The sequence below is a fragment of the Dasypus novemcinctus genome, unplaced genomic scaffold (assembly GCF_030445035.2).
Source record: "Dasypus novemcinctus isolate mDasNov1 unplaced genomic scaffold, mDasNov1.1.hap2 scaffold_174, whole genome shotgun sequence".
NCBI lineage: Eukaryota > Metazoa > Chordata > Mammalia > Cingulata > Dasypodidae > Dasypus > Dasypus novemcinctus.
In genome coordinates, this window is record NW_026688162.1 from 186,380 (window position 1) to 320,304 (window position 133,925).

Sequence of the window (133,925 nt, forward strand, 5' to 3'; positions counted from 1 at the left end):
CCAGTCCATTGCCCCGTGCCCTTTACTTCCAAGCGGCAGAACTCCCCTTAGCTTCTCCTGTCTGCTAGTGACGAACTCCCGCGGCTTTGGTTCATCTGGGAATGCCTCACTCTCGCCCTCATTTTTTGAAAGACGCCCTTGCTGGATATAGAACTCTGAGCAGTGTTTGGCTTTCGTCACTTACACATGCCCTCCCTCCTTCTTGCCTCCGTGATTTCCGATGAGGAATCGGCACTCGATCTTACCGAGGCTCCCGGTATGTGACAGCTTGCTTCCCTCTTTTGGCTTCCAGAACTATCTCTTCATCTCTGTCACTCAGCAGTTTTTTTAGAACACAACGCAGGGAAGCGGATTTGGCTCAACGGATAGAGCATCCGCCTACCACATGGAGGGTGCAGGGTTCAAACCCCGGGCCTCCTTGACCCGTGTGGAGCTGGCCCATGCGCAGTGCTGATGCGCACAAGGAGTGCCCTGCCCCGCAGGGGTGTCCCAGAGTAGGGGAGCCCCACACGCAAGGAGTGCGCCCCGTAAGGAGAGCCGCCCAGCGCCAAAGAAAGCACAGCCCGCCCAGGAGTAGCACTGCACACACACAGAGCTGATGCAGCAAGATGACGCAACAAAAAGAGACACAGATTCCCTGCGCCACTGACAAGAATACAAGCAGACACAGAAGAATGCACAGCGAATGGACACAGAAAGCAGACAACTTGGGTGGGGAGGAGAGAGATAAATAAAAAATCAATTTAAAAAAAAGGAAAGGAAAGAACACAGCGCAGTGTGGCTCTGTCTGGGTTTACCCTGTTTGGAGTTGGTCACTCGTCTTGGCTGTGCATATTCATGTCTTCGTTAAATTCGGGATGTTTCCAGCCTTTATTTCCTTGAGTATTCTCTCCGCCCCTTTCTCTCTCTCTCCTCCTTCCGGAACTCCCATGATGCGGCTCTTGGATGCTCGATGGTGTCCCCAGGTCCCTCGGGCTCAGATCTCTTTCCTTCATTCTCTCCTCCTGCTCTTCAGACTGGACGATTCAGGTGTCTTCACCTCGTTCTTTTTTTGGCCAGCTCCCGTCTGCGGTTGAGCCCCTCGAGGGACCCTTCATTTTTGTTACTGTGGTCTTCAGCTGACTTCGGTTCCTTTCCACAATCGCCAACTCTCTATCGATACTCTTCACGTTCATTCCTCGTTTTCCTTGATCTCCTTTAGCTTTTCGTCCATGTTTTCCTTCCGCTCTTTCAGCGTATTTAGGGCCATTTTTAAAAAGTCTTTGTCTGGTGTGTCCCAGGCTTGGTTCTCCTGGATGGCTCCTAACGCTTTAATCTGCTCTTTTGCCTGGGTCGTTGCTTCCCGTTTCTTTGTATGTTTTGTCATCTTTGGTTGAAACCTGGGCCTTTTGATCCTTAATGTGTTAGCACCGGAATTTTGTCTCCGAGACATCTTTTTCCTCAAGTCCGCATCGAGCTAGCTTGTTACGAAAGAGCTTTCCTTGAATGCCAGGAGCTAACAAAAATAAACAAAAGGGGAAAAAGAAAGCGCCTCTCCCAGTCTTTGCAGGATGACCCGTGTGAGTGCCCTCCTTTGGGGCTTGTCTCTACTATGAGTTTAGAGAACTGCCCCAGGCCAAAGAGTAGGGGTACGTCTCATCTCGGGCGTGCATGTGGTTGCGTGGGGTGTGGCCGGTTCTGAATATCCCCTCTTTCTAGGGAGCCATTTCCTCGCGGTGCCAAGCACTGCACTGTGTGCCCCGGCCCCACCAGCCCTGGCCCCAGCCAGCCCTGCTCCACTGCTCTCCCCTAGCCCTAGGATGGCACGTTCCCTCAGGCCACCACCAGGCAGATTGGGGCAGGCATGCGTGCTCCCAGCGTGTGCACACCAGAACTGGGACCGGGGACCCAGAGCTCAGGAGCCGGGGAGGGCTGGGGGGGCCAGCCAGGGCACCCCGAGAGCCAACCGCGTTTACTTTTTTTTAAAGATTTATTTTATTTCTCTCTCTACCCTCTCATTGTTTTCTGCACTTTCTGTGTCTGTTCGTCTTCCTTATTTCTTTAGGAGGCATCAGAAACCGAACCTGGGACCTCCGATGTGGGAGGGAGAGGCGCCTAATCGCTTGAGCCACCTCCGTTCCCTGCTTTGTTGTGCCTCGCATTATGTTTTTTTCCTTCTCAGCTCATCTTGTGGGGCCGTGCCTGCCCATCACGCCAGGTCACTATCTGCTTTATTGTGTCTCACCTTATGTTTTTCTCCTCGTGTCTCTTGTTGCGCCAGCTTGTCGTGTCAGCTTGCTGTCTTCTTTAGGAGGTACCGGGAACCCAACCAGGGGTTCCCGTGTGGTAGGCGGGAGCCCAATCGCTTGAGCCACCTCCACGTCCCCTGCGTTTCAGCAGCTTTTCTCTTGATTCGGCGAGCACCGTTCCCGCCATCCTTTAACTGTTCTCTGCAGCTCAGTTTCTGCCCGTTCTTGCTGGTTGCGCGAAGCTCCCGTGGAATCACAGAGGCCAAGCGTCTCGTCCCGCCATCTTGGCCACGACCCCGGAATAATCTCGAAACACTGTCCAATTCCTAAATGCCCTCTGCCGCTCGAGTGCCCTGGCGTGCATCACATGGGAACGGGGAGACGCTGCTCCTGGAACATGAAGAGAGGGCCGCCGTCTGGGGACTGGTTTTGGGTTCCCGTTTGGACCCCCCTTTTGCCCCCTCTGCCTTGGCCACCTTGAAGAGCAGTTGCCGTCCCTCCTTCCGTGGGATTCTCTTTGGGCTTCAGTTTCAGTTCCCGTCGAGCAGGCGGTCAGCAAACTACGGCCACAGGCCCAGCGCGGCCTGCCGCCGGCCGGCCGCCTTCGTAAATAAAGTTTTGTTGGGACGCAGCCGCGCCCACTCTCGCACCTACCGTCTTTGGCTGCTTCCCCGCTGCAGTGGTGGAGTTGCGTTGTCACAACACTTGGGTCGGATCAGGTCCCCGGGGCCAAAAATACTGATTACCTGGCCCTCCGCAGGACAGGCTAGCCGAGTCCTGAGCCAGGGGAGGGCGGACAGTCTTGAGAAGCGCCTGCCTCTTCTCTCTCTCCCCGAGACAGAACTGTCTGCTCGCCTCGGCGGCCTTGGTTTTCAACAGAGACATTCTCGAGCCCGGCTTTCATTTTATTTTATTTGTTTTAAAGATGTATTTTCTTGATTCCTCTCCCCTTCCCCTCGTTGTGTGCTGTGTCCATTTGCTGTGTGTTCTTCTCCGTCTGCTGGCACTATCCTGCGGCACTGGGAAACTGCATCTCTTTTTTGTTGCGTCACCTTGACGCGTCAGCGCTCCGTGTGTGTGGCGCCAACTCCTGCGCAGGCTGCGCTTTTTTCACGCGGGGCGGCTCTCCATGCGGGGCGCACGCCTTGCGCGTGGGGCTCCCCTACGCGGGGGACACCCCTGCGTGGCACGGCACTCCTTGCGCACATCAGCGCCACGCATGGGCCAGCTCCACACGGGTCAGGAGGCCCGGGGTTTGAACCCTGGACCCTCCATATGGTAGGCGGACGCTCTATCAGTACAGCCACATCTGCTTCCCCTGGCTTTCAAATTGGCTGCAGATCTGGCCACCCGTTTGCAAGTGGGGTGATTAACAGCCCCAAAGCCACTTTTATGTCCCTCCGTAAAGAGGGGGAGAAATCCCCGTCGGGTTGGCGGCGACTCCTCCGAGCAGCAGCTCTGGGCAACGTGGCCTCGAGATGGGCTCTTCTCTGAAGTTGTTCGATTGGGCCAGCGGGTCTGGCGTCTGTCCGCAAGGCATTCTCTTTGCGATTCAACTGTCCCATTACCTCCTCCTCACCTAAATTTAAGGGTACGAAAGATCCGACAAGCCTCCTGCCGTTTCCCTGTGCTGACGTAGAAAACTGTTCGCGTATAAAACAGAAAGCCTGCTCTTGAAAAGGAAAAGAAAAGAAAGCAGGTGTAAATTCTGCTCAGGGTTCGTTTTCACCCTTCTCCTGATTTCCATTTCTATGCAGAGAAAAGCCCTTGCTCTGCGTCAACACCCTCTCTAGCACTGGAGAGTTTCTGGAAAGCAGTTTTGGGAAGAGCTAAGGGGTCTCCGCAGATGGGAGCTCGTTAGGGGCTGGGAGCTGAGGTCGCCCGGCAGTTGGCCGGGGCCGTAAGTCTAGGGCCTTAGGTCAAGAGGAGGTACCCGAGGAGAGGCTGGGGGAAGACAGACGGACGCGGCCACGAGCCCGGGGACGCCTGGGGCCCCCAGAGGGTGCGAGAGGCAAGAAGACCCCTCTCCAGAGACACCCTCCCCCCCCCAACACCTTCGTTTTGGACTTCTGATCTGTGTTTTGCTTGTTTTTAGGAGGTTCCGGAGATGGAACCCAGGACCTTGTACGTGGGAAGCAGGTGCTCAACCGCCGAGCAACATCCACCCCCCCCAATTTGTTTTTTTTTCCTTTCCAAGGATTTATTTATCTATTCCAACCCGCCCCCCCCTCGTTGTTTTACACTCGTTGTCTGCTCTCTGTGTCCATTCGCTGTGTGTCCTTCTGTGTCTGCTTGTCTTCTCTTTGGGCGGCTCCGGGAACCGATCCTGGGACCTTCTGGAGTGGGAGAGAGGCGCTCACTCTCTCGCCGCCACCTCGGCTCCCAGGTCTGCCGCATCTCTTACTGTCTGTCCTCTGCGTCGCTTCCTGGTGCGTCATCTTGCCGCGCCAGCTCTCTGCGCGGGCCGGCACGCCGCGTGGACCGGCTCACCGCGCGGGCCAGCTCGCCTTCACCAGGAGGCCCCGGGAATCGAACCCTGGACCTCCGATATGGTAGCCGGGAGCCCAGTCCCTTGAGCCACAGCCGCCTCCCCCAGGTTTCCGTTCGCAGCCCCCCGGCCTGTGGGGCCCCAGCGCCAGCCCCGGGAAAGGAAGAGCCCCCGGCCACCCAGGCTGTTCTCCCACTTGCCACTCGGCGCGGTTCTCACCTGCACCCGAGCCGCCTGCGCGTAGCCGCCGGCCGTGGGCTGCCCCCGGCGCCTGCGTCAGCGGCACGTGGTCAAGGCCACCGAAAAGAATGTCCCAACCCGGGGGCGGGTACAGGGAGCTGCCTTTGGAACCTTCCGTGGCCGCGCGCGCCACCTCCCCGGCAGCCAGCGTGGCGCAGGCGGGTGGCCGGGCCGGCGCGTGGCGGCTCAGCCGGACACTGCGGCCGAGCCGGGTGTGCCCTCCACAAGAGGGACGCGGCCTGCTCGGCTCTCCCGGCTTCTCCTGGCGACAGCTGCCCGAGACGCGAGAAGCCCCCCCAAGGTGACGCCGCACCCCGGTTCTGAAATCGCCTTGAAGCGAAGGGAGGTGTTGTTCCCTGGAGGGTTCAGGGGGCGGGCCCGGGGCTGGGGGCATGTGGCTTCATTGGGTGGCGCGGTCCCCCGTGGGTCTGCAGCCCCAGTCCCCGCTGGAGAGGACGCCGCTGGGGACAGAGGGCCCCCGGAAGGCCAGGCTTTGGTAAGCGGCTTGGTTGGTTGGTGTTACGCGCGACACGTGTGCCGTGTGGGTATCGTGCCATCGCGCGGGGGGTGGCGCCCGTGTACGGCGGGCACGGCCTGGCACGGGGGCGCCGGGTGCTCTGTCTTGAAGGAGCAGGACGTGCGGTCGCGGAGCCGGGCGGGCCCTGGGCACCCTGGCCCCTCCGCCTGGCCCCCCTGCTGCTCCCCGCCCGGGGCCTCGGCCGGGCCTAGGGGGCGGGCGCCCCGGGCTCGGGACCCCGTGCTGCGGGCCTGCGGCGGGGGGTGCCGGCGGGGCTTCCGGCAGGTGGGGGGCAGCTCTCGGCAGGGGCTGGCGCGCAGTAGGGCCTCTGCCCGGCGAGCGTGCAAGAGCTCGGAACCTTCCGGATACTAGAGCCATGGCGCAGGCACCTCCTGGATAGGACATGCCTGTGTCCAGGATGTTACACACCTGTCCTGTGTGCTGCACACCTGTCCTGTGTTACATACCTGTCCTGTATGTGCCACACACCTGTCCTGTATGTTACACACCTGTTGTTACATGTCTGTCCTGTATGTTACACAGCTGTTCTGTATGTACACACCTGTGTCCTGTGCGCTACACACCTGTCCTGTATGTTACACACACCCGTGTCCTATGTGTTACACACCCGTCCCATGTCACACACCTGTCCCGTGTGTTACACACCTGTGTGTTACACACCTGTTCTGTATGTTGCGCACCTGTCCTGTATGCTACACACACCCATGTCCTATGTGTTGCACACCTGTCCCGTGTTACACACCTGTACATTACACACCTGTGTCCTGTGTATTACACACCTGCCCCGTGTGTTACACACCTGTACGTTACACACCTGTCCTGTGTTACACACCTGTTCCGTATGTTACACACCTGTGTCCTGTGTGTTACACACTTGTCCTGTATGCTACACACACCCATGTCCTATGTATTACACACCTGTCCCGTGCTACACACCTGTGTCCTGTGTATTACACACCTGCCCCGTGTGTTACACGCCTGTACGTTACACACCTGTGTCCTGTGTGTTACACACCTGTCCCATATGTTACACACCTGTCCCAATCCTGTGTGCTACACACCCGTGTCCTGTGTGTTACACACCTGTCCTGTATGTCACACACCCGTGTCTGGTGTGTTACACACCCATATTCGTACACACCGGTGCCCTGTATGTTGCACACCCATGTTCTGTTACACACCCACGTCCTAAGTGTTACACGCCCATGCTGTGTGTTGCACACCTGTCCTGTAGGTTACACATCCATATACTTACCCATATCCTGTATGTTACTTGCCCTGTGTTACACGCCTGTGTCTGTATGTTACACACCCATGCCATGTGTTGCAACCTGTCCTGTAGGTTACACACCTATATTCTTACCCATGTCCTGTATATTACATACCTGTCCTGTGTTACACACCTGTCCTGTTACACACCCATCTCCTGTATGTTACCCTCATGTCCTGTATATTACACACCTGTCCTGTTACACACCCATCTCCTGTATGTTACCCTCATGTCCTGTATATTACATACCCATATTCTGTGTGTCACACCCCCGTGCCCTGTATGTTACACTCATGTCCTGTATATTACACACCCATATTCTGTGTGTCACACACCCGTGTCCTGTATGTTGCATACCCGTTCTGTGCTACACCCCCGTCTCCCGTGTCGCACACCCACGCCCTGTGTGTTGCATACCCGTTCTATGCTACACCCCCGTCTCCCGAGTCGCACACCCACGCCCTGTGTGTTGCATACCCGTTCTGTGCTACACACCCGTCTCCCGTGTCGCACACCCACGCCCTGTGTGTTGCATACCCGTTCTGTGCTACACCCCCGTCTCCCGAGTCGCACACCCACGCCCTGTGTGTTGCATACCCGTTCTGTGCTACACACCCGTCTCCCGAGTCGCACACCCACGCCCTGTGTGTTGCATACCCGTTCTGTGCTACACACCCGTCTCCCGTGTCGCACACCCACGCCCTGTGTGTTGCATACCCGTTCTGTGCTACACACCCGTCTGCCGTGTCGCACGCCCGCGCCCTGTGTGTTGCATGCCATCCTGTGTGTGGCACACCCGTGCCCCGCGTTTTGCCCGTGACACCCCTGGAGGCACCAGAGCAGCGTCCCTACGGTAAAGTCCGCGGCCCTGTGCCCGCCGACGCGTGCCAGGCTGTGACGAGGCGCGCGCCTGCCCCCGCCGAGCCGGCCGCAAGCCCAGGAGGCGGCGCTGGACCCCCGGCGCTCGTGGATGGGGCATTGCGGAGAGGCCAGTCCCCCGGGGAAGCCCCCTTTCCCCCGGCGTCAGCGTGTCCGTGGCGGCACGAGCAGCTGGGGAGCCCGGGAATGCCAGGGCCACACGGTCCCGAATCCTCGCGCAGCTGGCAGTGGGTCGCGAGTCCTCACGCGCCCCCGGCGAGGCGGCGTTTTCCACGCTGGGGTTTTGAGACCGGCCACGTTGGGGCTTCCAGTCGGTGTCCAGCCTCAGCCCCTCGGCCCCCCTCTCGGTGTCTGCCACGGGGGGAAACGGCTCTAACCCGGCTTGGTTTGTGGGCTTCCCGGGAAGTCTGGGAATCTGAGCCCCGGCCCGACTCCAGCTGCCTGGCTTTAGACGGGCCGCTCGCCTGAGGAGCAAGGACCCACCGCCTGGTTGCATGGCCAGGGGCAGAGGGGAAAACCCGCCACCGACGCCTGGTGAGAAATAAGGCCGGCCCGGAAAAGCGGCAGGCACGGTGGCCGAGAGGACCTCACAGGGCACGTGGAGGGGCAGGCGCCATCCGCACGCACGAGCAGGGCAGGGCACACAGCTCAGGTCCAGGAGAGACGCGGCACGACGGAAAAGCCCGGGAAGGGGGGAGCTCCGTTTGGACGCAGCAAGACCCCAGCTGCATTTGGGGCATGCCTGGTTCCAGGTGAGTCTCTACACTCTGACCCTCAGGCTCCTCTTCAAGTGGAAGCGGAAGGTTGCGATGGTAACTATGTTTCGGTTAGCCGTTGCTGCGTAACAAGTTACTCCAACACGGAGGGGCGAAAACGACGACGACTACTTAGGGTCAGTCCTGTGGGCGGGATGCAGTTTGGTGGCAAGGACCCAGTGCTCACTGGCTCCTGGGGTCCTCAGCTCTGCGCCCCAGAGCCCCAGGGCCAGGTGGCTCCCCCTGTGGCAGCTCAGTGTCCCCAAGTTCCCGCCTTGTTGAGGTAGACGATTCGCTCCCATAAAGGTCACCTGCTTAAAAGGTACAATTTAGTGATTTTTTTAGTATATTCAGAGCTGTGCAATGTTTTCACTGCCCACGTGGGAACCCCGTGCCTGGTCGGCAGTCCCTCCCCGCCCGTCCCCCCCGGCCCCTGGGACCCTCTCCTCTCCGTTCCACCCCTCTGTCTGCCTGTGCTGGACCTTTCGCTTCAATGGGATACGACAGCTACCCTTTCCCTCTGCCCTTTCCCTCTCAGCATCACGGCTTTTCAAGATTCGCTCACGTTGTCGCGTGGGTCACGATGCCATTCCTTTCCACGGCTGGGGGATACTTCATTCTCTGGGTGGTCCGCCTTGTGTTTCTCCATTCACCTCTTTTTTTTTTCCTTAAAGATTTATTTTATTTACTTCTCTCCCCTTCCCCCCCCCATTGTCTGCACTCTCTGTGTCCATTCACTGTGTGTGCTTCTGCATCCGCTTGCATTATCCAGCGGCACCAGGAAATTGCGCCTCTTTTTGTTGCATCATCTTGCTGTGTCAGCTCTCCGTGTGTGTGGCGCCGCTCCTGGGTGGGCTGCGCTTTCTTTGCGTGGGGCGGCTCTCCTTGTGGGGCGCACTCCTTGCGCGTGGGGCTCCCGTACGCGGGGGACACCCGTGCGTGGCAGGGCACTCCTTGCGCACATCAGCGCCACGCATGGGCCAGCTCCACACGGGTCAGGAGGCGCTGGGTTTGAACCCTGGACCTCCCATGTGGTAGGCGGTCGCTCTACCAGTTGAGCCACGTCCGCTTCCCTCTCCATTCACCTCTTGATGGTCGTTTGGGTGGTTTCCCCCCTCTGGCTTTGTTTCCACTTCTTTTGCTGCTAGGACATCGCGTGAGTGGATGCTTCCAGCCCTCTTGGGTCTTGTCAGGCTGCAGCCTGGAACGGCAGACGGGGGCGTCCGCTGCGTCCTCTCGTCTAAAGGGAGCTGCAGGCCCGGCCCAGGGTCAAGGGCAGGGGACCACGCAGGGCCTGAGTACGAGGAGGCGGGGTTCACGGGAGGCCCCAAGCGAAGTCCTGAGTGCCCGCCTGACACATAGTAGGCACTTAATAAATGTTACTCCAGGGTTTTGTTCTCTTTATTGCTAAGAATAATGACCCCCAACAGGAGAACACAAACGGTAAGGACTTAGGTCTGCATTCATGAGCTGATAATCCATCAGCCACGCGGTGCAGACGATACAGGGGCGCTGTCCAGTGTGTGACCGGGCCCAGGTGGCAAGAGCAGCAAGGCCTCCTAGAGACCACAGGTAACCCGAGCACCTGACGAGAAGAATGAGGCCGGACGTGCTCATCCTAGAAAATACCGAATCACAGGAAAAAGCGTAAGAGGGAAAATAAAAGTCATCTGCCGGGCTACTTGTCAGAGGCAGCTGCTGTTCGTATTTCGGATTCTCCCAGTATTTTTCCTGCGCTTCGTGTGCATCAATACATATTGCAGTAAAACTAACATTAAGATCACGTTTCTGCTGTGTGTTTATCACTCAGTATTAAATTGTGAGCACCTCTCCATGTGATGCAATACTGTTGGTAACGGCTAGATGACGTATGCCTTTATGTTTTAGGTATAGCTTACGGTCATGCGTGGCTATGTCCAGGTGGATGTCTATACATGGATACCCCCGAGACTGCCACCCAGGTGGAGGGAAAGTTGTCAGGACCCTGTTGTCCTTCACTGTCCCCAACCTTCCCATGTCCCCAATCTTCCCACATCCCCAACCTTCCCACTGTCGTTATGGATTCCAGTTCACTGACAATGTTCCCCTGTTACTGGACACTCAGGTTGTTTCCATGCTTGTGCTCTTATAAACGATGCTGCTTTCAACTTCCTACATGTTTGTCTGCATCTGATCGCTTCAGGTAAATTTCTGGAAGTTGTGAAGAATGGGTCAAAAGGTCTAAAGGTTTTGAAATGCTCTCAGCTGAAGTGCCACCTTTTTTGCAAACACCTTCCTTGGTGTTCCCAGCCAGAATGAATTTCTCCCTTCTTCGCATTCCTGTTGCATATTGTTTTGTCTAGTATAAATATATCATCGTGGGAAGCAGATTTGGATCAATGCATAGGGCGTCCGTCTACCATACGGGAGGCCCAGGGTTCAGACCCAGGGCCTCCTGACCCGTGTGGTGAGCTGGCCCATGCACAGGGCTGCCGTGCGCAAAGAGTGCCGTGCCACGCAGGGGTGTCCCCCGCATAGGGGAGCCCCACGCGCAAGGAGTGCGCCCTGCAAGGAGCTGCCCCACCTGCCCGGGAGTGGCGCCGCACACACATGGAGAGCTGACGCAGCAAGACGCCGCAACAAAAAAGAGACACAGATTCCTGGTGCCGCCGAGAATGCAAGTGGACACAGAAGAACACACAGCGATCGGGGACAGAGAGCAGACAATGGGGGAGGGGAAAGGGGAGAGGAATAAATAAAATAAATCTTAAAAAAAACCAAAACAACAACAGGCTTGGTGCATCTTTGTAGCCCCCTAGTTGGAGACACAATAAAAATTGTGTTCTCTTGCCTATCTTTGAAGCTCCTCGGTTCAGTCTCAGTTTAAAAAGAGCATGTAAGTAGAAATTTTCTCTCCAAACCTGATCCCCATAAAACCCATTATTTCTAGATAATTCTTAATTAAAAAAAAAAAAAGATATACACCTGAGTTAGAACTTGAAAGAGAGGCAGAGCTGGGATATGCTTATGGAAGGGCTACAATTGCTTATCCAAAGCGAGGTCAAGGATCTCCCCCAAGGGCCAGCCTCCCACTTGAGCCCTCTGCGCGCGAGGGCGTATCTTGCCCTGGCTGGTTTTCTCCCGGCAGCGGGAGGCCAGGCTTTGCCCCCGTGCGGGAGCGGCGGCTCCTGCAGAGGCAAGCGCGGGGCGGGGGCGCGACGGCGGCGAGGCTCCTCCCCGGCTGCCGCCCCCCCGTTCCGGACCCTCAGCCTCCCTGCAACCAGCCCCTCCTCCCGAGGCCGGGCGGGGCCTCCCCCGGGCCTCCCCGGGCCCCACGGCGTCCAGAGGGGAGACGCGGGCGGCGACCACCGCGGGGGCGGAGGCCCCCGGGCGCGTGGGGGGGGGAGGGGTGACCCTGGGCCTCAGTTTCCCCCCTGGGGACGCGTCTGCTTCGGAGGAGGACGGTGTCGGTTTGCCCGCCGTCTCCAAGCGCAGCCGAGGGCCCGGGGCTGGGGGGGGGGGGGGGTTCCCGGGCGGGGGGCGCGATCTGGGGAGCCGTCCCGCGGGGGGGGGGAGGGAATACGCGCATCCGGGGCACGGAGGCCGGGGGTGCCGCGCCACCTCCCCGGGGGGACACGGCGCGGAGGCCCCGCCTCAGCCGCAGGTGCGCGCCCCGGGTTCCCGCGCGCCCCGGCCCCGAACGCCGACTTCCGGCGCCGCCGCGGCCGCCTCAGCAGCAGCGTCCGAGGACCCCCGCCCCCCCCCCCCCCCAGCCCCGAGCGCCCCGCGCAGGCGCCCTACGGCGGGGGGCGGGGCCCGGCGGCGGCCGTTGCCCCGCCCAACCGCCTCCCAACGGCTCTCCCGGGCGGCGGGGCGCCTGCGCCTGCGCGCGCGTGCGCGGAGGCGCGCGCGGGGGTGGGGGGGGTGGGGCGGGGCGGTCGGCGCGGCCCCGCCCCCCGGCCCGGCGTCTCCGCCCGCCCCATCTCCCAACCTCCTCAGCGTGGCGCCGACGCTGCGTGCGGCGCGGGTTACCCACAGTGCTCCGCGCGGGGGCAGCTCACTGGAGTTTGGTTCTCGAGGCGGCGGCGGCGGCTCCGGCGGCTCCTCCTCCTCCTTCTGCGGCGGCGGCGGCGGCGGCCCGGGCCCGAGCCCCCGGCCCCGGCTCCCCTCTCCCCGCCGCCCCGCGCGCCCCCGCTCCTCCGGCGCCGCGGGGAACATGCGGCCCCGCTCCCGGGGGCCGGCGAGTGAGTGACCCCCGGCCCCCGCCTCAGCCCGCCGGCCCGGCCGCTCCCCCCCGCCTCGCCCAGGCAATGACAGCGGCTCCGGCGTCTCCGCAGCAGATCAGGGACCGGCTGCTGCAGGCCATCGACCCCCAGAGCAACGTGAGTACCCGCCTCGCGGGCCGGGACCGAGGCCGCGTGGGCCCGGGACCCTCCCCCTCCCCCGCGGCCCCCGCCCGCCCGGCCCCGGGGGACCCGCCCGGCGCCCACCTTGCCCCGACGGCCGCTGCCATCCCGGCCTCTCGTCCCCCCGGGCCCGGGCCGGGGGCAGCTCGGGCGGCCCGGCGGCGCTCGGTACGTGAGGCCGAGGCTTCCGTGCGGCCTGGGCGGAGGGGAGCAGAGCGGAGCCGAGGCCAGAGCGGGGCCTCCCCTCCCGATCTAGCTCTTCCACCCTCGCCGTTCCGGGCGGAGCTCACCCGCCTCGCCCTCCCCTCGGGACCCCAGACCCCCGGGAAGCCCTCCCGGCGCGGGGGAGGGGAGGGAGACAGGCTGCGGAGCAACTGGTGTCCCGGGCATGACTCGGGGAGCCCGTGTCTCCCGTGTCTCGGCCTTCTGGGTGATCGGGGAAGTCTTTTTCCTCTCCTCCCGGTTGGAAGTACCTTCCTGGCTCCTGAAGGAATTCCCCCTCCCTGCCCGTCTTGTTTTGCCCTAACCCGGGTGCCCGGGGCTCCCCGAGAGTCCCCCCGCGTTCTGCCACTGGACATCCCTCGCCGGACCCTTCTCAGGGCGCTGCCAGTTGGGGCATAGGATCTTGGGGAAGGTGGGATTCCTGGGGCTGGGTGACCACGGCGTGTCTCACCCAGCCAGAGCCCGGCTGTTTTTTTTGGGCAGTGAGTTCGACATGGGTGTTTTCTCGCCCGTTCCCCCAAGATCTCTGCTCCGGTCCCCCCTCCCTTACCCCCGCCTGGGGGTCCCAGCCTGGTGGTGTGTGACCTCGGCAGCCCGAGGTTGTCTCTTTCCTGGCTGCCCCTCCTCGGAGGCTGTTCTTTGGCTCCCCGAGTGGGCAGGGGAAGGCTCGTGGTGTCCCCCTCGCTCCCCGAGGGCGTGCTGGCCGAGGGGGGCCGCTTTCTCAGGGGGCCGGCGCAGGTCGGGCAGGAGGAAGATGTGGCGGCGTTTCCGTGTGAAGGGAGCCTCTGCCTTTGCTGGGGGACCAGGAAGTGGCCGTCCAGGTCGCTGTGCAGTGAAATGGAAGGAAAATCATCTTGGGCTTGGCCAGGTAACTCCGACTGCTCGCCTGTGGGCGCGCTTGTTTGTCGTCTCTGCGACCCTGGCCGCGTTTCCACAGCAGGGTGTACAGCCTGGCGGGTCGGGAGTGAGTTGGGGAAGAGAGTGAGGGGTGGTGGTCTTTGCGAGGCTCTGACCTGGGCTGTGTCTTAAGCCGTTCGCTCATCCCTGGTCCTCTGGTCCCATTTAGATCGACTTGGTGATAAGTTGTCTCTAGCAAAGGCCGTGTCTGTGTTTGTTACGACTTTGGGGGCGGAGTAGGCACAAGCTATAGGAAACCTTCCAGAATGTCCTTTTTGCAGTAACTGGTGCTGCTGCAGTTCTCAAGACTGAAAGATGAGAGACTTAAAAAGTGACAAGTGAGATGGAGCTTTGGTAGTAGCTTTTGCCTCTTGTGTCGAGCTGGAGTGTAATTTCTTGAATTCTACGTGCTTGCTTCCCTTGGGAGAAAATCTGAGAGGCTGTTGAGATGCTGGCGCTGACCTTTCGTGACAGGAGAGCAGTGGGGTCAGGAGGCGCTTTGGCAGGCGTGGGCCACGAGGTTGCAGACTCGGTGTCCGTGACCTTGCAGGGGCCCTGCTGTCCTGTGCGGCTCTAATCTAAAGGGTCCCGGGCACGGCCTGGGGGCAGGGGGAGACGGGCCGAGCGAGGGGCGGGGAGAGGGAGCCAGCCTGAGCTCCGTGCGCCTCAGCGTGTGCACAGACGTCCGGTGTATCCAGGCCTGTGGCTGCGTCGCGTGGTCTGGGCTCTGGTCGTGGCGTGCTGGAGTCCTAGCGGGGCGAGTGGGAGTGGGGAGCCCGGCGGCACGTGCGGGGCGTGAGGGCAGGGTCCCTCCTTAGGCTGCTGCGGCGCCGTGGCCGGGCAGGGGCTCTGGAGCCCCCGCGGGTGGGTGAGGGACGGCGGGGAGGCCTGGCCTGGGAGCGGGTGAGGGGCGGGAGTCCCCGCTAGGCCCAGCCGCTGCACGGCTGCCCTTCTCCGCCTTGCCCAGTTACGAATTTCAGTTCTGGATAGTTAGTTGACACATATTTAAGATGCGTATTGGAAAAAAAAAACGGGGACAGTGTTGAGGAGCCAACACTAAAATTAAACCTCTTCTGAGAGAAGTGACGGAAAACGGTGTCATGTAATGCTTACCTTCGTGGACACACGGGTATGGTTCATAAACAGCTTTTGCTGGTATCGATTCAGTGTCTCGGCCGACCTAGTGACCACAAGGATCCAAAAAGCTGGGCGCGTAACAAGAAGTAGCAGAGTAACGTTTCCTGACCGCCTCCTCGATGAACCAGCAAGTTGTCATTTGCTTCAGACTCTACCGGATGGAGTATTTGAATTTCTGCAGCAGCCGGCTCCGAGTTCATTCTGCCCACTCAGAAAAAGCGAATCCTGTGCACTCCTTTTCAAGACGCGGCTCCCGGCGTTTTGGGTCAGGCGAAGCCGCACTCTTCCCGTGGGCGCGGGAGCCCAGCACGTCGAGGGCGCTGCTGGAGCGCAGTGTGCGGCGTGGCCCGGCCCGCGCTGCCTCCGCGGAGCCAAGCCGGCGCAGAAGTCCCGCGCGTCCTCCGTCCAGCGAGGCCCGGGTCCCGATCTCTCGGGCACCGTTGTTCCGCCAGCGTACGAGCTCCATCCTCCCGGCAGAACGCCGGCGGCGTGAGCACGTTCGTGTCTTCTTGTCTCAGCAGAGCAGGAGGGCCGTCAGGCTGAGCGGGCGCGGACCGGGACTGCAGAGCTGTGCGCTGGACGCTTTTACCAGAAAGCCCTGGAGACCGCTTCCGCCCAGGGCGGCAGCTCACCGACTCTTCTCCCGCGGACCTCCAGCAAGCGCAAAGGCGGGTGGCGCTTCTGTGGGGCCACGGGGAACGCGGCCGCCGAGACGGGGCTCACGCCGGGGAAACTGACAGCCGGGCAGGCGCGATGTCCCCACCAAGAGCGAGGTGACAGCGTGGGGCCTGGCGAGGACGAGGGGGCCGGCCTGGCCCTGGGTGCCCGAGCCACTGCCCCCAGAGGGCGGTGCTGGAGCAGGAGGCCCCTCGGGAGCTGCCTCCTCACGTCCAGCTGGCGTTGGAGAGAGAGGGAGGGAGGCCCCGGAGCGTGTGCTGCTCAGGAAGTGCAGATGGCTTCCAAAGGAGAGGAGCACAGGCCCAGAACCAGGTGACCCAGGGGCGCTGGAGAGACGCAGGCAGGAGGGAGCGTTTTCCACCCAGGATCTGCCACGTGGGCGCGGGGATTGGTGACCAAGCCCCGGAAGTCTCCCTGCAGATGGAAGGTTCCGGTTCTGGCTGGCCCATCAGAGGCAAGGGGGCTCGTGATGGGGCAGCGTGTGTGGCTTTATTTGTTTTTTCTTTTCCTTGTCCATCCTCACGCGAAGCGCGTCGTGCGAGCTTTGTAGAGCATCAGCTCTGAACAGAGCAGCTGAACCGAGCCCGTCATTCCCGCCGGCCGCCCTGCAGGCGGGAGGGGGCGGCGTCTGGCCTCTGGCAGCGCCATGGTAAGGTGCCTTTTAGCGGGAGTCGCCTGGGCCGGCAGGGGAGACGCTTCCGTGGCTTCCTGGGCCCCGCGACGGCACTTACCTGCCGGAGCTGGGCACCGCTCTCGAGGGGCGAGGGGGCGGCGTGGGGGGCCGCATGGGCCCGCGCAGGCCTACGGGAGGTTCCTCCGGGGGTGAGCTGTACCCGCGCTGGTGGCGCTGGTGGGCAGGGTGGCGAGAGGAGAAGGCCTGTCCCCTCGGCCGCTGGTGGTCGTCTGGGGCGGCGGCGTGGGCCCCCTGGGGTTGAGGGCTTGTGGGAACGGCCACGTGTCGGCGGACGTTTGGCAAGCCTGGGCGTGGGCTCTGGCTTTGCCTTCAAGGTGACAGCGCTCCCCTCTCAGCTGGAGGCAGAGCAGCCCCGCGCCCCGTGTCCTCAGGACTGAGGACCGCGCGCATGGGGGAGCGCGGCCGCGCCCTGAAGTGGGCCTGTACCGCGATAACGAGGCGCTGGTCCCCGAGGCGCGAGGGCGGGGAGGGCGGGGCAGGTGGGACACGGGGCACTCGGGGCCCTGGGATTCTCCTGCGCGGCCCTGCAGCGGCGGGTACCGGCCGTTCTGCGTTTAGTTGAGAGACCTGTGGAAGCGTAGACCTTGGCTAGCGGCGGGGGCGAGTACCTGTTCTTGAGTGGCAGCGAATGCACCACAATCCCGTAAGACGTTATTAGTAGGGGAAAATGGGGGGTAGGTGGGAATCCCCTGTGTTTTCAGCGTAGCTTTTCTGTAATCTAAAACCTCTAAAAATAAACTTAAAAAAGGAAACAACTCCCAGCGCTTTTGAAGTCAGCTTGTAATGCCCTCAGTGCTCCAGAAAAGCGGCCCCTCGTCAGTGGAAGCGCAGGACCGTGGGGTTCGAGTCTCTCGAGTGTCCTTGAGAACCTGACACCTGGGTGGCGGCCCCCGCCCCACCCGCTGGCCCCGCGTTGGGTGCCTTGCCTACGTGGCTCCGGCACCGGGGACAGGCTGTGTGCGTCCACGGCTCTGCGCGTCAGGTGGGTCGCGGGCGCTGGCGGGAAGCAGGCGCGCGGCCTGGCCTGCGGCTCGCCTTCTCGCCCTGTCCTCGGGAGGTTCCAGGCGGCCCTGGAAGGTGACTGCCCTCGCCGGCAGTCTTCGAGGCCTAGGGGCTTTGCGGGGGAGCCTGGGCGGAGGCTGCCGTCAGGGATGCGTCCTTCCCAAGGCTCCTGTGGTCACCGCAGCCCCGGGTCCGGGCCACGCAGCGTGTGGGGCCAGGTGTGCGCCCTGGGCACGGAGCTGTGTGCGTCGTCTCAGCCCCAGCCGCCCCGGCCCTCGCCCCTCTCGGTGTCCTTCCCGTCCCCTGGACGCGGCCTTCTGGAAGCTGGTGCTTGGTTTCCACCAGTGGAAACCGTACGTTTTGTTTCCTCGGGGCAGGGGGCTGCCTGCCTCTGCCGGCGCCTCGGAGCCCAGTGACGGGTGGTCAGGACGAGTGGCACCCGTGGCTGCACCCGTGGCTGCGCCCGTGGCTGCGCCCGTGGCTGCGGAGGCAGCGTGCCTTCAGTCTGGCCCTGTCGGTGCCATGCAGCCGTCCTCCGGGGGCCCATGTGCAGAGCTGGGCAGTGCTGGCCTGGGGTGCCTGGGAGCTGGGGGCCTGCCCGGGCGAGGAGGGTCTCCCCGGCAGCTGTTTATGAGCGGGGTCCGGGGGTGCCCCAGGGCTGGGCGCTCCACGGCTGTGCTGGCTGCGCGGTGCGCCGCTCAGGTGCCCAGTACCTGCCGCGGGGGGCCTGGTGGCCCCGGGGCGGTCGCCGAGGTGGGGTGGGCGTCTGGGGCTGGCTGCCTCTTCTGTCCCAATGGACCTGTTCCTCATTCGCTTTATGCAGAGATGCTTCAGAACTCTTAACAGAGGGAGATGGCTCTCTTGGATGTTTCATTGTTGGGAATTCAGAATGAAAATTTTTACATTTGGGTGTGAGGAGTCTGCCCTTGGTGTGCGTGAGGGGAGTGGTGAGCCTGAAAGCAGCAGCCAGCCGGCCTCGGCCACGGGGTGAGGGCCGGGAGGGGGCCCCCGGCCCCGGCTGCGGCGGCGGGGTCTGTTCTCACGTATGTGGAGGCTGGCCTGCAGCCTCGGTCAGGCCAGCTCTGTGCGGCTTTCTGGGGATACAGAACCAACAGGGGACGTGCCTTTAACTAGTACGAGATGTTATGCGCCGTCTCGTACTGCCGTGGGGAAGGAAGCACAAGTCCAAATCCCATGGCGCAGGCTGCAAGCCGGGGGCTCTGATGCAGGCGCTTGTTGAGTTCCTGGGAGACCCCGGCTGTCTGAAGTAGAGATGGGGGTTCTCTCTCTGGTGCTGAGATCACCTCTTGTACGGCCTTCAGCTGGTTGGATGAGCCGCTCATTGCTCTTGGCAGTCTCCTCAGTAGATCGAGGAGGCAGCCAGCCATCTACGCAGTCAACTCGCTGGTAATTAAAGTCCCTGAAATGTGCTTTTTTAGTTAGCCCAGGGCTCGCGTGACCAAAGCTCTGGGCACCATCACCTGGCTGAGTGGACAGGTGAGCCTGTCCGTCACAGTCCACCCCTTGTCGACTTGGCAGCCATACACATCAGTTAACCATACTTAGTCTCTAAATAGAAAAAATGGCAGATAGACACATATTTATTTTCTCCACCTAACAATAGTCTCCTGTCCTGCATACAACAGGAAACGCACAGATTCCTCCAGAATCGGTGCAAGCTTGACATTGGGTGGTCACTGGGCAGACCATTACAGGTTTATCTGACAAAGACTCAAAAGAATTTAAGCTTTCAGTGTCCCCACTGCCATCATCATCAACCCATGTGTCTCCACCCCATCCTCAGGCTTCCCCCCCTTCCAGCCGATGCCTTCCCTTTCAACAGCAGACACCCTGCAAGGCTGAGAGTGTAGTTTCCATTGTTGACTCTGCTACTTGCACGATGAGACTCTGAGTCTGGTTTTCAGAGATCTCCAGTCTGCAGCTGCAGGAAACAAGATTCTCTTTCAGAGCAAACGTAGACACTTTCACATCCTTCGTGCAGCACTTAAATTGCCAGTTCGAGCCTTTAGCTCATCCCTTTCTTTTGTAACTGTGTCCACCGTTTTTAGGAGCAGCCAGCCAACATTGTGCCTGTGAACTCTACAGAACTCTGTCACGGTGTTAAAAGCACTCTCATCCAAATCCTGGCCTCTTACAAGCGTGGAAGTAGTCGTATCCCGCAGTGGTACTTAGTGTATCTCCATTGCCGACTCACGCTGTGGACTGTCAGTGGCCTCTTGATTATCGGGAACAGTTATTAGTGCCCTTGAATCTAATCAGAGTAGAGAGTCCATTGCAAAAATCCCAGAACCAACTTTCACGATTTTGTTTCTCAAGAACCGCTCCTGGTACCAAGCTGTATTAGGTTTCTCTAGGGAAACGGAGCCAGCAGGAAATATCTGTAAATAGTACGAGACTTTATAATATGGTCTCACGTGACGATTCTCTCTGATGCTGAAATCGCTTCCCCTTCGGAGGCCTCGGCTGGCTGGATGAGACGTCACTCGTTGCTGACGGCAGTCTCCTCAGTTGACTGCAGAGGTGACCAGCCTTCCTCGCAGTCAGCTCGCTGATGGCTGAAGTCCATGAAATGTCCCCATATTCCAGGCAGCCCCGTGCTCACTTGACCAAGGCACCGGGCACCGTCACGGGGCCGAGTCGACATGCTAGCCTAACCACCACGGGGCAGACCAGAACGTGGAAGGTGGGGGGTCCGCGGGAGGCGGGCAGGCTGGCTTGGCCCGAGGGGGTCACGCCGCGGAGCTGCCCGGGCCTCCGTCGAGCCCTCAGGCGCCGTGACCGACAGGCTTGGGGGGAGTGTGGCGGGAGGGAGAGCTGCCTGTTGGGTGACCTCGTGCCAGGTGGCCTGCGGGGACCCGCGTCTCCAGTGCTGAGGGCTGCGCCGGCGCGTCCCAGACCCGGCCGTGGGGGGCAAGGCCTTCTGCAGAGCCCTGAGGGGCTCCCGGGGGTGGCAGCCGGAGTCGGGGTCGGGCTGGGCCCTGCGGCGCTGGGTGCGCCCAGGCGGGGGTCTCTGGAATCTCCTGAAAGGAGGCGCTCCCGGGCGCGGCGTCAGGGCCTGGCTGAGGGGCGGGCAGGTCCCGGCGGCGCCCAGCCCGCGCCTGCCTTCCGGGTGCCAGTCTCCAGCCCCTGCTGTCGGACATGCCACGCCGAGTGTCCCTTTCCCCCAAGCCTTCCCCTTACGTTCTAGCCTAGTGACTCCCGGTCTTTTGGGTGTGAGGACCCATTTTTACAGGTAGAAACTGTCTGCAGCTTCCACTGAGGACGGTGTCCTTGGGCTAACTTATATTTTTTTTTTGAGAAAACTCAAGGACGGAAGCTACTCCTAACGCAGCTGCTTTTAAGTGAGGCTGCGTCTTGTCATCACGGGGGGGCCGCTGAAACCTGGAAACCACCTCCCAGCACGTGCGAGGCGTCTGGGACTCAACACCCCGGGGTCCTGTCCGGGCACCTTGCTCCTGCTGCGTTCCCTTTTCCAGAACTCCTCCCCGCTGAACCCCGACAGTGTCCCCCAGGGCCCCGTGGAGCCCCTGCTTCTGGGCTCCCGGCTGAGCTGGCCCTGCTTCGGCAGGATCGCGGGCTCCGTGCTGCCCAGGGATCCTCTCGGTGCGGCTGCTCGGGTCCCGGGTCCTCAGCAGCCCTGGGAGGGGGCTCCGATGAGGAAACCGAGGCACAGTGGCGACGGCCGGAAGCGGTGGGATTCGAACCCCGCAGGCCCTGCCCCCGCTCAGCTGCCCCCTCCCCGCCTGTCAGGGGGTGACCGAGGACGGCGGGCGCCCCGCTCCCTGCCCAGCCCGGGCGCGTTTTCCTGCGGGTGGGAGGGGCAGCGCCCCTGAACTGCCCGGGGGCCGAGAGGCCGGTGCTGGGCCAGCCCCGCCCGTCCTGGTCCGTGCAGGGTGAGCGTGGACGCTGCCTCCGGGCGAAGCATGCTTCCCTCGGCCTGCGCGGCCTCGTCACCAAACCCCACTGCGGCGGGAGTGGGCGGGGCTGTCGGCGGGGTGGACGTGGCGGGAGGGGGCGGGGCTGCCGGCGGGGTGGACGTGGCGGGAGTGGGCGGGGCTGTCCGCGGGGTGGACGTGGCGGGAGGGGGCGGGGCTGTCCGCGGGGTGGACGTGGCGGGAGGGGGCGGGGCTGTCTGGAAGCGTGGTGGACGTGGCGGGAGGGGGCGGGGCTGCCGGCGGGGTGGACGTGGCGGGAGGGGGCGGGGCTGTCTGGAAGCGTGGTGGACGTGGCGGGAGGGGGCGGGGCTGCCGGCGGGGTGGACGTGGCGGGAGGGGGCGGGGCTGGCGGCGGGGTGGACGTGGCGGGAGGGGGCGGGGCTGTCTGGAAGCGTGGTGGACGTGGCGGGAGGGGGCGGGGCTGCCGGCGGGGTGGACGTGGCGGGAGTGGGCGGGGCTGTCCGCGGGGTGGACGTGGCGGGAGGGGGCGGGGCTGTCCGCGGGGTGGACGTGGCGGGAGGGGGCGGGGCTGTCTGGAAGCGTGGTGGACGTGGCGGGAGGGGGCGGGGCTGCCGGCGGGGTGGACGTGGCGGGAGGGGGCGGGGCTGTCTGGAAGCGTGGTGGACGTGGCGGGAGGGGGCGGGGCTGCCGGCGGGGTGGACGTGGCGGGAGGGGGCGGGGCTGGCGGCGGGGTGGACGTGGCGGGAGGGGGCGGGGCTGGCGGCGTGGTGGACGTGGCGGGAGGGGGCGGGGCTGGCGGCGGGGTGGACGTGGCGGGAGGGGGCGGGGCTGCCGGCGGGGCGGACGTGGCGGGAGGGGGCGGGGCTGTCTGGAAGCGTGGTGGACGTGGCGGGAGGGGGCGGGGCTGCTGGCGGGGCGGACGTGGCGGGAGGGGGCGGGGCTGTCTGGAAGCGTGGTGGACGTGGCGGGAGGGGGCGGGGCTGTCTGGAAGCGTGGTGGACGTGGCGGGAGGGGGCGGGGCTGCCGGCGGGGCGGACGTGGCGGGAGGGGGCGGGGCTGTCTGGAAGCGTGGTGGACGTGGCGGGAGGGGGCGGGGCTGTCTGGAAGCGTGGTGGACGTGGCGGGAGGGGGCGGGGCTGCCGGCGGGGCGGACGTGGCGGGAGGGGGCGGGGCTGTCTGGAAGCGTGGTGGACGTGGCGGGAGGGGGCGGGGCTGTCTGGAAGCGTGGTGGACGTGGCGGGAGGGGGCGGGGCTGCCGGCGGGGCGGACGTGGCGGGAGGGGGCGGGGCTGTCTGGAAGCGTGGTGGACGTGGCGGGAGGGGGCGGGGCTGTCTGGAAGCGTGGTGGACGTGGCGGGAGGGGGCGGGGCTGTCTGGAAGCGTGGTGGACGTGGCGGGAGGGGGCGGGGCTGCCGGCGGGGCGGACGTGGCGGGAGGGGGCGGGGCTGCCGGCGGGGTGGACGTGGCGGGAGGGGGCGGGGCTGCCGGCGGGGTGGACGTGGCGGGAGGGGGCGGGGCTGGCGGCGGGGTGGACGTGGCGGGAGGGGGCGGGGCTGTCTGCGGGGTGGACGTGGCGGGAGGGGGCGGGGCTGCCCGCAGGGTGGACGTGGCGGGAGGGGGCGGGGCTGCCGGCGGGGTGGACGTGGCGGGAGGGGGCGGGGCTGTCTGCGGGGTGGACGTGGCGGTAGGGGGCGGGGCTGCCGGCGGGGTGGACGTGGCGGGAGGGGGCGGGGCTGCCGGCGGGGCGGACGTGGCGGGAGGGGGCGGGGCTGTCTGCGGGGCGGACGTGGCGGGAGGGGGCGGGGCTGTCTGCGGGGTGGACGTGGCGGGAGGGGGCGGGGCTGTCCGCAGGGTGGACGTGGCGGGAGGGGGCGGGGCTGCCGGCGGGGTGGACGTGGCGGGAGGGGGCGGGGCTGCCGGCTGGGTGGACGTGGCGGGAGGGGGCGGGGCTGTCTGCGGGGTGGACGTGGCGGGAGGGGGCGGGGCTGTCCGCAGGGTGGACGTGGCGGGAGGGGGCGGGGCTGCCGGCGTGGTGGACGTGGCGGGAGGGGGCGGGGCTGGCGGCGTGGTGGACGTGGCGGGAGGGGGCGGGGCTGGCGGCGGGGTGGACGTGGCGGGAGGGGGCGGGGCTGCCGGCGGGGCGGACGTGGCGGGAGGGGGCGGGGCTGTCTGGAAGCGTGGTGGACGTGGCGGGAGGGGGCGGGGCTGCCGGCGGGGCGGACGTGGCGGGAGGGGGCGGGGCTGTCTGGAAGCGTGGTGGACGTGGCGGGAGGGGGCGGGGCTGTCTGGAAGCGTGGTGGACGTGGCGGGAGGGGGCGGGGCTGCCGGCGGGGCGGACGTGGCGGGAGGGGGCGGGGCTGTCTGGAAGCGTGGTGGACGTGGCGGGAGGGGGCGGGGCTGTCTGGAAGCGTGGTGGACGTGGCGGGAGGGGGCGGGGCTGCCGGCGGGGCGGACGTGGCGGGAGGGGGCGGGGCTGTCTGGAAGCGTGGTGGACGTGGCGGGAGGGGGCGGGGCTGCCGGCGGGGTGGACGTGGCGGGAGGGGGCGGGGCTGCCGGCGGGGTGGACGTGGCGGGAGGGGGCGGGGCTGTCTGGAAGCGTGGTGGACGTGGCGGGAGGGGGCGGGGCTGCTGGCGGGGCGGACGTGGCGGGAGGGGGCGGGGCTGTCTGCGGGGCGGACGTGGCGGGAGGGGGCGGGGCTGTCTGGAAGCGTGGTGGACGTGGCGGGAGGGGGCGGGGCTGCTGGCGGGGCGGACGTGGCGGGAGGGGGCGGGGCTGTCTGCGGGGCGGACGTGGCGGGAGGGGGCGGGGCTGTCGGCGGGGTGGACGTGGCGGGAGGGGGCGGGGCTGCCGGCGTGGTGGACGTGGCGGGAGGGGGGCGGGGCTGCCGGCGGGGTGGACGTGGCGGGAGGGGGCGGGGCTGCCGGCGGGGCGGACGTGGCGGGAGGGGGCGGGGCTGCCGGCGGGGTGGACGTGGCGGGAGTGGGCGGGGCTGCCGGCGGGGCGGACGTGGCGGGAGTGGGCGGGGCTGCCGGCGGGGTGGACGTGGCGGGAGGGGGCGGGGCTGCCGGCGGGGCGGACGTGGCGGGAGGGGGCGGGGCTGCCGGCGGGGTGGACGTGGCGGGAGGGGGCGGGGCTGCCGGCGGGGTGGACGTGGCGGGAGGGGGCGGGGCTGTCCGGGAGCGTGGTGGACGCGGGCGGGGGCGGGGCTGCCGGCGGGGTGGACGTGGCGGGAGGGGGCGGGGCTGCCGGCGGGGTGGACGTGGCGGGAGGGGGCGGGGCTGTCCGGGAGCGTGGTGGACGCGGGCGGGGGCGGGGCTGCCGGCGGGGTGGATGCAGTGGGAGTGGGCGGGGCTGTCTGTGGCCACGCTCTCAGGGGGTGGTGGCCCTGGCCTGGCGGGTAGACGTGGCGGGTGGCCCTGCCCGCAGTGGTCTCTCCGGCTCCTCCCACGTGGGCCACACCCTGTCACTCCGCTCCGCGCCCCTCTGGCCGCGCGCCACCCCGGGCCTGCCCTCCTGGCCGCGTGCTACGCCCCCACTCCAGCCTCCTTGGTCTCCCTGCTCCCCCAGCCTGATCCAACCCAGCCGGGCCAGCTTGGGGGGTCAGACGCTTCTCCCAAAGCCCCACGGGTCCTGAGGTCTGCCCCGGGGCGGGGGGCTGGCCTTCTCTGCATCTGCCTTGGGGAGCGTTGGGGCCACACGTGGGGCGTCTCCCCCCAGCCCAATCCCCTTTACTGGATGTCGTGTGGGGGAGGGAAGAGAGCGGAGACTCCCTGGAAGCCGGCAGACCTGGCCCCCACCTCCCCGGCCTTAGCTGACCAGGCCCTCGACGTGACCTCAGGAGCAGGTGGAGGTGGCCGTTCCCGGGGCTGGCCCCACCTCGAGGCCCTCCTCCACCTGCCTGCTGCCCCCCGGGGCACCCTCAGGGCGGGGGAGGGCCACCCAGGGAGCCCCAGCGCCGCGGACTTGCCTGCTCAGTGGAGACCAGGGCCGGGGAGGGCGCCCCGGGGAACCTGGGGACCCGGAGACTGGCCCTGCCTCTGTGTGGCCAGCAGCGCCTGTTCGCCGGGTGCCGGCCCCGCTGTGACAGAAGGCGGCCGCGCGTTGGGCCCGCGTGCGCCAGTCGGGAAGAGGCCCGAGTGCGCGTTTGACTTTGGCCTCTGCTTGGGAGGGGCGCGCTGTGCGCCCACCGCGGTGTGCCGGCCGCTGCTGGAGGTCGAGCTGGGCGGCAGGGCGGGAAGGCCCGCTCTCGTGGTCGCCGGCCCCGCACGTGCCTGCGTGGGGGCACGCATGCCGTCCATCCATCCGCCTGGCGGGCAGCGTGGCAGCCCCAGGCCTGGCCCAAGGCTGGCCTGAGGGAGGGTCCGCCGCCCGCCTCCCGCCCGTGCGCTTGAGAGATGCCCCCGGAGGGGTGGAAGCGGAAGGGCCCGGCGGTGCCGCGGGCAGCGGGGCTCCCAGAAGAGGCCATCGCCCTGCGGTCAGAAGCAGCGGAGCCGCCGCGTGCCGGCAGCGGGAAGGCCAGGCCCTGCATGGCCTCAGCTCTCAGACCCGGCACTTGCAGTTGGCGGCGGTGCCCCTGCCCGGCAGTGGGTGGGCTCTGAGCTTGGCAGGGGGAGGCGGCGGCCGCGGCATTTCTGGGCGTGCCGTCTGTGGGCAGGCTCTGAGCTTGGCAGCGGTGCTCCTCGTGGTCAACTTGTTGCCCCGGGCCCCCCGGGCCCCGCGGCTCTGCTCGGGCCCTGCAGCGCCAGCGCCTTCTCTGCTTCCTGCCCTCAGCGCCACGGGCTGCCCCGCGGCCAGAAACCTCGGCTGCTCGGGCCCCCTCCCCGGCAGGCTTCCCCGTCGTCCTGGCCCGGCGTGGCTTCCCTGGCACACAGCTCGGGGCGTCCTGTGCGCCTGTGGGGCCTGGACACGGCCCGGCCCGGCCTGCGGCGGCTGCAAGCTGGCACCTCGGCCCTGCGGGGCGCTGCCCGGCGCCGCTGCCCCGCCGGGGGGCATTCGGGAAGGCGGCGTGCCCGCGCCCCGTGCTCTCCGGGCCAGCTGCCCTCGGGGGGGCTGCGGGGTGCGGCTTCCTGCCCAGGGACCCAGTCGGCCCCGGAGCCTTTCAGGCCGTGCTGGAGCGCTCCTGCAGGAGAGCCTTTCCGCCTTGCGACCCGGAGCGCCCAGCCGGGCAGCCGGGCCCTTCGCGGCTCCAGGCCTCGGCCCGCCCCTGCCAGCACCTCCCCGCCTGCCTCCCTGGCTCCTGCGCCCCCGTCAGCCTGCCTCTTGCTCCTGGCACTTAGGGAGCTTTTCATTCTGCTGGGTCCCTGGGGGACCAACCGGTGGGTGCCGGTGTCAGCCTCGGCCTGGCCGAGGTCTCTGGAGGGCCCAGCTCCCTGCCCCGTGGGGGGCTGTGGGAAGGGACCCGCACGCACGGCCCCGGCCTCTCCCAGGGCTGCCAGAGCCCAGGACGTGAGCCCCGCTCCGGCCCTGAGCAGCGTCCGTGGAGGCTCAGGGACCACCGGGCCCCTCTCTCGGCACAGGCAAGCATGTGGCTGCAGGTCCCGCGCCGCTGCTCCTCGCCTGGGTGGCCCCAGGGACAATTGCTTACGGTCCTTGTCTGTACCTGGGGGCTGTGGTCACGTTGCCCTGCGGGGCGTGAGGCGTGCCGGGAGCCGGCCTGGTGCCTGTTCGCAGCGTGACGGTGGGGGGAGGGGGAAGTGTCCCCACAGCGCAATCGAGGAGACTGAGGCCGTGCAGGAGGGGGGCCAGTGGGCGGGCCTGTCCTGACCCGAGGGTCTGCGCCCACCCTGAGCACAGTGTCACGGGGCTGTGTGGAGGACAGCGCGCCAGCTCCCCGCGGGCCGCTCGGTGCTGGACACCGGCCCGTGTGTGGGCGCAGGGCTGAGGCGTGGGGGAGCCTCCCGGTGCGCGGGCGGGCGGGAGTGGAAACAGTATTGGGTGGTGGCGAGGGGCGCAGCATCGGGGGTGCAGTGAAGCCCGGGAGGATGTCCCTGGGGCAGGTCGGCGGGACGCCGGCGCGTGTCTGTGGTGCGTGTCTGTCCCGCAGTTAAGAAGGCAGAGCAGCGGAAGAGGCGGGGGCGGCTGCAGCCAGGCGCGATCCCGCCGGGCCCGGGCGGGCTGAGAGGAAGTGGACTGTGGGCCGTGCCGAGAGGCTATGGTGGTGGCAGGTGGCTCTCCCAGGAAACGTGCCTGCGGCGCTAAGTGCCCAGGCAGCGGGGCGCGCACGGCCTTCGCCCTGTCGACGCAGACGGGCTGGGAGATGCTTGGACAGCCAGAAAGCTCCCGCAGACGTGCAAAACGTTGAAACGGGGGGCTCCGGGGCGCGGAGGGCAGTGGGCTCCGCTGGAGCTCCCTGTCCGCGGCATGCGTATCTTGGGAACCGTCCCGTAAGTTTCAAAGTGCAGCAAGATACAGTTAAAAAAAAAAAAAGAAAAGGCAGAATCCGGGGCCGTCGAGATGGAGGCGCGGGCCCTTTCCATCCTGTTGCACCTGGCGGCGCGCAGCAGCCGGGTGAGTGGCTGTCGGGCCCGGCGGGCGTGGGCAGTGCGCTTCCGGGGCCTGGTCCCTCCTGGGCTCGGGGCAGTCACCCCGCACGGTCTCCCCAGCCACCCCGCATGGTCTCCCCAGCCCCGAGAGCCTCCCCCGCCCCCGCCCCTGAGGTCCTTCGGGTGAAGAGGAGGTTGGTGCGGGGGGGAGTGGCGTGGAGTGACGACCTAGAATCCCTCCCCCAGTAGGAACGGCAGGCGGGAGGGGAGCGGGCGAGCGCGTCTGCAGGCCCTGGCGTGAGGGCCACCGCGGTGCTTGCTCATGGGTGAGCCGACCAGCAGTGGGTGCCCACCGCCCCCAGGGCCCCCGCTGCGCGCCGAGCAGGCGCCAGGAAGCACCAGCCCCGCCCCGCCTTGGCTTTGGGGGGCAGCCGTCTGCTCCTCCCGGAAGGGCCTTAGGTGGGCAGCTGTGTCCCCGGTGCTGCTCTTTCCCGAGCTGCGTTGCCTTCCGTGCTAGCAAGGAGCAGGGACAGGCCGGCGTCGCAGCGACTTGACACGTTCCTGAGAGCCCCAGAGCAGCTCCAGGCTTGGCGCGGACAGGGTGCCCCTCCGTGGAAGGCGGCCCAGCGTCACCTTCCACCTGCCGGGCCGTCTTCCCGCCCCGCCTGCCGCTGGGGGGGTTCCCAGAACGAGCGTGGGCAGGAAAACGCCCAAGAGGTCGTGCCCTGGCCTCGGGAGGGGGACGCGTTTAGCATCAAAACCCCAGGACCTCGGAGGTGTCCAGGACGCAGGAGCGCCGATCCTTATCGTCGGGAGCCGGCCGAGGCTCCGCGCTCCTCGCGGGGGAGGGCGGCCGGGGCGGGTTCTCCGCGGCTGCAGGCGCCGCGCTCCAGCCAGCAGCCCACTTGCTGCCCACGCCCGCGTGGGCCCGACCGCGGCCGCTTGCCCACGGCAGGAAGTGTTCCCGCAGCAGGAGGCAGCGGCGGGTGCTTGTTCTGTGGCCCCGTGGTCGCCCTCAGAAACGTGTCTGTGGCTGCCTGACGGTGCTTGAGAACTGTGTCGGTGGAGAGGGGTGTCGGGTCAGGTGTCGAGAGATGGGGGGCCGGGGAGGAGGTGCAGGTGCCGGGGTAGGGCGCCGAGCCGTGAGGGAGAGGGGAGAGCCCGGCCAGGCTGCGGGGAGCGCGGGCTTCCACCCACCCCGGGCCACGGGACAGTTCCTCGCAGGGACAGCGGCCAGCACCCGGGGCCGAGTGGGGGGTGCTTTGGCTGGGGCGGCAGCGCCGGGGTCCCCCACTCTCCCTCGCGCCGCTGACTTCAATTAAACGGTAGAGACGTGGGCCCCAGGCAGCCCGCACTAGCTGGAGAGCCCTCAAAAGCTGTCGAGAGCAATCACGGCGACGGAGTGGCCGCAGGCCCCACACGCTGTGGCCGGAGGACAGGAGGGGGGGCGACTCGCCCTCTGGAGCTTTCCGGAAGGTTCAGGACGCTGTAGTACAGGCCGGGCCACCGGGTGCGTGCTCACGGGGCTGGGCTGTGGCCTCCAGGCCTCCCCGGTCGCAGGTGGTGCCCCCTCCTGCAGCTCCGGCCAGTCCTGCTCATCGCGGCCCTTGCTCTCCTCTTGCTTCAGCCCGTCTGGTCCCTCCGAAGGCCCCCGGGCTCCTCCACCGAGCCCTGTCCCCCAGCTCAGCCTCTCCCGCCCTCAGCCCAAACCCGGCTCCCTCTCGGTGACGCCTTCGTGGTTCCTTCCAGACCGCTACTGGAGGACGCCCCCGGCCTGCTCCCGTGGTGCCGGGGGCAGCACCCGCCGGCTCCTTACCGCACGCCACTTGGCCCTCTGCCTTAGCAGCTTCACCCGAGCCCCTCTTCCTCCCCTGGCCTCCCCGCCGTGGCCTGCGGCCTCCAGCCTGGTGTGTGTGGCCCCTGCGCAGGGGGCCCCTGCGTGGGCAAGGGCACAGCATTGGGGTTCTCCAGCGCAGTTCCGAGGTGATTGGGGTGCAGGGTGGTGGGAGCTTGCTGAAACTGGATTCCCGCAGAGCTGCAGTCACGGTCCAGTCCCTGAGCGGGGGCGCTCGTGCCCGCGCCGTGGAGGCAGCGCAGGACCCCACAGCCGGCAGCCCGTGTGAGCGCAGGCAGAGATCCTCAGCGGGTGCCGGCAGGCGGTCCAGGGCGCGCCGGGACCGAGGACGGGCCGCCTCCGCGCTCCCCCACGTTCACAGAGGGCGGCTCAGCTGATACAGGGACGGCGTTGGACCAGCTCCAGTCTCCTTGTGGCGATAAGCACCCCCAGAAAGCTAGGCCCAGAGGGGCTTTCTCAGCATGGAAAGGCGCTCACGAACCTCCCGGGACCAGACGTGCGGGTGAAGGCCGCGAGCTTTCCCGCCGGGATCAGGAGCAAGACGAGGACGCCCGCCGGCCCCACCGGCACTCAGGGCTCTGGGGCGGTGTTTCTGGAAGCTCTAGCCAGGGCAGGTGGGCAGAAGAGAAACTCAGGCATCCACACTGGAAAGCAAGAGGTCAGGTAGTCCTCTCTGCAGCAGACACGCTCCCATAGGAAGAAATCCCAAGGAGTCTACACGGAAGCTACTGGAACTAATAAACGAAGCCAGCAGAGTCGCAGGTTACGAGGTACAGCCCGCAGGAGTCATTGGGCTTCTACGTACCCTTAATAGCAGCCTGAAAAGGAGATCAAGAAAACACCTCCGGGAAACGGACTTGGCCCAGTGATTAGGGCGTCTGTCTACCACATGGGAGGGCCGCGGTTCATACCCCAGGCCTCCTTGACCCGTGTGCAGCTGGCCCATGCGCAGTGCTGATGCGCGCAAGGAGTACCGTGCCACTCAGCGGTGTCCCCTGCGTAGGGGAGCCCCACGTGCAAGGAGTGCACTTGTAAGGAGAGCCGAACAGGGCGAAAGAAAGAGCAGCCTGCCCAGGAATGGCGCCACCCACACTTCCCGTGCCGCTGACGACAACAGAAGTGGACAAAGAAACAAGACACAGCAAATAGACACAGAGAACAGACAACCGGGGGAGGGGGGAATTAAATAAATAGATCTTTAAAAAAAAAAAAAAAGAAAACACCTCTGCTTACAGGTGCCTCTAAAAGACTAACATACCTAGGAACAAACTTAACCAAGGAGATGGAAGACTCGTACACAGAAATCTACAAAACGTCGCTGAAAGAAATTAAGATCTAACTAAGCGGGAAGAATCCCTTGTTCACGGATTGGACGACAGTCTTGTTAGCTGTAACACTGCCTTGCCTAAAGCAATCTAGAAATGCAGTGTAATCCCTGTGAAAACGCCAGCAGCCTTTTTTGCAGGAATGGAAAAGGTGATCCTCAGGTTCACATGGAACTGCGTGGGGACCTGAGGAGAACGGAGTTGGAGGACTCACGCTTGCTGATTCCAAACCTTCCTACAAAGCTCCAGGAATAAAGCAGTGCGGTCCTGGCACGAGGACAGACGTGGAGACCCAAGGGCTGGAGTCGGGAGTCGAGAGATGAGCGCACACCTCTGGCCAGCTGGCTTTCCATGAGAGTGCCAGGCTCTTTGTGTGGGAACAGAAGAGCCTCTCCAGCCCGCGGTGCTGGGACGCCCGGAAAGCCACGTGGGAAAGAACGGATCAGGACCCCTGCCTCTCACCAGAACAAAAAGTCACTGAGAACGGATCAGCAACCTCAGTAAAAGAGCTCGTGCTGCAGAGCTCACGAGGAAGCACGGGGAGGTGCTCCGGGGCTGTGCAGGAGGCAGCGGAGCTTTTAGATTTTCCACCAAAAGCACAAGCCACAAAAGAGAGACTTCATCAAAATCTAGAACTTTTGTTCAGCAACAGACAGTAGCCAGAAGGTGAACAGGTGATCCACAGAAGGGGAGAAGATATTTGGGAGCCATGTATCTGATCAGGGCTTAATAACCAGAAAGTATAAAGAATGTCTGTAACTCAACAGCAGAGAGACAGCCCAGTTAAAAGCGGGGCCAAGGACGACCGCGCGGGGCGGTGGTGAAAGCGAGAGCCGCGGGGTGCGCTTGGGGTGGGTTATGCCAGGCGTGGGGCTGCGGGACAGCCGGGGGTGGGAGAGGGACTGGCTCACGGCACAGACACGGGCGTCCTGCTACAGCACCCAGGCAGTTCCATTGCAGCGCGGGGAGTCGCTCGTGGGGAGGCGTGGAAAAACGGCCCAAGTGCGCACTGTGGACGGGCTTAGCGGTCGTAGTCTGCGGGCGCTCTTTCCTTACCTGTGGCAGGTGTTCCTCGCAACGCAAGGTGCTGGTGGAGGGCGGGCGCGTGGGGACTCCGCCCTGTATGCACGGCTGTTTCGTAAACTCACAGCACCGTTTTTTTTTAAAAAGTCGTTTGAAAAAGCGGACGGCGGGTTTGCCTTGGCAGCTCTCTAGAGGAGACGGTCAGGTCGCCAGTCAGTGCACATGGGGGTGCTCAGCGCCCCCGGCCAGCGGGGAGCAGCGGCTTAAAGCCACCGGGACCCCCCCCTCCACGCCCCGCGACGGCTGCCACTTCACACAGCAGAGCACGGCATGTGGGCGAGGCTGCGGAGAAACAGGAAGCCTCGTGCCGGGCAGGTGGCGTGGCCACACGCGTATGTCCAGGGACAGGCCACCTCAGGTCCAGGCCGGGCCACACGGTGCCCGGGGACAGGCCACCTCGGGTCCAGGCCGGGCCACACGGTGCCCGGGGACAGGCCACCTCGGGTCCAGGCCGGGCCACACGGTGCCCGGGGACAGGCCACCTCGGGTCCAGGCCGGGCCACACGGTGCCCGGGGACAGGCCACCTCGGGTCCAGGCCGGGCCACACGGTGCCCGGGGACAGGCCACCTCGGGTCCAGGCCGGGCCACACGGTGCCCGGGGACAGGCCACCTCGGGTCCAGGCCGGGCCACACGGTGCCCGGGGACAGGCCACCTCGGGTCCAGGCCGGGCCACACGGTGCCCGGGGACAGGCCACCTCAGGGGTCCAGGCCACCTCAGGGGTCCAGGCCGGGCCACACGGTGCCCGGGGACAGGCCACCTCAGGGGTCCAGCCCGGGCCACACGGTGCCCGGGGACAGGCCACCTCGGGTCCAGCCTGGGCCACACGGTGCCCGGGGACAGGCCACCTCAGGTCCAGGCCGGGCCACACGGTGCCCGGGGACAGGCCACCTCAGGTCCAGGCCGGGCCACACGGTGCCCGGGGACAGGCCACCTCAGGGGTCCAGGCCGGGCCACACGGTGCCCGGGGACAGGCCACCTCGGGTCCAGGCCGGGCCACACGGTGCCCGGGGACAGGCCACCTCGGGTCCAGGCCGGGCCACACGGTGCCCGGGGACAGGCCACCTTGGGTCCAGGCCGGGCCACACGGTGCCCGGGGACAGGCCACCTCAGGGGTCCAGGCCGGGCCACACGGTGCCCGGGGACAGGCCACCTCAGGTCCAGGCCGGGCCACACGGTGCCCGGGGACAGGCCACCTCGGGTCCAGGCCGGGCCACACGGTGCCCGGGGACAGGCCACCTCGGGTCCAGGCCGGGCCACACGGTGCCCGGGGACAGGCCACCTCGGGTCCAGGCCGGGCCACACGGTGCCCGGGGACAGGCCACCTCAGGGGTCCAGGCCGGGCCACACGGTGCCCGGGGACAGGCCACCTCAGGGGTCCAGGCCGGGCCACACGGTGCCCGGGGACAGGCCACCTCAGGGGTCCGAGCTGGAACCTGCGCAAACCGCTGGCGGGCTTGCTGCGCAGGGCTTGCTGGGGAGGTGGGGCAGGAGGGGTGGCAGAGAAAGACGGCCGGTGGGCAGCAGGCGTCGGCGCCGCCCGGCGTGGGGGCGACTCGCGCTGCCTGGACGCCGCAGCTGGCCTCGGCAGGGAGCTGGGGCCGGGTGCGGTGGAGAGGGGCGGGGGCGGCGCGTCTGGCCTGCTGGCGGCGGCTCCGTTGAGCCCTGGGTGCGCGCGGGCGCGGGCGGGAGCAGCCGTCTCGGGTGCGAGTCCAGGTCGTGGGGGCGCGGCGGCCGTGGCCGCACCGGCTGTGTTTGGGGGTCCCTGGCCGTTGCGCTGTGGCCACGCGGATGAAAGCGCAGTTTGGGAAAAGGGAGGGCTTTGGCTTGCCGCCGGCGCCAGGTGCCCGCGGCAGGGGGGCATCTACGGAGGGCTTGATGTGGGGCGCGCTCCCAGCTGCAGGGCCGTGGGGAGTCCAGCTCGGCAGCGCAGAGGCGCCTCCTCAGCCAGGCCAGCCGCGGCGTGGGCGGCCGGGGCTCGGGCCCCCCCCACGTGGCCCGGCGCCCGCGCTCCCCAGCTCGGCTGCGGGCCGGCGGGCGCGAGCGGGCGGGCGCGAGGCTCGGGGCGCCTCTCCTTCCTCTGCCGAGGCGGCGTCAGCTGTGGCCCAGGTCCCGATCGTCCAACCCAGCCCGCGCTGCGGCTGCGGGCAGGCCAGGTCGGAGGGGCCTCTCCCGCACAGGAGGGAACTCAGCTCCCCGCGTGCCCTTGCTCGCTCTGGGACGCCTCAGGGTTCCAGACTGCCCAGGGAGAAAAAGACAGACTTAAAATACGGGAGAACGGTGTGAGAACAGTCGAGGCCGTCGGCAGCCAGCGCGCTGCGGGAGAGGGGGGCGAGGGGGAAGGGAGGCCCGTGGGCCCGCCTGGCGCGGCCCCGGGCGGGGGAGGCATGGCCTGGCTGGGCCAGGAGACGCCGCCACCCTCTGGGGATGTGGGGCCCGGGTCTTGCGGACCCCCGTGCTTGCCTGCCCCCCCAGGAGGGCACGAGCAAGCTGCTGTCGCGGCCCTCGGTGGCAGGTGGTCTTGGGAAGCTGCCGGACCCCGGCTGGGAACGTCGCCGGCCCCTCCTGGCAGAGGGCACTCGCGCCGCCCGCCCAGGGGTGCACTGTCACGGCACAGTGGCTGCCATGGCGCCCTCGGCTCCTGTCGGTGGCGGCGCTGTGAACTGTGATGCCTGCTTCCATGCTGCACCCACGGCTGCCCTGCAGAAATCACGCGTGGTGCCCCTTCTCCCTTCTCACATGATACTTCCGGAAAAATGTCCTGGTTGCGGGGAAGGTAAGCTTGAGAAAATACCCATGGCTCTGGTAGGCTCTGGAGCGCCTGCTCTGCAAACGGAGGACTGCGCGAAGAGCGCTTGGTTCTGCTGAGCGCCAGTCGTCGCTGAAGGACACGGCCCCGGCGGGAGGCGGCCTCTGCGTGAGGACCCCGAGGTCACGTTGGCCCCGGGTCCCGGTGCGGGCAGGGCTGCAGGCGGCCGGAGCCCTGCGCCTTCCCCCGCTGACCCGGCTAGCTGCAGGTCCCGCCTCGGCAGACACCCCCGGGCGGCCGGCCACGGGGCGGTGGGCATCGGGTGAGCGCGCCGCCTGGCAGCCGATGCCGCGGAACCCCGCCGCGGGCCGGGCCCTGCTCCAGGCGCTCAGGGAGCGGCCGAGAGCGGGACGGAGGCCCCTGCCCACGGGGACCCGCGGCTCGCGACCTTGCCGCTCGCCCCCTCCCCTCCTCCCCCTCCCCTCGCTGGGGGCTGAGCTGCCCCCAGTGCCTCCGCTGGCCCTGCCTCCCGACAGCCCAGGGCAGGGGCCGCTGGTGGGCCTTGCCGGAAGGCTCCCTCACACCAGGCCCTGGGACCCAAGGGCTGGGGACGCCACACAGGGTGAGGAGGGGCGCTCGACCCTGCCGGGGCCGTGGGGGCCGCCACGCTCCGCCTGCCCCCTGCAGGCCGCCAGCAGCCGGGCTCGAGCCAGCGGGGGCGGCCTGGGCCTGCGGGGGCCAGGGGTGTGCGTAGGTGACGTGTGTTACACCCAGGCCTGGGTGACTTGGCGGCAGCCGCCACCGTGGGAAGGAGGTGGGTTCGAGGCGGTGGTGTGGGGGCCATTGCTGGACCCGCGAGAGCACGCCCCTAGGAAACGCCGCTGGCGCTGGGCCGCGCTCAGGCCCACCCCGAGCCTGGCGGGCCCCGCGGGAGCGAAGCGGGCCTCGGGTGCGCGCGGCGGCGCTGCTGAGGGCTGCCTGCCCCTGCCCGCGGGCCTCTCTGCCCGGCCGGCCTGGGGCTGCGCCGGGCCCCGTCAGCACGGGGCGGGAGCAGGCGCCCGTCGGGGCCAGGCGGCGTGCAGGTCTGTGGGGGACGTGGCCGCAGCGCCCTCCCGCACACGTGGAAACCCAGGCCGAGCTGGGGTGGCCCCGGGCTGCTGCTGGGGAGCGTGGGCATCGGGGCGGGGCCATGGGGGGCCGCGCCGCATGTCCGTGGGGGCTGCCTGCCCTGGGCGTGGGCGGCTGTGGGCATGTGTGCGCGCAGAGTCTCCTCGGGGCCTGGCACGTAGGATGGGGCCGTGGGGTCCCAGCCGCTCTAGATGGGAGGCGAGTTCCCGTGGGCACCGATCCCGGGGTGGGGAAGAGGCCGCCAGAGGCGCTGCCGTCTGACGTCCGAGGATGGGGACGTCCAAGGGTGGGCCTCGGTGCTGGCCTGCTCTGGTCGGAAGTCTGCGGAGGCCCCAGGGCGGGCGTGAGGGTGCTCCGCCCAGGTGAGACCCGTCGCCCAGGCGCAGCGCGGGGACAGCTTCTCCAACTGAGATTTGATTTGGGGTGCGGGCTGCCTGGGGCACGGCGGCGTCAGGGAAAGCTGGACCCCCCCGGGGGTCCCGGCGCCCCCAACAGGGACCCGGCCCTGCAGCCTGCACCCTGCTGCTCTCCCTGGACCTGTGCCCCGGTGCCTCCCACTCCCGCCCGCAGCTGTGGGGCGTGTACGTAGTAGACGCAACCCCAGGGTGTCAGCCAGCCGGGAGGCTCCCCACGTCACCACGGACACGGTAGTGGACGGCTTCCAGAAGCTTCCTCACGCTCCTCGGACTCCTCTCCAGCCCCCACCTGGCCCAGGGCACTGCCCGTCTGCTCTGCCTTGCCACGGCTGAGGTGCCTTTCCTGCAGTTCCTGGGATGGTGAAATACGGCGCCTCTTTGCCTGGCCTCTCGGGCCCCGCGTGCTTGGTCTGAGGTGCGAGTGTCCCGAGCACATCCCCGGCTCGTTCCTCTCGGTCGAGGAGCGCTGCGCTGGGGTGAGCGGCTGCGGTGTGCTCCTCCTCTCCTGTCGCTGGCCTCCCGGGTTGCGGGAACCTGTCAGGCCTCTCCGGAGCACGGCGCTAGGTACGGGCCCTGGCTGCGCCGTCCGCACCCGCCCTCGGCGTGGCCAGGCTCGTAGCCTGCGCTTCCCGCACGGCCCGCCGCCGCGCACCCCTCGGGAGCTGCTGCCCTCCGTCCCGGGCTTGCCTGGTCCCCCCGGGGGCGTGCCGGTGGGCCGGCTCCTGTGGCGACGCTTCTGCCGCTCGGCGCCCGGAGCGCGCGGTGTGGGCGAGGCCGGCCGGCCCTCCTTGCTGCGCGATGTGCCTGCTCCGGGGCGTGCGTGCGAGGCCATCCTGCTGCGCGATGTGCCTGCTCCGGGGCGTGCGTGCGAGGCCATCCTTCCTCCCGGGGCTCGCTGGCTGGTGCTCCGCCGGCCCGCCCTGGCCCCAGCGCCGCCTGGGCTCGCCGCACCCCCACCCTGGCCCCTGAGCGCGGCTGAGCCTTCGTGCCGCGCTTACCTGCCTTCTGTCCCGTGTGCCCGTCGTGCTTCAGGTGAAACCTCTCGTCGTCTGTTGCCCGCCTCTGGAGATGCAGTGGCATCTGACACGCTGGCTCTGTGTCCTGCAGCTTGCTGGACTCACTCGTGCCGGTAGTGTTAGGATCTTCCGTGTGGACCGTCGGGTTTGAGGGCCGGACCGGTTTTCCTTCCTGCCCGCCTCGGCTCCCTCCCCACGGCGGCGAGCCCCTCGAGCCCCTCGAGCCCGCGCTCGGGGCAGGGCGCGCAGTTGTTCGGCCCTTGGGGCGCGGGTCCCGTGGCATCTGAGGCAGCTCGAGCAGGCCGGGTCTGCCCGTGCCGTCTCCACTCTGCTGGGAGGACAGGCCCTCACTCGGGTGGGCGCGCTGGCCTGCACGCGAGACCCCGCCCTTCCAGCCAGGCGCCCCCACCCCGGGGGCTGTGCTCCGCTGCGCCCCAGAGAGGCGCCGCTGGCGCCATCTGGGGTGGAGGCCGCCGCCTGGCCCGTTCTGAGCCCTCAGCCCATTTCAGGGCGTCCTGGGGCCCGCCCGCTTTCGTCTGCTGGGGGGTGTGCGCAGCCGCTGGGTCCCCCCCGGGCTGTCCCATGCGGGCTGCGTGCCGTGTCCTCTGCCGACGCTGCTGTGCCTCCTGCGCGTGGCGGAGGGGCCTGCCCTGCACACAGCATCCGGCAGAGCCTGCCTCCCTGTGCTCTGCATTTGCGTTTTCCTCGTCGCTCGTAAGCCTGGCCGTCTGCTTAGTGTGGTGACCCTCCTTTCTTCTTTTATAGAGATAAGACCTACATAGCAAACCACCACTTTAACCTCGTAAAAGTACCCAATTCGCTGGGTTTCATGCAGTCGCCATACTGTGTGGCCAGGTTAACTCTAGTTCCAGAACCTTCTTAGCACCCCAGACCACCCCACAAAACCCTGTGTCCTCTTCTCCAGCCTTGGCGGCCACTCTGCAGCCGGGCTCTCACCGGCCTCGGGACTCGCGGGTGCTCGCGGCCCCAGCTGGGGCCTGGCCACGTGGCTGCCACCCACTCGGGCATCCTGGGCTCTCACGGCGTCCCGGGCTGAGCCCCAGAGGCGCCGAGGGCTGCTTGGCTGCGTCGAGCACGGTGCTTGTCGAACGACGGATGCCACACGGCGTCCTGGCAGGGAGCTGCGGGGGCCGGGGCGGGGCCGGGGCGGGGGGCAGGCCTGACGGGCTCTCGCTCCGCAGATCCGGAACATGGTGGCGGTGCTGGACGTCATCTCCAGCCTGGAGAAGTACCCCATCACCAAGGAGGCGCTGGAGGTGGGTGTTCTGGCTCGGGGCGCCCCAGGGGGCAGTGCTGGGAGGCATGCTGCGCCTCCCGGCCGGCCTGGCTCACACGTTCCGGAACGTGCCGGCCGGCTAGCCTTGCTCCCACCACGGGACACCCCACTCCCCGTGTGGCATTGGCGGCCACGCGGGGAGAGGCAGAGCGGGCCCCGGGTTCTGGGGAGGGCAGGGTGGCGGGCTGCTCCCCACAAGCCCCAGCTCAGAGGAGCTGCTTTAGAGCCCCGGGGGTCCCGAAGGCCCGGGGAAGGCACGGGCCGGGACGCCGTGGGGAGGGCACCTTCCCAGTCCCCCTGGCCCCCGTCGGTCACCGTCCCCCTCTGGTTGCAGGAGACACGGCTCGGGAAGCTCATCAACGATGTCCGCAAGAAGACGAAGAACGAGGAGCTCGCCAAGCGGGCCAAGAAGCTGCTGCGCAGCTGGCAGAAGCTCATCGAGCCCGTGCACCAGAGCGAGGCGGGGCTGCGCGGGCTGGTGGGTGCCGCGGGCGCGGCCAACGGGGGCGCGCACAACTGCCGGCCCGAGGGCGGGGCGGCCGGCGGGCCCAAGGCCGTGCACGACCTGAAGAGCCGCAACGACGTGCAGAGGCTGCCGGGGCAGCGGCTCGACAGGCCGGGCAGCCGCAAGCGCCGGGGCGACCAGCGCGACCTGGGGCACCCCGGGCCGCCCCCCAAAGCCGCCAGGGCCGGCCCCGAGCCCCTGCCCGTCAACTCCTCTCCCCTCCCCACCAACGGGATCGGCGGCAGCCCCGAGAGCTTCCCGGGGCCCCTGGACGGCAGCGGGCACGCAGGGCCCGAGGGCGGCCGCCTGGAGCCCGGCGAGGACAAGCCCAGCGGCAGGATCCCCGTGCACGCCGTGCGGCCGCACACCAGCGCGCCCCCGGGGCCGGGCAAGCCCCCCGCGCCCTGCCTGCAGAGCCAGGCCGCCGCGCCCCAGCAGCGGGACAGGGCGGACGAGAGCCCGGGGCCCCCGCAGCCCCGGGGCGCCCCCCGCTGCTCCTTCAGCCCCCGGAACTCACGGCCCGAGGGCCCTGCGGCCCGGCAGCAGAGCCCGTCCACGTCCACGTCCACGGCCCAGGGCTCCCCGCGGCCCCCGCTGCCGGACGCCCCGCAGCCGCCGGCGCCGCTCCCGCCGGCCCAGCCGTCCACACCCCCCACCCGGCGGCTGGAGCTGCTGCCGAGCGCCGAGAGCCCGGGCCGCTGGCCGGGGCAGCCCGAGGGCCACCAGCGGCTGGGGGGGCCGGCCTGCAAGGGCGGGCCGCCCCCGGAGCCGCCGCGGGCCGGCTTCTCCCCCGACTCCAGGGTGGACAGCGACGCGGCCTCGCCAGGCGGCTCGGAAGGCAAGAAGAAGAAGAGGTACCGGCCCCGCGACTACGCGGTGAACTTGGACGGCCAGGGGCCCGAGGCGGGCGTGAAGCCGGTCCGCTTAAAAGAGCGGAGACTCACTTTTGACCCCATGACGAGACAGATCAAACCCCTGGCCCAGAAGGAGCCCGTGCGGGCGGCCAGCCCGGCGCCCCCCGAGCCCCCGCGGACAGAGCGGGAGCGGCCCGAGGCCAAGGCCGGCCTGCAGAGCCCCTTCGAGCAGACGAACTGGAAGGAGCTGTCGCGCAACGAGATCATCCAGTCCTACCTGAGCCGCCAGAGCAGCCTGCTGTCGTCGTCGGGCGCGCAGACGCCCGGCGCCCACCACTTCATGGCCGAGTACCTGCGGCAGGAGGAGAGCTCGCGGCGCGGCGCGCGCCGGGCGCACGTGCTCGCGCCCCCCAGCCCGCCCGCGCACCTGCCCGGGCTCACGCGGGAGGTCACGGCCGACGACCTGGCCCGGATCCAGGCCCGGCAGTGGCCGGGGGTGAACGGGTGTCGGGACACACAGGGTAACTGGTATGACTGGACGCAGTGCATATCGCTGGACCCGCACGGCGGCGACGGGCGCTTGAACATTCTGCCCTACGTCTGCTGGGACTGACGGGCGTCCGCGGGGCGCGCCCCCGCCGCGCTGAGCCGGGTGGGGGGCCGGGGATCCGGGGCGTGGGGGGCGGGCGCCACGCCGGCCCCCCCCCGGCGTTCTCCTCCTCTCGTGAAATGCTGCTACCAGTTTACTAACGGAATCGCAAAGGAAGGATGCGGGACGGGTAGGCGCGCTCGCCCTCCCGGGCGGCAGGCAGGCACAGAGAACCCGTGGAAGACGGCGCCCCTTTCGCAGCGCAAGAAGCACGCATCTTATTTATTTGCATTTTTCTTGTTTTCCCACTCGGCTGCACGGTGCCCGCGGGACGGCGGCAGCAGCTGCGCCCGTGCTTGTGCCACCCCAGTGGCTGCTGAGCCCTGTCCTCGCCCCCAGGGTGCCGCCGGCACGGGGCGGGTGGGCCGGCCACCTCGTTCGCCCCACATTCCAGGGGCAGCTGCACCTTTTTTATCTGGTTTCAGTTAAAATCCACTTTCTAAAGAAATGCTGCAGAGATTTGATTTTCCAAGAGTTTATTTTCTTCCCTCTTCCATGTGACCACCAGCCAACGCCTTCCCGTCCTCTCCTCCTCCTGCCCCGCCCCTTTCCTGCCCTCGTCTAGAAAACGCTGCTTTTCTAGCATCCCCCGCCCCCAACCACAAGAGTTACCGCGGGTGCTACTGGTGTGTGAGCCGGGCCGTCGGGCGAGAGGGAGTCCCTGCCTGTACGCTGGAGACACTCATAACCATTCCTTTAGATTCGTTTGCCTTATGGTTGTTCGTCATAACGCGATTTGCAAAAACAAGGAGCCTTAGTGAATGTACAGTACCTAGACTTCTGTCCCCAGGGCGCAGAAGGAGCAACTTTGCTATTTGGTCCAGTAAGTGGACACCTTGTGATATAAATGTGGAAATAAAAAAAAAAAACATTTGCACAAACCAGCCTCTGGCTCGTTCCTCCTTGGATCCTGCCCAGCCCGGCCAGCCTGGCACAGAGCGAGGGCGGGCAGGGGCGCGGCACCCACGGCCACCGCTGCGCCTGGGGGCCACGCAGACCTGGCCCGTCCCGGAGGGCCCTGCCGGGCAGCTCTGGCTCAGGGCTCACCAACGCAGGCGCCCTGCAGCCCCTACTGGAGCCCCCCTTTGCAGTCCCACCCACCCCGCGGTGCAGGATGGCCCTGGAATTCTCCCTCCCTCGGCCTGTTGAGATCAGAGACACGGCTGCCGAGTGAAGAAGAGAATGGGAAGGGGAGAGGGGTGTGGCAGTCCCTTCGGAGGCCCCTTCCTCACCTGATTCCTCCCACCAAAACAGTGGTGGCCCTTCCTTGCTCACCCAGCGTCACCTGGGACCGCCTTACCGCTGCTGGTGTTGAGGTTTTAAAAATAACTGGTCCGGGGATTGCTGAGTGATAATCTCTTAGCTCTTGCCCACAGCCCTGAGGCCATAAGCCAAGACCGGTTTTCTAGCTTTCTTTGCTCTGGAGTAGGCCATCTGGTCCGCACCTACTTAATTTTGCATAGATGAGGAAGCAGCCACCCCTCAGGAAGGGGGTAGCCCCACAGGGCAAACGAAGGGGTTCCATCCGGCCTGCAGCAGGGTCCCAGTCAACCAGAACCCCAGCGTAGAGAGGACAGCAGGCTGGCTGCTGTGTTGGGGGGGCAGCGGGCCAGGCGGCTCTGAGGGTGGCCTGAGCTTGAACTCGGAACCTGCAGTCTCCCGGCTCTGTGGCTCTGAGCTAAGGCTCCCCTCCGCGGATGCGACAGCGGTGAGAACCAAAGCAGACAAAAGTTTGGAACAAAACGGCAGTGGAACCAGTCTGGATTTCAGCGGTGCGGTGGAGTCGGCGGGGTGCGGTTCCCCGACCCCACCGAGCCCGTTTCCTCCGCCGCGACGCCGGCGAAGCACCGCCCACCTCCCAGGCCTGACCCTCTGGCCCTGCCCAGCTCTGCTCGCTGACTGCAGGCGCCCCAAGAAAGTGACAGGGCGACAGAGGGTGGCGCGCGCAGCTGGAGGGCCTCAGGTGCAGAGAAGGGCGCCCCCCGCCCCCCGAGCGCCAGGCTTGGGGACAGGCCGCTGCTCCCTCCCCGCGCCCCAGGGGTGCGTGCGAGTTCGGGATGCCCCACGGTCCTGGGGTCCCCCGGCCCTGCGGAGCGGGACGAGCCAAGCTTCCCCCCACCCGCAAGGCTCTGCGGGTCGAACCGGGCTCGCCGCTGGGCGACCTGCCCGGGAGGGACCCCGTAGCGTCTCGGGGCGACGGAAGTCCTCCAGGCAGGGACCTCCCCTCGCGCCGGGGCTCGCCGCCCGCCCACCCACCTACCTACCGCGCACGGCCGCCCCCCGGGGCCGCTCCCTCCGCTTCCGCTTCCGGCCTCGGCCCCGCCCCCTGCCGGAAGCGGCCCCAAGGAGGGGGCGGGGCCGGCGCGCGGGCGAGGACGCGCGGCGGCGGCCAATGGGCGGCGGGCCCGGCTCGGGGGGGGCGTGGGCGGGGCCGACGCGCGGCGGCGGCCAATGGGCGGCGGGCCTGGCCCCCGGGGGGCGTGGGCGGGGCCGGCGCTCGGGCGATGACGCGCGGCGGCGGCCAATGGGCGGCGGGCCCGGCCCCCCGGGGGGCGCGGGCGGGGCCGGCGCGCGGGCGGTGACGCGCGGCGGCGGCCAATGGGCGGCGGGCCTGGCCCCGGGGGGCGTGGGCGGGGCCGGCGCGCGGGCGGTGACGCGCGGCGGCGGCCAATGGGCGGCGGGCCCGGCTCGGGGCGGGGGCGTGGGCGGGGCCGACGAGCGGCGGCGGCCAATGGGCGGCGGGCCTGGCCCCGGGAGGCGCGGGCGGGGCCGGCGCGCGGGCGGTGACGCGCGGCGGCGGCCAATGGGCGGCGGGCCTGGCCCCGGGGGGCGTGGGCGGGGCCGGCGCTCGGGCGATGACGCGCGGCGGCGGCCAATGGGCGGCGGGCCCGGCTCGGGGGGGGGGGCGTGGGCGGGGCCGACGAGCGGCGGCGGCCAATGGGCGGCGGGCCCGGCCCCGGGGGGCGCGGGCGGGGCCGGCGCGCGGGCGGTGACGCGCGGCGGCGGCCAATGGGCGGCGGCCCCGCCCCCTCGGCCCGCCGGGCCCCGCCCCCCCGCCGGCGTCGCGCGGCGGGGCGGGGGGCGGGGCGCGGCGCAGGATGGCGGCGGCGGCGGCGGCGGCGGGCGCGGGCGGCGCGGGGCCCGGCGGGGCGCGCGAGGGCGCGCGGGTGGCGGCGCTGTGCCTGCTGTGGTACGCGCTGAGCGCGGGCGGCAACGTGGTCAACAAGGTGATCCTGAGCGGCTTCCCGTTCCCCGTGACCGTGTCGCTCTGCCACATCCTGGCGCTGTGCGCGGGGCTGCCGCCGCTGCTGCGCGCCTGGCGCGTGCCCCCCGCGCCGCCCGCCGCCGGCCCGGGCCCGCTGCTGCCGCCGCGCTTCTACCCGCGCTACGTGCTGCCGCTCGCCTTCGGCAAGTACTTCGCGTCCGTGTCGGCGCACGTCAGCATCTGGAAGGTGCCCGTGTCCTACGCGCACACCGGTGGGTGCGGGCCCGGGGCGCGGGGCGCGGGGCGCGGGGCGCGGGGCGCGGGGCGCGGGCCGGGCCTCAGCGCGCGCCTCTCCCCGCAGTCAAGGCCACGATGCCCATCTGGGTGGTCCTGCTGTCGCGCGTCATCATGAAGGAGAAGCAGAGCACCAAGGTAAGGCGCGCGGGGGTCCCCGCCCGCCCCCGGGGTCCCCCAGTTGCCACCCCTCTCCGGCCCCTCTGTGCTCCCTTGCACGTCTCGCTGGGCGAGGGGAGCCTCCAGGGGTGAAACGTGGCGACAGGGCCACACCCCATCAGGTGGAGGGAATGCGTGGTGCCAGGCTGGAGCGGTGCCAGGAGGGCTGTCACTTCCTCCTATCGAGATGACAGGCCCCCCCCCTGGACTGGGAAGTCGGCCCGGAGCCCCAGGAACGGAGGCGACAAATGACCGGCACAGCCCCGGGCACGCTCCAGACGCCAAGGCCCGGGTGTTTCCCGGCTTGGGCCGCTGACAGCCTTCGGCCGGTGGCCCGAGGTGAAGCGCGGGCACCCGGGGTCCCAGCTTGGAGCCCGTTTTCCCGCAGGACGCACAGCACCCTGCGTTTTACGTAAACCCCGAGTGGCCGTGCCCCGAATCGGCTCCTAGAAACGGGGCCGTTTCTGGCTGTGCCTTTTGGTGTGTTTGTTTATCCGTGTCCCCGCCCGGCTGGCCTGCCCCACCGCGACAGCAGGCGTGTGTGACATGGCTGGCCGGGGATTGCCCCGAGACCGCGTGGCGGTTTGTTATCGCGTCGCGTTTATCGGTTTTTCCCACGGCCTGGGACGTTGTGCTCTCCTGGGCAGGGAAGTGAGGCCATAAAGAGCTTAAATCACTCTGCAGACCTGCCCCTGTGTGTCAGATGAGAGAGGTGCCCCGTGTGACAGGTGAGGCAGGTGACACGTCATTCTCGATCACAGGGGAAGGGCAGAAAAGCCACGCCCCCGAGGCGGAAGCCAGGGGCGCGCCGAGAGCCGGCCTCGCTCTCCCCCCACCTGGAGGCTGCCACACCCCCTCCTGAAATCTCCCACGTTTGCAATGGTTGGGGCGAGGGCCCAGCCAGCCAGGGGTCAGGAAGGGGGGCCGGGGTTGGTTTGCCCCCCTCGTGGGCCTCTGTCCCTGTGCTCGCCGCGTGGCCCTTCCGCCAGCGTCCACGGTGTGCCCCTTGGTGACAACGCCGGGCTGGGGCGGCGAGGGCAGCCCGGGAGGGCGCGGGCTCTGGTTGACGCGCGCGGGCTTTGGCGGGCAGTCACAGTACCGGGCGGAGAAGGGCGTGGACAGGAGCAGGCGGGTTTGTGCAGCAGAGCGGCCTGCGAGCCAGTGCCTAGAGCCGAAGGGGACGGAGGGGCAGCTCCACTTGGGCCAGCCCTGGTCTGCGGCTCTGGACACGGGGACAGTGAGACGGTGTCGGGGCATGATCGCCTGACCCCGAGCGGCGCGGCGCCGCAGGGTCCCCGTTTCCCGGGGGCGGCTGAGGCTCCCCGCGGGGCCCCCGGGGGCGGGTCCTGGGCGCTGGGATGCCGACCCCCCCCTTCCCGCCGCAGGTGTACCTGTCCCTCGTGCCCATCATCAGCGGCGTCCTCCTGGCCACCGTCACGGAGCTGTCCTTTGACATGTGGGGGCTCGTCAGCGCGCTGGCCGCCACCCTGTGCTTCTCGCTGCAAAACATCTTCTCCAAAAAGGTAGGTGGGCCCCCGCGGGGCTGTCGTCCTTCTCCGCGCGCCTTCTAGAGCTGTGACGCTGGCGCGGTAGCCTTCCAGGTCACTTCACTCGTTTCCCGTTAGCGTCGACGTTTTCCTGCGTCCCTAAAACTCACGCCCTCTGCTCCGGTCGCGATCGCCCTCTCGCCGGCGCCGCGGTGAGGGCCGTCGGCACGTTTCCTTATAAACTTGTGACGAGCGTCTCGGGGTGGGGTGTTTGGTCGGTTCCTAATGAAAGGCTGCCGGCTCTTGGGTCAAAAGGGGTGAGGGTTTTAGGCCTCTCTGGACTTTCTTGTTGGTATTCCAGAAAGCCTGGACCGTTCTCTCTTCTTTATTTTGCTTTTACTTTTTAGGCGGTCCCGGGGATCAAACCCAGGTCCTTGTACGTGGGAAGCAGGTGCTTAACCACAGACCCACACCCGCTCCCCAGTGAGAGTTTTTTTTCCCCTTTGACATTTCTGTTTTCTTTTTGAGGTGCCGGGGATCAAACCTGGCACCTTGTGCGTGAGAGGCAGGCACTCAACCACCAAGGCACACCTGCTCCCCAATGAGCGTTTTTTCCCCCATTGGTATTTTTCCTTGTTTTTGAGGTACCAGGGATTGAACCCGGGACCTCGCGCATGGGAGGCAGGCGCTCCCCCCGCTCCCCGCCAATCTGTTTTCACGCCGGCGACGTCTCCGAGTGTCCGGCTCCCGCGCCGCCGGCGTGGGGCGTTCCCGTTTTCCCTCCTCTCCTCGGCGGCACGCGGGGCGCCCTTTCCCACGCCCCCGCGGCACCGGCCGGCCTTGACGGGGCCTCCCCTGCAGGTGCTGCGGGACTCGCGGATCCACCACCTGCGGCTGCTGAACATCCTGGGCTGCCACGCCGTCGTCTTCATGGTGCCCACGTGGGTGCTGGTCGACCTGTCGGCCTTCCTGGTCAGCAGCGACCTGGTGAGTAGCCTGTCCCGGGCGTCGCCCTGGCCCCCGAGCGCGTCGTGCCGGCGGCTCTCGGGTCCAGCTGGGCGTTGGAATCCCGGGCCTGCGCCGCTGGAGGCCCTCGCCGCGGGCGACCCACCCCCAGGGCCCGGCCCGGAGGCGGGGGTCGCGGGGAGAGCGCGGCAGCGGCGCGTTTTCCGGGCTGCCGGGCGGCCTCGGCGTGCCTCGCGTTGCCCGCACGTCCCGGGAGCGCCCCTGCCCGGGCTCCCCGATGGGGAAGCAGCCCCTGGCGCCCGGCCCCCCGACCCCTTCCGCTCGGAGCAGCTGCGTTTGTCCGCAGAGGGCTTTCGTGGTCGGCCGGGGCCGGCGCGTTATTTCGCAATGCGGCGCCACCGGCGCGGGTTATTGGCTCACTCCTTCCTTCAGTCGCTGGGTTCCAGCGTGAGGCCCTCCCTGCCAGCGGACTGCTTCCCCTTTCCTCTGCTTTTTTCTAGGAGGTGCCGGGGATTGAACCCGGCACCTCGTCCACGTGAGGCAGGAGCTCGGCCACTGAGCTGCGCCCGCTCCCCGTTTCCCTCTTCTGCTTGTGCATATACGCGTGCGCGTGCTCATCTACTAAGCGTTTTTATTTTTTGAGGCACCGGGGCCTCGTGTGTGAGAAGCCGGCGCTCCAGCCCTGAGCCGCGTGGGCTCCCCAGAGTCAGTTTTTTCATTTGCTTTGCCTGCTGCTTTTTGTCTTTAGGAGGCACCGGGAACCGAACCCGGGAACTGCCGCGTGGGAGGTGGGCACTCAACCGCTGCAGCCCCCTCTGCGCCCCGTCCACTCTATGTTTGTGTGTGTCGTTTGTGTCCATCGTCTTCCTGCCAACAAAGCCCTCAACTTGGTTTTCTTGTTCTTCTTGTTGTGGATTTTTTTTTTTAATTAACTCTTTGACTTTTTACTTATTTATTTTCTCACTTTGGTGCCTGGAGCTCCTGGCGCTTCCCCGCCTGGACCCGCACTCAGCCACCCCTTGGGGACCCCCGGTTGCTCTTAGAGGCGAACGGCGTTTAGGGACACGCGCTGCTGCCTGGCAGCAGTCCGCCCTGACACCGAGGCCTCTGCGGCGAAAACCTGGGAGACGGGTATCAGGGGGCGGGCGCTGCCGCCGCGCCGTTCCCGTCGTGGTTCCGCCGCTGTGGCTTTCCATCGGGTCCCTCTCCTCTCGCGCCCGGCGTCTCTCCCCAGCCCTTCCCTGTCAACCCCGTCCTGACCGCGCGGTCGCGTTGTCCTGCCGCGGGCACACGCCCACGCCGTGGCTGCAGGGCGCCCGTCCTCCCCGCCGCGGCCGGCGTCCCGAGACTAATGGGGTTCACCGCGCGGCCCCGCCTGTCCTCCGGCCACGCTCCAGTGGCAACGGACGATCAGAACGTTCCCAGGCGGCGGCAGGGGGCCGCGTTCGCCGTGTGCCCGTCGCCCACTTGGCTGCAGCTGCGCCTCTGCGCCGCCGTTTGCCTTCAGGAACTGGTTTTCTTCCCCCCAGTCCTTTCTATTTCCAAAGCTTCTGCCGCTCCCCCCGCCACAGGCCCCCCTCCTGTGACTTTGGGGAAACCCCTCACCTCTCTTCTCGCCCGCGTAAGCAGGTGTGTGTTTATCTGCACCATTCCTCCGGGCGTGAGGTTTCTTTCCATTAACGACGACTGCTGAGGTCATGTTCTCTCGTGCCTCTCCCCGGCTGCACGGCCGCGCTGGTAGGTTTGGTGTCGGTCGGGTATCCCGTGCCGCTCGGGCTCACTGGTGTGTGCGCTTGCTCGTACACGCAGCCCTCTGTGGACAGACGTGTCAGCCCAGGGGGGCCCTGGCGCAAACTGCCAGAACCCTGCTGGCTTTTATGCAGGGTGTGATTTAGAGCAGCTGCCCGGCCCTAAAAGATCCAACCCAAGCTACCCTAAGAGGTACGTCCTCACCCAAAGCCACGGGCCATGGGTTGAAGCGAGACGGCGGGCGACGTCTGCGAGGATCCAGCCGTCCTCTTCCTCCTCAGGCTCTCTGGTCCCGGCTTCTTCCGGTCTCAGCTGTGGGCCGGCCCGAGGCTCGTCTCTCCCCAGAGCGCATTGCTTTCCGGGCTCCGCTGCTCTGGTTTCTCCACAAGGTCAGCCGAGCACCGTCAGGCTCTTTCCCCAGATGGTGCGCGCTCCCGTGTATCTGCTTCCGCGTGGGAGTCTGTTTTATCAGCCCACCGAGGGGGCGGGGGCTCGAGGCCGCGCCACGCTCTGACGACGTGCTGGAATCAGAGCCCTAATCTTAACGTCATCTAATCAGGCGGCTCGGCTGGCTCTAATGCCGTCGGAGCGGAGCACGCCCAGGGCAAGAGACCAGTTCACAAACCTCGCCAGCGTGTCTCTCTCCTAATTCATGAATGACATCAGACTGCCACGGCGGGTCTGTTTCCTCGGCTTGGTCTCACGTTTGGGGCGTTTCCTGTTTTTTCTCTAGCGACCCGTTCCGTGTAACGCTTCCTAGTGCCCTCCTGTCCCGCCGAGGCTCCGCCCCTGTACGCGATGGGACCCACGTGTGTTTCAGGGCAGCTCTGGGGTACACAGTGCTCAGGGAACGCTGCAGCCCGGACGGGGCTCCCCACGTACCTGGGCTCTTCCTCTTCCCCCAGGGTTCTGCCCGGGACCCCTCCCCACGCCTGTGCACACCCACCCCGGGGTGCCGCCCACCGCTGTGCCAGAGCGAGGGGCTGCTCGGGGCTGGCCAAAGCCAGCTAGGGAGCGACAGACTCTGGAGCAGGCAGCCATTTTAAAACCAGGGCAGAGGGAAGCAGACGTGGTGTGAGCAGTTGGGCTCCCGCCTACCATAGAGGAGGTCCGGGGTTCGATGCCCAGGGCCTCCTGGTGAGGGCGAGCTGGCCCACACTGGAACGCTGGCCCACACAGGTGTGCTAGCCCACATGGAGAGCTGGCGCAGCAAGATGACACGACGAGAGACAACAGAGGAGAGACAATAAGAGACGTAGAAGAACCGGGAGCTGGCATGGCGCAGGAGGGTAATCGCCTCTCTGCCACTCCAGAAGGCCCCAGGATTGGTTCCTGGAGCTGCCTAATGAGAAGACAAGCGGATACAGAAGAACACACAGCGAGCGGACACAGAGCAGACAACGGGGGGAATAGGGGGGAAGAAATAATTAAAATAAATCTTAAAGAAAGAAACAGAGCAGAAGGAAGTGGATGTGGCTCAAGCGATTGAGCTCCCGCCTACCACACGGGAGGTCCCAGGTTCAGTTCCCAGTGCCTCCTGGAGAAGACGAGCAAGAGAACGAGCTGATGTGACAGGCAGGCGCAGCGAGCTGACACAACGAGACACAGAGGACAGACAATGAGAGACACAACAAAGCAGGGAGTGGAGGCGGCTCGAGCGATTGGGTGCCTCCCTCTGACATGGGAGGTCCTGGATTCGGTTCCCGGTGCCTCCTAAAGAGAAGACGGGCAGACACAGCAAACAGCGAGCGCAAATCAATGATGCAGGAGAGGGATAAAGAAAGAAAGTTTTAGAAATTAAAAAAGCCGGAGCAGGACACGAGAGGCAGCCGGCGGGGGCGCGGCTGGAGGGTCCCCGGTGGCGGGAGACTGGGGGGAGGAAGGTCAGGACCCAAGCAGAGAGCGAGGGGCTTCCCACATTTGCCCCCCGAATCTCCAGCCCGGCCTCGAGCCAGCCTGAAACGCGCAGGCGAGCGTTAGGTGCGAACACAGAGAAACCCCCTCGGGGAGGGGGCCCCTGCCCCCCCAGGGAGGAGAGGGAGCCCCGACCTTCTCGCTCTCTCTTCTCTCCGTTCTCCTGCCAGGCGGGCCCGGGGAGGGGGTGCTGGCCGGTGCCCCAGGCACCCGTGACCCTGGGGAAGGGGGAACCGTCCTCTGGGGGCCCAAGAGGCCGGGGTCCGCCCCCCACGGCTGCCGTCCCCTCTCGGGGTCCCCGCAGGGCCTCGCCCCGCCCGGGGGCGCGCAGTCGCGCCCGAGCTTTCGGGCCGAGGACTTGAAAGGGAAGCAAGAGAGAGAGGGGAGCTCGGGGCGCGACCCTGGGGGGCTGTCACTGAGGCTCCGGGCTCCCCCGAGATGCACAGGCTGCGACCCGCAGCCGCCGAAGTCCAGGGAGCGCCTCGATCCGCCGCCGCCCGGGCCCAAGGCAACCGCCGGGCGCTGCCCCCCCAGGCTCTGCGATCGCCCCCACCCGCAGCTCGCAGCCTGGACCCGGCCGGGCCGACGTCCCGCTCCACCAAAAAGTCAGCGTTTCCGCGAGACCCGAGCCCAGCGACACGTCGGTAACGTGCGTGGGATGCCGCCTCCTGGTATTCCACGAATCCAGGACACGGTCCCAAACGCGTTGGCCTCTGGGAAGGCCAGAGAAGTTAAGGTCCTGTGCGAAGAGGCCAGCACCGACACGGACGTCGAAACGACCAGACGCAGACCCAAAAGCGGCTGTCAGAACCACGCGCCAGGAAGCAAGGGCCAGCGCTCCCGAAACCGCGAAGAAAAACCACCCGGCAATCGAGGACTGCAGAAATGCACCAACCAGAAGAGGAGCTCCCGGGCTCGGCTCAACAGCGGGACGCGGGCGGCAGACTGCAGAGTCGGTCGCGGGAACGTGGGTCGACGGAAATGATCCGGGGCCAGAGGCCCTGGGTCACGCGATTGGGCGCCCGCCTACCATAGGGGAGGTCCAGGGTTCGAGTCCTGGGACCTCCCGGTGAGGGCGAGCTGGCCTGCGCGGCGAGCTGGCGCAAAGAAAGAGGAGACAAGGAGAGATGCAACCAAGCAGGGAGCCGAGGCCTCTCTCCCACGTGGGGGGTCCCAGGATCGGTTCCTGGTGCCTCCTAAAGAGAAGACAAGCAGCCCCGGAGAGCACACAGCGCGTAGATTCACAGAGCAGACGGCGAGCGCAAACAACGAGGGGGAGGGTAAATAAATCTTTAAAAAAAATTATCAGGTTCCGACAACGGGGAGAAAAAAGGTAACAGTAAACAGAGTCCCAGGGGTAATGTGGAAATGGTCGACAGTTGTCATCCAAGTCCCCAAAGGAGAAGAGAGAGAACGTGGCTCTAGAAAGGAAATGCTTAGGAAAGAACGCCTAAAATCTTCCCAGTTTCTGGAAAAGGCTCGAAGAATCCCAGCAAGCTCCAAACAAGTTAGACCCAAGGAAACCCACATCCAGACACATCATAATCACACTGAGGCAAAGTGAAGAGTGAAAAAACCTCTGGAAAGCAGCTTAAGGCGACACCAGCTGGGATGGCTGCAGGTTGCTCATCAGAAACCCTGAAAAGCACAGACTAAGGAAACGTTGGTTTTTTTTTTTTTTTTCATTAAAAAAAAATTTTTTTTATACCAACGTTACAAGTTACTCAGTTAACACATGAAAATAACTACAGTAGCAAGACATCTGCAGAGCGACGTTGCAAATGACACATTTTATATTATATAACGAACTGGGGAATTTTTTTTAACATCCATTTTATTTTATTTATTTATTTATTTTTTAAAGATTTATCTATTTATTTAATTCCCTCCCTCCCCTGGTTGTCTGTTCTTCGTGTCTATTTGCTGCGTCTTGTTTCTTTTGTCCGCTTCTGTTGTCGTCAGTGGCACGGGAAGTGTGTGCGGCGCCATTCCTGGGCAGGCTGCACTTTCTTTCGCACTGGGCGGCTCTCCTTACGGGGCGCACTCCTTGTGCGTGGGGCTCCCCTACGTGGGGGACACCCCTGTGTGGCACGGCACCCCTTGCGCGCATCAGCACTGCGCATGGGCCAGCTCCACACAGGTCAAGGAGGCCCGGGGTTTGAACCACGGACCTCCCATGTGGTAGACGGACGCCCTAACCACTGGGCCAAGTCCGTTTCCCACATTTTATTGATAAATATTAAGAAAGCATAAATCCATCCAAAGTTTGAAATCAAAGGTACTTGGTGTAATCACATTGTGGTGCGTTCATCAGTTCTTTGGGGAATTTGAAAATCTTTTCAGTGGAAACAAGCCTGCTACGTTAGTCGGCCAAAGGGGTGCCAGTGCAGAGTCCCGGCCCGGCCGGCTCTCACACGGGGTCTCGATTTGGGGTAGAAGCCCACAGTTCCCAGGCCGAGTCCAGCCCCGGGCTGCTCCCACCTGAGCCGCGGGCCACGCGGGGCCACAGGATGGCGGCCGACCTCTCCTGGGCGCCTCCAGGGCTTCCCCTCCCCACGGCTCCGGGCGCAGCCTCCTCTCTGAGGCGGGCACGGCTCCTCTCCAGGGCTCAGGGCTCCTGGCACAGCCTCCTCTCTCAGCTGCAGCGGGCACGGCTCCTCTCCAGGGCTCAGGGCTCCTGGCGCAGCCTCCTCTCTCAGGCGGGCACGGCTCCTCTCCAGGGCTCAGGGCTCCTGGCGCAGCCTCCTCTCTCAGCTGCAGCGGGCACGGCTCCTCTCCAGGGCTCAGGGCTCCTGGCGCAGCCTCCTCTCTCAGGCGGGCACGGCTCCTCTCCAGGGCTCAGGGCTCCTGGCACAGCCTCCTCTCTCAGGCAGGCACGGCTCCTCTCCAGGGCTCAGGGCTCCTGGCACAGCCTCCTCTCTCAGCTGCAGCGGGCATGGCTCCTCTCCAGGGCTCAGGGCTCCTGGCGCAGCCTCCTCTCTCAGCTGCAGCGGGCACGGCTCCTCTCCAGGGCTCAGGGCTCCTGGCGCAGCCTCCTCTCTCAGCTGCAGCGGGCACGGCTCCTCTCCAGGGCTCAGGGCTCCTGGCGCAGCCTCCTCTCTCAGGCGGGCACGGCTCCTCTCCAGGGCTCAGGGCTCCGGGCGCAGCCTCCTCTCTGAGGCGGGCACGGCTCCTCTCCAGGGCTCAGGGCTCCTGGCGCAGCCTCCTCTCTCAGCTGCAGCGGGCACGGCTCCTCTCCAGGGCTCAGGGCTCCTGGCGCAGCCTCCTCTCTCAGGCGGGCACGGCTCCTCTCCAGGGCTCAGGCCTCCTGGCGCAGCCTCCTCTCTCAGGCGGGCACGGCTCCTCTCCAGGGCTCAGGCCTCCTGGCACAGCCTCCTCTCTCAGCTGCAGTGGGCACGGCTCCTCTCCAGGGCTCAGGGCTCCTGGCGCAGCCTCCTCTCTCAGGCGGGCACGGCTCCTCTCCAGGGCTCAGGGCTCCGGGCGCAGCCTCCTCTCTCAGGTGGGCACGGCTCCTCTCCAGGGCTCAGGGCTCAGGGCTCCTGGCGCATCCTCCTCTCTCAGCTGCAGCGGGCACGGCTCCTCTCCAGGGCTCAGGGCTCCGGGCGCAGCCTCCTCTCTCAGGCGGGCACGGCTCCTCTCCAGGGCTCAGGGCTCCTGGCGCAGCCTCCTCTCTCAGCTGCAGCGGGCACGGCTCCTCTCCAGGGCTCAGGGCTCCTGGCGCAGCCTCCTCTCTCAGGCGGGCACGGCTCCTCTCCAGGGCTCAGGGCTCCTGGCGCAGCCTCCTCAGACAGGCACGGCTCCTCTCCAGGGCTCAAGTCTCCTGGCGCAGCTTCCTCTCTCAGCTGCAGCGGGCACGGCTCCTCTCCAGGGCTCAGGGCTCCTGGTGCAGCCTCCTCTCTCAGCTGCAGCGGGCACGGCTCCTCTCCAGGGCTCAGGGCTCCTGGCGCAGCCTCCTCTCTCAGCTGCAGAGGGCACGGCTCCTCTCCAGGGCTCAGGGCTCCTGGCGCAGCCTCCTCTCTCAGGCGGGCACAGCTCCTCTCCAGGGCTCAGGGCTCCTGGCGCAGCCTCCTCTCCAGGGCTCAGGGCTCCTGGCGCAGCCTCCTCTCTCAGCTGCAGCGGGCACGGCTCCTCTCCAGTGCTCAGGGCTCCTGGCGCAGCCTCCCCTCTCAGCTGCAGCGGGCACGGCTCCTCTCCAGGGCTCAGGGCTCCTGGCGCAGCCTCCTCTCTCAGCTGCAGCGGGCACGGCTCCTCTCCAGGGCTCAGGGCTCCTGGCGCAGCCTCCTCAGACAGGCACGGCTCCTCTCCAGTGCTCAGGGCTCCTGGCGCAGCCTCCTCTCTCAGCTGCAGCGGGCACGGCTCCTCTCCAGGGCTCAGGGCTCCTGGCGCAGCCTCCTCTCTCAGCTGCAGCGGGCACGGCTCCTCTCCAGGGCTCAAGGCTCCTGGCGCAGCCTCCTCTCTCAGGCGGGCACAGCTCCTCTCCAGGGCTCAGGGCTCCTGGCGCAGCCTCCTCTCTCAGCTGCAGCGGGCACGGCTCCTCTCCAGGGCTCAAGGCTCCTGGCGCAGCCTCCTCTCTCAGGCGGGCACGGCTCCTCTCCAGGGCTCAGGGCTCCTGGCGCAGCCTCCTCTCTCAGCTGCAGCGGGCACGGCTCCTCTCCAGGGCTCAGGGCTCCTGGCGCAGCCTCCTCTCTCAGGCGGGCACGGCTCCTCGCCCAGGCTCCCTCACCCGCCTCGGCCCAGGGCGCGCGTCTTTCCCGGCCTGCTCCGCTGCTCGGCTGCGCAGACGCCTTCCCAGGTCTGCTGCCAGGTATCGGGGCATTGGCTGCTTGAGCCGCCGCCTTTCTGTCACCACAGCAGGAGCAAAGTGACAGCACTCTCCGCTCCATGTGTGTCAGTGTCTCCAGCCCCCGCCAGGGCACGGGGAGCGCCCGAGTCACGCCCACTGACGGCAAAAGCCCCCGCTTGGTCTTAGCGGGAAGCCAGAGACCCCGGCTGAAGCTAACGCAGTCAGCAGGCCTTTCAAACAGCCTTTCCCTTTTTGGGATTCGTAAAATAATCTCCAACTGCCACAGCGTGCATCGACACGGACAGAGCGGGAGCCAACGCGGCTCCGGGGTTGAGCGCCAGCCTCCCACGGACGAGGTCCCGGGTTCAATCCCCGGTCCCAATTCCTAAAAAAAAAGACCCAGAACTGTGCCCCCTGGGGAGGGCCGGGTCGGTGGCATCACCGGGTTCCCGTCCTCCTGGGTTTCCTGAGGTCTGCAGAGGCCGCCCTGTGGGGAGAGCGCAGCAGCCATCGGCGCCCGCCTCGGGGAGGCGCGGTGCTCTACAGTGTGCCCCTCGGGGTCTCGGCACTCCACTGTGGACACGCTTGGGAAATAACCCGCAGAGCCCAGCCGTGCCCGCAAGACTTCTAGTTCCCGAGAATTAGGAGGAGAATCCCACTGGGTCCACTTCCTTTCCAGTATCTTCCGTCCCTCTCCTCTCTGCCCTCGTCTCCCAGCCGCTCTGCTTCCTGACACGTCACTGGTGTTGAGTTGCAGCGCGGCGCGGGCCAGACTTGTTTTCTCCTAAGCGTTTTTGTTGTTTTTTTTTAAAGATTTATTTATTTATTTCTCTCCCCTCTCCTCTCCACCCGCCCCCAGTTGTCTGCTCTCTGTCTCCATTCCCTGTGTGTTCTTCTGTGACCGCTTCTATCCTTGTCAGCGGCACCCGGAATCTCTGTTTCTCTTTGTTGCGTCATCTTGCTGGGTCAGCTCTCCATGTGTGCGGCGCCACTCCTGGGCAGGCTGCGCTTTCTTTCACACTGGGCGGCTCTCCTTATGGGGTGCACTCCTTGCACGTGGGGCTCCCCTACGCGGGGACACCCCTGCGTGGCACGGCGCTCCTTGCGCGCATCAGCACTGTGCATGGGCCAGCTCCACACGGGTCAAGGAGGCCCGGGGCTTGAACCGTGGACCTCCCATGTGGTAGACGGACGCCCTAACCACTGGGCCAAACCTGCTTCCCTCTTCTAAGTATTTTGAGTTCAAAACTCCTGTATCTGAAGAAATACAGCTGGGGTAATTAATAAAGAAAATACCTCCTGTATTAGTCAGCCATAGGAGCGCTGATGCAAAATACCAGAAGCCTGCTGGCTGCTATAAAGGGCATTTATTTGGGGTAGGAGCTTACAGACACCAAGCCATAAGCGTAAGTGACTTCCCTCACCAAATGCTATTTCCATGTGTTGGAGCAAGACGGCTGCCGACAGCTCCGCGGGTTCAGGCTTCCTGGGTCCCTCCCTTCCAGGGTCCGGCTTCTCTCTGGGCTCAGGGTCCCTCCCTTCCAGGGTCTGGCTTCTCTCTGGGCTCAGAGTCCCTCCTTCCAGGGTCTGGCTTCTCTCTGGGCTCAGGGTCCCTCCTTCCAGGGTCTGGCTTCTCTCTGGGTTCAGGGTCCCTCCTTCCAGGGTCTGGCTTCTCTCTGGGCTCAGGGTCCCTCCTTCCAGGGTCTGGCTTCTCTCTGGGCTCAGGGTCCCTCCTTCCAGGGTCCGGCTTCTCTCAGGGCTCAGGGTCCCTCCTTCCAGGGTCTGGATTCTCCCTGGGCTCAGGGTCCCTCCCTTCCAGGGTCCGGCTTCTCCCTGAGCTCAGGGTCCCTCCCTTCCAGGGTCTGGCTTCTCTCTGGGCTCAGGGTCCCTCCTTCCAGAGTCCGGCTTCTCTCTGGGCTCAGGGTCCCTCCTTCCAGGGTCTGGCTTCTCTCTCCTCTGGGAGCTGACTTCCTGGGGCTCCAGCTTAAGGCTTCAGCATCAAACTCCAACTTCAAAACTCCAACATCAGAAATCCCCCACTCTGTCCTTTCCTTTTATCTGGGAGTCCCCACCCACAAGGGGCGGGGACTCATGCCCTAATGACGTGGCCCAATCAAAGTCCCGATCGTAACTCACTCACGCCCAGGTACAGACCGGACGACAAACACAACCCAGCACCTCTTTTTGGAGTTTATAACCGCTTTGTCAACCTGCGCCACGCCCCGTCTTAAGTAAACAGGGAAGGGCGGAGGCGGGGGCCGCAGGGGCGCGGCGGGCGGGGGGCTCGGGGCCGAGGTCGCGGCCGGGGAGCCTTGGCGCCACCTGGGCTCGTCCTCCCCTCCGAGCGGCCGGCGCCTTGCTCTGTCGCCGCGGGCGGTGCGGGCGGAGCCGGGCAGCCACGCTGTCCCTTGCACAGCAGCCTGCGGGCCGAGCAGGCGCCCCGAGGTGCCCAGGCTGCCCAGCCCTGTGCCCCCGTGTGGGGCCCGGACAAGGTCAGCCCGTCCGGCCTGCCCGGAGCAGCTTCTAGATCCTTCCACCGCAGGGCTGGTCCTGAGGGGCCATGGGGCAGAGGGAGGCACGGGGGCAGCGCCGCGGGTGTCCCCACCGCCCGGTCCTCGCCTGCCTGCCCGGGCCACCCTCAGTCGGCTCTCAGGAGTGGTGTTTGGTTGTTTTTTTTTTTGTTTTAAAGATTTATTTTATTTATTTCTCTCCCTCCCCGCCCCCATTGTCTGTTCTCTGTGTCTATTTGCTGCGTCTTCTTTGTCCGCTTCTGTTGTTGTCAGCAGCACGGGAATCTGTGTTTCTCCTTGTTGCGTCATCTTGTCGTGTCAGCTCTCCGTGTGGGCGGCGCCATTCCTGGGCAGGCTGTGCTTTCTTTCGCGCTGGGCGGTTCTCCTTACGGGGCGCACTCCTTGCGCATGGGGCTCCCTTACGCGGGGGACACCCCTGCGGGGCAGGGCACTCCTTGCGCTCATCAGCACTGCATGTGGGCCAGCTGCACACGGGCCAGGAGGCCGGGGTTTGAACCCTGGACCTCCCGTGTGGTAGACGGACGCCCTCACCACTGGGCCACGTCCGCTTCCCTTAGGGGCGGTTTTGAGGTCCCGGTCCCTGTCGAGGGGTTTCCCGCGGGCCAGTGGCGACTCGCACGTCGCAGCACCCTCCGTCACGGCCCTCCCCGCGGGGGTCCGCCTCCCCCGTGGCGTCTCCACACAAGCCGGGCCCCTGCCCGCTCAGGGCCGCCCCCCGCGCCGGCCAGGACGACGGGCGACTCGGGGCGGCGACGCGCCCCCCGGCCCGGCCTGAGCGCCCCGCGCCGCCCGCAGCCCTCCGCCGCGCCGTGGCCCTGGACGCTGCTGCTGCTGGCCGTGAGCGGCTTCTGCAACCTGGCGCAGAACGTCGTCGCCTTCAGCATCCTGAGCCTCGTCAGCCCGCTCAGCTACTCGGTCGCCAACGCCACGAAGCGCATCCTGGTCATCGCCGTGTCGCTGCTGACGCTGCGCAACCCCGTCACCGGCGCCAACGTGCTGGGCATGCTCACGGCCGTGCTGGGCGTGCTGCTCTACAACAAGGTGGGCGCGCGGGCGCGGCGGGCTCCCCGGGCACCCCGGGCACCCCGCACGCCCGCGCCCGCCGACCGCCCCCCCGTCTCCCCCGCAGACCAAGCACGACGCCGGCCGCCGGGCCCGGAAGCCGCTGCTGCCCGTGGCGGCGGGCGACCCGGGCGCCCAGGAGCGCCTCGCCGCGCCCGACAAGCCGCACAACGGCCTGCTGCTGCCCCCGCACGGCGCCCGCCTCGCCGGCCTCTTCCCGCACGGCCGCCAGGCCTACCCCGGCCCCTACGCCCTCAGCCGCTTCGACGTGTAGGGGCCGCGGCCCGGCGCGGGTGTCCCGGCCCCCCGGCACCGCGCCTCGGGGCTCCCCTTGTCCTCTGCAGGGAACCCCTCTGCGCGAGGGACGACCCGGCGCGCCACCTCCTCCGCTCGGACGCCGCGGGCCGGGGCTGCCACAGAGGAGCCCAGCGCCCCCCCCGGGCCGCCGACGGGAGGTCGGGGGTCGCAGGAAGAAGGGGACGTGGCCGGGGGGGGGGGGGCAGGAGGAGCGTCCCCGTGCCCGCCTGCCCCCAGTCAGCCCCCGCTCCCGCCGGGCGGTCTCGGGGGCCGCGCTGGCCTTCCGAGGCGCCTGCGCTTTTCGGGGGACTGTTTTGTAGTCGGCTGTTTTGATTTCTCAGCCCCTGTCGGGGGGCCCCCCGGGACTCGTCTGTGGACCGAAGACCCTCGTGCTCCGGCGCGTCTCGCGGCCAGGTGAGCCCTCCTGGAGGCGCCCGGGCCCCTGGGGTGTCCAGTAAGAAGCCGTGGAACGTTCCGGGCTCCTCGCCAGTGACCACGGCTGTCGAGAATGGAAGCCGGAAGACGGCCGCCCCGTCGGCGTGTCGCGCAGGGCCGTGGCGTCCGGGTCACGGGTGGCTGAGGGCTGCTGGCCGTGGGGCTGGGGTCGCATCCCAGCTGCGGGAGGAAGGGGCAGCCCGGGCGCCCGGGGGCCCCCCACCCAGGGAAGGGCTGGCGGCAGCTCCCGTGGGCCCCCCGCGCCGGGAAGGGCGATGGCAGCGCCCGTGGGCCCCCCACACCGGGAAGGGCCGGCTCCGGGCACCTGTGGGCGCCCCTCACCTGGTCCTTTGGCCCGCGTGGACTTGGTTTGGGCAGAGCCCCGTGGCCAGGAGAGCCGCGCGACGCACGTGGCAGCTCCCGTGCGCTGGGCTCGGCGTGGCCCCCTTGGCCCCGAGGTGACCGTGCCTTCCCCGAGGGGCCGCCGGCGTCCCCGGCCCCCTGGACGCTCGTCCTCGGCGGGGCGCGGCGGGCGTGGCGGCGACTTGCTCTCTCCCGGCCACCGCAGCCCCCCCCCCCCCCCGTCGCACAGGAGGGGACGCCGCCCCGCGTGGCCGCGCTCTCCAAGCGCTGGGACCGCGCGTTTAAAAGGCTGCACGTGGGGGACCAGGGTGGACCCCGCAGCTCGCCCCGGGCCGCCCGCCCTCCGTGCTCCGAGCGCCCGCGCCGAGCGGGCAGCGCCTTCCTGGCGACGTCGCCGCGGGAATCGCCCGCCCGGTGTCGCCCGACGGCGGGGCCTGCGGCTCGGACCCTCTTGCCGGCGCGTCGCGACCGAGGAGGAGGCGCCGCCGAGACCAGGGGAGCGGGTCTCCGCCACCCGCGGGCCCGGCTCCCAGGCGCGGCCCGCCCCGACGCGGGGAAGCGCGTGTCTGAGCCGCCCCCTTCCCCGCGGGGCGCTGCGGGCGCGGGGCGGGCGGCTTCGCGATGATTTGTAAATTAATAAACGAGCTATTTAATTCCGTACGCCGGCTCAGGTACGCGGCCGACGCCCCGGGGCGCCCGGGCGGGCTCTCCTCTCGGTGGGCGCGCGCTTTGAGCACCTCGTTGCCACTCGTGTGTCCCGAGGGAGGGCAGAGCCCGCGGCAGCGGACGCGACCTGGACGCGGGAGCCGAGGCGGCAGGCGGCGGCCCCGAACGTGGCCGCCGGGCGCCCCGCGAGGACCCGGGACCCCGCGGCTGGTTGCTGGTGTCCCCCCAAACCGGCGGCGCCTGCGGGGCTCCACGCGGGGGCTGGCCCTGGGCGAGGGGCTGCGGGGGCTCTGCTGGCGGCCACCGAAAACAGCGCGCCCCGGGGCCGCCAGTCGGTGCCCGTTTGTCAGCAGGGGTCCCTCGGGAGTTCTGGGGGCCCCCCCGGCCTGGGCAGGGGCCCCCGGCGTGATGTCCCCTCGTGCGTGTGTCGCGACGGCGAGGCCGGCGCTTTGAGCCCCGAGTCAGGACGCGCCCCCGCGGCTTCCCTTACGGGACACGGAAGGGGCGCGACACGCCCTCCCTGACCGCGGGGACGCGGGGGTGTGGGGGCGGCCTGTTGGGCAAGCACATTTTTGGGTGAGAAAGGCTAATCCCGAGCGCAGAGGCGGGCTTTGCGCCCGGAACCCGCCCGAGCCGTTTCTTCACCGTTATTCTGACAGATAGAGAGACCCGGAGGCTCAGCGCGCTTGTCCGGGCCTACGTGGCTCCAGGCTCAGGCTCCCAAGCCCGTTTCCCCAAATTAGCCCCTTAGGGAACCAGGTCCACCGCAGCATTTCCCCTCAGCCGTAGCTGCCAAGAAAACGGCCCCCCACGTGCGTTATTTATTTTTTCTGGAGGTTCTGGGGGTTGGAGCTGGGACCTCGTCCGCGTGAGGCAGGCGCTCAACCCCCGGCCGCATTCTTTTATTCGTACCCCACCCCGGTCCAGCGATTTTCTAAACTCCCCAGTTGTGCCGGGCGGCAGGGCGGTGAGCCACGGGGGCCTCCCCTCCACCGGGGACGGCGAAGGCGCGTCCACGGAGGTGGCAGGGCCCCGGGGAGGGGGCCCCGGGCTGCTTCCCGAGCAGCCTGTCCACCCCCGGGCAGGGGCACGCTGGCGTCCGTACGCCGCCTCCTTTAAGCCTCACGACCCGAGAGGGCTGCGGCCCCCCTGCCTTCTCCCGAGAAACGGGGGCTGCGGACGGCGTCTGGCCAGTGGCCCGGCCGTGGGGGCCCTGCCCGGCAGGCGTGAGTGGCCTCCCGTCCACAGCCACGGGGAGCTGGTGCAGAGACGGGTTGCGCGTGGCGCTGGCCCGGCCTCGCCGCCACGGTCAGGCCCCGAAGGCGGCACGTGGCCCGACAGGCGCAGCCCCTGGCTTGGGGGCGACGGGTCACCCCGACGCCAAGTCCCAGCTCCACCCCGACGGGACGCTGGAACCACCCTGTGCGGCCCCCCGGGCAGCCCCTTTGCCTGGACGTTTGCTTGGTGACATGTGGCCACGGCCTTGAGCCAGGGGAGGCAAACCCCCCCCCCCCGTCAGTACTGGACGTGGGAGCTGGCCACGCGTGGCGCGGCCACCACAGCCGGGCGGTGACAGCCACCCCGGGCCTCGGCTTGGCGGAGGCTTTTGGCTTGGCGGGGCCCACGTGTCCTTGCTCACTGCGCTGTGTTTTGTGTTTTGTTTTTAAAGATTTATTTATTTAATTCCCCCCCTCCCCCGGTTGTCTGTTCTTGGTGTCTATTTGCTGCGTCTTGTTTCTTTGTCCGCTTCTGTTGTCGTCAGCGGCTCGGGAAGTGTGGGCGGCGCCATTCCTGGGCAGGCTGCTCTTTCTTTTCACGCTGGGCGGCTTTCCTCACGGGCGCACTCCTTTCGCGTGGGGCTGCCCCACGTGGGGGACACCCCTGTGTGGCACGGCACTCCTTGCGCGCATCAGCGCTGCGCATGGCCAGCTCCACACGGGTCAAGGAGGCCCGGGGTTTGAACCGTGGACCTCCCATGTGGTAGGCAGACGCCCTAACCACTGGGCCAAAGTCCGTTTTCCAACATTGTTTTTTTTTTAATATAACTTTTGACTGTTTTAAGTTGGAAAAATCATTGGAGAAAAAAATGACCACACTATGCGGATGTCAGAAAGAATGAGGTAGGCCTGTGTGAACTCAGAGGGATTTCCAAAATATATCGTTGAGCTAAAGACCAGGGCTGCGGTATATAGACATGCCTGCGAATGCCCAGCTCATTTCCAGAAAAGATACCCCTGAAACTGGACAGGGGCTGCTTCTGGGGAGGATTTGTACCCGGATTTGTTTTCAAACTCGACATATTGTGCAGACTTTTGCAATCTGCTTTTTCAAAAAAAAAACGCTAACACACCAAAATTATTTCCCTGTGTTTTTTGACTGTTGCCCCTGATCTGGGTTTTGTCAGCGCGCGCGGTATCGTAGTATTCCATTACGGGGGCGGGCTACAGGTGACACAGCCAGCCCGTTGCCGGACCTCTACATCGTTGACCGTTTCTTGGGGACAAGCCTACAGTGGACCAACCTTCTGGAGGCTCAGGACAAACTCCTCAAAACTTACCCAACAGGACGAAAGGAGGTTTGTGCATTTCTTTATTTTGGGGGGTAGGCAAGGGAGTGGAGAGTTTATTAAGAAACGAGGCTAAGTCTACAATGCGAGCCATGGCTGTGGGCGTCAGGGTGACACTTTTTCACCCACCGCTTAGAACGTCTTCCCCTTTGCTTCTCGGGGCAGGTCCGGCTCTCCCCGGGCCGAACGTGTTTTATTGGGGACTTGTTCGGCCTCGGGGTTCTTGGGGAACCTATCTGCTGCAGCCCCCACTCCTCCCAGACCTCTCTCTCCTGCCATCTGACCAGCTGGCTCTGATTTGGCCCAATGAAGTAAGTCTGGGTGAGCCCCGGGGGAACGTGTACATTTCCCGTCCTGGATAAACGTTATTTTAGCCAAAAAAAGGAAGTAGTGACGCTGAGAGCCTGATCTCTCTGAGCAACGTCAGTCTACACCTGCAGACGCTTTGCTGCCGGAGGTCAAAGAGAGGGGCAGGTCCACCGCCAGGCCCCCGGCGTGGCCTAAAGCCGTAACCATAGGTCACGGTAGCCCCACGTCACAATCTCACGCAGCCGTTAAGAATGACCCTGGGCTTCAGCTGGTCTGTCCACGGACCCTGCTGGATCTGAGCGGCGCCGGGTTCTCGCGCCCGGGGACACACGCGCCTGCCTGACGGTCTGTTTGATGTTTAGCTCACGGATCCCGAGCGACAGCCTGCTATAGATCTTTCCTTGGCGTGGAAAAAACGCACGTGGCGCCGCGCCGTGCCCTCTGCCCCCATCCTCCAGAGCGGGCTCCCTGCTCGGGTCCCGCCTGCCCCTCGCGGGTCTCGGCAGCCCGCCCTCGGCCTGACCGGCCCCTGTGGGGTGACGGCTGCCTCTCTGATCTGTGGGTCCCCTCCCGGCAGCAGAGCCTGGGTGGGACGCGCTCACCGCCCTGTGGGCCAGCCCGGGCAGCCCCCGCCCGCTTCTGCGCAGCCCGCCAGGCGGGAAGGGTGTTCACAGAAACCGCGGCCGCTGCCGGAGCACCCGGAAGGCCAGCTCAGAACCCAGAGAAGCCCAGCATCATCCCCCAAAAAAGCCCGTTTTTCTTTTTCGTGGAACTACATATATATATATATATATGTATATATAAAATTTATAAACGATTCTGTCCTGAGTTTCACCGATATATATATATATATATATAAACTTATAAACGATTCTGTCCTGAGTTTCACCGATATATATATATATATATAAACTTATAAACGATTCTGTCCTGAGTTTCACCGATATATATATATATATATATATATATATAAACTTATAAACGATTCTGTCCTGAGTTTCACCGATATATATATATATATAAACTTATAAACGATTCTGTCCTGAGTTTCACCGATATATATATATAAACTTATAAACGATTCTGTCCTGAGTTTCACCGATATATATATATAAACTTATAAACGATTCTGTCCTGAGTTTCACCGATATATATATATATATAAACTTATAAACGATTCTGTCCTGAGTTTCACCGATATATATATATAAACTTATAAACGATTCTGTCCTGAGTTTCACCGATATATATATATAAACTTATAAACGATTCTGTCCTGAGTTTCACCGATATATATATATAAACTTATAAACGATTCTGTCCTGAGTTTCACCGATATATATATATAAACTTATAAACGATTCTGTCCTGAGTTTCACCGATATATATATATATATATATAAACTTATAAACGATTCTGTCCTGAGTTTCACCGATATATATATATATATAAACTTATAAACGATTCTGTCCTGAGTTTCACCGATATATATATATAAACTTATAAACGATTCTGTCCTGAGTTTCACCGATATATATATATAAACTTATAAACGATTCTGTCCTGAGTTTCACCGATATATATATATATATATATATATAAACTTATAAACGATTCTGTCCTGAGTTTCACCGATATACATATATATATATATATATAAACTTATAAACGATTCTGTCCTGAGTTTCACGGATAAAAACCTGACGGGCGCTTTTCTCTAGCCTCACACCCTCGCCCTGGCCTCCCGGCCCGCGGACCCCGCCACGCCGGCGGCCCGGGGCCGTACCGGGCACCCGCAGGCCACCGGGTGGCGAGTCGCGCCGACAAGCGAGACGAGCGGCGTGGCCGGGGGCAGCCGGGGGCAGCCGGGCCCGCGCCGTGGCGGGGCAGCTCCGGCGGCACGTGCCTGCCCACCCTCCTCGCCGGTGCCCTGGGGGAGGGCGCCGTGGGGGTCGGGAGGGCCCGGAGCCCCGGCCTCGCGCGGGGAAGCCGCCCCGGCCGCTCGCGCCGCCTGCGGGCCCTCCGGCCGTTGGCGGCGGGGGCGCGCGCCGGAAGCGGCGCTCCACGCCTGCGCGGGGAAGCGGCCCTTCGCGCCTGCGCGGGCCCGCCTCCCGCCCCCTCCCTTCCGGCGTCTCCGGGCGACGGCCGTAAGTGACGGGCGGAAGCGCCCCGCGAGGCCGGCCGCGAACGGCGCCCCGCGCGCGCCACTTCCGGCCGGCTTCCGCGGACGGCCCTGCGCGGGCGAGCGGGCGGCGCGGGCGGACGTTTTCCCCGCGGCCGCAGCCATGGAGATGCCGCTGCCCCCCGACGGTGAGGCCCGGCGCCGCCGCCGCCCCCCGCCGCCCGCGACCCGGGGCCTCCCCGCCTCGCCCGCCGCCGCCGCCCGCGGCCCCTCGCGGGACCCGTACGCGGCGGCCTCGGCGGGGCCGTCCCGCGCGCGCCCGGGCGGGGTGGGGGGACGCGGGCCGGGCCGGGGCCCGGGCGGCCCCCGCTGAGGCCCCGCGCCGCCCCCTGTGCCGCCCGCAGACCAGGAGCTCCGCAATGTCATCGACAAGCTGGCGCAGTTCGTGGCCCGCAACGGGCCCGAGTTCGAGAAGATGACGATGGAGAAGCAGAAGGATAACCCCAAGTTCTCCTTCCTTTTCGGGGGCGATTTCTACAGCTACTACAAGTGCAAGCTGGCGCTGGAGCAGCAGCAGCGTGAGTCGCCGCCGCCGCCGCCGCCGCCGGGCTCGCCCAGAAGCCGCCTTTCGGGGGGGGGGCGCAGGGGGGCGCGCGCCCTTCTCCTCCGCGAAGTCCCGAGGGCCGTGGCCGGAGCGCGTCGCGCGGCTCGGGGCGCTGGATCCCCCTCCTGCGCTCGGGGCCGGGGCTTCTCTGGTGCTTTGCAGACGTGGCGAGCGAGGCCAGCAGGGGGGGAGCCAGCCGGCCCCTGCGAGGAAACCAGGGAGACCCCAGGGGGGCCCCCCGCAGGCCCTTCCCCGGTGCTCTGGGCGCCCAGGGGGGCTTGTGCGTTCCAGGTACCTGTAGCAGCCGAGATCGCAAAGAAAGGGTCGTTTTTTGGGGTTTTGGTCCTCGGGGGGGGGGGGTGTTTGTGGACGCCGTGTTTGTGGATGCGCTCAGAGCCGAGAGGGGCTTGGGGGACACACAGAGGGCCTCTGGGTAAGGGGTGGGTGAGTAGCCCCAGGAGGCGAGCTCGTTGGAAGGCAGGACCCCCGGCGTCCAGGCACAGCGGGTGGGCAGGGTTTTCCCAGGAGACCGCGCTGGAAGGCGAGCGCCTCTAGACCCCAGGCTCCCTGCAGGCCGCGAGGCTCTGGCCAGACGAGGAGATCGCTGCGTTGATAGCGAGCGAGCGGGCGGGCGTCGCGTAAAGAGCGTGCGAGGCAGGAGGGTGGCGCGGCGCCTGCTAACGTGTCGTGGTTTCAGCCAGCGGGACGCGCCCGGGGGTCTCTGCTCGACCCGGCCCGGAGCCCGGATCACCCGAGCTGGGGCTCGGAACACTGGGGGAAAGTCTGGGTTTTCTCCCTGGGCCTCGGCCGCGTCTGGTTTTCGTCTCCATTTGAGGTGGGGGTGGGAGCCGGCTGCCTGAACACAGCCGCATTCCTCGGCCCCTGTGCCCCTGGCGCGAGCCCCCGCCGGAGGCAGGAGGCAGCAGGAAACGCGGGGAGTTTTAAGCAGGAGCTGATGGGCGGGGAGGGAGTGTGGGCCTGGAGGCCAGGCCGAGGGGCAGGGGGAGGACTGGGGGCAGGGGACGGCTGCAGCTGGCCAGGGGGCAGGGGGAGGACTGGGGGCAGGGGACGGCTGCAGCTGGCCGGGGGGCAGGGGGAGGACTGCAGCCGGCCGGGGAGCAGGGGGAGGAATGCAGGGCAGGGGGAGGACTGCAGGGCAGGGGGAGGACTGCGGCCGGCCAGGGTGGGCGTGGGCAGCTGCTCAGCTGGGACCCGGTGGGTCCCTCGGGCCAGGAACTGGGTGAGCGCGCAGGTGGGGCCGGTGGCGTTGGGGGCCGGGACTTAGAGGAGAGAATGTCTCCTTGGCCGCCGATTGGGCAGTGAAGAGGGGAGCAGAGCCTGGGGGCCGGGAGGGCGTCGGATGTCCCGGCTCAGGCCTCCCGGAGGGGCGGGAACGGGCAGCGCAGGGTGCTGCGGCAGCGTCGTGGCTGGCACCCGAGGGGCACGGCAGGCTCAGCTGGGTGGAGAACGGGGCTGCACAGTGTTCCCAGCAGGGGGAGGACCCCGCGGGGGGCCTGAGCTGGCCCGCGGGGGCCGGTGGCCCCAGGAAAGGGCGCTTCCCGGAGCAGGTGAGGCTGCGGCGCGGGGCGGGCTGCCTGGAGGAGGAGGTCCTGCTGGCCTGGGAGTTCGGCGGCCGCTCCTGGCGGGTTTGGAGCGGGGCTGGGGGGGAGCCGGCTTCGCCCTGCGCTCTGAGGGCCCCGAGCCTGAGGCCGTCGCACACGGGGCCTTGCAAGCGCCGAGTTCCCGAGCCGGCCCGAGCCGGCGTCCAGGCGACGCCCCCTCCCTGTCCCCGCCGCGCTCGTCCAGCCTCGCTGACCAGGCTGCTCGGAGGCCCAGGTGGGCGCAGCGACCTGCAGCTGCGGGGGGGGCACGCGGGAGCTGGCGGCGCGGGCGTGCGGGGCGAGGGCCAGTGCGGGCGGCCCCGGGCCTGGGGGTCCACGTGGAGAGGAGGCTGGCGCCGCCACCAGGTCTCGGGGCTGTGCGCAGCCGCCCGGGCCCCAGCCGGGAGGGGCAGAGGAGCCGCGGGCGCAGGCGGCAGCGGGAGCGCTCGGCCGGAGAGGCCGGAAGGCTCCCGAGGGAAGACGGCGCCCCTGGGGAGGAGGCGGGGGGGGGGGGGGGGAGATGCTGGCGGGGCCCGGGTCCCGGGAAGGCCCCGGCCCACCCCGCTGCCTCCACGCGGGCCGCTGCGCTTCTGGGAGAAGGTTCCGGGGTGCAGCTGGGCCCGGCCGCACTTGGAGCGCCGAGGCAGCGGGGGCGTGGCTCGTCCAGGGCCTCGAGGGGCCCTGCCGCGGCCTGGGCACGTGCCGCCCCCCGCCCCCCGGGCCTCACGTGGGGCCGCCCTCCGCGGGCTGGGGACGGAGCCTGCGCTCGCGGCCTCGCCCTGCGCCGGCCTCCTGGTGTCGGCGGGGCAGGGCGGCAGGCGCCGCACCCGGGGAGGACAGCCCGGCGGTGGAGGGGCTCCCGAGGCCCCGCTGCCCCCTGACGGCGCCGCGCCCTCCCCCCAGTCATCTGCAAGCAGCAGGCCCCCGAGCTGGAGGCGCCCGCCGCCCTGCCGCCCCTGCCGCCGCCCCCGCTGGCCCCCGCGGCGCCCGCGGCGCCCGCCCAGGGCGCCCCGTCCATGGACGAGCTCATCCAGCAGAGCCAGTGGAACCTGCAGCAGCAGGAGCAGCACCTGCTGGCCCTGCGACAGGTACGCGCGCCCGCCCCGCACCCCGGGCCCCGCCCTGCGCCCGGCCCCCGGCCCCCAGAGCCTGCTCCAGGCCCCGGGTGCGAGGCCCGCCCGTAGGGCACCGCCGCCCGGGCCGCGGCGCGGCTCGTGCCCCTCCCCGCGAGTCCCGCGAGCCGCCGCCCTTGGCCGGGGCCCCTCGCCACGCGGCCGCTTGACCCCAGGAGCAGGTGACGGCGGCCGTGGCGCGCGCGCTGGAGCAGCAGATGCAGAAGCTGCTGGAGGAGACGCAGCTGGACGTGAACGAGTTCGACAACCTGCTGCAGCCCATCATCGACACGTGCACGAAGGACGCCATCTCGGTGGGCGGGGGGCGCGGGGGGCGGGGCGCGGGGCGCGGGGCGGGGGCGGGTCCGCGGGCGCGCTCGCGCTCACGCCCGTGCCCGCGCGCAGGCCGGCAAGAACTGGATGTTCAGCAACGCCAAGTCGCCGCCGCACTGCGAGCTGATGGCCGGCCACCTGCGCAACCGCATCACGGCCGACGCGGCGCACTTCGAGCTGCGCCTGCACCTCATCTACCTGATCAACGACGTGCTGCACCACTGGTGAGCGCGCCCGCGCCCCCAGGGCTGCTCCTCCCTCCCCGCCCCTCACGGGACCACCGGGTCTGCCCTCTGGGGGGCACGCAGGGCCGGGTTTGGCTCCGTGAGTTCCACGGCTCCCGCGAGCGCAGCGCCAGCTGCTCCCCGCTCCCCGCGGCTCCTCTCTGCGCCCCCTCCCGTGTCGCGGCCCCACAGCCACCTCCCTGCTCTGCTGGCTGCCTGGGCGCCCCCTCCCAGGCCGGGCGGGGCCCCAGGTGCTGCCCGCGGCCTCCCCGGGGTCCGAGCTCCCCGGCGCGAGGCTCCAGCCGCCCGGCCTGGGCCAGTGCGTGGGGAGCGGGCGCCCGGGGAGCCGCCGTGCCCGGGGTGTGAGGCATCGCGCAGCCGCGTCCCGCCGGGCCCTGACGGCGCCGCCCCCCCAGCCAGCGCAAGCAGGCGCGGGAGCTGCTGGCGGCGCTGCAGCGCGTGGTGGTGCCCATCTACTGCACCAGCTTCCTGGCCGTGGAGGAGGACAAGCAGCAGAAGATCGCCCGGGTGCGCGGGGGGCGGGCAGGGGGGGAGGGGAGGGGTCCCCGGGAGGGGTCCCCGCGACCCCCGCTGACCCCGGCCCCGCCTGCGCAGCTGCTGCAGCTGTGGGAGAAGAACGGCTACTTCGACGACTCCATCATCCAGCAGCTGCAGAGCCCGGCCCTGGGCCTCGGCCAGTACCAGGTGCGTGACCCCGGCCGCCCCACACCGCTGACGTCGGGCCCGCCCGCTGTGGCGGCAGCGGCGACGTGTGGGGACTGCGCCCGCCCGCCTCTGCCCGAGCTTTCTGCTGACCTCCCCCGGGCCCTGCGGGGCAGCCCGTCGCCGCCCGGCAAGGAAGTGGCAGCTGGGGGGTGGCCGGAGGCGCGCTGTCACCGGGACCCGGGGACCACGCCCAGCCCGCGCCCCGCTGACCCCGCCCCCCGCCGCCCGCAGGCGACGCTCATCATGGAGCACTCGACGGCGGTGCAGCCGGTGCAGCTGGCCTTCCAGCAGCAGATCCAGACGCTCAAGGCGCAGCACGAGGAGTTCGTCAGCAGCCTGGCCCAGCAGCAGCAGCAGCAGCACCTGCCGCTGCCCCCGCTGGAGGCCGAGGTCAAGGCCGCGCCGCCGCCCGCCGCGCCGCCCCCCGCCCCGGCCCCGGCCCCCGCCATCCCGCCCACCACCCAGCCCGGTGAGCGGCGCCCGCCGGCCCGGCCCGAGAGCAGGCGCGGGGCGGGGTTCTTCCTGGCGGGTGGGCGCGAGCGCCAGGCGGGAGGTGCGGCGCCGGCTAGGGGCGAAGGGGCGGGTGCCGCGAGGTTCCCGGCAGGTGCACCTGCGGGGCTGGGGCGCGTCGTTTCCACGTGGGGAGCTTTGGACGTGGGGGGGGGGGCGTGGCGTTGGGGCCGGGGGGCTGGGAGGCTCTAACGGGACCCCGCGGCGAGGGGCGGCAGGAGGGGCTGCGCGGGGCCTTCAGGGAAGAGCCGAGCTGGGGGGGCTGTGCGGGGTGGTGCGGGGTCCCCAGGGGCTCCCAGAGCCAGCGCCCAGGCCGGCGCCGCCCCCCAGGCCTGCGCTGACGCCGGGCTCGGTTGCAGACGACAACAAGCCCCCCATCCCGATGCCGGGCTCCGCCGACTACGACGCCTCCGGGGGCGTCCAGGACCCCGCCGCCGCCGGCCCCCGCGGCCCCGCGCCCCACGACCAGATCCCCCCCAACAAGCCGCCGTGGTTCGAGCAGCCGCACCCCGTGGGCCCCTGGGGCCAGCAGCAGGTGGGGCGGGGGCCGGGGCGCGGGGCCGGGCGCGGGGGGGGGGGGGCAGCGCCGCCCGCTGACGCGCCCGCCTTGCAGCCGCCCGAGCAGCCGCCCTACGCGCACCACCAGGGCGGCCCGCCGCACTGCCCGCCCTGGAACAGCAGCCACGAGGGCCTGTGGAGCGAGCAGCGCGGCGACCCCGGCTGGAGCGGGCAGCGCGACGCGCCCTGGAGCGGGCAGCCCGAGCCCGGCTGGAGCGGCCAGTTCGAGGGGCCCTGGAGCGGGCAGCACGAGCAGCCGCCCTGGGGCGCCGGCCAGCGCGAGCCGCCCTTCCGCATGCAGCGGCCGCCCCACTTCCGCGGGCCCTTCCCGCCGCACCAGCAGCACCCGCAGTTCAGCCAGCCGCCGCACCCCCACAACTTCAACCGCTTCCCGCCGCGCTTCATGCAGGACGACTTCCCGCCGCGGCACCCCTTCGAGCGGCCGCCCTACCCCCACCGCTTCGACTACCCGCAGGGGGACTTCCCGGCCGGTGAGCCCCCGCGCCCCCGGCCCAGCCCCGGCGAGCGCGCATCTCGCACCCCCACACACCTGCCTGCCTAGGCCCGGGAGGACGGGCGCGGCCCGGGGCACGGCAGGGCCCGTCCTCACGTCCCTTCGGCGGCCGCGTGGCTCCCGCGGGCCTCACCGCGACGCCGTCCCGCAGAGATGGGCCCCCCGCACCACCACCCCGGCCACCGCCTGCCGCACCCCGGCATCAACGAGCACCCGCCCTGGGGCGGCCCGCAGCACCCCGACTTCGGGCCCCCGCCCCACGGCTTCAACGGGCAGCCGCCCCACCTGCGGCGGCAGGGCCCCCCCCACATCAACCACGACGACCCCAGCCTGGTGCCCAACGTGCCCTACTTCGACCTGCCCGCCGGGCTCATGGCGCCCCTCGTGAAGGTAACGGGCGCCCGCGGCCCAGCCGCGTCCCCGCGCACGCCCAGCCCAGGGCCCCGGCGGGTGTGTCGCGGTGACCCGCGCCGGCCCCCGGCACCACGTGGGGACCCGTCACCTGCGTCCCCCATGGCGGCTGGGGCAGGGGCAGGGCGCCTCCATCCCGGCTCTCGGAGCCCCGGGGACAGCAACGGAGCAATTGCTGGGCAAGGAGGCGGGGCCAGTGCAGGAGGGGGAGGGGCTGGGGGAGGGGCTGGCGCTGGAGGGGGAGCTGGGGGAGGGGCTGGCGCTGGAGGGGGGCTGGCACTGGAGGGAGGGGCTGGCGCTGGAGGGGGGCTGGCACTGGAGGGAGGGGCTGGGGAGGGGCTGGCGCTGGCTCCTGCTATCGCATGGGCAAGGGCCAGGCAGGCAGGCGGGGGGCGCACTGGGGGGCCTGGCGCACGGGCTGCTGAGCGCCCCGGGGGCTGGGGGAGCCGGGAGGCGGCGGAGGAGCCCCGAGGGCGGCGCGGAGCTGGGCAGGTGTTCCCCAGGGGCTCCAGGGCCGCCCGCCCGAGGCCGGGTCGTGGCTGAGCCTGAGGCCCGGGGCGGGCTGGGCCGGGGCGGTGACGGCGCGTCCCCGCAGCTGGAGGACCACGAGTACAAGCCGCTGGACCCCAAGGACATCCGCCTGCCGCCCCCCATGCCGCCCAGCGAGAGGCTGCTGGCCGCCGTCGAGGCCTTCTACAGCCCCCCGTCCCACGACCGGCCCCGCAACAGGTGCAGGGGCCCCGCAGGCGACGGGCCCTCCGACCGCGACGTGCCGGGCGGGGGGCCGCGCAGGGGCCGGAGGGGGTGAGCGCGTCCTGGGCGGCGGCGGGCGGCCCCGCAGGGCACTGAGGGCGCGTGCCTTGCAGCGAAGGCTGGGAGCAGAACGGCCTCTACGAGTTCTTCCGGGCCAAGATGCGGGCGCGGCGCAGGAAGGGCCAGGAGAAGAGGAGCAGGTGAGGCCGCCCGCCGGGCCGCGCGCTCCCGCCGTGGACGCACTGTCCCGCGTGGCCGCCGCCCCGCCCGCCGGGCTCACGGCCTGTCTCTCCGCAGCGGCCCCTCGCGCTCGCAGAGCAGGTCCAAGAGCCGCGGGCGCTCCTCGTCGCGCTCCAACTCCAGGTCGTCCAAGTCGTCGGGCTCCTACTCGAGGTCGCGCTCGCGCTCCTGCTCGCGCTCCTACTCGCGCTCCCGCTCCAGGTAGGCCGGGCCGCCGGGCCGGGGTCGCCGGGGCCGTGCAGGCCGGGCCGGGCCGGGCGCTGACCGCTCTCTCCCCGCAGGAGCCGCAGCCCGTCACGCTCCTCGCGCAGCCGCTCCCGCTCCCGCTCCCGCTCCAAGTCCTACTCCCCGGGGAGGAGACGCCGGTCCCAGTCGCGGAGCGCCAGCCCGCCGTAAGCCTCCGTCGCCGCCGCCGAGCGGCCCGTGGGGGCGCGCGGACGGTGGTCAGAAGAGCCCCGCGGCGACGGCGCCCGCCCCCGCGCCCCTGGCGGCTCTGTGCGCAGGGCCGCTCCCCCCGGGGCCCCCGCCCGCGAAGAGGACGCCGAGGACGCGAGCAGGCGCGCGGGGCGGCCTGGAGACGCCGCCGCCAGCCCGACTCCCGCGTGACGCGCCAGCGCTGTTCAATAAACGCAGCCCTTGTTTCTCACGAGGACGTAACCTGTCTTCATTCCAGTGCCGCGGCCGGTCTGGGTTCTAACTCGGCGCCCCCCGTCCCCGACTCGAGGCTCGGCGAGGAGAACAAGGGCCACCAGATGCTGGTCAAGATGGGTAAGGCCGGCCGCGGGGGCCCGGGCTGGGCGGCGCCGCCAGGTGCCGCGCCCGCCGGGTGACCGCCCCCTCTCGTCCAGGCTGGAGCGGGTCCGGCGGCCTCGGGGCCAAGGAGCAGGGCATCCAGGACCCCATCAAGGGGGGCGACGTGCGCGACAAGTGGGACCAGTACAAGGGCGTGGGCGTGGCCCTCGACGACCCCTACGAGAACTACCGCCGCAACAAGAGCTACTCCTTCATCGCCCGCATGAAGGCCCGTGAGGAGTGCAAGTAGGGCCGCGGCGGCGGGGGCGCAGGCCCGCGTCCCCTGCAGGCGGCCCCCGGCCCCGCGAGGGAGGCTCCGGCGCCCGCTCGCCCTTCCCGGGCCGACGAGCCCCTGCGGCCGGCGTCACTGCCGCTCGCCACCTAGAACGGGAGAGCAAAGCCCGTGAGCCGCCGGCGCGGGGGGCCCTCGTCTCCCCTCCCGGGGGCTTAGCCGAGGCGCCCGCCCCCGCGAGCTGCCCGGAGCCGCCCCGTCAGGACGCGCCGCCCCGGCCCGGCCTCAGGCGCGGCGGTGTCTCCCCGTCGTCAGCTGCGCCAAGGGGAGGGCTCCGGGGAGAGCGGGGCGGGGACGAGGCGCCTGTGTCCCCCTCCCCGGGGCCACGAGGCGGGCGGGGACAGCCGCCCCTGCGGGCAGGCGCCGGGCGTGAGCCGTGGGCACGGGCGCGCCTCTGCAGGGCGCTTGCCGCGGGACACAGGCTCCTGCCCCCCGGCGGCCCCACGGTGACGTAGTTTGGGTTTTGTCGTAGGTCCCCGTAGCTGTGAATTGTCCACACGCGTCCGATCCGGGACGCGGCGTCCACGTGTTGTTAACCGTTCCTTCTGGGTTTGATTTTTGCTTTCAAATAAAGATTTTTTTCCAAGAACTCCGCGTGTTCCCGCGGGCGGCATGTGGGGTCGGGGCCAGCTCCGAGACGCCCTGGGCCTCGGTTTCCCCACCAGCACATGGGCGCTGACGTGCCCGTCGACCCCGGGCTGCCTCTCTGTGCCCCCCGCCGCGGCTGCCTGGGACCGAGACGTGGGGCCGGCGCACCAGAGCCTCACCTCGCACCTGCTGCAGCGCGTCCTCCAGGGTCAGCGGGGCTGGCCTGTGGTGCCTGATGTACTGCGGGGACAGGCGACAGCGTCAGGGCAGGGCTGTCGGCGGGGACGGGCAGCCGAGCCGCTGGGGACGGCGGCCGGGACGGTCCAGCCCCGGGACAGCCGCGCCGCGCGCTCACCTCGCGGGCCTCCTCCAGCGTGTGGTAGTGGAAGGTGTCCTCGTCCAGCGCACGCAGGGCCGAGCCGCGCAGCTGCCGGCTGCTCTCCATGAACCAGCGCGTCAGGCTCAGCTGCTGCCGCAGCAGCTCGTTCAGGGCGTGGGCGGCCGGGCTGTGGGTGAGCAGGGCTGCGGGGACGCCGCGTCACCCGGGGCCCGGCCCCCACGCTGGGGACGCCAGCGGGTCCACGCCACCCGGCCGTGCCTGGCGCCCGGGGCCCACATGCTGGGCAGCGCCAGGATGTTTCTGGAAGGCCCCGCCCCTCCCCAGAAGCCTCACCCCCCAGTGGGTGGTAAAGCGAAAGCAGGGTGTCAATTCAGCTTGGCTCCAGCCTCGCTGTCCCGCAAGGACGGGGCCCGGGAAATGGGCAGTGAAAACTGACAAGGTACCGTCCTCGACGGTGACGAGGAAACCTGTGACGCGGTCACAGGACGTCTCAGTTGCTACGCCCTGCGTTTTAAGAGCCGCGCATTGCAGCGAGACCCTAGAGAACGCCCGGCAGGCCCTCCCCGCTCTGAGGGGCCCCAGTGCCTCGTGGCTCCGCCGGGGAGCGACCCCGGGCCCCGGCAGCCGCATGGGGAGGGGCTCCTGCCCGTGGCACTGGGAGGCTCCCGGGAGAGGAGCATGGGGGCACCTGGCACGTGCCCACCCTGGCCCCCGGAACCCCTGGAAGCCGAGGCGGCTGCCCTGGCTGCGGCAATGCCCTCCGGTGAGTCCTCGGACCCGGCGTTCAAGCGGCTGCCGTGCCAAAAAGAGCGCAGGGGTGAGCGGAACGCACCGGGCCCCCAGGGCGGCCCCCGTTACCTTCGATTGTGTCCGTGCTGACGATGTGACTAGCGATGGGCATGGGGTCCACGTAGGCGCCTCCGGGGGCGGGGCCGAGGGCCTCCACGCCGGCCGCTGTCATGGGGACAGAAAGGGGGGTCAGGGCAGGCAGAGGGCCCTGCTCTGTCTGAAGAAGGTGGCCATGGTCTCCCTTTCCTCTCCCCTTCCCTTTTTGAGTTGTCAAAAACTGTCCCCACCCAAGTTCAATGGTAAAGACCAACATCGTCCAACCACAAGCCCCTGATACTGATGATTATGCTTATGAGCCTGTGTGTGTGTAGTACGAACTATGCCTAGAGCTGCGGGGTGCCTAAGAGTTACCTCCTGAGAGCCTCCGTGTTGCTAAATGTGGCCACTCTCTTAGCCAAACTCAGCGTGTAAATGCATTACCTTCCCCCCAGCATGGGACATGACTCCCGGGGATGAGCCTCCCTGGTGCTGAGGGATCACTACCAATCACTGGCTGGTGATGCAACCAGGAAGAGACCTCGAATAAAAGGATCAACTCAGACCAGCAGAATATCTCAGCCCACATGTAGGATCACGTGTTAAAAACTGCCTTTTGACTTTGAATAAAAGGGGGAAATGGCAAAGACAAACGTGTTTATATAGCTAAGTCTTCAAAAAAGAGTCAGGAGGTCATCAGAGGGGTTACACTGATGCACTCCTCAGGAGGACCCCAGAAACAGCCAAAGTGGATACAACCCCAGGTACTGGTTCTCCTGAGGGCTACGGAGGCCCACAGGGATATGGTCATGGCAGATGGCTCTGGAGCTCAGTACCATGGCAGTGGGCCCTGCTTTGGAATTTGTGTCCTTGAGTGTGATGGAGTTGGCTCAGATGTGACCTTTCTCCACATGCCTCCTCGTCACTTTTACTGAACCTGGGGTTGCCGCTCACATCGGTGCATACTCAGGAGACTTGCATCTCTGGACTGCCCATGTGCAGCTGGGCCCTGAGCCTCAGCGGAGTTGCAGCTCCTACTCTCTGGTTCGTTGGACTTAGGCAGGCCAGCTAACAGGGAGGCGAAGAGGGTCAACCACACCAGGGAGCCACGAGTGCCTACAGCTGCAAGCAGGAGAATCGCATCCAGCATCCATGTGGGATCTACATCAAGAGGCTGATCTAGAGGTGGAGTGGGCATCACCATCCCAGGGCCCTCAGAATGGACCAATAAAATATGGACTAGAGTAGAATCACTGATATTCTACTATAAACCTTTTGTGACTACCAATAGAAGAAATTATATCATTGACGGGGACAAAGTGACCACATGAGTCGCTGAGGGCAGGGAGAGGGAAGAAGAGATGTGATGTGAGGGCATTTTTGGGACTTGGAGTTGTCCTAAATGATATTGCAGGGACAGATGCTAGACTTTATATATCCCGCCATAACCCACTGAATGGACTGGGGGAGAGTGTCAACTACAGGGTAAACTATTATCCACGTGGGGCAGCAGTGCCCCAAAATGTGTTCACTGAGCGCGATGAGTGTGCCACAGTGATGGGGGAGGTGGTTGGTGTGGGAGGAGTGGGGTGGGGGGATGGGGATATACGGGAACACCTTATGTTTTTTTACAATGTAACCTTTTTTGTGATGCATGTATCTTAAAAAAATTAATTTACAAAAATGATGGGGGTGGGGAGTGCTTTATATGGGAACCTCATGTTTTTTTTAATGCAACATTCTATGTGACCTATTAGCTTTAATAAAAAATTTTTAAAAAGCTGCCCCCGGGAGCGAGGGGGCGGCCGTTCACGCTGCCAGGATTTAAACTCTGCTCCCGGACCCGCCTGGCGGCCGTGGAACAGGCCCGCAGGCCCTCGGGGGGCGGGTGGATTTGGGGGCTCGCTTCCAGGGAGCAGAGCGCGGCGGGGGTGCTGGCGGCCCTCGGAGCAGGAGGCCGAGCGCCCTGGCCGGGCGCGGGGACACCGAGGCCTCTGGCGGCGGCCCACGCGGGAGCCTCCGGCCCCGGTCGCGCCCGTGGTGACAGCCACCCAGCCTCGCGAGCAGCCCTGGGCGGAAGCTGGACGAGCCCCTCGCGCAGAGCCGGCCCTTGGCCTCTGCGAGAAAATAAAGCTTCCTCGGGCTGAGCCTAGCGCAGGGTCGTGCGGTGTCCCCGAGAGCTGCGAAGCGGCAGGCACGTGCGTCTGCGGACGTCGAGGCTGCCGGGGCTGCCGCGTGAGGACGAGAACGGAGGAGCAGCCGAGCCCCCGCAGCAACTTGGCCACCGTACGAAACGTCCCGCCGCCCGGCCCGGGCCAAGGCCCCCGGCGGCAAAGCGGGTTCATTCGCCCGAAAGGCTCAAGTGACGACGTCCCGTCTCGTGCCCGGGAACCTGCCCTGTCCCGTCGTGAGGCTCATCGGGGCGGGAAGAGGCTTAAGATCAGAGGCTGAAGGTGGCGACGAGGGAAGCTGCTGGAAAGCCACCTGAGGGCGTCGGGCGGCGTGGGGACACCACAGCAAGGAACCGCTCGGCAGAGCGACGGGCCCTCGGGAACCTGCCAGCCTCGGGGCTGCGCGTGCCGGTCCAAGAGAAGCTTCCAGAGCGCTCTCACCACCGTCGGCGCTGGAGAGGTGCGTTTGAAGCCCCGGGGGCCGGCGGAGGGCAGTGCCAGGGGCCTGCCCGCGTCTGGGGGCCGAGGGGTTCTCGAGCAGAGCGGGCGCTGCCCAGCTGGCGTCGCTCCCAGTGCCGTCTGCCCCCAGATGGGCCATGAGGCCGGCACGCGGCGTTCCGGTTTGCCCTCGGCCGCGGCGAGCACGGTGGGCCTTCGGGGCAGGGCTGTCCGCTGCCCCCGGCGCCACGATCGCCGGGTTGGAAACCGCTGCCTGAGAACTTCTCTGATGCTAGGACTTCTCCGGACACATCAGAGCCGGAAAAACCCTGGACCCGGCCGGCGCGGCTGCCCGCGCACCATGGTGGGGGACGGGCCTCCGTGGCCTCCCCCGCCGGCTAACGCCGCGCACCCGGCCCCCGTGCTGCACTCACCGCTCTCCCACGGGTGGCTGAAGGCGGGCTCGAGGGTCTGCACGGCCGTCTCCCTCACGGTCACCCCTGGGGCGTCTCGGGCCCCCGTGCGGCGAGGCCCGCGCGGCCGACGGGGAAGGTCACTCTGCAGGCTCGAGGGGAGCTCGGCCGCAGGCTCCGGGGCTGCGTCGGAAGACTCCTCGGAACGGCCCCCCGGCTCGGACGCCGTCGGGCTCGGCGACGCCTCGAAATCGTCGGAGTAGGCCGAGCTCACGGTGCTCGCTGTGGGGCCCCCCGACGCCGACGGCTGCCCGCTGGCCGCGCTGCTCTGGCTGGACGGGGCCGGCCGCCCGCTCGGGAGCTCCGAGACTGCGCTCTCGGTGGACAGGCCCTCTTCGCTGCCCTCTTCGCTCGCCCCCTGGGCGCAGCTCGGCCCAGAAGGGGCTCTTTCCCGTAGGCCTGGGCTCGACGGCCTCTCCCACTGGGTGTCTTCTCCCTGTGACACACAATGGCGGCGTTTTTACGCAACCCCCGTGCTGCAAACAGCCGCGACGGCCCAGCCGAGGGGCCGTGCTCTTGGGTTGGCAGGGGGGAACTGGAAAGACACGCCAGCAGGGCGGTTCCCAGCCCACAGCGCGGAAGGCGGTGAGCCTAAGGTGTGACCAGGGCACATCCTGGCTGTGGGGGGACACTGACGGGGTCGGATGCGTGCCAGAGCGCTCGAATGCGACTGTCACGGAGCCCCGGGGGCGCCGGTATCTGCTACGGGTGACTTAAGCGGGACGTGCCGCTGAATTCAGCCGCTTTACCCTTTCACCACCTCCAGCGGGGGCCCCTGGTGGCCTCACAGCGTGGCCCGTGTGGTCTCCTGACGCCATCCGCGGAGCTCTCCCCGGCCTCCACCCCGGGTCGGGACACCGTGACGCCCGCGGACGTCGCCACATGTCCCCTGGGGGCAGGACCGCCGCCCGCCCGGCACGCCCAGCGCACTTACCCGCGTCTCCAGCTCTGCGCTCTCGCCGGCAGCTGGAGGCAGGTCATCCAGGGAGAGCACGTTTATTCTGAAATCTGCGAGGAGAATGCGAGCGCGTTTACTCGTTTGTCAATCCCTGCAAGGCGATGTGACGCGGCAGGCGCTGCGCGGTGTCGGTGGCCGAAGAGCTGAGAGGGAGCACCGTCCAGTCCTCAAGACGCTCGCCCGGGGGTGGGGGCGGCAGGACGTTGCGTTCCGCGGGCACACGCTCCCCGACCTATCGACGAGAACGTGAGTGACTGTGCTGATAAAACTTTATTCGTCCAACGGGCAGCGGGCCGGACGGTCCCGGTCTGGACGGGTGAGCAGACGCTCGTGACCCGCCGCTGGAAGGGTGCTGGCGGGTGGCACAGGGGCGCCCTGGCCGGTCGTGGAGGGGCGGCACAGTGGCCGGTGCTCCCTCCTCCTCCAGGAAGCAGTTTTGAGGTGGCCGGGGCGGCTGTGCCCGAGCTCCGGGGTGTCGGCAAACCGGGATTTGGGGATCCGCCTTGGAATCTGGTCTCTGCAGACTGGACAGCAGCCCCCGGGGTGCCCCCAGCCCCATCGCCTCGGACGCCCCCCATTTCTCTCCCGGAGCCTGTGGTGGGCGCGCCTGGATCGGACCGACCCCTCGCTGCGCTCGACGCCCGCTGGCCTCGCGTCCGCCCGTCCGGCACCTGGAGGGCAGGCGGCCCGCGAGAGCTTCCCGCGCCCCCCGCCGCAGCCACGCGGGCAGCCGCACGTGCCGCCATCGCCTCGCGCCTCTTCTTCCTGTCTCTCTCTTACGTCGACGTGACGGTAACGACATTGAAATGACACGGCTCCTCCGTTCGGGACGGTTGGAGACCTCGGCCCTTTTCCCTGAACTTGCGCAGGGGGCGCGTTTCTCCCGCACTGCAAGGGACAGCAGCTGCCTTTCTGCCTGCGTGGCTCTGGACGGGGTTTTGGGGGTTTTTTTCCAGGCTGTTGCTCCTTGAGCACCCAGGTCGCTGGGCGAAGAGCTCAAGGCCTGGTACGAACCTGACTCGTCCCTTCAACCCGGGAGGACGGCGCAGCACGCGAGTTCCCGTGGGGCCGGCTGAGTCGCCCGGGAGCCGGGGACCTCCCCTGCCCCCCGCCCGGGATGGGGCGCGGCCCAGGCGGCGTTACCTTCGAGGCTCTCGCTGGAAGCTTCCGAGGTGGCCTCGCTCTGTCCGGGGGGGGACGCCGGCGTGACGCGGCCCTCGGTGGAAGGTGCTGGCGTGGACAGGGGCCCTGCGGGCGGCGAGGGGGCCCCGGGGCCGGCGCTGGGAAATGCACCGTCTGCTGAAGGCGGGCGTGGGCGCCGGGGCAGCCCCGTGCTGGAACGTTCCTCGCCGGGCAGAGCCGGGAGCCGCGCCTGCTCGGGCAGAAATGAGCGCGCTGGAGGGCCATGCGTGCCCGGACTCCGGCCACCGAGGCTTCAGCCCCCCGTGTCGCCCCCGTTTCTGGAAGCCGAGGGGTGGCGTTTAGACGACGTCACGTCGAGACTAGAGCACGCCCCGCCGAGGACGAGCCGCGTCCCCTGCCTTCGGGCACGTGGTGGCCGCCGCCCGCGGTCCCTGGCAGCCCCCGCCGGGCCTTCACCGGCCTCCAGTCCAGACGCCGGAATCCACGCGGACGCCCCGCTCCGGGGTGGCTGTCCCTCCGCTCCACACCCACCTGGGGGGGAGACCGGAAGCACCAGCGCGCAGAGAGGACCCTCGCGCCTGGCTGGCGGGGACGTGAAGGGGTGCGCCCGCGGCGGGGGAGCCTGGGAGTTCCTCGGGGAGTCGAACGAGCTGCTGCCACGGGACCCGGCAAGCCCGCTCCTGGGGAGGGACCCGGGCAGACGCTCCCCGCGGCGTCCAGGCCGGCCCCCCACGTGACGCGGGGACACAGCAGGGTCCATGCCCACGGCAGAATATTACGCAGCCGTGAAGAGGAGCGGCGTGCGCGTACCCGCGACGAGGACGTGCTGTGACGACGTCACATAGAGCGGAAGAAGCCAGACGCGGGGGGACAGGTAAGTACCCGCGGTGGCACGTCCATAAAATCGCCAGAAGCAGCCAATCCAGAGAAAGGACGCCAACGGGGGGGCTGGCAGAGGGGAGCGCGTGGCTGCAGCGCGTCCACGGGGGACAGAGACAGCCTGACCATGGCCAGTGCCACGGGCGGCGCCGTGCTGCCAACGAGCTCAACCGCACCGCGGGGCTGCCGCGCAGGAAGTGGCTTGTCTTATACGACGCGGTCGTCCGTCGTAACGAAGACAAAACCAGCAGCGTGCGGCCTCGTCGCGGTTGCCGTTTCCCTTGCGGTGCACCCGCCCGGGGGCCGTGGCCCACAGGTGGAATTGGCTGTGACGCGCTTTGGCCGGTCGCTCAGAGCCCTGGCGTGGCGGTGAAGCCACGAGCGCCGCGGCTCATAAAGCCACTTAAAGCCGGCCCTTACGGGGCAGGTCAGTCAGGATGTGCGGACCCCCCTTTCCTCCTCAGACCCTTTCCCAAGTCCCTCGGGGTGACGGCGGCGACCAAAAGCTTCCGGTGCTAGGACGAAAAAGCTCCGTTAAAAATGCAGCAAGCGGGGAAGCGGCCGTGGCTCAAGCGACTGGGCTCCCGCCTACTATACGGGAGGTCCAGGGTTCAGTGCCCAGGGCCTCCCGGCGAGGGCGAGCTGGCCCGTGTGGTGAGCTGCCCCACGAGGGAATGCTGCCCTGCGCAGGCGTGCTGGCCCGTGCAGAGAGCTGACACAGCAAGATGACGCAACAACAAGAGACACAGAGGGGAGACGATAAGAGACGAAGCAGACCGGGGAGCTGAGGTGGCGCAAGAGAGTGATTGCCTCTCTCTCTCTCTGGAAGGTTCCAGGATCGGTTCTCGGAGCCGCCTAACGCGAAGACAAACGGACACAGAAGAACACACAGCGAGTGGACACAGAGAGCAGACAACGGGGAGGGGAAGGAAAGAGAAGCAAATACAATAAGTAACTCTTAAAAAAAAAAGCCAACAAGTGGAGTGGAGGCGGCTCGAGCGGTTGACCTCCCGCCTTCCACACAGGAGGTCCGAGGTTCAGATCCTGGTGCCTCCTGAAAAAAAAACAACGAACAACAGGCAGAACAAACGCTAAAACCGACTCCGGGGAGCTGAGGTGGCTCGATGGTTGAGCGCCGGCTTCCCGCATCCGAGGTCCCGGGTTCAATCCCCGGCCCCTGGTACCTAAAAATAAAAAATCGACGAGGGAAAAGTGCGCCTTACCGAGAACCGTCCCGCTGGCGCCCGCGCACTGGCGTGGCTGCCGGCAGAACCCCGATGTGCCGGGGCTTCCTTCTCGCTCGACGACGCCGTCGGGCTTCCCAGCAGCACTTTCATCTCCTCCTCGTCGCTGTCCGGGGAGTCGGGCGTTCTGGCAGGTTCCTTCGGTCTGGGTGTTGGAACGTTCCTCTCCGTCCCCGCGCGGGCAGCGGGCGGCTCCTTCTTCTTCAGGAACCGGCTGGCCCGCCCGCCGTGCCCGTCGCTCTCGGGCTCCGCAACCTCGCGGGCGTGTTTCTGGAAAGTTCCGGCGGCGCCCTCCGGGGCGCTGTCGCCCGGGCTGGAGGCGGGCGAGGCCCCGCGCGCCCGGCGCCGCAGGATCCTGGACTCCAAGCGGGCCAGCCTGGAGAGCGCGGCGGCGGCCCTGGCCCTGGAGGCCGGGGTGGCGGGTGCGCCCGGGGACGGCCCAGCAGGGCGCTCTCTGGGGTGCAGGCATCTCTCGGCCCGCGTGGGGGGTCTTCTCAGAACTGGGCCCTGCCCCAGCGGCAGGCCGAGGGGACCCCTGCAGGCCCCCGCGTTTCTCGTCTCCTCCGGTTTGGAAGCGTCAGAGGAAACGTCGCTGGAATCGCCGGAGAGGAGGCCCACGGGGTGGCCGGTCCTGCTGGCCGGGGCCAATCTGGAGAGAGGGAGAAAGAAAGACGGCGTGGCGTGAGCGCGGCTGATGGCCCGACGGGCCTCAGTTTCCCCGGCGGCTCCCTCCATGGCGAAGGGGCCGCGGCCACTAGGCGGGCTGGCCGTGCTGACCGCCGCGCGGTGGACCAGGCCCGACGCGGTCGTTCAATGCCAGGCCCGAGACGACGCGTGCCACGGCGCAGCGGGCAGCCCCGGAGTTTGTGTTTATTATCTCGTTTCTTCCCAGCGGCGCGGGGAGATGCCGTCGCCCGGCTGGCACGTGGCGGTGCCAGGCCCACGTCCCCGGGGCCGGCAGTGCCCCCCGCCTGCCGCCGTCCCCCGGGGCAGGGCTCCTCCTCCGGGGTCCTGGGCGGTGCACTTCCCAGGAGGAGTGCAGACGCAGTCGGGGTGCTCGGCAGCCCCCCGAGAAAAGCCCATTTCGGTTCCGGGGCGCGAGCCGGGGCCCGGGGTGGGCCTGCGGCGAGATGTGGGCTCTGCTCCCCCTCTGGGTGAATGCGCCCTGTGGGGCCCGACAGGAGCCACAGGGCCGTGTCCTCGTAGAGGGCTGTGGACACAGATGCAGAGGGACGGCAGACGGCCATGGGGGAGGACGCAGGGCCCGGGTAAGGCTGCCACAGCCGGGGGGGCCACCCGGGGCCACTCCGGGAGAGGCCAGGCAGGCGCTGCCCTCGGGTGTGGGGCGGATATGGCCCTGCCCGTGTCTTAGGCTCACGAGGAGAAAGGATGGTGCGGTGGTTGAGCACCTGCCTCCCATGTACTAGGTCCCGGGTTCGAGCCCCGGTGCCTCCTAAAAACAAACAAATGGAAAAAACTCTTTTTTAAAAGGATGCTCCCCCCTTTTTTAAAAGATTCATATTTTATTTATTTCTCTCCCCTTCTCCCCCAGGTGTCCGCTCTCTGTGTCCGTTCGCTGTGTGTTCTTCTGTGTCTGCTTGCATTCTTGTCACCGGCACTGGGAATCTGTGTTTCTTTTTGTTGCGTCATCTTGCTGTGTCAGCTCTCCGTGTGCGCGGTGTCACTCCTGGGCGGGCTGAGCTTTTCCCGTGCAGGGCAGTTCTCCTTGAGGGGCGCACTCCTTGCGCGTGGGGCTCCCCTACAGGGGGGACACCCCCCCATGGCACAGCACTCCTTGCGTGCGATAGCACTGAGCGTGGGCCAGCTCCACACGGGTCAGGAGGCCCTGGGTATCGAACCCCGGACCCCCCGTATGGTAGGCGGACGCCCTATCAGTTGAGCCACATCCGCTTTCCCCAACTCTCTTTAGGGAGCGGACGTAGCTCAGGGGTTGAGTGCCTGCTTCCCACGTACGAGGTCCTGGGTTCCATTCCCGGTACCTCCTAAAAACAGAAAGAGATGAAAAAAATCAACTCTTGCTGGGGAGCAGGTGTGGCTCCGTGGCTGAGCACCTGCCTCCCAAGTACCAGGTCCTGGGCTCAAGCCCCAGAATCTCCTGAAAAAAACAGTGCAGGGAGAGGTCTGTGCGAGAAATTCACGGCGGCAGGGCCTGCGCCCACCCCCGCCCACGAGAGCTGCCAAAGCGCGGAGGAGGCACGCGGGCACGCGCAAAGGAGGGAGGGCTGGGGGGGCGCGCTGGGGCGTGCACGGCTCTGCTTTTCAGAGTAACGAGGCAGTTTTAATGTTTTTGTGGGGATCAACGCACAGCACGGCGACTGCACCCGAGGCCCCCGATGATATGCTCTGGATAGATCGTCTGGGTGTGAATGTATCTCGCTAAAGCTGCTGAACAAACAAGTAATTGTGCAAAGGAGGGGGGCGCCCGGCTGGGGCGTGATGTCCCCGGCACAGCGGCCCGTGCGGCACAGGAGGCGCGATGCGTGGCCGCGTTTCCTGGGACACACTCTGCCCGTGTTTTTGCTCAGGCGAGTGTGCCTCTTACCCAAAAAAAAAAGTCTGCGAGGCCTGAAAGCGCTTCCCTCCCCTGCTCATTTGGAAAACTGTTTTGGGCCCCAACGTCAAGCCAGGGTGCCCGGTGAAACGTGAACGGCAGACAGACGACAGATATTTTTTTTATTCCGAGTAGGTGGCCAGTGTCTTTCCATTGAAAAATAAGTGGGTTTCCCGTCTTTTCACACTAAGCGAGCTTTTCAGCAGCGTCACAAACCTACGTGCAGCTCGTGTGCACTGGGGTGTCCCCGTTTCACTTGCTACGTTTTCCATGCCTTTTTTTTTTAACTTTTTATTTATTTTAAATTTTTCTCCCCTTCCCCTCCATCCTGTTGTCTGCTCTCTGTGTCCATTCTCTGTGTGTTCTTCTGTGTCCACTTGCATTTGCAGTGGCACTGGGAATCTGTGTCTCTTTGTTGCGTCATCTTGCTGTGTCAGCTCTCCGTGTGGGCGGCGCCATCCTGGGCAGGCTGCACTTTCTTTCGCACTGGGCGGCTCTCCTCACGGGCGCACTCCTCGCGCGTGGGGCTCCCCTACGCGGGGGACACCCCTGCGTGGCAGGGCACTCCTTGCGCGCATCAGCACTGCACGTGGGCCAGCTCCACACGGGTCAGGAGGCCCGGGGTTTGAACCCTGGACCTCCCGTGTGGTAGGGGGACACCCTATCCCTTGAGCCACGCCCGCCTCCCTTTCCACACCTTTTGAAGCGGGGCCCTCACGACTCAGGCAAGGACAGGCTTTTAACGGAGCCCCTGGGATGCTGGGCAGATGGGGCAGGTCAGCCTGTGGTGACAACAGAGGCAGAGATGGCCCAGACACCCCCAGAGGTGAGCAAGCGGCAAGGACAGGGCCTCGGGGCAGATTTCAGGCTTCTGGCCCCAGAGCTGGGGACGTGGAGCAGGGGCTTCTCTCCTGCGTGTTCGGGGGGGGGGGAGCAGCTGAGTTATCCCATCAGCGCCTCGGAGCACTTCCCGTGGCCTAAGTTACAGCCTGGAAGGGCGGCTGTCTTAGCGCAAGGGGCACTGATGCAGAACACCAGAAGCCTGTTGGGTTTCATAAACGGCGTTTATTTGGGGCAGGAGCTTAAAGTTACCAGGCGTAAAGCGCAAGGCACTTCCCTTCCCAAAGGCGATTTCCACGTGCTGGAGCAGGATGGCGGCCGACGTCTGCGCGGGCTCAGGCTTCCTGGGTCCCGCCCTTCCAGGGTCCGGCTTCTCTCTGGGCTCAGGGTCCCTCCTTCCAGGGTCTGGCTTCTCCCTGGGCTCAGGGTCCCTCCCTTCCAGGGTCCGGCTTCTCTCTGGGCTCAGGGTCCCTCCTTCCAGGGTCCGGCTTCTCTCTGGGCTCAGGGTCCCTCCTTCCAGGGTCTGGCTTCTCTCTGGGCTCAGGGTCCCTCCTTCCAGGCTCTGGCTTCTCTCTGGGCTCAGGGTCCCTCCTTCCAGGGTCCAGCTTCTCTCTGGGCTCAGGGTCCCTCCTTCCAGGGTCCGGCTTCTCTCTGGGCTCAGGGTCCCTCCTTCCAGGATCCGGCTTCTCTCTGGGCTCAGGGTCCCCCCTTCCAGGGTCCGGCTTCTCTCTGGGCTCAGGGTCCCTCCTTCCAGGGTCCAGCTTCTCTCTGGGCTCAGGGTCCCCCCTTCCAGGGTCTGGCTTCTCTCTGGCCTCAGGGTCCCTCCTTCCAGGGTCTGGCTTCTCTCTCCTCTGGGAGCTGACTTCCCAGGGCTCCAGCTTAAGGCTTCAGCATCAAACTCCAACCTCAGAAACCCCCACTCTGTCCTTTGCCTTGTATCTGGGAGCCCCCGCCCACAAGGGGCGGGGACGCAACACCCCATGACGTGGCCCAATTAAAGCCCTGATCGTAATCGTGCCCAGGTTCAGACCAGTTTACAAACATCATCCAGTGACTACTTTTGGAATTATAACTATGTCAAACTGCTCTCACCGCCATCTCATTAGACGACGGTGGCAGTCTGATGGCATCGACGGGTTCCCAAAGAGGGATGGGTGATGTCTGTGAACTGCTCTCTGGGCATGGTGACCCTTCCGTTGTGTTAGATTGAAAGGTTTTATGTTCACTTGATTATGCTGAGATTAGGATTGAGTCCCTGACCCCTTGGTGGGCCAGATAAACAGACCCTCGCTCAAGGAGGACCCTGGAGGAGAACAGAGAGGAACAGAGACAGCGCCGTAGAGGTGGAAGAGGAGAGAACTCGACGCTGGGGCCCCGGGGAGCCTGAGCCCTTCGCCTGAGCGTTGGAGAGGCCAGAGCCCTGAGCAGCCGAGAAGGCCCGGAAAGAAACGAGCCCCGCAGCCCGCAGCTGAGCTCGGAAGAGCCTTCGCAGGAAGAGGCAGGCTGGACCCGCGCAGACGTCGCCCGCCATCTCGCTTCGACACGTGGCCACGGAGATGTTTGTCCACGCGTGGGTGGAAAGCGAGGGGACGGCCTTGCCGTCCCGTCACCTGTCCCTTCACGGAGACACAGCCGCCTCCTTCTATGCAGCGAGGACGCAGGGGTCCCCGGGCCCCTGCTGCTCGTCCCCAAACCTCTGCCCCGCCCCCTTTCTTCAAGTAATGCAGGGACCTTATAGCCCTATTCTAAGAGGCCAGGTTCAAGGCCACCCAGAGAGGCTTAGGACATCGTGCTGGGCGGTGGTTGCCTGGTGAAACCTTGAGGGAGTGGACTGGCCAAAGGGGCGCTGACGCAAAGTGCCATAGTCTGTTGGCTTTTATAAAGGGTATTTATTCGGGGTAGAGGCGCACAGTTATCAGACCCTAGAGTCCAGCTCAAGGTACCACGGGAGGTACCACCTCACCCCAAGTCGGCTGCCGCATCTTGACGCAAGATGGCGGGTGACGTTGGCCTGGTCTCTCCTTCCTTCTTTCCCTGAAGGCGCCGTGGGCCGGCGTCGTCCCATCTCAGCCGTCGGCTGGCAGAGGCCGCATTTCTTTCCGGGCCTTCTCAGCCACTCAGCCGCCGGCTATCGGGGGGCATGGCTCAGCTCTCCCCGGGGTCCCCGGATCCAACGTGACAGCGTTCTCGACGCTTCCGTGGGCTTTCTCGAGCGAGTGTCCGTGGAGCCCACCGGGGAGGCGGGGACTCAACCCTGCGCCTGGCCCCACTGACGGGATCGAATCAAAGCCCTCATCTCTTAGCAGGTAAACGGCAAACCTTTGGATTTCATACAGTCAAGGGGTCACGCCCAGAGGAAGAGACCAGTTTACTAAGAACGTTTTTCTCATTTTGGGAGATTCGAAAATAATATCCAACTGCCGCAGGGAGTAACTGATGTTCTCTTAGAAATCTGGGGTTTTAGAGAGGACTTCTCCTATGAACGACAGCCCCCTCGTACGGATCCTCCCCCCACCTTTCATTAAGGAGGTACCGGGGTTTGACCCCAGGACCTCGGATGTGGGAAGCAGGTGCTCAACCACTGAGCCGCACCCACGCTCCCCCAACCCCTTTTATGAGAGGCCTTTTTTGTTTTAAGATTGATTTATTCCCCCCCCCCCCGTGCTGCTTGCGCTTGGTGTCTGCTCTTTGCGTCCACTTGCTGTGCATTCTTCTGTATCTGCTCTTATTGTCTGTTTAGGAGGCACCGCGAACCGATCCCGAGAACTTCTGATGTGGGAGAGTGGCGCTCAGTCGCTTGAGCCGCCCCAGCTCCCTGGTTTGTTGTGTCTCATTGCCTTTCCCTCTACACTTCTTTTTTGTTGCGTCCTCTTGTTGGGTCAGCTCTCCACACGGGCCAGCTCGCCCTCACCAGGAGGCCCCGGGAACGAAACCCGGGACCTCCCGTAGAGTAGACGGGAGCCAGATCGCTTGAGCCTCTTCTGTGAGAGGCCTTTTAAGTCAGGTTTTGCAAAACGTGCACTTGCTACTTTTTTGAGTATTCAGGCATTACATGCTGGCTAAAGAAAACAGGTAAACTGGAAAAAAGAAGGTGCCACATAAGCACGGATGGGAATTGTCACTGTCACCGGCCTGTTAACTTTTGGCTGATCGTCTGCTCCTCTGCCTAGAGAGCCGCTTGCTCGGCTCTGTCTTCATCGGCCTCCGTTAGCAGCGTTCAACCAGGCCTGGTACCTCAGGGACATCAGTAAATGGCAAACCTCACCCGGCAGAAATAGCCCCGAATTCCCAGTCTGTGTGGCACGGGCGAGTTATCCAGCCGCTCCGTGCCTCCAAGCCCTTGTCAGTAAAAAAGGGACTTAAGCCATCATGCCATGGCATTCCCAGGCAGGGCAACGGAATTCATTGCCACAAGGCCGTAGAGGAAGCACTCGATAAAGTGGGGTGGCAGTCGCGGCGGCGTTCGGGCCACCTGCAAAACGGGATCGCTTTTGGGCGGAAGAGCGTGCGAGGGAGACGCCTGCGGCCCGGCGGTGGGCTGTCGACGGCGCTGGACGAAAGCCAACATCTATCTTTATCAGCCTCTGCAGCTGAGGTCCAGGAGGCGAGGACGCAACCAGATCAAGGTCTCCTGCACGGAGGCCTCCAGAAAGTTTCCCCAGGCCACAACGTCAACCAATGGGCAAATGATGCCAGCAGAGACGTCATGCACACAAAAAGATGACACAAGTGGCCAATGAGCACACAAAACGACGGGCACCGTCACTAGCTCTCAGGGAAACACCCATCATGTTCAAGACCAACCACCAAGATGGCTAGATTCAGAAAGACATGTGACGGAAGCGGACGTGGCTCAACGGATAGAGCGTCCACCTACCATATAGGAGGTCCAGGGTTCAAACCCCAGGCCTTCTGGCCTGCGTGGTGAGCTGGCCCATGCACAGTGCTGATGCGCGCAAGGAGTGCTGTGCCACGCAGGGGTGTCCCCCACGTAGGGGAGCCCCATGCGCAAGGAGTGTGCCCCGTAAGGAGAGCCGCCCAGCGTGAAAGAAAGCGCAGCCTGCCCAGGAATGGCGCCGCACACACGGAGAGCTGACACAGCAAGATGACGCAACAAAAAGAGACACAGATTCCCAGTGCGGCCAAGAATGAAAGCAGACACAGAAGAACACACAGCAAATGGACACGAGAGAGCAGACAATGGAGGCGGGGGGAGGGGGGTGGAAGGGGAGAGTAATAAAATAAAACAAATCTTTAAAAAAAAAAAGATGACAGTGTGACTAAGAGCGCTCATACACCACTCAGGGGAAGGTAAAAGGGTGCAGCTATTGCTTTAGAAAACAGACTGGCAGTTCCCCAACAATTTAAACCTGGGGTTACCCAAGGACCAGGCAATTCCACCCCTAGGTACCTGACTGGCAATTCCACCCCTAGCTACCTGCCCTCCAATTCCATTTCTAGCTACCTGCCCTCCAGTTCCACTCCTAGCTACCTGCCCAGCAATTCCACCCCTAGCTACCTGCCTAGCAATTCCACTCCTGGGTACCTGCCCTCCAATTCCACCCCTAGCTACCTGCCCTCCAATTCCATTTCTAGGTAACTGCCATCCAGTTCCACTCCTAGCTACTTGCCCAGCAATTCCACCCCTAGCTACCTCCCAGCAATTCCACTCCTAGCTACTTGCCCAGCAATTCCACCCCTGGGTACCTGCTCTCCAATTCCACCCCTAGCTACCTGCCCAGCAATTCCACCCCAGGGTACCTGCCCTCCTATTCCGCCCCTAGCTACCTCCCAGCAATTCCACCCCTAGCTACCTGCCCAGCAACATGCCCAGCAATTCTGCCCCTAGCTACCTGCCCAGCAATTCCACTCCTGGGTACCTGCTCTCCAATTCCACCCCTAGCTACCTCCCAGCAATGCCGCCCCTAGCTACCTGCCCAGCAACGTGCCCAGCAATTCTGCCCCTAGCTACCTGCCCAGCAACTCCACTCCTGGGTACCTGCCCTCCTATTCCACCCCTAGCTACCTCCCAGCAATGCCGCCCCTAGCTACCTCCCAGCAATGCCGCCCCTAGCTACCTGCCCAGCAATGCCACCCCTAGCTACCTCCCAGCAATGCCGCCCCTAGCTACCTCCCAGCAATGCCACCCCTAGCTACCTCCCAGCAATGCCGCCCCTAGCTACCTGCCCAGCAATTCCACTCCTGGGTACCTGCCCTCCTATTCCACCCCTAGCTACCTCCCAGCAATTCCGCCCCTAGCTACCTGCCCAGCAATTCCACCCCTAGCTACCTCCCAGCAATTCCACCCCTAGCTACCTGCCCAGCAATGCCACTCCCAGCTACCTGCCCAGCAATTCCACCCCTAGCTACCTGCCCAGCAATGCCACCCCTAGCTACCTGCCCAGCAATGCCACCCCTAGCTACCTGCCCAGCGATTCTGCCCCTAGCTACCTGCCCAGCAATTCCACTCCTGGGTACCTGCCCTCCTATTCCACCCTTAGCTACCTCCCAGCAATTCCACCCTGAGGTACCTGCCCAGCAATTCCACCCCTAGCTACCTGCCCAGCAATGCCACCCCTAGCTACCTGCCCAGCAATGCCACCCCTAGCTACCTGCCCAGCGATTCTGCCCCTAGCTACCTGCCCAGCAATTCCACTCCTGGGTACCTGCCCTCCTATTCCACCCTTAGCTACCTCCCAGCAATTCCACCCTGAGGTACCTGCCCAGCAATGCCACCCCTAGCTACCTGCCCAGCAATGCCACCCCTAGCTACCTGCCCAGCAATGCCACCCCTAGCTACCTGCCCAGCAATTCCACTCCTGGGTACCTGCCCTCCTATTCCACCCCTAGCTACCTCCCAGCAATTCCACCCTGAGGTACCTGCCCAGCAATGCCACCCCTAGCTACCTCCCAGCAATTCCACCCTGAGGTATCTGCCCAGCAATGCCGCCCCTAGCTACCTGCCCAGCAATGCCGCCCCTAGCTACCTCCCAGCAATGCCGCCCCTAGCTTCCTGCCCAGCAATTCCACCCCTAGCTACCTCCCAGCAATGCCGCCCCTAGCTACCTGCCCAGCAATGCCACCCCTAGCTACCTGCCCAGCAATGCCACCCCTAGCTACCTGCCCAGCAATGCCACCCCTAGCTACCTGCCCAGCAATGCCGCCCCTAGCTACCTGCCCAGCAATTCCACTCCTGAGTACCTGCCCTCCTATTCCACCCCTAGCTACCTCCCAGCAATTCCACCCTGAGGTACCTGCCCAGCAATGCCACCCCTAGCTACCTCCCAGCAATTCCACCCTGAGGTACCTGCCCAGCAATGCCGCCCCTAGCTACCTGCCCAGCAATGCCGCCCCTAGCTACCTCCCAGCAATGCCGCCCCTAGCTTCCTGCCCAGCAATTCCACCCCTAGCTACCTCCCAGCAATGCCGCCCCTAGCTACCTGCCCAGCAATGCCGCCCCTAGCTACCTGCCCAGCAATGCCGCCCCTAGCTACCTCCCAGCAATGCCACCCCTAGCTACCTGCCCAGCAATGCCGCCCCTAGCTACCTGCCCAGCAATGCCGCCCCTAGCTACCTGCCCAGCAATTCTGCCCCTAGCTTCCTGCCCAGCAATGCCCCCCCGAGGTACCTGCCTGAGATAAATGACAAGTTAGGCCCACCCAAAGGTCCGCACACAAGCGCTCCCAACGGCAACTGTTCCTAAAACTCGAGGAGTGGAAACAGCTCACGTGTAAAATCCACTGGTGAACGGACGCCACGCTGTGGCACCCAGACGAGAGACTATCATTCAGGAATCAAAATGAGGAGACGCCACAGCGGGCACGAATCTCCAGCGCATCAGGCCAGGCTGCCAAAGACCGCGTATTGGCCGATTCCACCACCGCGAAACGCCCAGGACAAGGAAACCCGCGTGACAAGAGCGAGTCCGCGGTGGCCAGGCGCTGGGGGCAGGAGGGGGACCCCCGGGGAGGATGGACGGCAAAGGGGCAGGAGGGGGTCCCCCCGGGAGCGATGGACGGCAAAGGGGCAGGAGGGGGTCCCCCCGGGGGGATGGACCGCAGAGGGGCAGGAGGGGGTCCCCGGGGGGATGGACGGCAAAGGGGCAGGAGGGGGTCCCCCGGGGGGATGGACGGCAAAGGGGCAGGAGGGGGTCCCCCGGGGGGATGGACCGCAGAGGGGCAGGAGGGGGTCCCCCGGGGGGGATGGACGGCAAAGGGGCAGGAGGGGGTCCCCCGGGGGGATGGACCGCAGAGGGGCAGGAGGGGGGTCCCCCGGGGGGGATGGACGGCAAAGGGGCAGGAGGGGGTCCCCCGGGGGGATGGACAGCAGAGGGGCAGGAGGGGGTCCCCCGGGGGGATGGACGGCAGAGGGGCAGGAGGGGGTCCCCCGGGGGGATGGACGGCAAAGGGGCAGGAGGGGGTCCCCCGGGGGGATGGACGGCAAAGGGGCAGGAGGGGGTCCCCCCGGGGAGATGGACGGCAAAGGGGCAGGAGGGGGTCCCCCGGGGGGATGGACGGCAGAGGGGCAGGAGGGGGTCCCCCGGGGGGATGGACGGCAAAGGGGCAGGAGGGGGTCCCCCGGGGGATGGACGGCAAAGGGGCAGGAGGGGTCCGGGGGCGATGGACGGCAAAGGGGCAGGAGGGGGTCCCCCCGGGGGAGATGGATGGCAAAGGGGCAGGAGGGGTCCGGGGGCGATGGACGGCAAAGGGGCAGGAGGGGGTCCCCCCGGGGGAGATGGATGGCAAAGGGGCAGGAGGGGGTCCCCCGGGGGGATGGACCGCAGAGGGGCAGGAGGGGGTCCCCCCGGGGGGGATGGACAGCAGAGGGGCAGGAGGGGGTCCCCCCAGGGGGATGGACCGCAGAGGGGCAGGAGGGGGTCCCCCGGGGGGATGGACAGCAGAGGGGCAGGAGGGGGTCCCCCCAGGGGGATGGACCGCAGAGGGGCAGGAGGGGGTCCCCCCGGGGAGATGGACGGCAAAGGGGCAGGTGGGGGTCCCCCGGGGGGATGGACCGCAGAGGGGCAGGAGGGGGTCCCCCGGGGGAGATGGACGGCAAAGGGGCAGGAGGGGGTCCCCCGGGGGGATGGACCACAGAGGGGCAGGAGGGGTTCCCCCGGGGGGATGGACGGCAAAGGGGCAGGAGGGGGTCCCCCGGGGGGATGGACGGCAAAGGGGCAGGAGGGGGTCCCCCCGGGGGGAAGGACCGCAGAGGGGCAGGAGAGGGTCCCCCTGGGGGATGGACGGCAAAGGGGCAGGAGAGGGTCCCCCGGGGGAGATGGACCGCAGAGGGGCAGGAGGGGGTCCCCCCAGGGGGAAGGACCGCAGAGGGGCAGGAGAGGGTCCCCCGGGGGAAGGACCGCAGAGGGGCAGGAGAGGGTCCCCCGGGGGAGATGGACGGCAGAGGGGCAGGAGGGGGTCCCCCGGGGGGATGGACGGCAGAGGGGCAGGAGGGGGTCCCCCGGGGGGATGGACGGCAAAGGGGCAGGAGGGGGTCCCCCGGGGGGATGGACGGCAAAGGGGCAGGAGGGGGTCCCCCCGGGGAGATGGACGGCAAAGGGGCAGGAGGGGGTCCCCCGGGGGGATGGACGGCAGAGGGGCAGGAGGGGGTCCCCCGGGGGGATGGACCGCAGAGGGGCAGGAGGGGGTCCCCCGGGGGAGATGGACGGCAAAGGGGCAGGAGGGGGGTCCCCCCGGGGGGGATGGACAGCAGAGGGGCAGGAGGGGGTCCCCGGGGGGATGGACGGCAAAGGGGCAGGAGGGGGTCCCCCGGGGGGATGGACGGCAAAGGGGCAGGAGGGGGTCCCCCGGGGGGATGGACGGCAAAGGGGCAGGAGGGGGTCCCCCGGGGGGATGGACGGCAGAGGGGCAGGAGGGGGTCCCCCGGGGGGATGGACGGCAAAGGGGCAGGAGGGGGTCCCCCGGGGGGATGGACGGCAGAGGGGCAGGAGGGGGTCCCCCGGGGGGATGGACGGCAAAGGGGCAGGAGGGGGTCCCCCGGGGGGATGGACGGCAAAGGGGCAGGAGGGGGTCCCCCGGGGGGATGGACGGCAAAGGGGCAGGAGGGGGTCCCCCGGGGGGATGGACGGCAGAGGGGCAGGAGGGGGTCCCCCGGGGGGATGGACGGCAAAGGGGCAGGAGGGGGTCCCCCGGGGGGATGGACGGCAAAGGGGCAAGAGGGGGTCCCCCGGGGTGACGTGGATCCTCCAAAGCTGGGGCGAGGGTCCCCCACTCCGCGGAGGGCCCAAAAGCCGCTCCTTGAAACGGGCGAACTGTGCGGTACGTGCATCACCCCTCAATCAAGGCGGTGGAAATCAAGCCCCCCGAACTCCGAGCATCCCGGCGCCCCCCGCGCCACCTCAAGCGCCGGCGCCCCCCAGCCTCGGACCTCGCTCGCAGGCGGGCCCCGGCCCGGGAAACCGAGGCCCGGGACGCCCGCCCGCCCGGCGCGGCCCCCGCGCGCGCCCCCGGGAGCCCGCCCGCCGGCCCCGCACACCTGCGCCCGCGCCGTCCCTCCATGGTGGTCGCGGCCCGGCGCGGAGGCCGGAGGGCCCCGTTGCCCCGGGCAACAGCGCCCCACGGCGGGGCCGCGACTACAGCTCCCGGCGCGCACCGCGCGGCGGGGTCATAATCGCGGGGCGTCATGGGAGCGGTAGTTCCGGGGGCGGAGCCAATGGCGCCGCAGGTCACAATCGCGGGGCGTGACGGGAGTTGTAGTTTCGCCGCGGGGGCCTCCGGGAGCGGCAGGGGGCGGTTGCGAGGGCAGCCGGCGCGCTCATGGCCGCGTCCCGCGTCCCGCTCTGGGCGGTGTGCGTGCTGCGGGTGGCCCTGGCCACCGTCTACTTCCAGGAGGAGTTCCTGGACGGAGGTGACACGGGCGACGGCCGCCGGGGAGGCGGCGCGAGGACCCCCTCCACCCCCGCTGCCCACCCCGGGCCGGCCATCGCGGGGGGTCTCGGAGCCTCGAGGCCTCGAGGGGAGCCCCCTCCCCGGCCCCTGGGCCTGGGCGAGCCCCCCTGACCCGTGTCGCCTCCCCGGCCCCTGGGCCCCGGGCGAGCCCCCCCGACCCGTGTCGCCTCCCCGGCCCCTGGGCCCGGGCGAGCCCCCCTGACCGGTGTCGCCTCCCCGGGCCCGGGCGAGCCCCCCTGACCGGACCGGTGTCGCCTCCCCGGCCGGGGCGAGCCCCTCCCCCCCCCCCACCTGTGTCGCCTCCCCGGCCCCTGGGCCCGGGCGAGCCCCCGGGCGAGCCCCCCTGACCGGTGTCGCCTCCCCGGCCCCTGGGCCGGGGCGAGCCCTCCTGACCGGTGTCGCCTCCCCGGCCCCTGGGCCCGGGCGAGCCCCCCTGACCCGTGTCACCTCCCCGTCCCCCCCCCCGCAGAGCGCTGGAGGAACCGCTGGGTACAATCCACCAATGACTCCAAGTTTGGGCATTTTAGACTGTCTTCGGGGACATTTTACGGGCATAAAGAGAAGGACAAAGGTTAGTGGAGAAACCACGAGAAGCTCGAGCTCCAAGCCCACCCCCGGACCCCAGCCCAGGGTGGCGCCGGCCAGGGTTTCCCTCCCCTCTCCCATTTCTCTCTCTGCTGGCCCGAGAGCATCCTGGGGCTCAGGGGCCGTTCCTCAGAATTTGGGGACCGCCCCACCCCCCTCCCGGGCCCTGCGGAGACCGGAGGATGTTTTTATTTCCCACGTTATAAAAGAAACCCTGCGGCCACACACGCTCTTTGCGTGTACCCCGTGATGAGTGTCTACACCTCCGGTAGAACCGGGTCGAGCTGCTTCCTTGTGGCTAAGGAGCACCTGTCTTCCAACTTCTCATTTCTGATCATTTCCATCCCCAGTTGGCAGATTGCAAGCCTGCCTGCTGCCTGTTTTTTGGTCCAGCCAGCTGAAGATAGTTTTATGGGTTTTTTTTACTTTTTATTTTTTGTAGATACATAGATCACAAAAAAATATTCCATTAAAAAATATAAGAGGTCCCCATATACCCCCACACCCCACCCCACTCCTCCCCCGTCAACAACCTCCTTCATCGTGGTGGCACATTCATTGCATTTGGTGAATACATCTTGGAGCACTGCTGCACTGCCTGGATTATAGTTTACCTTGTAGTTCACACTCTCCCCGTCTACTCAGTGGGTTGTGGCAGGATATAGAATGTCCAGCATCTGTCCCTGCAGTATATCATTTAGGACAACTCCAAGTCCCAAAAATGACCCCACCTCACATATCTTCTTCCCTCTCCCTGCCCTCAGCAACTACCGTGACCACTGTTTCCATATCGATGCTACAGTTTCTTCCATTACTAGTCACAATAGTTCTATAGTAGAATACCAGTCAGTCCACTCTACTTCATATTTTATTCCTCCACTGAGAAAAGTTTTACTTTTTTTTTTCACAATCGGAGGGAAAGAATGGTATTTTGTGATTCATAAAAACTGGAACAGGGGAGCAGATGTGGCTCAACTGGTTGAGCACCTGCTTCCCATGACCGGGTCCTGGATTCGATCCTTGGTACCTCCTAAAGACAAAACAAAAAAAAACCACCAGCTTCTCATTGGGGAACGGAGGTGGCTCAGTGGTTGAGCACCTGCTTCCCGTGTACAAGGTCCTGCATTCAGTCCCCGGTACCTCCTAAAAACTAGGAGAAGTTCAGTGAAAGACGTAAAACGTCAGCCTCCGTAAAGTTTTATAGGCACACAGCCACGTCCGTTCTTTTACGTATCGTCTGGCTGCTTTTCTTATTACGGAGGCCAAGTCCAAGAGATGCCCCAGAAAGTCTAAAGTGCTGCTCCGGCCCTTGCAGAGAACGCCTGCCAGCCCCTGATTTAGATGACAAGTTTTCCCCTTCACTTTCCGCTCACCCTCGGCTGCGGCCCTGTGCCTCCCATCCGGCAGCCTCTAGCTGTGGATTGTGCAGGCTTTGTTTTGTACGCTACACATTGACCCGAGGAGCCGGTAAAACTTCCGGCTCCGTGGCAAAAATGGAGTGAAAACAGGAGAGACCTTGTGAAAGGAGAGGTTTCTGTCCGGTCTGCTGCGAGGCGTTCTGGGTTTTGTTTTTTCCCTTTCTAACCCTTCCTTGAATTTGGAAGCCTGAGGACCTGAGGCTTTCGTCCACTCGTTCGGCACAAGTCTCCTGCGATCAGAAGCAGGCAAGGTCCTGGGATAGCTGCTCAAAACGACCCCTTCCCTGGTCTCTCCTGGGACCGTGACTTTGAAGTCATGATTTCAAAGTCGAGTGGAACTGGGGGGGGGGGGGGGGGCGGTGAGCGAGAATCAGGCAGGAGGAGGCTGGGAGCCGGCTGACCTCCGGGATGGCCTGGAGGAGGGGATCTGGGGCAGGCGGGGGCTTCGGCTCCCCTTAGAAAGACGCCTGGTACTGGGCAGGCAGCCCCGAGTTCAGGTTTGGACAAACCGAGGCCCAACGCCAAGCTGGCGTCTGCTGGCGCCCAGGCCTGGGGGGCCGGGCCGGGGGAGCCCCTCCAGCTTACGGTTTGTCTGCCAAACCCTGCTACAAGAACAGGATCTGGAGCAGTGCCCGGCGGCCCCCAGGAAGGCGCCGGGGTACGGAAGGGACGGCCCGCGCTCCGGAAGCACACGGGCCGGTCCGCGGGGACTGGCTTGCGGCTGAGGGGTCCCGGGGGCTCCCCGGGCGCAGCAGGCTCCTAAACAGCCCCTCAGCCGCCCCGCCGCGCACGTCCTCCGCGGCTCTTCCGTCTCTTTTCGGAGAATGAGAATCAAGAGAGAGAAACGGAAGGTTCCATCGTGATTTTGGCAGCGCAGGTGCAACACAAGCCTCCAGGCTGGGAGAAGGAGCGCAGGCAAACGTAACCCCGCTGGTCGCTAACTGGAGGCCAGAGTCGAAGCGTCTCGTCGCTTCACGGGGGGGGGGGGGGGACATGTGGAAGTTCCTCGGGCGCAGAGAGCCCGCCGGGGGGGTCCGAGAGCCCGCCGGGGGGGCCGGTGGCGGGACTCGCGGCAGCCCCCCCCCCCGTGCTTCTGGCTTGCAGGACTGCAGACCACGCAGAACGGCCGCTTTTACGCCATCTCCGCCCGCTTCCAGCCGTTCAGCAACAAGGGCAAGACGCTGGTGCTGCAGTACACGGTGAAGCACGAGCAGAAGATGGACTGCGGCGGGGGCTACGTGAAGGTGTTCCCCGCCGACCTGGACCAGAGGAACCTGAGCGGCAAGTCCCCCTACTACATCATGTTCGGTGAGCCCGCGCCCCTGGCCTTGGCCCCCAGCCCGGCTCGGCTAGCGCTCGGCTCCGCCGGGCAGCAGCGCGTCTGCTTAACGCCCCCCCTTTTTTTTTTTTAAATTTATTTCTTTCCTCCCCCGCCCCAGTTGTCTGTTCTCTGTGTCTACTTGCTGCGTCTTCTTTGTCCGCTTCTGTTGTTGTCAATCTGTGTTCCTCTTTGTTGCGTCATCTTGCTGTGTTAGCTCTCCGTGTGTGCGGCGCCATTCCTGGGCAGGCTGCACTTTCTTTCGTGCTGGGCGGCTCTCCTTACGGGGTGCACTCCTTGTGCGTGGGGCTCCCCTACGCGGGGACACCCCTGCGTGGCAAGGCTCTCCTTGCGCGCATCAGCACTGCACATGGGCCAGCTGCACAGGGGGCAAGGAGGCCCGGGGTTTGAACCGTGGACCTCCCATGTGGTAGGTGGACGCCCTAACCACTGGGCCAAGTCCGCTTCCCTGCTTAAAGCTTTTTAACGCTGGTAAATCTAATTACTGTCACAAAAAGGCCACTGTACGTTCTCGCGTGCCCGTGAAAAAGCTGTTCCGTCCCGCCTTGGCGCACTCCCAGATATACCGAGTCTGTCGGGAGTTGTCGAACCAGGGCCCATGGGCCAGACGCAGCCCGCCGCCGCATACTGTCGGCCGGCTCGCACGCCACGCTGGCCTTTTACGTTCTGAAGCGGTTGGGGGGACCCCAAAAGAAGGCTCGCGTTTCACGACACCTGAAAATGGTATGAAGTTCACAGCTCCGCGTCCCCGCGTGACGCAGCGTCAGCCTGCAGCGGCTGGCCCATGCCGGCCCTCGTCGCAGCCGCAACCGTTGGGCCCTGCAGAGCCGAGAGCATTTATCTGGCCCTTTTCAGAAAATGCCAGATCTCCTGACTGTGCCAAAATTTACCTCCCTGGGCCCCGGGAAACAGGCGTCCCCAAAGAGCACGGAGCCAGGAAATACCTCGAGGAAGAGATTCCTAGCTGTCCCCCGTGACGTGGACCCGGGGCTGGCCTTCCAGAGTCTCTCCTCCCCCGGCACGGAAGGCCTCCTCCCAGCAGCCCTCCGTGCTCCGCATCTGGCTGGGGCGGCCGGGGAGGTGCCCTGAGGTCCAGGGAGCCCCGGCTCAGGAGGTCGTTCAGACACGGAACAGCCCCGGTGGCGCGCGCGCCGGCGTGTCCCCGAGCGAGGGGACCTCGGCGGGAGCACGCGAGCCCGGCCCGGAGGAAATGCCGTGCGTTTACCCTTGAGTGTAAAACCGGGAAAGGAAGACGTTTGTATTTCCACCAAACCAGAAGTCACCCTGCCTCGGTGGTGGTGAAGGGCGGCGGTCTCTTACCACCGCCTGGCCGAGGGATGGGAGTGTATCTCAATAAAACCGCTCCTCCGTCACGCGGTCACTGCGCAAGAGGAGCCAGAAAGCGCCGCCGTGTACAGCACGGGAAACAGATGGAGAGGTGGCGCGTTTTCTTCTCTGTCTGCTTTTTGTTTAACTATTAAAATAGTGAAAACGCTCTAATAATGATTGAAGCGACCAACGCGCAACTACGTGACTATAGCAAATACATCGATTGTACATGTTGGATGAACTGTATACTTTGTTAATAAAAATTGTTTTAAAAACCCAGATGGCAAAGCCAGCCAGCCAGAAATTCCCTGTTCAATTAAACATGATATTTCATAGGTATTCGGTGAATGAAACGATGAAACAACCTCCACCAAAAAAACTGTTTGCAAATAAATGTAGCCTCACGTCGGTACACCTGAATTGAGAAGCGGCAAGTTAGGAGTACAACAATTTTAAAAAAGGTCATGCTAAAATTCTGGTGTTACTTTTAACTCAAGGTCAGGTTCGTCTGGTTCGCCCCCCAGTCTGTCACCGTGAGCCTGGCTCCCTGGAAGGCCTCAGCTCTCGCCTTGGGGAGGAGAGGGGTTCGCGGAGGGGTGGGGGCTGGAGGCGCAGGCGGGCAGGCACGTACCTGGGCACCTGCCCCGCTCGGCAAATAAGGAAACCGAGGCACAGAGCTGACGCGCCTTGCCCAGCGTCCACGCAGCCCGCCCCCAGAGCCCAGCCGCCGACGGCGCCTCCCCGTCCCCTCTGAGACGGCTTTTGATCGCCGCTGCCCGAGGATCTCCAGATTCCCCCGTCGGCTCCGGGGCTGCGCAGGGGCTTCAGAGCAGAGAGGAGAAGCCGACCCCCCTTGCAGGAAAAGTGGACGCGCGCGACTCGGCCCCGGGAAGGTAGACCTTCCGTCGCGGAGCTCCTGTTCTCAAGAATCGAGTGGGAGCGCTTTCCGGTGGTGACAGCAGTGTGTCCCTCGAGAACCCACCCGGGACACGCGCCCGGCGTCCTCCGCTGGCCCTCGAGAACGCTCTCGCAGCTCAGCGCAGCCTGAGGCACCCACCGAGGGGCCATCGCCCCTCTCAGGTGGGGCCACCGTGGCTGCCGGGAGGAAAGCACAGCTGGTGCCCGGGGTCCCCGCGAGGTTGGCCCGGCAGGCCCCGGAGCTGGGCTAGCGTTTCGGCGTCCCGAGTGGGACAGCGTGACGGGACGCCGAGGGAGCACCGCGGCCGGTGCAGCTGCGAGGGTCTCCCGTCAGCACCCACGGGCCGGCGGGCTTTCTGGGTGCCTGCCGTAAACCCGGCCCCGCAGGGCCAGAACGACCGCAGCTCCTGCCTCCCCGCCGGGAGCAGAGCGTCGCCGAGGTCCCAGGGTCTCCGTGGCTGAAATGCAGCCCTGCACGTGCCCGTTAAACCTGCCACCCTCGAGGGGAACGCGTTCTAGCTGTTACCCATCATCACGTGCGCACCGCAACCTCTCTCTGCTTACGATTCAGGGTCGTGGAGAAAATGGGTGTAGGCGGCGGACGTGGCCCAGTGGTTAGAGCATCCGTCTACCACACGGGAAGTCCACGGTTCAAGCCCCGGGCCTCCTTGACCCGTGTGGAGCTGGCCCATGCGCAGTGCTGATGCGCGCAAGGAGTGCCCTGCCACGCAGGGGTGTCCCCCGCGTAGGGGAGCCCCACGTGCAAGGAGTGCGCCCCACAAGGAGAGCTGCGCAGCGCGAAAGGAAGTGCAGCCTGCCCAGGAGTGGTGCTGCACACATGGAGAGCTGACACAGCAAGATGACGCAACAAAAAGAAACACAGATTCCCGTGCCGCTGACAACGACAGAAGCGGACAAAGAAGACGCAGCAAATAGAGAGCAGACAACTGGGGTGGGGGGTGGGGAAGGGGAGAGAAATCAATAAATCTTTGAGAAAAAAAAAGAGAAAATAGAAAATGGGTGTATACGTCCGTACGTACTTGTGTACGCGAGAACACACGTGCATATACACGTGGGAATATGGATACGCTGTGTGCAACGACACTTGTTTTAGAGCATAGCGATAATAACGCAACAAGCCGCCAAGCTGGCGTTTCCCCCACGTTAGCCCACCTCGTCGGCAGCATCGCTCTGGCAAGTCGAGCTTAACACCCCCCGCTTGGTGGATGAGGAAACTGAGGCACGGGGAGGCGGAGGAGCGGCCAGCCGGCTCGGCGAGCGGGCACCGGGCCCACGGCCTCCCCCCACCAGCTCACGGCAGCCCTGGGAGCCGGGCAGCGGGCCACCCCCTCTCCGCTCTCACGCTGCTTTAGCTGGGGGTCCGGGGGGGTCCCCGAGAAGGGACCCGGCCTGTGGGGGCGCCGCCCTCTGTTGCCGCGCCGTGACCCCCACAGCCGGCGGCTCCTCGGCCCCCGGAGCGCCCCGCGGCGCCACGAGTGCTCGTCGCGGGGCGCCATCGGGCGGCGGGGAGTGGCGGCGTCCAGCGACGCGGTTCGCGAGGAGATTGAGGGCGGCGAACGTTTCTCCTGTAGGCCCCGATATCTGCGGATTCGATGTCAAGAAAGTCCACGTCATCCTGTATTTCAAGCACCAGTATCACTCCAACAAGAAACCCATCAGGTGCAAGGTAAACGCCGCCGTCGCCAAACCGGGGGTCACGGGGCGTCCCGGCCGACGACGCCACCGAGCCCGGGAGGGTCCTGCGCAGCCCCCTGCCCCCCGGAGGTGCCTGCCGGCCTCGTGTCCCCCCTCCTTGCACCATTTAACTTGTAAGTTTCACCCCATCAGGGGGAAACGCTCGATTGTGCGTTCCGATGTCCCACACTGCCACCAGTGTCCCCCCCATCGTTAACAGGGCATTCAGGCTGGAAAAACTCTAGAAAACCTAAGCCGCCTTCCAAGTTCCAGAACCTTCCGGAAGGGGAGCAGCTCCGAAACGATTACCTTCCTTCCCGCCTTCTCCCCCGCGGAGCCCCGAAAAGAACGTTTTCTCCCTCGGGGGCCACGTCAGGCTGGGGGGACCCCAGGGGACGTCGGGGCGGCTGGCGGCGGCAGTCCAGGGCCTCTCGACAGGCAGCTCGGGTGGGCTCTCCGGGGAGCCCCCGAGGAGTGAGGCTTGCCCATCCTTGGGTGGGCTCGGGGCCCCCCAGCCTCCGACGGCACCCCGAGGCGCCCCCTGCACCTTGGCAGAAGGCCCTGCAGTGTCTCAAGATTGTCCACTGTGCGGCGGGGACGACGGGGCGAGGGCGGGCTTGGCTCCGGCCTGTGACAACGGCGACGTGACAGGTGGCGGTGACGCCCCGGCCAGCGCTGCCCCTGATGTCTGCCCTGCCCGGCTCTTTGCCACCAGGCCCGCGTGCTCTCCCTTCCTCGCTGCGGGGCCCAAGAGCGCGTCTTCACAGCTGCTGGCTCAGGGCGCCCCGGGGTGGGGGGCAGAGGGGAGAGGGCACTCTGCAGGCCGGGGCTGCCGGCCGGGGGGCAGGAGCGCGTGCCCGGGCCCCGCTGGGCCCCACGGGGCTGCACCCGCTGCCCGAGGACTGCCAGGCCTTGCTGCAGCTTTCCCGGCCTCGGTTTCTCCATCAGGAGCCCGGCTGCCGTCGCGGGGCTCTGGAACGTTCCGCGGCAGAGCCTGCCCTGCAGGCGTCCGCGGAGGGCTGGCGTGTTAGGACGCCTGGGGCGCGGGCAGGGGGCGAGGGCACGGAGGCGGTGGCGTTGCCGGGCCACGACGCACAGGCGAGGCTGAGCACGGGGACGAGGAGGGACAGGGCGCGGCCCCTGCCACTGTCCCTCAGGGCAACAGGGTGAGGACGTGCTGAGACCCCGCTGGCGTCCAGGAGAGGCAGCCCGGCTCGCGGGCCGGGGGCCAGAGCCGCTGGCGGCTGCGCAGAAACGAGGGGTGCCACCCGGCAGGAGGCTCCGGCCCGAGGCCGGCGGGCAGGGGAGCGTTGGCGAAGCCGTCGGGGCCACAGACTGCCACCCCGCCACCCCGCCACCCCGCCACCGCGCCACCACCTTTCAGGGTATTTACTGCCTGCTCAGCTGGGGCCTAGCCCAGCGCCGGAAGGTTCCTCCTGCTGCCGAGACCCGGGCTCGTCAGGGGTGGCCTCCCGCTGGCGTCCTTTAGGTGACAGAATGGCCAGCTGTCGTTTCCCGCAGCTCTTCGTAAATCTGAGCGCAGCGAGGGCTGCGCCAGGCCGTTGCCCGCGCGTTTCGGACACCGGAGCCGTGGACGCGGCCCAAGGGGGTCCGCCCCCCGGGAGGAGGCCGTCCGTTGAGCGGCGCTCTCCCCGCAGGACCCCCTTCCTCCAGCCCCGCAGCCTGGGTTCCTCGGCCCCGTCGCCTGGCGTTTGTGACGAGGCTCCGGCCGCCAGCGTCAGCGCCCGCGTCGCCGTGACGCCTCCGGCGTCTCACCGCCGGCCTGTCCTCCCCCCGCACCGCGCAGGTGGATGGCTTCACACACCAGTACACGCTGATCCTGCGGCCGGACCTCACCTACGTGGTCAAGATCGACGGGCAGGCCATCGAGGCGGGCAGCGTCGAGTACGACTGGCAGGTGACCTCGCTGAAGACGGAGCAGGCGTCGGCCAAGCCGCAGGACCGGGCGAGAGCCGGCAAGGCTAAGGTGGGATTTCCCCCGAGCGGCTAAGGGACGCCGCGAGGGTGCGACCGTGGACGTGGCGGGGCGGCGGTGACGGCACCCAGGTCGTTTTGTTGCTTATAAGAGCCTTCAAGGGCCCCTCCCCAAAGCACAGGCACGGGCGCATCTCAGTGTGCCACGGAAGGGTTTGTTTTTATTTAAAGATTTATTTTATTTATTTCTCTCCCCTTCCCCCCCCATTGTCAGCTCTCTGTGTCCATTGCTGTGTGTTCTTCTGTGTCCGCTCGCATTCTCAGGGGCACTGAGAATCTGTGCCTCTTTGTTGCGTCATCTTGCTGCATCAGTTCTCTGTGTGCGCGGCGCCACTCCAGGGCGGGCTGCACTTTTTTCGTGCCGGATGGCTCTCCTTATGGGGCGCACTCCTTGCGCGTGGGGCTCCCCTACGCGGGGGACACCCCTGCGTGGCAGGGCACTCCTTGCGCGCATCAGCACTGCGCATGGGCCAACTCCACACGGGCCAGGGAGGCCCGGGGTTTGAACCCTGGACCTCCCATGTGGTAGGCGGACGCTCTATCCGTTGAGCCACATCTGCTTCCCGTAGCTGCTTTTCTCAGCTCCCGGCAGCCCCCGGGTGACTCTTGGGGCTCTGCCTGCTTGTCTGCCCCCTCTCGGGCCCGGGGACGGCTTTTCTGTCCTGAGCAACAGGAAATCGGTGGCCCCTGCCTCGCCGTCGCTTGCTTAACTGAGCTGATAGCCCTGCCGCCCCCGTACCCCGAGACCACACCCCCCGCCTCAAACCCCAAGCGTGGTCCTTCCCTCCCCGCGCCCCCAGGACTGGGAGAAGCCCTTCCTGGACGCCAGCGCCCGCAAGCCCAGCGACTGGACCGGCGAGCTGCCCGGCGACTGGCCGGCGCCCATGCCGCAGAAGCCGCCCTACCAGGTGAGCCGCGCGGGCCCCTGCCCCTCCTGGGCCCCCCCGGCCGCCCCTCTGCCGCCCCGTCACCCGGCCCCCCGCCCCCATCTGGCTTGTCGCAGGACGGCCTGCAGCCGGAGGGCATTGGCCGCGACGTGTGGCTGCACGAGACGCTGGGCAGCGCCGGCTACCTGCCCACCTTCGACCTCTCCGAGTTCGAGAACATCGGCGCCATCGGGCTGGAGCTCTGGCAGGTCGGGCGCCCCTCCCGCGCCACCCTCCCCTGGGGAGCGCCCGCGACGCGCCAGGCCCGGGCCACCCCCCCCCACCACGGGGGGCAGCCGCCGTCACACCGGAGCCACCCCTGTGTCCACCCGCAGGTGAGGTCGGGGACCATCTTCGACAACTTCCTGATCACCGACGACGAGGAGTACGCCGAGAGTTTCGGCAAGGCCACCTGGGGCCAGACCAAGGTACGGCGTCGCGCACGCACGCACGGGGCGATTTTTCGCCGGTTTTTACAACCGAAGCCCGACGCGCGGGACGGAGCGCTCGGAGGGTTTTGGCTCCGAATCCTCCTGCCGGGTCAGGGCCCAGAGCGCGGCCAACTCTCCAGAAGGCGGCTTCCCCACGGCCCCTGCATCAGTGGCCCGCTCCCAACCCGGGGGTGATGGGATCTGTCCGTGACGTTGGCACAGACGCGACCCCCGGCCAGCTCCGCCCTGGGGCCCAGCCCCCCTGGCCCAGCGCTGGGAGGTGCGCTCGGGGCGCCGCACACAGCAGCCGTCCACCCCTGCCGCGGGAACGTACCGGAACGTGTTCGATCCTCGTGCTGGCGGCCCAGCTCCAGGTGGCTTCTGTGTGCCCGAGGCCGAGCCGGCGTCTGTCTCGCGTGTCCTCGGGCCCTCGTTTCCGAGGCCCGACGGCGAGGCAGATTCCGGGGCAGGTGTCCCGCTCCCCTTCCCTCCTGCAGCGGATGAGTCCGTGTCGGCCGGGCCTCTGGCAGCCGTGTCGATCGAGGCGTGATGCCCAAGCGGTGAACCGGGCCCTTTAGAGCAGTAGAGACCTACACGCGTTGGCAAACGCACACCGCCGAAAACCCAGACGCAGGCTGCGCCAACTCCCGAAAGTGTCCCCGTGCCCGCGTGGCCACCCCGGCCACCATGTGCCCGCGGAGTCGGCCGTTCCCAGAAGGCCGCGCCCTTGGGGTCGCGCTGTGCACGGCCACCCGGGCCGGCTCCGGTCGAGCGGCTGGCCTTCGGGGCCCACCTCCCCGCCCCCCGGCCCGACGCCCGAGCGCGCCTGCCCAGTCCCCTTGCCGGCGTCGGGCCGAGCGTGCGGCTCCGCGGCTCGGCCGACCCCCAAGGGGTGGACGCTGTCCCGGGGCGGGGGGACGAGGGCAGACCCTCTCCTGCCCCGAGCCGTGCCCGGCGAGCTGCAGCCCACGCGGCCCCTGCCTCTCCAGGACCCGGAAAGGGAGATGGACGCCGTGCAGGCCAAGGAGGACATCCGGAAAGCCCAAGAGGAGGACGAGGAGGAGCTGATGGCCGGAAGGCTCGGCGGGCACGAGAGCTATTTGAACAGATTTCACAAAAGGGACGAGCTGTAGCCTCGCTCCGGGTGCACATAAAGACAACTGGTAAACCCTTGTCTGCAGCCGCGTCTGCTTTCAGAAGCGCACACGCCCGCCCGTGCTTTGTCCCGTTTTCTTGGAGAAACGCCCCTCGGCAGGGCCGGTCCCATTGCCCCCACACGACCCCCGGGCCCCGGGCCGCCGCCCTTCCTCGCGGGTCAGCGCGCCGCACGCCCGGGGCGGAACCCCGTGGCGCCTCCTGAGCCCCCAGAAGGCCTTTCTCAGGCGAGGGTTGTCGAAACTCGTCCTGCAGCAGGACGGCCGGGCTCTTCTCTTCCCGCTGTGAGTCGCTCGTCATGGACGCGGCTGCCCCACGGAAGTCCTCACCCGGCCCCGGGGACGGCAGGAGGGGTCGCGGCCTCCGTTATACGTCGGTTGTTTCAGAAAACCTGGGCGTCGTGGACGCCTTTTAAAAATCAATCGTATCGATACGCATTAACAAAGCAGAAATGCATCCAAAGCGTACCGTTGATGGTATCTGGCATAATCACAGAGTTGTTCCTGGTTCAATCCCGGGTTTCGGCACCAAAAAATATTTTTTTAAAAATCACAGAGTTGTGCATTCATCACTTCTGTCATTGTTAGAGCATTGTCGTTATTTCAATAAGAATAATGAATAAAAAACCAACAAGCTCTACTCCTCAACAGTCACCTCGCAGTCTACTTCCCCTGCCATACATAGCTGGGATTCTGTTTCGTCTAATTTATTTGTATGTATATTTTGTGTAGATGGAGTCAATATGTAGTTGCTTTTGTCTAGTTTATTTTACTTCATATATATATATATATATAATTTAAATTCTTAAGGGAAGATTATTCATCTATTACTATATGCTACTGTCCATGCTTTGCTTTGGTTGTATTTTTGCCTGATATTAACGTAACATTAATATACATTGGTTCAGTTTCAAAGAAAAACAGTCTTATATATGCAATATTTCCCACATTCATATTCACATGAGGTTTCACTTATGTTATACAGTTTTGTTACGTATTTTAGCGCCCCTTCTAGGAACACACGTGACCTTAGACTTTCCCTTTTAACCACTGCCATACCGCTGTAGTAGCTCTGCTCGTTAACGACCGCAACGATGTGCTCTCACCATTTCTAGTCATTTCCAAAGATTTACAAACAACCTTTTTTTACCAGTTCTGCACACAGTAACCCTCAGTTTCCCATTCTCTACCCTCCTTCTCTTTTCTGGTGACCTATATTGTAATTATTAATTCCGTGACCTTCCACGGTATATTTAGTTGATAACAGGGCGATCACACTGTGTTCGGCCTTTTGTGCCTGGCTTGCCTCATGCCACGTAATGCCTTCCAGGTTCATCCACGTTGTCATGTGCTTCAGAATTTCATTTTATCCTTACAGCGGCGCAATCCGTCATGCATACACACCACCACGTCGATCTGTTCCTTGGTTGAGGGACACCTGGTTGTTTACAGCTTCTGGCAATCATGACTCACACTGCGATGGACATGGGTGGACAGATTCCTCTTCGTGTCGCTGCTCTTAGTTCTTCTGGGTATATACCAAGCCATGGTATTGCCAGGTCTCATGGCAAGGCTATATTTCAACTTCCTTAGGAACTGCCAAACAGTCCTGGCGGACACTTATTATTTTCAATTAAAGCATTTTTAAATTTTAGAATGAAAGAGGACCCCTACCTCACTCCCTACACAAGAATCCACTCAAAATGGATCAAAGACCTAAATAGAAAAGCCAGGACCATAAAAGCCCTAGATGAAAATACAGGGGGCCGCCTCCAAGATCTTGTGGTGGGCGGTGGTTTCTTGGGCCCTACACCCAGAGCATGAGCAACTGAAGGAAAAATAGATAAACAGGATCTCCTCGAAATTAAACCTTTTTTGCACCTCGAAGGACTTTGCCAAAAGGGTGAAAAGGCAGTTGTCTCAGGGGAAGAAAATATTTGGCAACCACATATCCGATAAGGGTCTGATATCCATGATATATAAAGATGCTATAACTCAACAATAAATAGACAAATGGCCTGATTTTAAAAATGCACGAAAGACTCAGACATTTGTCCAAAGAAGAAATACGAATGGTGGGAAAAAAAAAAACACAAAAAAGTGTTTCAAGTCCTTAGTGATTAGGGAAATGCAAATCAAAGCTACAATGAGAGATCATTTCCTGCCTTTAGACTGGCCACTGTTAAAAAGTCATAAAACTGCAAGTGTTGGAGAAGCCGTGGGGAGATGGGAACGCTTACTCGCTGTTGGCGGGAATGCAGAGCGGTACAGCCGCTGGGGGGAGCTGTTCGGCAGTTCTGAAAGAAAATGTTCCATTTTTCTTTGAAAGTGTTTTGCCTTAACACTGAACAAGTGTATGTTCCTGTTACGTGATGACAGGATATTAACATTAGACCCCAAAATTTATGCTCAGTGAAAGAAATGGGACACAAGGGACTCCATATTGTATGATTCCACTTATATAGAATGAAAAGAAAAAGAAAGAAAATGAAACTATAAATGGTGAGCAGATGTAGCTCAGTGGTTGAGCGCCTGCTTCCCATGTACGAGGTCCTAGGTTTACTCCCCGTTTACCTCCTTAAAAAAATATAAAGATGAGATTAGATTAATGGTTAAGTAGGGCTGGAAAAGGGTAGAGGGATTGAGAGCCCTTCTTTTTGGAGTAATGAATTCTAAAATTTTTTGTGGTAATGAATTTTGTTCTAAAATTTTTGCGTTATACTAAAAGCCGTTGATTGTACACTTTGAATAGATTGGTATGTGAAGATATCTCAATAAAGCTGCTTTAAAGTAAATAAATAAGAATAGCCATAAATAACTATGTACAGCAGGAGAAGCAGAGAGGGACTGAGAGGTGAGGAGTTTTTGTTCTTTATTATTTTTATTGAAGTAATCAAAATTCTCTAGTAACAAGTGAGGTGACAAAGGCACGACTGTGATTAAACCAAATGCCCCTGACGGTACACTTGGGATAGTCTGTATGCTTTATTAATACATATCAATAAATTTGATTTAACAACAACAACAAAGAAAAGCTTACAAAACGGATGAAGTTGGTATTGATGACTGACAAGAAAACACAAAATATCTGGAGAATTATTCCAAGGCCACATGGAAGCAAATACGTGCAACCCACAGATCCACGGGAGTTTCCTTGCCCGGTGAAATCCAGGCAAAAGGGTCTTAACTGTCCCACTTCTGGGTAAGTCCAAGCCTCTCCCAATATTTCACATTCCAAGAGCATAAAATGGTTGTATTTTTTTTTTTTCTTCAAATCATTACTTTGGTTTGGTTTGGTTTGAGGAGGCACCGGGCGTCGAACCCGGGACCTCGTTCATGGGAGGCAGGCGCTCAACCACCGAGCTGCCTCCGCTCCCCTCAATCCCTCCTTTTAACTGGCTTGCCATTCCCATCTCTGAGTGGCAAATCAGGTACATCCCGTAAGAGATCAATTTTAGGTAGTGAAAACCTGGTCCGCCATAGTTAGCAGCAGTATCGTAATATTCTCGCATCGATGTCAAAAAAGGTACTATAGCAGAGCTCAGGTGCACTAATACAGGGTAGGGGTTTTTTTCCTTTGCGACGAAGGAAAATGTCCCAGGGTTTACTGGAGTGATGACGACCCAACGGTGTGACGAAAGCGAGAGGCACTGAGTGTGCACTTTGGCCAGAATGTACGAGGCGTGGGACTGCGTAACACAGCCACGTGGCGGGAGAGGGGCGGCGCATCACAGCTCACGTGGGAACGTGTCCTCCCGTGAACTAGAACGACATACGCTACTAATACACAGCGTTAATAACAGGGAGGTATGGAGTTAGTATAGCAAGCGTCTGCCACGGGCCGCAGGCAGCCGTGCTAGCCGGACGATGCTCTTTCATAACCTGTAACAAACATTCCCCAAAACGCAGGGCGCTGGTGGAGGGCGGACGCGTGGGAATTCTACCCTGTATGCACGATTGTTTTCTAAACTCACCGCTTCACTGAAAAAAAGAAAACAAGTGTTTTTTTTTTAAAGATTTATTTATTTCTCTCCCTTTCCCCCCTGTTGTCTGCTCTCTGGGTCCGTTCGCTGTGTCTTCTTCTGTGTCCGCTCGCATTCTTGTCACGCGGCTCCGGGAAACTGTCACTTTTTTGGGGGCGTCATCTCGTGGCGTCAGCTCCATGTGTGCGGCGCCACTCCTGGGCAGGCTGCGCTTTTTTCGCGCTGGGCGGCTCTCCTTGCGGGGCGCACTCCTTGCGCGTGGGGCTCCCCTACGCGGGGGACACCCCTGCGTGGCAGGGCACTCCTTGCGCGCATCGGCTCTGCGCATGGGCCAGCTCGTCACATGGTCCAGGAGGCCCTGGGTTTGAACCCTGGCCCCTCCATATGGTAGGCGGGTGCTCTATCACTTGAGCCACAGCCGCTTCCCAGTATTGTTCATCGTGATAAAACGTACATAACGTAAAAATCGTCCTGACCATTTTGAGCGGACAGTTCTTTGATTTAGGTACGTTGACGGTACGATGTAACTTTCAGCGCTAGCTCTTTCTAGACTCTTCTTCATCATCCCAAACCAAAACCCCTCCTCACTGAACAGTGACTCCCCTCGCCTGGCTCCCATCACCCCTTGGAACTGCTCTTCTATTCTGCCTTCTGCCTCCTGGAATTTGCTGATTCTAAGTATTTCCTGCAAACAACCCATCCAGTGTCTGCCCTTTTGCATCTGGATTATTCCACGCAACAAGACATTTGCAAGAATCATCCGAGTTGTAGCATGGACCTGCACTTCACTTGCTTTGACAGCTGAAGCGTATTCCATTGCTGGAGAGAGCCCGTTCCGTTTGCCCGTTCATCTGCTGACAGTCACTGGGGGCGCCGCCACCCGTTGGCTCTTGTGGACAGACTTTTTATTTTTTAACATTTTTGTTGAAGTTTATCACGCATACGTGAACATCCGTAAGCAACGAGTGTGTGTATAAGTCGTGAACTTACAAAACAAACGTGTAGCATCCTGCAGTGCTCTCATCTGTCACCCCACCCCCCGCCACCTTGTGTCGTTGTGGAACGTTTGCAACAAATTATGCAAGAGCGTCATGAGAGCATCGCTGCTAACTGTAGCTCGTATCTGACGTTTGCCGTATTTCCCCCCCCAGCCTCCCGGGTATTAACACTTTGGATTAGTATCATAACGTTTGTTAAGGTTCCCGGGAGAACGTTCTCCTCTTGGTCCTGTTAATCACAGTCCACCTCCCACCCTGGGCTCCCGGTGCTCATCGCCCCGTGCTGGGTGCCGTCCACGCCGAGTGTGCGCTCAGCGGCTCTCGTTTCCATTACTTGAAAAGGAAAAGTCCCAGACCCCTTTACAATCCCGTTTTTGTCCCTTAGAATTGATGCGATATCTTCTTTGCCGTTGCTGCAAAAATAATACAACTTTATCGTTAACTACAATCCGTAAGTTATATTAGTGTGATTTTTCTATGTATCGCCGTATTAACATTTTGTAAAGGAAGAACGTTCTTACACTGTTAGGCACAATTTTCACCCACCACTGAAATCACTTACACATTCCCTACGTTATTCTCCAGCTTCCTTTCAATGGAAATATTACATCCACAGACTACCCCTTCCAGCCACAATCGCGTTTCTAAACCCGCCGCGTTAGTTACACCACTGTAGTGTGCAGCCATCAGCTCTACTCATTTCCTCACTTTCACGATAAACCTCGCTGATAACGCTCCATACGTGAAGCCTCAGCTCCCGTTCTCAGCTCACCCGCTTCCTAGCAACCCCCAGTCGCGCGTTCATCTTTGTGAGTTTACGCCTCGTGTTTAGGGCACGTTAGTGAGACCATAGGACGCTTGTCCTTTGGTGTCTGGCTGATAAAAATTCACCATCACGTCCTCGGGGTTCATGCGTGTGGTCACAGGCACCCCGATTTCCTTGCCTCTGACAGCCGAGCGGGCTTCCACTGTGTGTGTGCACCCCATCTTCACCCATCCATCAGTTGACAGACCCCTGGGCTGTTTCCCCCTTTCGGCACTTGTGAACCTTGCTGTGCTCATGCGCGTTTGCGTCCTTCATTTCTTCTGAATACATATTCCTAGTCCCAGGACCGCTGGAGCCCACAGCTGTTCTCCCTGTAGCTGCCCGAGGAACCACCAAACTCTCTTCCCCGGAGGCTGCGCCATTCTCCATTCCCCACGTCCTCCCAGCACTTGTACTTCTCTGTTTTTGAATTAATACCATTCTGTCAGGTGGGAAGTGGTCTCTCAGCGTAGCTTTGATCTGCGTTTCCCTACTGGCTAATGATGTTGAGCGTTTTTTCATGGGCTCTTGGGCCATTTGTATTTCCTCTCTGGAGAACTGTCTGCTTCGAGTCTTTCGCCCATTCGTAAGTGGGTCCCTAATTGTTGAACTGCACGAGCTCTCACGGATACCAAACCCTTATCGGATATGTGGCGTCCAAATATTTTCTCCAATTTGGCGGGCTGCCTTTTCACTTTCTTATCAAACCTGGACAGACACGCTGATGTGCCGTAAAACGAAGCTTTTTCGCCCCGTGACCCACTTCTATGGTCTTTCATTCCCTGGAAACGGAGGAGCGAAGTACATTTTCTCAAGCGAAAATGATGATCAGATGAAAGTTTTCTCTTACCTCAGATAATTTGCCTAGTTTATATTTCAAAATTTATTTTCTGTTTTATTATTTTATTATTTTTATTTTTTAATTTTACTTATTTTATTATCTTGCCTTTGTTTTAGACAGCCCACTCTGCAGGCTTGTCTCTGAACATTCCCCCTGGAATCTTGAGTTTGGGGCCGGGCATGCGCTTTGGGGTGGGCCCTTCTGGGGGTGCCGCCTCGCTTCCCACCGCTTCCTGGGGGTGCAGGACCGGCAGCTTCCTGCACCGGCCCCCCTTTAGGAGACCTCCCGGCCCCCCACTTCTGGCCGCTCCAGTCCCCCCAGCACTTCTCTCCCCAGTCCCCGGGCCTCCAATGGCTGGTTCTCCTGAGTGGCTGAGGCCCACTGGGACCACCGTCGCGTCTTTCCGGCAGGTGGCTCGCTCCCGTGCGTCCCCTCGGCCCCCCTGGCCTGCTGACCCCCCGAGCCACCGTTCTGAATCTCAGCCCGCTCAGAACCCCCGGGGGCTGCCCATGGCTCTTCGCCCAGGGGTGTCCCAGCAGGCCGGGTGCCACCCAGCCCCGCGCCCCGCGCTCTCTGAGCTCTGGCCGGCGGCCTCGCCCGCTCCTCGGCTCATTCCCTCTGCCCCCCAGCCCCCAGCCCCCACCGTCTCCACGGCCCGCTCCGCGTCCCCCGGCCCCTCGTCCCTCGGGTGATGATTTGACTAACGGCCATTTCCTTCCTCTCGGCCGGGGGTTCCCGGGAGGGGCCTGGGCCGAGCAGCACCGCGGGGGGTTGGGGCGCCAGGCCCCTCGCCGAGGGTGGGAGCCCCGCTAGAGGCCTGGGGTGCACTGGGTGCCCCCACCCCACTCTCAGGGCCCATCTCAGGCACCCAAGTTGCGGGGGGGGATGGCAGAGGTGGTCCCCAGCCTGAGCGTCGGGCGGGCTGGACTCACAGGTGCCACCTTGGGTGAGACCAGGTAAGGGGGCCAGCACCCCCTGCGGGCCCAGAGGTGGAAGCGGGCCCGCGTCAGGGTGCGGCCGCCACACAGGTGGGACGCGGCCACGCAGGTGGGACATGGGGATGGCAGGTGGGACGCGGCCACGCAGGCGGGATGCAGCCACACAGGCGGGATGTGGCCACATAGGTGGGACATGCGATGGCAGGCGGGATGCGGCAATGCAGGCAGGACATGGTGATGGCAGGCGGGACGTGGCCACGCAGGAGGGACATGGCCATGCAGGCGGGATGCAGCCACGCAGGAGGGATGCAGCCACACAGGTGGGACGCGGCCATGCAGGCAGGACATGCAATGGTAGGCGGGATGCGGCCACACAGGTGGGATGTGGCCACATAGGTGGGACATGGCCACGTAGGCAGGACATGGCCATGCACGTGGGACAAGGCAATGGCAGGCGGGACGCGACCATGCAGGCAGGACGTGGTGATGGCAGGCGAGACGTGGCCACGCAGGTGGGATGTGGCCATGCAATCGGGATGTGGTGATGGCAGGCGGGTACGTGGCCACGCAGGAGGGACGCGGCCACGCAGGTGGGACATGGCTACACAGGTGGGACGTGGCCACGCAGGCGGGACATGGCTACACAGGTGGGACATGGCCACGCAGGCGGGACATGACTACACAGGTGGGACGTGGCCATGTAGGCGGGACATGCAATGACAGGCAGGATGCAGCCATGCAGGTGGGATGTGGCCACAAAGTTGGGATGTGGCCACGCAGGCAGGACGTGGCCATGCAGGTGGGACAAGGCAATGGCAGGCGGGACGCGGCCACGCAGGAGGGACATGGCAATGCAGGCGGACGCAGCCACGCAGGAGGGACGCAGCCACACAGGTGGGACGTGGCCATGCCGGCAGGACATGCAATGGCAGGCGCAACGTGGCCACGCAGGTGGGACGTGGCCACGCAGGTGGGACATGGTAATGGCAGGCGGGACGTGGCCACACAGGCGGGTTGTGGAGAGGGCAGGCAGGTGGCAGCGATGACCGCGGGGACATGGCCATGATGGCAGATGGATGTGGCCATGCGGGCGGGATGTGGCCACGCAGGTGGGTCAAGGTGATGGCAGGTGGGTCGTGGTCACGTGGGCAGGGCGTGGCCGCGCGCGTGGGGCGTGGCGGTGTCCACGCTGCTTCTGGGCCAGGGCTTCCCCCCGGCACCATCGTCCAGGCTGGGGCGGGCGTGTGAGGCAGGGAGGGGACCGCAGCCGGGGCACCCCGTCCTCCTGAAGGGGCAGCCCAGGGCCAGCGCCCCAGCCTGACTCCAGGCCTGGGAACAGGGCTGCCGGCGGGGCGTGGAGGCTCAGACCCCGGGGGACGGTGGCCGAGCCCCAGAGCTGAGGGCCCCCAGTGCTGAGGGCCCCCCAGTGCAGAGTCCCCCCAGTGCTGAGATCACCAGTGCTGGGGCCCCCCAGAGCTGAGTTCCCCCAGTGCTAAGCCTCCCAGTGCTGAGGCCCCCCAGTCCCAGTGCTGAGATCCCCACAGGGCTAAGCCCCCCAGTGCTGATGCCCCCCAGTTCTAAGCCCCCCAGTGCTGAGATCCCCCAGTGCTAAGCTCCCCAGTGCTGAGGCCCCCCAGTGCTAAGCCCCCCAGTGCTGAGATCCCCCAGTGCTGAGATCACCAGTGCTGAGGCCCCCCAGAGCTGAGATCCCCCCAGTGCTAAGCCCCCCAGTACTAAGCCTCCCAGTGCTGAGATCCCCGCAGGGCTAAGCCCCCCAGTGCTGAGGCCCCCCAGTGCTAAGCCCCCCAGTGCTGAGATCCCCCAGTGCTAAGCTCCCCAGTGCTGAGGCTCCCCAGTGCTAAGCCCCCCAGTGCTGAGATCCCCCAGTGCTAAGCTCCCCAGTGCTGAGGCCCCCCAGAGCTGAGATCCCCCCAGTGCTAAGCCCCCCAGTACTAAGCCTCCCAGTGCTGAGATCCCCGTAGGGCTAAGCCCCCCAGTGCTGACGCCCCCCAGTGCTGAGATCCCCCAGTGCTGAGGCCCCCCCCAGTGCTGAGATCCCCGCAGGGCTAAGCCCCCCAGTGCTGAGGTCTCCCACTCAGCTGACAGTGCCCCCTGTGCTGAGGTTCGCCCATGCTGAGGCCCCCCCAGACCTGAGGTCACCCCCAGAGCTCAGGCCCCCCCCAGTGCTGAGGTCCCCCCAGGCCTGACAGGTTCCCCCCCAGAGCTGAGATCCCCCCATGCTGAAGGACCCCCCAAGCGCTAATGGTCCCCTAAGTACGCATGGTCCCCCACAAGTGCTGACAGAACCCCCCAGAGCTGACAACGCCCCTCGTCCCGAGCGGGTCGTGCCCCGCCCCGCAGCGCTGACGCCCCGGGACGCCGACCCCAGTCGCGCGGCGCCCCCCCTTCCCACCCTCACTGCGGCCCCTCGGCCAGGCCCGCGGGGAGGGGCGCGGCGGGGAGCGGGGGGCGGGGCCGAGCCGGCGCCAGGCCCCGCCCTCGCCCGGCTGCGCGCGCGGGGCCCCGCCCCCGTCCCCGCCCCTCGCCGGGCGCAGCCGCGCGCGCCCCGCCCTCCCGGCGCCCCCGCGCACGCGCGGCCCCGCCCCCCGTCCCGCCCCTCCCTCTCGGTGCCCGTGCGCACGCGCGGCCCCGCTCCCCCCCCCCCGCTCCGTCCCCGCCCTCCCGGCGCCCGTGCGCACGCGCGGCCCCGCTCCCCGCCCCGCCCCCCGCCCTCCCGGCGTCCGTGCGCACGCGCGGCCCCGCCCCCTGACCCGCCCCCTCCCTCCCGGCGCCCGTGCGCACGCGCGGCCCCGCCCCCTGACCCGCCCCCTCCCTCCCGGCGCCCGTGCGCACGCGCGGCCCCGCCCCCGCCCGGCGCTGGGAGCCCGAGTCGGCGGGAAGATGGCGGCGCCGCTCGTGCCCCTGGGCCAGCAGGTAGGGCCGCGGCGGCGGCGCGGGGCGCGGCGGGGGCCCCGGGGGCGCGGGCGGGCGGGGCGCGGCGCGGGGCGGCCCCGCGACCCTCCCGGCGGCGGCGAGGCGGGGCCGCGCGGTCTGCCCCGCCGGGGCGCGTGCGCAGCGCCCGGGCCGCCCGGGGAGGCGGGCGCCGCGGGCCTTTGTCCCCCGGGGGCCACCCCGCGCGCCGCACCCCCGGGCCCCGGCGCCCCCGGCCGCGCGCCCTCCCCGGGCCCCCGAGCGCCGCCGGCCGCGCCTCCCGGGCCCCCCGCCCATTCATCGGCCCGGCCCTGAGGGCGCCGGGCGGCCACCGCGCTGCAGGCGACGCGCGCGCAGAGCGGGGGGCCCCCGGGGTCCCGCCAGGCCCCCCTCGCCTCTCCCCCTGCCGGGAGCCGGCCCCGCACCCAGCCCCGCATCCCCAGCCCCTCGCCGGGACCGCCCGGCCCGGCCGAGGGACGCGGCCTGGCCCCTGTCCCCCGTGTCCTTGGAGGAAGCCCTCAGCTTCCTCCTCCGGACAGGGGACCCCCAGCGCTGCCTCCGCGCAGCGGCACAACGAGCAGGTGCCGCACAGCCTTGACAGCAGCGTCGTAAGCACTCACGCCCCCGGCGACGCCGTCATCCCACCATCGCGTAGCTGGGTCGCAGGGCCTTCGGGACTCCAGATCAGAGCCAGGAAGGACGCCCGGCTGGAAGAAAGGTGACAGGCGACGAGACGGTTCAGCCGGCCGGCGGAGAGACCCCGCCGCCTGTTAGATCTTGCCAGAACCAGCCAGCTTGCACCGCTGTCACTAAATTAACAGCACCCCGACCGGCGGTTGTTGACCAGCCAGTTCTGGTGTCCTGAAGCGCTTTGTGAACAGAGCGGGAAGGCGCTGCAGGTGTTAAGTGTCTCGTTGGCAGCTGAGGTTGTGGGTGAGGCTTCTAGGCTCGTTGAATGAGAACGCAATCCTGAATTTCTTTTAAAAATATTCCATCCAACCTCCGCGCTAGCTGTCATTTGATGACATCGAGAGCTGGTGCTTATCGCACTTGACCTCAGCCGAAAGGCTGAGAAGCCACCACAGCTAACGCTTTTTGGGTGCTAAAGCGTTTGCAAACACGCCGCCTCACGTTCCCCCGGCAAGGAGGGGCTTCCTACGTCACAAAGGAAGGGTTCCTAGTGGAGGGGGACATTGACCCGCCGCCGTCGCGCAGCCGGCGAGGAAGCGTTCGAAGGCACGGAGGAGGTCGCATCCCGCACCTGCTCAGAACCTTCCCGAGGCTCTGCCCTGCCCTGGGCACCCGGACGCCCTCCCCGGCGCCCACTCTGGGCCGCGCGTGCCGCCTCCTGCGCCGTCCTCCCGGGGCCCGCGCCTTCCATCCTCCAGGGGCTCCCCGTGGGCACCCCTCTCCCCAGAGGCCCGCGCTGGCCGCCTGGCACGCGTCGCCCACGGCAGCCCCCCTCACGCCTCCCCTGAGACCACTGACCACGGCCCACGGCGTCTTTATTGATGGATTTTTTAATTTATCCCCCGCACCGTTGTCTGCTCTCTTGTGTCCATTCGCTGTGTGTTCTGTGTCCGCTTGCATTCTCAGTGGCGCCAGGAATCTGTGTTTCTTTTTGTTGCGTCTTCTTGCTGTGTCAGCTCTCCGTGTGTGCTGTCATTCCTGGGCAGGCTGCACTTTCTTTCGCGCTGGGCGGCTCTCTTTCGGGGCACACTCCTTGCGCGTGGGGCTCCCTTACGCGGGGGACACCCCTGTGTGGCACAGCACTCCTTGCGCGCATCAGCGCTGCACATGGGCCAGCTCCACACGGGTCATGGAGGCCCGGGGTTTGAACCGCGGACCTCCCATGTGGTAGGCGGGCGCCCTCTCGGTTGAGCCACGTCTGCTTCCCGGCCCACGGCGTCTAGCTTTCTGCTGGGAGCCCCGTCGGCTGGACGGGCCGCGGCTTCCAGCACCTGGGAGACGGCAGCATGAAGCCAGCACGGGGAACGCGCCTGCCAGCCCTGTTGCCACGTGACTTTCCTTCTGGGGAGGGTTGGCAGCGGAAGTGAAGGAGGAGTTGTAAGAAGGGCCTGGAAGCCCCCTGTTCTCTGGCACCAGACGGGTGCAGTCGCTGGTCTCTGTGTTTTGTTTCTGTGCCTTTCCGTGGACGTTGGTTGAAGGATGGCCGGGCCAGGGGTCTCGACTTCCTAGGGATGCCGTGCAGGTGGCCACAAAAGCCACAAGGACTCCCTATCTGGAGGCCCGAGGCCTGGGATCAGGCGTGGCAGGGCCAGGCTGCCCCTCACGCCGCGGGGGGACGCCCTCCTGGCCTCGCCCGCTTCCGGCGCTTGCGAGACCCCCGGTGCGCCTCGGCTCACGGCAGAGCTGCTCCTGCCCCTGCCCTCATGGTGCCCTCCTCCTGGGCCGAGCCTGTGTCCACATTGTCCTCTTCCAAGAGGCCCGGCCGCGCAGGACGGGGTCCCCCCCTCCGCTTGTCTGGCCTCCTCTGAAATCATCATGTCTCCAGAGACCCCGCTTTCCAAGGCCTGTCCGGCACCAGAAGCCGGGACCTGGAGGCGCCTTTAGGGGACACGCGGGTCACGGCGCCTGGCCTTCTGTCGTGTTGGTACGCCGAGGCCTGTCCACGCCCGTTCCCGAGCGGAGCCGGGTCCTCCCAGGCGCCCGCGGACTGGCCGGGGGGCCACGCGAGCTCACGGATCGCCACCATCGTGTGGCTCCGGGGTCGCCGGGACCCCCCCGGCACAGTGGCGGCAGGGGGTGTCCTCCATCCCAGCCTGCCGGGGCTTCTCCCGTCAGCCTCTCTCTGATCCGCGCTGTTCTCGCCACGTCACCGGTGACGTCCCCCCAGGAGTGGCGCCCCCCCCCCCCCCGTTTTCCTTCACCCTCTTAAACGGCTCTTGTGGGTGCCCGCGTCTCCATTCGACTCTGCCCCCGCCCCTCGCCCCGCTGTGCCCCCCACTTGGGCCTTTTCCCCCGGGCTTCTCCCCGGAGGCTCTGAAGCCCGCCTGGCGTCCAGTGGCGCCGCGCGTCTGCTCCCAGCCCCGCATTCCCCCCTTGCGCCCGCAGACTCGGTCTCCCCAGAACGCGGCTTTGCGCGCCTGCTCCAGGGACCCCCACGGAGTCGGCCCGGCCGGCCTGTGCCCCGCGGCCCCCGGCCCCCTCGTCGCCCCCTCGTCGCCCCCCGAGCTCGCTGGCCTCGGCCTGGTGCCTCCCTCCGGCTCCGTGGCCGCCGGCTGCTTGGGGGGCGCCCGCCTGGCCCTCCCTTGGCCTCCTCCCCGCCCCGTCCCCGCCTCCCGCCCGGCCGCTCCTCCCGGCAGCGGGGCCTCGGGCGCAGCGACCCGTCCCCGGGCACGGCAGCGCGGCGCCCCGCCCCGTCCACAGACGGGGACACGGAGCCGGGGTCCCCGCCGGCTGGCCCCCCCAGAGCGCGCCCCAGAGCCCGGCGGACGGAGGGGCTGAGGCCTGACGGGCGGTGGCCGCTGTGTCACGGTGCCACGGACCGCGCAGGCCGGGCGTCTACAGCCGCGCCCCCGGAGTCTCCGTGGGCCGCCGCCATCTCCTCAGCGCCCATCTGTCCGTCCAGTTCCCCCCGCTGGGGACACCGTCACGGTGGCTCGGGGCCCGCCATGGCCCGACGAGCCCCGTCTTCAGGGGCCCTGTGTCCAAACGACGCCCTGTTCCCGCCGCTGCCGCGGCCTTGACCGCGTCCTCCTGGGGGACGCGGCCCACCCCGGAGCAGGCCGGCGGTGGGTTCCTGTGCAGCCCCCCCCACCCCGGAAGAGCCGTGCCGCCTCAGCTGCCCTGGGCTGGCTACGCGGCGCCCGGGAGCTCGCCGCCCTGTCCCCTCCACACTGCCCGTCCCCTCTGCACCGCCCCAGCCCCTCCACACTGCCCAGTCCCCTCCGCGCCACCTCGTCCCCTCCACGCTGCCCTGGCCCATCCACCTGCCCCCTCCACACTGCCCGTCCCCTCTGCACCGCCCCAGCCCCTCCACACTGCCCCGTGCCCTCTGCACCGCCCTGGCCCCTGCGCGCCACCCGGGTCCCTCCACCTGCTCCCCCCATGCCGCCCCATCCCCTCCGCGCCACTTCGTCCCCTCCGCGCCGCCCCGGCCCCTCCGCGCCGCCCGGGTCCCTCCGCCCCGGCTCTGACTGTCCACGGGGCCCCCATCCCCGCCTCTCCCCCAGCCCCGCGGGGAGCAGGGCCGCCGCGCGCACCGGCCCCCGCTTTCCAGTTCTCCTCCTCAGGTCGGGTCCCGGCTCCGCGCCCACGGACAGACAGATGCCGCCTCTGCCACCCGCCGCCCGGCCCGCGAGGACGCCGGCGGCGCTGCGGGGGGCCGGGCCGTCGCCCGAGACACCTCGTCCCCGCGTTAAGGTCCCCGCTCTCGGCTGGCCCGCGCCCGCCGCAGCCCAGGCGCCCCCGTGCGGGTTCAGGGCGATGCCCCGGCCCGCGGCACCCGCCCGCGCACGTGCGGCTCCTCAGCGCCCCGCTCCGGCCGCGAGGGAGAGCGCGGGGGGTCCCCGCCCGACCCGTGCGCTCGGGGAGCTGCGGCGCAGGCGTGTGGGTAGCGTCGCTGTCACCCGGGAAACCGAGGCCCAGGGACGTGGTCACTCACCCACGGCGCCCCCCGGGGCTCGGGCCGACCCGGCGCCTGCTCCAGGCTGGCCCTTTGCCGCACGGTCCCTCCCTGTCCCGGGAAGTTTCACTGCCAGTATCATCATCATCACTGTTACTATTACCACTGTTATTATGATCGCCGTCGTCGTTAGTGCTACGAAGCATCGCCACGGCGTCAAGCCTGTTTTGTTTTGAGAATTCAAGTTTCGTCGATATCTGTATATACACACGTATGGTTTTTGAGGTGCTGGGGCAGGGGTCAAACCTTGGACCTCGTGTGTGGGAAGCCGGCGCTCAGCCACCGAGCCGTATCGGCTCCCCTGAGTCGGTTTTTTTGTTTGTTTCGCTCGTCGTTTGTTTTTCTCAAGAGGCACCGGGAACCGAACCCGGGACCTCCCGTGTGGGAGGCGGGCACTCAACCGCTCGAGCCGCATCCACTCCCGGCCGTATGCTAATAAAGGGCACGGTGCGTCCAGAGCGTACAATCGAAGGTCTCCGGCGCAATCCCACACGGCCCGTTGGATTTTGCGATGCGGTCGTGGCACCTCGTCGTCGCGTCTCACGGAGGCCGAGCGGAGAGGGAGCCGCTCGCTTCGGCTGAGCTCTGTTCTGAAGCTCGCCGCGCCAGAAGTTGGGGGGCCGGGGAGGCCCCACGGATCTCTTCCCACGGGGTTCCGTGGGGGCCCCCTGCCACGGCGGGGGCCCGCGGCCCGCGCGCCCATGAGTTGACCGCGTGCAGCCCGCGGGACGGGGGTGGCTGGGAAGGAGGGGCTGGCGCGGGGCGGGGGCGGGAGGCTTGCCCACGCGGGGGTGCGTCGGCGACGGCTGCACGGAGGGCGCTTGGCCGACGGGGGAGGCGGGCGGCGGGCAGCGGCCTGCTGAGTGCCCGCGAGGCCGGGATCCAGCTCGGGGGGCCCCCGAGCGAGGCCGGCGGGCGCTTCGGGGAAACTGAAAGGAGTGGGCGCACGCCCCTCTTCCCGCCGGCGCGGCTCGGGCGAGGGCAAGGGGCTGGTGAGTGGGGCACGGCTCCCTGCAGGGTGCCAGCTCCCCCGGGACCCGCTGCCGCCCCCACCCGCCGGCCCTGCCCTGGGCAGGCCCCAGCCCTCTCCCCCTATCCGACTGGCCGGGCGGGTCCCGGGCAGGGTGACAGCAGGCGGGCGCTGTCCCCACCCAGGTGGGCACTGTCCCCACCCGGGCGCAGGCAGAGGAGGCGCCTGGCCCTGCCCCGGCCCTCCTGTCAGCCCCCCGCCCGGGCTCCCTCCTGCCTCAGGGCCCTTGCACGCGCCTGCTCTTCCCTCCTTCTGGAATGTTCTTCCCCATCGCCTCTGCTTACGCCCTGCTCTTCCTGTCCCGGCCAGGCCAGCCCTTCCTCAGGGAAGCCTGAGCAACCGGCTCCCAGACCGGCTCCGACTGCTCCCGCCGGCTCTCCTTGCCCTGCCCTTTCCCGCCTCCCCGCCTCAGTTTCCCCCGACCTCCGCCTGGACGGAGCCTGTAGGCTGGCCCCGCCGGCCGGCCCTCGAGCCTCCGGGTGCCCAGGGCTGCCAGGGGCAGCGGGCAGCCGGCGCAGGCCCTCGAGCAGTGCGGGGACGCGCGCAGGGGTCTGGCCCTTTCCCCGGGCAGAGCTGGAGCTGGAGCTAGCCCAGGGCCGGAGCTAGCCCAGGGCCGGAGCTAGCCCAGAGCCGGAGCTAGCCCAGGGCCGGGGCTAGCCCAGGGCCGGAGCTAGCCCAGCAATGTGCGCGGTGCTGCGGGCAAGGGGGGTACAGGGGGCACGCAGCGGGGGGGCTGGTGCCGGGTGACGTGGGGAGAGCGAGGGCCAGTGCCACACGCACAGGGGTGGGCTGTGGAGGCGGCGGCGGCCGGAGCAGGGACCGCGGGGCCGTGGGCTGAACCCCGGGTCGTGCGCCTCAGCCCCGAGGCGGCTGGGGGCGCGGGGGTCCCTCTGGGCGGTGGACGGGCCCCGGAACCCGGCAGAGCAGGCGCCTGCAACGTGGTGACCAGGTGGCCGCCCCCTCGACGACTTAGTATTTCTTTTACTTTTAAAAAATTAACTTATTGAAGTATATCACTCAGACAAGCGTGCATAAACAAGAAGTGCATAGTAATTGTTGTGAACCTACAAGACAAACGTACATAACCTCATACAGGACTCGCATAACCCACCCTGCTTGCAGTACCTTGCGTTGTAAACCACTTTAACTAATGATTAAAAGAGCATTGTTTCAGCCAAAGGGGCGCTGATGCAAAACACCAGAAACTGGTTGGTTTTTATACAGGGTATTTATTTGGGGTGGGAGTTTACAGATACCAGGTCATAAAGCGTAAGTGACTTCCCTCACCAAAGGCTATTTCCACGTGTCGGAGCAGGATGGCTGCCGACGTCTGTGCGGGCTCAGGCTTCCTGGGTTCCTCCTTCCAGGGTCCGGCTTCTCTCTGGGCTCAGGGTCCCTCCCTTCCAGGGTCCGGCTTCTCTCTGGGCTCAGGGTCCCTCCTTCCAGGGTCCGGCTTCTCTCTGGGCTCAGGGTCCCTCCTTCCAGGGTCCGGCTTCTCTCTGGGCTCAGGGTCCCTCCCTTCCAGGGTCCGGCTTCTCTCTGGGCTCAGGGTCCCTCCTTCCAGGGGTCCCTCCCTTCCAGGGTCTGGCTTCTCTCTGGGCTCAGGCTCCCTCCCTTCCAGGGTCCGGCTTCTCTCTGGGCTCAGGGTCCCTCCCTTCCAGGGTCCGGCTTCTCTCTGGGCTCAGGGTCCCTCCCTTCCAGGGTCCGGCTTCTCTCTGGGCTCAGGGTCCCTCCCTTCCAGGGTCTGGCTTCTCTCTGGGCTCAGGGTCCCCCCTTCCAGGGTCTGGCTTCTCTCTGGGTTCAGGGTCCCTCCCTTCCAGGGTCTGGCTTCTCTCTGGGCTCAGGGTCCCTCCTTCCAGGGTCTTGCTTCTTCCTGGGCTCAGGGTCCCTCCTTCCAGGGTCTGGCTTCTCTCTGGGCTCAGGGTCCCTCCTTCCAGGGTCCGGCTTCTCTCTGGGCTCAGGGTCCCTCCTTCCAGGGTCTGGCTTCTCTCTGGGCTCAGGGTCCCTCCCTTCCAGGGTCTGGCTTCTCTCTGGGCTCAGGGTCCCTCCCTTCCAGGGTCTGGCTTCCCTCTGGGCTCAGGGTCCCTCCTTCCAGGGTCTTGCTTCTTCCTGGGCTCAGGGTCCCTCCTTCCAGGGTCTGGCTTCTCTCTGGGCTCAGGGTCCCCCCTTCCAGGGTCCAGCTTCTCTCTGGGCTCAGGGTCCCTCCTTCCAGGGTCCGGCTTCTCTCTGGGCTCAGGGTCCCTCCCTTCCAGGGTCCGGCTTCTCTCTGGGCTCAGGGTCCCCCCTTCCAGGGTCCAGCTTCTCTCTGGGCTCAGGGTCCCTCCTTCCAGGGTCCGGCTTCTCTCTGGGCTCAGGGTCCCTCCTTCCAGGGTCTGGCTTTCTCTCTCCTCTGGGAGCTGACTTCCCGAGGCTCCAGCGTAAGGCTTCAGCATCAAACTCCAACATCAAAACTCTAGCATCAGAAACCCCCCACTCTGTCCTTTGCCTTGTATCTGAGTCCCCACCCACCAAGGGGTGGTGACTCAACGCCCTACTGGCACAAGAGGTTTACATAATTACTTAATCAAGTAAACCTATAAATTCCATATAATCTCATATGCTCAGAGGAAAAGATCAGTTTACAAATATAATCCAGTATTTCTTTTTGGAATTCATCAGTAATATCAAACTGCTACAAGTGTTGTCAAAATATTACTACTAACCATTGTATTTTCCCCCCAACCAAACCTATTATTGTCATCTTTATATCGTTTATATATGACCATAACATGAACAATTAAGTGTACAGTAAAAGTTGTGAACTCACAAAGCAAACATGCGTAACATCACACAGGGGTCCCTACATCAACCCTCCACCAGCACCTTGCATTGTCGTTGGACATTTGTTACAAATGATGAAAGAATATTGTCTTATAGTTCTTATCTTACATTTGGTGCTTTTTCCCCTAACCCACCCTATCATTATTTTTAAATATATTTTTATGACAGAAGTTGTAAACTTAGGAAACAAGCACATACGTGCAGGATTCCCACACAGCCCCCCTCTATCAGCACTGTGGTGGGACATTGGTTGCAGATAAGATCACATCCTCAGATTGTGACCACGTCCGTAGTGTACATTTGGCTCATATTTTCCGTGCTGCCTCATTATCAGCACAGTATATCTTCCGCACAGATGTGGAAATATCATATTATTACTGCTAACTGCAGTCCATGGGTCACTCCAGCTGTATTTTCCCCGTGCGTCTCCACATTCCCACGACCCTGCAGTAGCGATGTACGTTGGCTCTAGCTCACAAAGGACACTCCTGGGTCTGTACCTTGAACCACGATTCTCACCCACCTCGTTTACTGTGCTAATCAGCCCCTGGATTATCCTCTAGCACTGTGTCGGTTGGCATTTACGTACGCAGACAGCCATCTTCAACCACATCCCCATTTATGAAATAGCTGTTACTCACTGTGTGCTAACATCCACCCTGTACGTTTCCACACGTTTACAGTAAAGCTAATTAACCTCTTTCTACATCAAACATCAGCAGTCCGCTCAGTCCTCCTCTTATCTCTTTTAAGAATCCACCACCCTCCACTAGGTCTTGGAGATATTTTCCTGCAGTTTCTTGTGGAAGTTTTCTGGTTCTTGCTTTTATTTTTAGGTTTTTGATCCTTCCTGAGTTAATTTCTGGATAAGGCGTGACATAGGGGTCCTCTTTCCTCCTTTTGCTGTGGTTACTCCGTTCTCTCAGCTCCGTTTTTCGAACGGATTGCTCTGCCCGAGCTGTGTGGGTTTGACAGGCTAGTCAAAAGCCACTCGACCATACCCGTGAGGGCGTGTTTCTGAGCCATCTATTTGGTTCCGTTGGTCTACGTGTCTGTCTTTAAGCCAGTACCCTGCTGTTTTACCACTAAGCTAGGTAATGTGATTTAAAGTCTGGAGATGGGGGTTTGCGTTTCCTTTTTATGATGTTTTTGGCTTATTCAGGATCCTTACCCTTCCAAATTAATTTGGTGATCATGTTTTCAATATTTTTAATGCTGGTGGAATTTTTATCGGGATTGCATTGAATCTGTATATCAATTTTTTTTTTAAAGATTATTTATTTCTTTCCCCTTCCTCCCCACTGCCGCCCCAGTTGGCTGCTCTCTGTGTCCACTCACTGTGTGTTCTTCTGTGTCTGCTTGCATTCTTGTCAGCGGCACCGGGAATCTGTGTCTCTTTTTGTTGTGTCATCTTGCTGTGTCAGCTCTCCCTGTGTGCGGCACCATTCCTGGGCAGGCTGTGCTTTCTTTGGCGCTGGGCGGCTCTCCTTACGGGGCGCACTCCTTGCGCGTGGGGCTCCCCTATGCGGGGGACACCCCTGCGTGGCAGGGCACCACTCCTTGCGTGCATCAGCACTGCGCATGGGCCAGCTCCACACGGGTCAAGGAGGCCCGGGGTTTGAACCACGGACCTCCCATGTGGTAGACGGATGCCCTAACCACTGGGCCAAGTCCAGTTCCCTGAATCTGTATATCAATTTGAGTAGAACTGACATCTTGATATTTACTCGTCCAATCCATGAGCATGGAATGTTCTTCCAGTTACTTAGGCCTTTTTTGATTTAACATTGAGTTGCAGGTTTCTGAATCCAAGTGTTTTACATCGTTGGTTAAATTTATTCCTATTTGAGTTTTAGCTGTCATATTTCATTTTCACCACTCTTGACACTTTTAGTTAATTCTATTGATATAATCTTCGTTTCTAGACTCTTTTCCAGGCCTCTCTCTCCTGTCTTTTCTTTTCAGGCTCTAGCACACCCCTTAGTATTTCCTGAAAATCTGAACCTTTGCTTAGAAATTCTCTCAGTTTCTGTTTATCCGTGAATATTCTAATCTCACCCTTATTTTTGAAAGACAGTCTTGCTGGCTATAAGATTCTTGGCTGGAAGTGTTTCTCTTGTAGTATCTTAAATATATCAGACCACCGTCTTCTTGCCTGCATGGTTTCTGGTGAGAAATCAGCACTTAATCTTATTGGATATCCCTTATATGTTATGCATTGCTTTTCTCTTGCTGCTCTCAGAATTCTCCCTTTGTCTTTGGCCTTTGCATTCTGATGAGTATGTCTCTTGGAGTTGGTCTGTTTGGATTTTTCTGGATGGGAGTATGTTGTGCTTCTAGGACAGAGATATCTGGATCCTTCAATAGGATTGAGCAATTTTCTACCATTATTTCTTCAAATATTCCCTCTGCCCTTTTCCCTTCTCTTCTCCTTCTGAGACACCCCTGACACGTATGTTTGCATGCCTTTTGCTGTCATTTAGTTCCCTGAGACCTTGTTCAACTTTTTTCCATTCTTTTCTTCATCTGTTCTTTTGTATGTTCACTTTCAGAGGCCATTTCTTCAAGCTCATCAATGCTTTCTTCTGCCTCCTCAAATCTGCTATTATATGATTCCAATGCTTTTTAAATTTCATTGATTGCACCTTTCATTCCCATAAGATCTGCTCTTTTTCTGTGTATGCTTTCAAATTCTTCTTTGTGCTCATCCAGTGTCTTCAAAATATCCCTAATCTCTTTAGGCATCTCATTGAATTTATTAAGGAGATTGTTTGACCATCTGTAATTAGTTGTCTCAACTCCTTTATGTCATCTGGAGGCTTTTCTTGTTCCTTTAACTGGGCCATAGCTTCCTGTTTCTTGGTGTGGATTGTACTTTTCTGTTGGTGTCTTGGCATCTGGCTTACAAGAGTATTTATTCTAGGTGTAGTTTTTCTCTCTAGTTTAGGGCTTCCTATCCTTTCTCCCTTGCTGGTTGTGCAGTAGGAGCCAAGCATGTAGTTGGTGCTGCAAGCTGTGGAGGCTCAAGCTGCCCTCGTTGCCCCAGGGACCAATGAAGCTTCTTCCAACTTCCTCCTTTGCCGGGTAGGGACAGAGTCACAGCTGTGTGGAATAATCCACGTACAGACCTAGACTGTCGTTGCCCAGAGAGACTGATGGAGCCTCACGCCCCTTTCTCCCCTGCCTGGGGCGGGGATGGAGCCGCAGGTGCGGGCAGCGTCTCTGCAGTGCGGGTGCAGGATGGGGTGCAGGATGAGCGCAGCTGCCCTGGTAGACTTCTGATTTTCCGCCTGTGGCAGCCAGAGCTCCCTGCATCACCTGTGTGGGCTGGTGCAGGGCTCCTCAGCCTCCTCCCCCCCAGAGGCGGGGCCGAAGCGAAGACAGGGTGCAGGCGGATCTGCGTGAAGGAAACCGGTCCCTGCTGTCGCTGTGACTTTCCTGTGACTTTCGTCCCGGCTTCCCCTCACCTGGGGGCGGAGTCAGAATGGCGGCCACCTGTCTCCTTCCGGCTTGGGCAGATTCACACCCCACCCTGTTCCCAGGGGGATCACTTAGCCAGCCAAGTCTACAAGCAGCAGCCGAAACCGGCAGCCAGCCGTCTCCTCCTCCCCCGTTTTGGGGAAGTGGCGCCTTCGATTCCAGCCACGGAGCAGCTCCCGAGGCGGGGGATGGCCCCGGCTTCTTCTCTGCAGACGGGCATCTGCTCCTTCCGCTCCTTCAGGGATGTGGCAGGACGCCTTCTGGCCCCCTGGAGCCCCCGGACAGGCGCCTCAGCAGCTCCAGAGCGCGCTGCGGGTTTGTAACTGCCCCGGAGCAGGAGCTGACTCCAGGAGCCCTCACTCCGCCACCGTCTGCCGGGTGTCCCCTTACCACTTTTTTAAGTTTCCAACAACGGGGAAGAAAAACCACCCTCCCGCCGTAGCCGCAGCAGGGAGAACGCAGACCGCTCTGCGTCGAGGAGGGCGGAATGGAGACGGGGAAAAACTGACAGCGCAAAAGCCAAGCGACCCAGACGCAAAACAGCCCGGCCCCGCGCGGGCGCCGGCCCTCCCCGCACCTGGCGCCCGCAAGGGGGTGCCCGGGCCCCACGGGGGGGAGGGCGCAGGAGGGGACACCCCCAGCCGCCCCCCGCCCCCTCTCCCGGCCTCCTCTCGCCCACCATGTCCTTGACATCTGCCACCGAGGGGTCGCGGGGGGCGGGGCACGCCGCGCACTGAACACGCCCCCCGGCTGCCCCCCGCCCTGCCGCGGGCATGTCGCCCCCGAGCCCCCTCCCGGGCCCGCGGACTGCGAAGGAGGACGGGGGCCGCCTGGCTCGGGGCCTGCGGGGACACAGGGGGCCCTGGAGTGACTCCCGAGGCGGGAGGCGGCACCCTGCAGGCGGGGGCGTGGCGGTGGGCAGGGCAGGGCTGCCGCGTCTCCCCGAAACCCTCCAGCCCGTTCCCAGGACCCCTGCACCCCCCGCCAGGCCGTGCAGCCCCCCGCCCCGGGCCTGGGGCGCCATTCCCTTCACCCGTGCCCGGCGCGCACTCGCCCAACGAGCGGGTGGGTGAGCTCACGCGCCCAGAGCGGGGGAGCCCAGAGCGGGGGAGACGGCGCACGCAGCGCACTTGCTCTTTGTGCAGGGCCTGTGCGCAGTGGGGGAGCTGGGGGCTCCGGGGCGGGGAGGGAGGGTCTCGGGGCACGGTGCGGCTGCTCGTGGAGAGGCCATGGCTGCATGGCGCGTGAGGTGGCGGTCGCCGGCGTTTGACCGCCCTGTGCTCACCTTGGAAACTGAGGCAGGGGCCGGCCCGGCAGCCTCCTGAGGTCCGCGTGTCCTCTGTTGACCCCCGTGCTGGGCACTTCCCCGGGAGGGGGGTGGGCGAAGGGAAGTGGGGGTCCCGTGGGGCCGACGGCGGCGGGCTCGGTCCTGGAGACCCCTGGGGTGCCCTGCAACCCCCCAGGCCCTGGGCACGGAGCCGGGTGGCGGCTGGGACCCGCGCCAGCCTCCGCGGGGCCCGCCCGAGCGCCCACCCGCCTGCACACCCAGCCGCCCTCGTCTCTGGGCCGGCGCCCGCGGGCCGGGCCTCCCGAGCGATCGCAGGCCAAACTCCCGCCCTTCCCGCCCGGCGCGCTCGCCCCGCGCCTGGGGACCAGCGGCCTCCGGTACTGGCGCCCGCAGCCCCCGGCGCCTGCGGTCAGCGCCCGCACGGACCCCCCACCCTGGGACCCAGCCCCGGGCCCCCGCCGCGAGGCGCCCGAGCCCGGCGAGCGAGAAGTGCGTCGGGCTGCCCGTGTGGCCCTTAGACGCGGCAGGAGGGCCTGCGCCGCCCGCGCCCGAGACCCCCGGCCTGTGGCCCTCTCCTCTGCCCGCCAGCCTCGGAGGCCCCCAAACACAACAGTTTTTTTAAAAGACTTATTTATTTTTCTCCCCCTTCCCCCCCCCCCCACTGTTGTCTGCTCTCTGTGTCCATTGCTGTGTGTTCTTCTGTGTCCGCTTGCATTCTCGGCATCACCGGGAATCTGTGTCTCTTTTTGCTGTGTCATCTTGCTGCGTCAGCTCTCTGTGTGTGTGGCGCCATTCCTGGGCAGGCTGCACTTTTTTCGCACGGGGCGGCTCTCCTTACGGGGTGCACTCCTTGCGCGTGGGGCTCCCCTACGTGGGGGACACCCTGCGTGGCAGGGCACTCCTTGAGCGCATCAGCACTGCGCGTGGGCCAGCTCCACGCGGGTCGAGGAGGCCCGGGGTTTGAACCCTGGACCTCCCATGTGGTAGACGGACGCCCTGACCACTGGGCCAAGTCCACTCCCCACATACACGCTTTGATTCCTGGGAACTCCTGTTCTCCGCCCTCCCCAGCAGCGCGGCTCCAGCGCACCCCGCGGTTCCCACCGCCCTCCCTACGCGTCTCTGCGCCGCCGCCCCCCTCACGGGACGGACGGCGCTTCCTCAGGATGCTCTCGGGCCCAGGCCCGCGGCGGCGCTCCCTGTGGTGTGAAGACGGCCCCGAGCTGCCTCACCGTTAGGCCTCTTCAGCCTTTATTTCTTCCGTTTAAGCATTTAGCGTGGAGGTGGCTGCAGCGTGGCGGGCAGCCCTGAAGACTAACAAATGCAGCGAGGCCACGGGCTCCCCTGGCCTCCAGCAGAACCGCAGGGCGAGCAGAGCCACGGGGCATCGACACGGATGCGGTCACGCTGCAGGTGTGCCCTCGGCCCCGGGGCCTCACCTCGGCCCCCCGGCCACCACGAAGCGGTCCCCCGTTTCTGCGCTTTGTCGTGGAGACCTTGTGGCCCCTCGGACCCGTGCAGTGCGTGGCCTTTGCGATCAGTTCATTCCATGCGGCATGGCTCCTTGAGATCGTGCCGGAAGGCCACGCGGGCCCGTGCTTCCTCCTTGCTGCCGCGTGGTTCCACGGCACGGGCGGGAGGCGGTGGGCTTGTTCCCCGCTCACCCGCCACAGGGCGGCCGGCGCCGGGCTCTCAGGAGTAAAGCACCCATGGGCGCTCCGCGCGGCCC

At 65.5% G+C, this 133,925-nt stretch overlaps 6 protein-coding genes and 1 non-coding gene across 9 annotated transcripts in view; 5 read left to right on the top strand and 2 right to left on the bottom strand.

Moving 5' to 3' along the window:
- The first annotated feature begins 12,453 nt into the window (after positions 1–12,453).
- On the top strand, positions 12,454–41,573 carry MED26 (mediator complex subunit 26). 2 transcript variants are annotated; one of them, XM_058292644.2, is made up of 3 exons: positions 12,454–12,759; positions 38,587–38,661; positions 39,016–41,573. In XM_058292644.2, the coding sequence occupies exons 1-3, from the start codon at positions 12,688–12,690 to the stop codon at positions 40,651–40,653; spliced, it is 1,785 nt and encodes a 594-aa protein (XP_058148627.1). In that variant the 5' UTR covers positions 12,454–12,687; the 3' UTR covers positions 40,654–41,573. The 2 variants fall into 2 exon arrangements, with proteins under 2 accessions (XP_058148627.1, XP_012383944.2); XM_012528490.3 differs by lacking the exon at positions 12,454–12,759 and adding an exon at positions 12,804–13,873.
- A 2,214-nt stretch (positions 41,574–43,787) lies between these two features.
- Positions 43,788–60,594, top strand: SLC35E1 (solute carrier family 35 member E1). Its single transcript, XM_058292643.2, has 6 exons — positions 43,788–44,166; positions 44,256–44,326; positions 45,733–45,870; positions 46,696–46,821; positions 58,573–58,818; positions 58,907–60,594. Exons 1-6 carry the CDS (start codon positions 43,788–43,790, stop codon positions 59,111–59,113), a joined length of 1,167 nt encoding a protein of 388 aa, XP_058148626.1. The 3' UTR covers positions 59,114–60,594.
- On the bottom strand, positions 58,243–58,325 carry TRNAG-ACC (transfer RNA glycine (anticodon ACC)). The gene has a single exon. It is a non-coding gene; the product is annotated as a tRNA-Gly (tRNA).
- A 5,076-nt stretch (positions 60,595–65,670) lies between the features above and the next one.
- On the top strand, positions 65,671–74,857 carry CHERP (calcium homeostasis endoplasmic reticulum protein). Its single transcript, XM_058292636.1, has 17 exons — positions 65,671–65,786; positions 66,003–66,176; positions 68,707–68,891; positions 69,092–69,229; positions 69,321–69,472; positions 69,889–70,000; positions 70,088–70,177; positions 70,430–70,667; positions 71,068–71,243; positions 71,322–71,757; positions 71,932–72,170; positions 72,787–72,920; positions 73,058–73,144; positions 73,242–73,385; positions 73,466–73,576; positions 73,858–73,952; positions 74,033–74,857. Exons 1-17 carry the CDS (start codon positions 65,762–65,764, stop codon positions 74,224–74,226), a joined length of 2,730 nt encoding a protein of 909 aa, XP_058148619.1. The 5' UTR covers positions 65,671–65,761; the 3' UTR covers positions 74,227–74,857.
- CUNH19orf44 (chromosome unknown C19orf44 homolog) lies at positions 73,821–96,318 on the bottom strand. Of its 2 annotated transcripts, XM_058292637.2 has the most exons (10): positions 96,232–96,318; positions 83,307–83,976; positions 81,205–81,433; positions 80,038–80,111; positions 79,065–79,539; positions 76,976–77,143; positions 76,055–76,150; positions 75,212–75,378; positions 75,036–75,096; positions 73,821–74,357 (listed from the first exon to the last, which is right to left on the bottom strand). In XM_058292637.2, the coding sequence occupies exons 1-10, from the start codon at positions 96,252–96,254 to the stop codon at positions 74,341–74,343; spliced, it is 1,980 nt and encodes a 659-aa protein (XP_058148620.1). In that variant the 5' UTR covers positions 96,255–96,318; the 3' UTR covers positions 73,821–74,340. The 2 variants fall into 2 exon arrangements, with proteins under 2 accessions (XP_058148620.1, XP_058148621.1); XM_058292638.2 differs by lacking the exon at positions 76,976–77,143.
- A 147-nt stretch (positions 96,319–96,465) lies between these two features.
- CALR3 (calreticulin 3) lies at positions 96,466–108,453 on the top strand. Its single transcript, XM_058292640.2, has 9 exons — positions 96,466–96,603; positions 97,114–97,215; positions 99,752–99,955; positions 103,826–103,920; positions 105,736–105,915; positions 106,724–106,831; positions 106,927–107,058; positions 107,185–107,277; positions 108,270–108,453. The coding sequence occupies exons 1-9, from the start codon at positions 96,513–96,515 to the stop codon at positions 108,411–108,413; spliced, it is 1,149 nt and encodes a 382-aa protein (XP_058148623.1). The 5' UTR covers positions 96,466–96,512; the 3' UTR covers positions 108,414–108,453.
- Positions 108,454–118,857: 10,404 nt separating this feature from the next.
- The window catches only part of EPS15L1 (epidermal growth factor receptor pathway substrate 15 like 1), an 82,695-nt gene continuing 67,627 nt past the window's right edge, over positions 118,858–133,925 (top strand). Inside the window, 1 exon segment of the mRNA XM_058292630.1 lies at positions 118,858–118,933. Coding sequence (XP_058148613.1) covers positions 118,901–118,933 — 33 coding nt within the window. The 5' untranslated portion in view covers positions 118,858–118,900.

Bases quoted from the DNA above. Each gene is read 5' to 3' on its own strand.
- MED26 (XM_012528490.3), top strand. From the start codon at position 13,499: ATGGGTGTTTTCTCGCCCGTTCCCCCAAGATCTCTGCTCCGGTCCCCC. The intron at 13,874-38,586 runs GTAACTCCGACT...CTCGCTCCGCAG, and splicing joins ATCATCTTGGGCTTGGCCAG to ATCCGGAACATGGTGGCGGT. The intron at 38,662-39,015 runs GTGGGTGTTCTG...CTCTGGTTGCAG, and splicing joins TCACCAAGGAGGCGCTGGAG to GAGACACGGCTCGGGAAGCT.
- SLC35E1 (XM_058292643.2), top strand. From the start codon at position 43,788: ATGGCGGCGGCGGCGGCGGCGGCGGGCGCGGGCGGCGCGGGGCCCGGC. The intron at 44,327-45,732 runs GTAAGGCGCGCG...TTCCCGCCGCAG, and splicing joins AGGAGAAGCAGAGCACCAAG to GTGTACCTGTCCCTCGTGCC. The intron at 45,871-46,695 runs GTAGGTGGGCCC...CCTCCCCTGCAG, and splicing joins AAAACATCTTCTCCAAAAAG to GTGCTGCGGGACTCGCGGAT.
- CHERP (XM_058292636.1), top strand. From the start codon at position 65,762: ATGGAGATGCCGCTGCCCCCCGACG. The intron at 71,758-71,931 runs GTGAGCCCCCGC...GCCGTCCCGCAG, and splicing joins GCAGGGGGACTTCCCGGCCG to AGATGGGCCCCCCGCACCAC. The intron at 73,145-73,241 runs GTGAGGCCGCCC...GTCTCTCCGCAG, and splicing joins GGCCAGGAGAAGAGGAGCAG to CGGCCCCTCGCGCTCGCAGA.
- CUNH19orf44 (XM_058292637.2), bottom strand. From the start codon at position 96,254: ATGGAGGGACGGCGCGGGCGCAG. The intron at 79,540-80,037 runs GTAAGTGCGCTG...TGTGTGTCACAG, and splicing joins GCGCAGAGCTGGAGACGCGG to GGAGAAGACACCCAGTGGGA. The intron at 75,379-76,054 runs GTAACGGGGGCC...GCGTCCCCGCAG, and splicing joins CAGCACGGACACAATCGAAG to CCCTGCTCACCCACAGCCCG.
- CALR3 (XM_058292640.2), top strand. From the start codon at position 96,513: ATGGCCGCGTCCCGCGTCCCGCTCTGGGCGGTGTGCGTGCTGCGGGTG. The intron at 96,604-97,113 runs GTGACACGGGCG...CCCCCCCCGCAG, and splicing joins GGAGGAGTTCCTGGACGGAG to AGCGCTGGAGGAACCGCTGG. The intron at 107,059-107,184 runs GTCGGGCGCCCC...GTCCACCCGCAG, and splicing joins TCGGGCTGGAGCTCTGGCAG to GTGAGGTCGGGGACCATCTT.